At 43.5% G+C, this 144,179-nt stretch overlaps 2 protein-coding genes and 2 long non-coding RNA genes across 11 annotated transcripts in view; 2 read left to right on the forward strand and 2 right to left on the reverse strand.

Moving 5' to 3' along the window:
• The first annotated feature begins 13,274 nt into the window (after positions 1-13,274).
• MDM2 (MDM2 proto-oncogene) lies at positions 13,275-40,155 on the forward strand. Of its 5 annotated transcripts, none has more exons than XM_072843204.1 (11): positions 13,277-13,420; positions 14,108-14,192; positions 16,518-16,592; positions 18,824-18,957; positions 21,573-21,622; positions 25,290-25,357; positions 25,520-25,616; positions 30,290-30,450; positions 35,756-35,911; positions 36,644-36,721; positions 39,080-40,155. In XM_072843204.1, exons 2-11 carry the CDS (start codon positions 14,112-14,114, stop codon positions 39,641-39,643), a joined length of 1,464 nt encoding a protein of 487 aa, XP_072699305.1. In that variant the 5' UTR covers positions 13,277-13,420; positions 14,108-14,111; the 3' UTR covers positions 39,644-40,155. The 5 variants fall into 5 exon arrangements, with proteins under 5 accessions (XP_072699308.1, XP_072699305.1, XP_072699306.1 ...); XM_072843205.1 differs by lacking the exon at positions 13,277-13,420 and adding an exon at positions 13,613-13,932; XM_072843206.1 differs by lacking the exon at positions 13,277-13,420 and adding an exon at positions 13,631-13,932 and having other exon boundaries at positions 14,108-14,311.
• Positions 26,759-119,809, reverse strand: CPM (carboxypeptidase M). Of its 4 annotated transcripts, none has more exons than XM_072843212.1 (9): positions 119,732-119,809; positions 119,078-119,240; positions 74,607-74,704; positions 66,296-66,468; positions 64,626-64,810; positions 62,877-63,047; positions 61,114-61,266; positions 51,465-51,613; positions 26,759-26,922 (listed from the first exon to the last, which is right to left on the reverse strand). In XM_072843212.1, the coding sequence occupies exons 2-9, from the start codon at positions 119,235-119,237 to the stop codon at positions 26,902-26,904; spliced, it is 1,110 nt and encodes a 369-aa protein (XP_072699313.1). In that variant the 5' UTR covers positions 119,238-119,240; positions 119,732-119,809; the 3' UTR covers positions 26,759-26,901. The 4 variants fall into 4 exon arrangements, with proteins under 4 accessions (XP_072699313.1, XP_072699311.1, XP_072699312.1 ...); XM_072843210.1 differs by lacking the exon at positions 26,759-26,922 and adding an exon at positions 47,037-49,125; XM_072843211.1 differs by lacking the exons at positions 26,759-26,922; positions 119,732-119,809 and adding exons at positions 47,037-49,125; positions 119,709-119,729.
• On the forward strand, positions 50,844-61,116 carry LOC140642519 (uncharacterized). Its single transcript, XR_012038954.1, has 2 exons — positions 50,844-58,796; positions 59,901-61,116. It is a non-coding gene; the product is annotated as an uncharacterized lncRNA (long non-coding RNA).
• Positions 119,810-143,696: 23,887 nt separating the features above from the next.
• The window catches only part of LOC140642143 (uncharacterized), a 3,643-nt gene continuing 3,160 nt past the window's right edge, over positions 143,697-144,179 (reverse strand). The window contains exon 3 of the long non-coding RNA XR_012038689.1: positions 143,697-144,179. This exon is cut by the window's right edge and continues 921 nt beyond it. This is a non-coding gene — a long non-coding RNA (uncharacterized lncRNA).

Consider the following 144,179-nt stretch of genomic DNA (forward strand, 5'->3'; position numbering starts at 1 on the left):
ATCTATGCTGACTTCTCATGTTGGCCCCGGTCATTACTTCTCAGCCTATAATTATGCTTACTCCTTCATTTATTCCTCTAATGATAAAGGAACCTACAGTTGTTAAACATTTGAACCAAACACATCAGACAGGCAACCCCACAAGAGAGCGGGCAAGCCTGGGCACAGCCTGTGGGACAGACGTCTGGGCCTTCTTGCTCCTCCATTGTTGCTTTCTTGTTTTTTTTTCCTTTCTCCTGTTCTTTTTGTCTTCCTTTTCTATCCTGTTATGGTTTTTTTTCTTAACCCTCTCCCCCACCCTTTTTTTCCTCCTCTCACGCTTCTACCTTAAACCCACCTGTTGAAGCGTTGAGCACTGCTCCTTCAAGGCAGGAATATCAGTACAAAGAAGACCCCAGTGGTCACTGCAGTAACGTAAAGCGAGGTTTTTTTGTTTGTTTGTTTGTTTGTTTGTTTTTTAGTAACTGTAACAGACAAGTTGTTCTAGCTCATTAAAATAGTTACAAAATGAAAATGGAAATTTTTAATACATAAAATTGGCAAACAGTTGGTTTTAATTTTCACAGAGATAAGGGATATGGGGAAACAAACATTACCCTCCTCTATCAGTCGTAGGACTGTGAATTGGCACACATTTCTTTGGCCTGTAGAATCCATCTGATCCCGAGGAAGTAAAGATGCGCAGAAGGATTTTTGTCCAGGGAAGTTTATTGTTAACAGCAAAAAATTGGAAAGCACCTAAATGTCTAATGGTTCTTGGTCTGCTAATCTGTGTGATTCCCCAGTCTTCTGGAAAGACCTGGGGTTTTTACTTTGTACTTGACACCTGACCTATGGTTGGATGGAGGACCCTGGAGGTCCATGGACCTGTCCAGTTTTCTCTCATTTCTGAGTATAAACATTTGTGCTTAGTCTCATCACTTTTTTTTAACCTGCTGCTTAGAACTTCCAACTACTTGCAGTTATAACCCCCTCTACCTTCCAGTCTGGGTAAATATGATAACTGTGGTCTTTAAAAAAATTATTATTATTGTATTCCTCAGAGCTTAGCATCATGATGGGTTCTTAGCAGATTCTTATTGAATGAGTGAATGAATGAATGAGATATTTGTGCTGTGCCTTGAATGTGATTGGCTTTACAGGCCTGTATCCCTCTGCAGAAAGAAATCATTTACACAGTAATACAAAGGGGGAAAAGGGATGACTGTGATTCATAGCATTTAAAATGTTAACCTTAGAAAACAACAGTGATGGTTTGGCCATCCATTCATTCTCCAAATGTACCGAATACCTTCTATGCACCAGACATTATACAAGCACTAGAGATAAAACCACAGAGTTAGAAATTCAGAAAACTATATGGCCTGAGTTGTTTAAAGTCTCTTAAGGGACTGATACGTACACCAGAGTATCAACTTCTTAATTCAGAAGAGTAGATATAGGTGAAATACTCATTTCTTCTCTATGGGCATCCCCTCTTTTTATATCAAAGTACCTCTGAAACTAGATAGGCTACCAGAAAGTTTTTAAATTGGCATATCATCAGAAGTAAAGAAGTCGACTAATGTAGAAAGTGATTTCTTTTAAGCCATGGAAAGACCTAAAAAAATTTCTATTTTTCTCTAGTGAATTATTTCCATGCCAGACAATCATGATCAAATTCTTACTATTTAATTCCCTTTTTTACATACTTCCTCTATATAAATAGAATAGTCTTTTATATTATTTCAGACAGTCTCTAAGATAACTAAGTTACAGTTTTCATTTGAAGGACATGCCCTGATCACTTAGTTAAGTCTGGGGTGTTTGCCTAATTTCAACCACCTGTGTGTAAGCCTTTATTTAGTGTGGATTATTCCTATGGATGGCTAGTTTGTCCACGTTAGGGTGATATGTACAATAAAGATGGGATCCCTTCTCAGTGGGGGAACTCTTAAAATTCAGTAAGTGGCATTGGGACAACTGATCATTTGTTTTGATGAAAATGAAGTTATATCGTCTATCTAAAACCATTCACAAAACTACTCTGGAGGGATTACAGATCCAAACAAAAAAACAACACTCTACATAAATCAGAAGAAACCATAGGAGAGAATGTTTATGACTTTGGGAAATTAGAAGTCATTCTAAACCAGACCCTAAATGCAAAAGGGATAGATTGATAAATTTGACTCCATGAAGGCTGATAAACGCAAACAGCCTGTCAAAGTTGTCTGCTACAAAAGGCATCATAAATAACGTTACAAGATTGATGAGCGTGAACAACACGTACAACATGTTGAGGCACAGTCAAAAAACAAGTGTCAGATTAAGAGATAGTATTCGCCAAATGTATAGCAGACAAAAGGTTATTAGCATTTAGATCTGTAAAGCACTCCTACAAAAAGGGAAAACTCAGATGGGAATGTGGAAAAAAAATAGAAGTTATTTATAAAAAATATATATGTAGGGGCACCTGAGTGGCGTGGTTGAGCGTCTGCCTTTGGCTTAGGTTGTGGTCCTGGGGTCCTGGGATCAAGTCCCGCATTGGGCTCCCAGTAGGGAGCCTGCTTCTCCCTCTGCCTGTGTCTCTGCCTCTCTCTCTCTCTGTCTCTCATGAATAAATAAATAAAATCTTTAAAAAATATATAATCAGCCAATGAACATAGGAGTAGAAGCTGAACCTCACCAATTATCAAGAAAAAAGTAATTATATTTAGAACATCCGGATAACAATTTTCAATCGTTCTATTGGCAAAAATTAAACATTAATAAAATGTCTTGACGTGGGTGTGGGAAAGCATACACACACATTGCTAATGAGAATATAAAATGATACATCATGGAGAGGAGCAGTTTGGCAATACTGAGTGACATAAAAATGCATGTTTGCTATGAGCCAGCAATTCCAGCTATTGCTGTCTAGTTTGGAAAAACACTGACACTTGTGCATAAGAAAACATGTACAAACATGCCCATTGCAGAGTTCCTCCTAGGGAAAAGCTAGAAACACTGAACTTAGGAATGCAACAAGAGCTGACCAAGTGCACCCTCAAACTGGGTAAGCACCGGTATGAGGCCGTTGCAAGAGGGGTCCCACAGTCGGTGCCCACCTGCACGGCTCTCCACTGGGCCCAACTGGATAAAAAAGCAAGTAACAGATATATGGCAGATGCTGTTTTATATAAAAAGAAACTAGATAACAGCATGGAATTACAGATTGCCTAAGGAACACATGTAAATGTGTGTGAATATGTGAAAGAAAGACCGATAGCAAACTAACCTAATTGATAAGCCAGGTTGCCCCTGGGATGATGAGGGATGGGGATGGGGATGGGGATGGGGATGGGGATGGGGCTGGAAGGGGATTTGTCCTTGCCCCCTTCTTTTTTTTTTAAATTTTTAATTTAATTAATTAATTTATTATTTATTTATTTATTTATTTCCCCTTGTCCCCTTCTTAAAAGAACTTACGTATTATTTCATTTTATTTTTTTTTAAAGATTTGATTTTATTTATTTGAGAGAGAGAGAGCACGAGTGAGGAGGAGAGGGAGAGGGAGAAGCAGACTCTCTGCTGAGCAGGGAGCCTGATACAGGGCTCGATTCCAGGACCCCAGGATCGTGACCTGAGCTAAAGGCAGATGCTTAACTTGAACCACCCAGGGGCCCCTCAATTTTATTTTTAAAAATTAAGTAGGTTTCCTGGTGAGTAACTGCTGAAGGTGAAACACTATACTCCCTTTAAACATAGATGCGTAAAATACCAACATTTAGATATCTATACACTTATAAATAGAAATTTAAGCACACACGTGTATGCATATATAGCATAACTTGAAACTAAGAGAGATTTTTCTTTTTTGTACCAGCAATAAAAAGGGAGCTCCCAAATCTAAGTGTAAGTGCTGTAGCCAAGAGGCTCACAGAGCAAGAGAATGGGGTTAGATTTTATTAGTGGAGATTGGGATTAGCCTCTAGTAGCAGCATGAGAAGCTAACAAAACGTGGAGGAGCCTGATAGGGACAGGCTGGAAAGCAGTGCACGTGTGCAGAACTGACAAAGGACAAACAGGCCAGAGCACCTACCCTCCTCACACTAAAATACAAACTTAGAAAAGCAGAGACTGAGGGAAATTTAAGAGACTGAGCATTTCTGTCTCTTTTTCTTTCCATTTCTTTTTTTAAGATTTTCTTTTTAAGTAATCTCTACACCCAAGGTGGGTCTTGAATTTACAACCCCGAGATCAAGAGTCGCATGCTTCACCAGCAGAGCCAGCCAGGCACCCCAATCCATCTCTTTTTTTAAACCAGAATATCTATTGCATGACGACTCACTGAAATCCTTAAGAGAAACTGTTAAATGCCACAAGCACCTATAAATAATTCTACTTAAAAGAGACTGGAAACTGTCTAAATTGACTGCTTAAATGATCACATCCAACCAGATTTAAATAAAATTGGACATTTAGGTTTCCTATTAAAGTCCAGGTGTAGCCTTTACAATGACTGTAGGTGAAATTAAAGGGCAGCCCGGGTGGCTCAGTGGTTTAGTGAACCCTCCTGCCTGGGGTGTGATCCTGGAGACCTGAGATCGAGTCCCACATCAGGGTCCCTGCATGGATCCGCCTTCTTCCTCTGCCTCTCTCTGACTCTAATAAATAAATAAAAATCTTAAAAACATAACGTTGTTTTTTTATTTGCCTGCCTGAGTTGTAGTGAAGTAAACATGCAACCTCTCTACTTAGTAAAAAACTATTACAGTATGTATTGTTTATAGATCTACTCCCCCCCAGGTGTTCAGTGCCCGTGTGTCTAGCCAAAGAGAGTAAGTTTTTGGTGCTGCCAAGAGTCTGATCAATGAGGGCATCCTGAGCTAGTTTTGGCTGAGCATGCACTTACAAGGCCAATTATTTGTGCTGCTTTTTCTTAACTTTCTGTCCTTTATTTTGGGTTCTGGGGAACAGTTTGACCCAAAATGTCTGACATAATCTATGTAAGTTAATAGTGTTGGCTCACAGTGAAGAAGCAAAGACTATGGTGACTTTAAAACCAAAACCAAAACCAAGTGTTACAGTGACCTGAATTACAGAACTGACAAACAGAGAAGTCAGCCATCCCCTGCTAGATCTAGCCACATGAGAAAAAATGTGAAGCCCCATATGTCTATGAGGCAGCTCCTCATCATGGAGGAGGCAAGGTGTTTTTTAACCACTTTGAAGAAACATCTGAATCCAGCTGTAATTGTTCATTTCCAACAACTCGGAGACCAGCAACAGCATAAATCTGAATGGTCAGCAGAGACTGCTGACCCACTTTGACCCACTCCAAGCATCCACCCTGGATGGCAACCACCACCCAACTTACCTTGGGAGGAAAAACTTCAATGCCGCTCTACAGTCCTGTAAGACAATACTACTTTTTTGAGATTTTAATTCAAAACTCATGCCAACCTGCCATTCAGAGATGCTCATCTCTGCCAAAGGTGTCAGATTTGCCAGGTCTGGGTGGTACCACAATTATTTGCTCAGTACCGAATTACATCAGCCGTGAGCTTAAAATGCATAATTTTCTAGGAAAAATGTAAATGAACAAGACTAACTTCAGGAGAAATAAGAAATCGAAACAATAATCATTAGGGAAATTGAAATTTCTTTAATAGTCAAAAATTTCCAATACCAAAAGACATCTTCAAGCCTTAATCATTTCATAGACCAGTTTTACCAAGCCTCTAATGACAGGAAATTCCACTCTTATATAAGCTGTTTCAGAGAACAGAAAAAAACTACTCAACTTGTAAGACCATTAGTACCTCGATATCGAAACGAGTATATAAGAGCAATTTAGACCAATTTCAAAAACCTAGACCAAAAAAAAAATCCAAATTAAAATATTTAGAATAGTTTTTTTTTTTTTAAGATTTTATTTATTTGCTTGAGAGAGAGAGAGAGAGAGAGCATGTGAGCACAAGTGGGTGGAGGGGCAAAAGGAGAGGGAGAAACAGACTGCTGGCTGAAGGGGGAGCCTGACCTGGGGCTCGATCTGGGAAACTGCAATCGTGCCCTGAGCCGAAGGCAGAAGCTTATAAGCCCCTATAAAGAGTTTCTTATTGGAGTTTTACTTCAATCAAATGTGTTTTGTTGATTGCACTATGTAATCTGTTTTCACTGGGAGGCAGTTTCCCTCAATGACACCTCAAACCCAAATTCATCATTATTCAGTTCTTTTAGTTATTAAAACAGTCTCAATTTTTTTCTTTTCTTTTTTTGAAGCCTCTTTCCCTTCACATCAGCAGCACACTGGCAAGTCTATGTAGTTTTTTTTTTTAGATTCTATTTATTTATCAGAGAGTGCAGAAGAGCAATCACTAGCAGTGAGCAGCGGTAGAGGGAGAAGCAGACTCCCCACTGAGCAGGGAGCCCAACCTGGGGCTCGATCCCAGGACCTTGGGATCATGACCTGAGCCGAAGGCAGACGCTTAACCAACTGAGCCACCCAGGTGCCCAAAACAGTCTCATTTCAGTTATTAGGACTGACTCCTTCATTTTGAAACTTCAATTAATAGTCGAGTCAAAGCTTTCCTTCCTCATGCACTAGAACAGGGCTAAATCCTTGGCTCTAGTGACCTGGAACTGGAAATGAGGATGTGGGGCATGGATCAGTCACATCCCACATCCTCTTCCCTGTTCTTACAACTGGTATGCAGAATTCCAGAAATGACCTTCAACGATCCTTGCCCTGTAAGTGATGAATTTGATGCGATATTATGCCCATGATTCTGTTACATGACATGACAAAAAGGAGTTTATCTGAGTTGGCCAATTCTCATCACAAGAGCCTTTAAACTCCGAGGTCTCTTTGGCTGGTCACAGAGAAGTAAGTCAGAGATTTGAAGTGTAAGGGGGACTCAACAACCTGTTGCTGGCTTGAAGGAATGTAGGTGGCCTTGGCAGCTGAGAGAGGGCCCCCACCGACAGCAAGGAAAAGAAGGTCCCAGTTCCACAATTACCAAGAACTGAACTTGGACCACAATCTAAATGAGCTAGAAAGCAGGTTCTTCTCTAGAGTTTCCAGAGAAGAACCCACGTTGGCCAATCTTCATCTTGACCTTGTGAGAACTGGAGCAGAGAAGAAACCCAGTCAAGCTTATTGGACTTCTTACACATAGAACTATGAGCCAACATACTTGTATTGCTTTAAGCCACGATGGTTACGGTAATTCATTGCACAGCAATAGAAGGCTGCTACATTACTCCTCTGGCCCTGAGGGGGGAGGGGGAAATGATTTTCCTTACGTGATTGCCCTTGAAATTTGTTGTATTTTTATTAGTTGGACATATTCATGTTTTCTTTTCTTTTAAAGACTTTATTTATTCATAAGAGACGGAGAGAGGCAGAGACATGGGCAGAAGCAGGCTCCCTGCGGGGAGCCTGATGCTGGACTCGATCCCAGGACTGAGGATCACGACCTGAGCCAACGGCAGATGCTCAACCACTGAGCCACCCAGGTGCCCTTCATGTTTTCTTTATATGAAAAAAATCCCTGCTAGGTGATGGAGACATTTCTGTCCTCTTTCTGTTGGTTGTCTTGGTCTCTCTTGGTCTGTCTTGGTTTAATGCAAATTGGATATGAGTTCCCTCCATGTGGTGGGTATCCAAAAGTTAGTTCTCCAAAGGATCTATGGCACGGGTCCCGGCGGGAAGGCGGACAGGCTGGACCTGGATGAAGCTCAACTTTTTTGCCCCATCTCAGGACATTCCATCAACGGACATCTTATAGTGTCTGTTGCTGCCAGGGTTCTGTTACCAAGGCAGTGGGCATCTTGGGGGCTACCAGCAAAACTCCTTATACCACTGCCATCTTCTTCAAGGACCTGACCTGTGAGAAGCTCCTGAAACCCTTCCACACCAAAGCAGGGGGTGCTATGCAACCTCACTATGTCTCTTGCCAGTTGAGTGGCTCCACAACGTTCAGATAAGCCCCAAGTCTCAGATACGATTGGGGAGCAGAGAGTGGAGGTTATAAACTCTTCATTCCTCCAGAAGGTAACCTGTTTTGCTCCTGGTCCTTCCTTAAAACTGTCAATGCTAAAAGTCATCAAACCGGTTGAGCCTGTATTGCTCTGGGGGAACCAGAATCTCAGGTCAAGAACTAGACCTTATCTGAATTTAGCCTTGGAGAATTGAGTAACTGTTCTCAACAGGACAATATCTCGACTTAAATCCCTCTAAGGACAGGATAAGCTATCATTTATGCTCTATATATCCTGCTACACTATTTCTGTTGCAAATTCAGTGCATCAGTATTTAAAAAAAAAAAGATCCATTATAACTAAGTAGAGTCCTCTGAGTAAATACAAGGATGGTTCAATATTAGGAAATCTATCACTACAGCCTTACCATATTAAGAGATTAAGGAGAAAAGCCACATGATCATCTCCAGATACATAAAGAGGTATTAGATAAAATTGAACACTCATTCCAAAACATGAACAGAAGGAAACTTTTAGGGGGATCCCTGGGTGGCTTAGGAGTTTTAGCGCCTGCCTTTGGCCCAGGGTGATCCTGGTGTCCTGGGATTGAGTCCCACATCGGGTCCCTGCATGGAGCCTGCTTCTCCCTCTGCCTGTGTCTCTGCCTCTCTCTCTCCCTCTCTGTGTCTCTCATGAATAAATAAATAAAATTTAAAAAAAAAAGGAAACTTTTAGAATGTAATAAAGGGCACCTACTGAAAATTTACATCAAACTTTAAAAGCATTTTTATTAAAGTCAGGAATAAAACAAGGATGTCCACTATCTTTGCTTCTCTTTCATAACAAAATAAATGCTCTAATGGTTGTAAGACAAGAAAAGAAGATATAAGAAAGGAGGAGGCAAATTGGTGATTTTTACAGATGATATTACCGTTTTCATAAAAAATTCAAGAGCATCTACTGAAAAACTAGCAGTATTTAGAAAACAAAATACAGCAGTATTAATGGCTGTAGGATCAAAATACAAAAGTCAATCATTGTTCTAAAGAGAAAATGATAAAACATTGTTAAAGTATATGGTAAGAGAGACCTGGAAAAAAAAAGTCCTCTTCTTTAGGACAATGAAGAATCCAGACTCAAAAGATGTCAAACTAATCTATTGACCCAATGCAATTTGAATAAAAATTCCAATAGGATTCTTTTTTAAGATTTAGACAAACTGATTCTAGAAGTGACAACCAAGAACAGCCAAAACAATACTGAAAAAGATAAAAGACAGCTTTTCTTGTTAGATTTTGAAACTCAGCATAAGTCTTACTACCCTATGGCTCAGTCATTTCTTTTGTATGTATGCAGCCTACTGTTTACAGATTCATAAATTTATAGTTAGTGTTATAAAAACATGGACTCAATGGCTGTACAGCAAATTGACAGTTATAATTGCCTCACAAAGGAAGGGGAATGGGATTAAGAATGAAAATAGGGAGATTTCAACTTAAAAATATTCCATTTTTTAAGTGTATCTGTATCAGAAATGACAAATGTGAATTCTAGGCAGTGGTTATGTTAGGTATTAATTGTTCTGTGAATGTTCCTGCATATTTTAAACTGACAAATTTATTTTATTTTTAAAGATTTTATTTATTCATAAGAGACAGAGAGAGAGAGAGAGAGAGAGAGAGAGAGAGAGGCAGAGACCCAGGCAGAGGGAGAAGCAGGCTCCATGCAGGGAGCCTGATGTGGGACTGGATCCCGGGTCCCCAGAATCACACCCTGGGCCAAAGGTGGCGCTAAACCGCTGCACCACCAGGGCTGCCCCTAAACTGACAAATTTAAACAAAAAGTGGATTCTCAAAATAGAAACAAAAAGCTGGTGTTTATGTTCACCATTTGGTGGGATTTTGCTTTTATTTTATTTATTTTAAAGACTTTATTTATTCATGAGAGACACAGAGAGAGGCAGAGGCAGAAGCAGGCTCCACGCCGGGAGCCCAATGGGCAACTTGATCCCAGGACCCCAGTATCATGACCTGAGCCATAGGCAGATGCTCAACCGCTGAGCATCTTTTTTTTTTTTTTTTTTTTTTTTGGATTTTGCTTTTTAAATAACACTATTCATCTCCAGACATTTGGAAAGATAAGTGGAATTTGAACTACTTCTGTAACATAAGTCAAATATTGTGAAACTTTCAGCACTCTAAACCGTTTACACACTGTTCCTGAGATAAATCTTGTTTATTTTCCCCCATTCTTTAAAGACAAATCAGTTATCATTAGTAAATGCAAGTAAGAAGTGGCCCTGGGACCAGGACAAAAATCGATTACAAATGTGTTCACAGAGTTTAGGTTCCAAAGAATATAAGATACTCAAGGTGTCTCCATCTCTTGGAACAAAGGAGGGTATCGAGAGCAATGCTTCTAAAAATTAAGAAGTTTGTTCTCAGAAAAGCTTGGAGTCAGTAGAAGAGCAGAATGACATAGGATAATACTGGAATGCAAGAAAATGGCAGCAGCGTTTTTTTTTTTTTTTTAAGATTTATTTATTTATTTGAGAGAGGGCATGCGTGTGCACACACGAGTGGGGGCAGAGGAAGAGGGAGAGAGAATCCCAAACAGACTCCTCACTGAGTGGGGAGCCCAATGTGGGGCTTGATCCCATGACCTGAGATAATGATCCGAGCCGAAACTAAGAGACACTGAGCCACTCAGGTGCCCCCTCTTTTTTTTAAATTCATTATTTTTATTTATTTATACAATTTTATTTGTTTATTCATGAGAGACACAGAGAGAGGCAGAGACACAGGCAGAGAAAGAAGCAGGCGCCATGCAGGGAGCCTGATGTGGGACTGGATCCCGGGTCCCCAGAATCACACCCTGAGCCAAAGGTGGTGCTAAACCGCTGAGCTGCCCAGGCTGCCCTCTTTTTTTAAAATTTATTTTATTATTATTTTTTTAATGGTAAAGTTACAAACAATAGGACCCAGATTTTAGAGAGGATCCAGCGTGATTTCTCATTCCTCATTTTGACTCCTGCAGTATTCAGTATCATTACTTGACTCATCTAGTTTGGGGACACCATTATGTGGCCTGTGTTGGGTGGCTTTCTGGTCATTTCTTTCATTCTTTGCTGTTTCTACCCTTGCTGCCTTATCCCAGTCCAATGTCTTCTCTCTTTTGAGGAACTCATCCCTTCTTCCCTTCTGAGCCAACTATCACCTAAAGAGCTCGGTCTCTAGCCTGAGCTTCAGTTCCACGTTTTCTACCACTGAACTCTGCTCTGTGATGAATCATGCAAAACTCAACAACCAGCCAAATTTTCGTTTTCTCCAGACTTTTGTCAGTGGTATCATCCTTCGCCTTGGGTGGAAATTTATCAGCCTAGTAGGTTCTAGGACAGCAGGGAGTATGACTATCTTGTTCAATACCTGGGGCCTTGGGTAGTGCTTGTTACACGTGGTAAGTTTTAAGTACCAAAGCCTTGAAAGATCAAATCCTTACCTCATCCATCTCTCTCCCCAATACTTTGAATCTGATTACATCTTCCCTATTTCTGTTATTTTCTCCATCTCTCGACATTTTCTTTTATCCTGTGTCAAGCATAGTGTCACAACCACAAACCTCAGCATACTTGATATGATAAAGATGAGGTTTTTTTTTTTAAGCCAAACCAAATCGCTGAAAATAATATGAACAATTAAATCCATTGAGTGATCAAGGCCTGGGTGGCTCAGTGGTTGATCATCTGCTTTTGGCTCAGGGCTGATCCCAGGGTCCCTGGATCGAGCCCCGCATCGGGCTCCCCGCAGGGAGCCTGCTTCTCCCCCGGCCTGTGTCTGTGCGTCTCTCATGAATAAATAAAATCTTTAAAAAAAAAATTGAGTGATCAGTATGTTTATGAAAGATTCCTTTCTAGTAGGCTAGAGAGTGGAAGGTAAAGTTATATATATATAAAAAAAAGCCCCTATAAAAAAGGAACTAATTGCTTCCTGGCCAAACCACCTTGTTCTTAACAAGGACTACTTTTTGCGTGGAGCCGCCTCAAGTCTTAGGTCCTTATTTTTAAGTTGCCACGCCTACGTGCCGAAAGTGGCAAGGTCTTTCATTATTGAGTTCCTATAATATAAATATATACTTTTAATGAGAAGGAATGTCACATAAACAAACCCAAACGTTCTGGAAGCATAAAGTAACCTCGGTTTTTTACTGCCCCCGCCACCCCCATCAGGGCGGCCGCCCAGAGGCTTCTATTTCTCCGACTAGAACGTTTCTACGCATCGCGTACAAGACTATTTTGTAGTGTTTTTGATCGTCCTTTAAAAAAATAGAAGTCTTGAAATAACTCGTTTGTATACAATTCCAGTGGCCGGCAGTGTGGGCTTAATATATCGCACAGCTGTCAATTTTGGTTTCTCTATTGGTAGCGGCGCTTAGATACGCCCGGTGCCTGCAGTTTGGTGGTAAACACGTGAAATACAGAAATAGCGCAACGGTTAGAGTCCCAAGGGTCGCGCGCCAAGCGAGCTGCGGCGGCCTGGGCCGAGCCCCCCGCCCCGGGGAGGACTGGGGGGGACTGGGGGGGACTGGGGTCGGTGCACCGCCCCGGGGGGCCTCCTCCCCCCCACCCCGCACCCGCTCCAAGCCGACCGTCCTTCCCCCCTCCCCCGGGCCCCTACCCGCACCCCAAGCCGCCTCCTCCCTCCCCCCCACCCCCCACCTTACCCCCCCACCCCAGCCCCCCTACCCGCATCCCCCTGGGGGTCTCCTCCCGCGCCCCGCCTCTCGCCACCCAGGACCTCCTCCCCCCGCACCCCAAGCCGCCTCCTCCCTTCTCCCCTCCCCCAACCCCTCCCTCTCCCCCGCGCCCCCCTACCCGCAACCCCTGGGGGCCTCCCCACCCCACCCCACCTCCAGGCCGCCTCCCCCTCCCCCACACCCCCCGGGTGGCCTCCCCCCCCACCAGCCAGGCGGAGGCGGCCCCACGCGGGAGCTGCGCGCGCCGCCCCCCTCCCCAGCCTCCCGGAGCCCTCTCCTGCCCGGCGAAGCCGCCTCCCCTCCCCTCCCCTCCCCTCCCCCTCCCCTCCCCCTCCCCTCCCCTCCCCTCCCCCACCCCGGGCGGCCCCGCCCCCTCCCGGAGGCCCCGCCCCCGACGGCGGACGTGGGAGGGCGGGCGCGCGCGCAGAGCGCCCGGATGAGCGGCGACTTCCGGCGCGGGGCGGGCGGCAGGGGGCGCGTCGGCCGCACGTCGGCGGCTGGGCTCCTGGGGCCTGCGCGGCCCGGGCTGGGCGAGGGGACATGGGGCCGCCGCGCGCGCCGCTCTGAGCCGGGCCCGCGCCGCCGCCAGGAGCCTCCCTGCGGGACCGGGGCGTCCGAGCGCCGCCAGGGGCATGGCCGCCGGGGCCGGGGGCGGCGGGCTGCTGCGCGCCCCGTGAGGGGCCCAGGGGAGCCGTGGGGGCCGCTCGCCGAGCAGCAGGTACCGGCCGCGGGGCTCGTCGGGCGACCCGGGGCTCGCGGCCTTTGTGCGCCCGGGTGGGGGCGCGGGCACGTGGGCCGTGGGGCTGCTGGTCGGGAGGAGGGCGGGGCTTCGGGCCGCGAGCCGGGCGCCCCTCCCCCTCCCTTCTGCGCCCCCCCGGTCTCCGCGGGTGGTCGGGGTCAGGGTCACGTGGGCGCGCGGGCGAGGGGCGGGAGCTGTGCTGGAGCGGCCGGTCTCCCGGCTCGGGGCCCCGAAGGTGGCAGGTGCCTGTCGTGTGGCCTCCGCGGGCCGCGCGCCGTGTCTGGGCGAGTCTGGGCTGGTCCCGTGGGCAGGTTGACTCAGCTTTTCCCTTGGGGCGGGTCAAGTTCGGACACGTCCCGCGCACGCAGGAGCGGGAGCTAAGCCCCGACTTGCCTCCAGCTGCGGCTATTTAAGCCGCGCGTGTCCCCAGCTGCGCTCAGAGATAGGGACCTGTGCTCCCGACCCGCGGCCCCGACTCCGCCCGCATCCAGGTGAGGCCCCGCTTACTCTACTGCCTTTGCTCTAACAGGGACAGCACTCAAGGGCGTTATTTTTATCCCCTTTCCGTGTGACTTTGTTGTTGTTTTTCCCCGCAGATGTTTCATTATTTCGAGTTTTTATCTTGTGTTTTTTTTTTTTCTTTTCTTTTCTTCTCCCCACTTGTAGGCAAATGTGCAATACCAACATGTCTGTGTCTACTGATGGTGCTGTAAGCACCTCACAGATTCCAGCTTCGGAGCAGGAGACCCTGGTTGGTATTTATGGGGGTGACCAACTGACTTCTGTTAGACCCGCATTTATAGCCCGGTTCTCCAAGCGAAACTAAACTGTGCCAGTCAGGGGCAGGTGTGAAGCAGCCCGTAAGAATCGGTACTTGTTTTCTCTCTTGGGTCCTTTATCACTCTGGATATAAAATTGAGTTCCATTACATTCTTAAACGTGGATGCTGAGGTCATGTTCGTTACAAACCAATATTTGTTTTCTGTTTTGACTTGTCAATGTTTAACTCTTTGAAACGGTTTTTGAAAGTCACAAAAGTTAACTCACGCTTGTAAAGATTTTTGGGCATCAGGGAAATGTAAAAAAGCTTGGAAGCTGAAAATTCTAGTCTTCTCTTTTGGCGGTGTCTTTTAGGTCTTTCTCTCTGTGTGTATCCACATACATACATGCACATTTTATTTTATTTTTTTTAAAGATTTTATTTATTTATTCATGAGACAGACACAGAGAGGCAGACACACAGGCAGAGGGCGAAGCAGGCTCCATGCAGAGAGCCTGATGTGGGTGGGACTGGAACCCAGGACTCCAGGATCAGGCCCTGGGCTAAAAGCAGCGCTAAACCGCTGAGCCACCCAGGCTGCCCTATTGTGTTTTTCTTAATAATTTGTAGTAGTTCTTTGTGTTTCAAATGTATTAGACATCTGTCATTTACAAAGATTGCATAGAACTTTGTTGTCTTTTTCCTATTGAGAATGTTTAAGTGAAGTCCAGTTTATGGACTTGTTGGTTTTCGCATTTCATATCATGCTGTGGAAGAACTTGCCCATCCCAAGATTATACAGATAGAGTCCTGTATTTTCTTGTGGTACATCTAGATCTATCTTTGTATTTCTTTTTGTTATTAAATGTAAGATTAAGAATGGTATTTGTAGTTTTCTTATACGTATTTTAGGTCTTAATAAACTGATGGCTTTCCTTTACAGATTTTTATTTTGAGTTTTCTGTAGTTTGAAGTTAATATAGCATACATAAAATTTCAGGAGAAAAAATTTATCTTTCAAGAGAGAGTTCATTAAGTCTAAAAGTGAAGTGTATATGTAAGGACACACACAGAAGTGCGAGCAGAAAAGTTAAAGATTCAATACCACACTTACTGTGTATTTTAAGTGTTTTGGTTATTAGATAATATTCTGTTGATTAGCTAGAAATAGGCAGTTTTTCTTAAATCTAGTTTTGAGAGTTCTATTCCAAACTGGGATGCTGTTAGATTTCAAAGTTAGATAAAGGAAAAGAGTATATTGAGAAGAGGAACAGAGGCACCTGTCTGTGTGGAGGTGGCAAGCTGTAAAGACCCTTGAGTTTTACAGATTTTGATGCAGCATCAGTTAGGGAGAAAGAGAATATTATATCCCTACCTCCTTGCCAGTCATTTCCTCAATATCTAGAGATTGTAAAATCTCTAGATCAGGGTCACGTACACCCTAGCCTGTGGGCTGTATTTGACCTCCTGCCTATTTGTGTAGCCATGGCCATTGGGTTCAGTATCTGTATTTGAATCCAGACCTGGCAGGAAAGTCTTAAAATATTTGCCATCTGGCTCTTTATAGAAAAAATTGACTCCCAATCTATTTGGTGGGTTCCTTAAACACAGCTCATGTTTTATTTACCATTTGCCCTCCCAGTACCTACTGCTGTCTGGTGCGTGGTGGAAGCTCAGTAAATACTTGTCAGTAGGTATTTGAAATGTAGATCACCTAAGAGGCAGCATGATATAGTAGGAAGAAAATGCTGGTTTGTAGTTGAGGGTTGTGAATTGCAGCCTCAGATCTGCTTTTAATTATCCTTGTCAGTTTGAGTTATTTAAATCCTCTAGCCTTTAGGAGCCTAATGTGTGGGAAGAAAAGATTGGGAAACAGAATTACCTTAAAGACTTACTCTTTTCTCTTGGACTTTGCAATTTAGTTTGTGGTAATCTTATTGGAGTATTCCATTTATAGCTAAGTTTAAGGTAGTAAGCAAATAATAGAAAGAGCTGGAGGAAAAGAATAGTTTTCACTGCCTTGGCATGGATACTGTGTTTGATTGCAGCTGATGATACTTGAGGATTCTGTGATTATTTGCATAGTAATGAAATCAGCATTTTTTCCCAACTGCCTTGATAAGTCTATGATCTTCAGTTTCTATTGTCTGTTACATTTAGTGAAAACATTATGACTTAATTTTTGAGTTCTAATCTTGTGAGATTGTTAAATACAACATCTACCTTTATTGAAGTTCTTCATGGACATGCTTGCTGTGGGGATTATAGCTCTGGAATAATTTTGGAAGTATAATAGCAGCTTTTTGTTCTTTGTAGGTTAGACCAAAGCCATTGCTTTTGAAGTTGTTGAAGTCTGTAGGTGCACAAAAAGACACTTATACTATGAAAGAGGTAAGCTAAATAAAGAGTTAACAAGATAACTAATGTTTTGTTAGTTACATGTGGCCATGGGGAGAAATTGACCATATAGAGGGAATTTTTTTTTGTTTTGTTTTTTTTAGTAAGCAGCAATATTAAGTATTGTCATTTGGATTATAAATTGAAGCTGAAATTCTAATTATACTTGAATATCATTTGTCAGGTAGGAATTCTTGAGATGAAGGGAGGCTTTGTAGGGGTTCTTAGCATTTTTGTGCTGTGGACTTAGGTGGCAGACTGGAAAAGTCTTCTCAGAATCTAGTTTCTAAATGCATAAACCAAAATGTATAGGATTACAAAGGAAAACAAATTACGTAGAATACAGTTATCAAAATAGTAAACAAGTTTGTGATATGTGCTTTTTTGTGTTAGCACATTGAATAATAAGATTTAGCAGGAGATTTTATGTAATTTCAAAGTAGTGAGGAGGATAGTTACTATTTTGAGATGTTTACACCAAGCAAAGTATGATATGAAAACACTTGTGATTTTTACTGGTGACATAATCACAGGTATTACTAATACTTTGTGGTTTGTTGCCTATATTCATAATTGAAGGAAAAGCTAAATTTCAGTTAAAAAGTAATGAAAATATAGATAGAAATTTTTTTTCCATCCAAATTAATGGATCCCCTGAATTCTATCCAAGGACTTCTTGGGCATCCATGGATCCCAGGTTAAGAACTTCTGCACTAGAGATACATGAGTACAGTATACTGATCTTTCTGGGATAGAGGTGAGCTGCTTCATGAACATATGTTCTATTTAACGGATACATTTCAATGTATTGTTCTCTAGCCTTAAATTTGTGCACAGAACCATGATTTTCAGTGAGAGATTGGGCCATCTTAGGCACAATTTCATTGTGAATGAAGTTTGCCTTTTCCCCATCTCTCCCACTTAGTTTGTGGGGCCCAGAGTGCTCAAAACACTGAAGTACCTTATCTACATCAGGTTAGTGGGTCAGGAAGAGACTCTGCACCTTTTTCTTTTTCAGCCACACTTTTTATAAACTGTATGGGATGTTTGGTAGGAGTGTAGGAGTCTTCTTCCTTTCCCCCTATCAACTTGTCTTCTTCAATCCATAGTCACCAGGTAATATTCTTTTAAGTCTGAGGCCGGTTTAACCAGTTAAGTCTACAGACAGTAGGGTAGCTTGCAGGGAAGCATGGAGGTTAAGGATGTTTTTGAGGTTAAAGCTGTATTTATGGCTGTTAACTTGGTTTGTCCTCATCATTATGTAATTGGTTAAGGAAACAAAAGGTATACATTTAAAAGTAGATAGAAATAAGGGGGAAATTGATTAGGCCATTATAAAGGTGTAGAAAGCTTTATTGAGTTTCCAGTTGTGGGATCTTTGTTCTGGGGCATGTGGGAGAGTGATGACAGCTAGTATGGGGAAGTAGAAAGAACTCTGGACTTAGGAGTCAGAAGACCAGGTCCCATTTCCTTATCTCTAATACAGTGAAAACAATTCTATGAAGTAGCAGAAGAATGAGATAGTACTTGTTAAAGTACATTTAAACTGTAAAAAAAACCAAACACAAAAAAACCATAGATATTTAGGTGGTTAATAGGTTTGTATGTGGATGTCTTAAGGTGTATCATTTATTTCATTGTTTTAGTGGAGCATACAATATTTAACTGTATATGCATGATTCACGGTTACTATTTTGATTATTTATTGTTGCATAGATTATATTGATGTCTTCAAGAGTTTATTTTATTCACCAAATTCTTCCAAACTGTTGTGTAGATGTAATTGGTCACTTTCCTGTCATCCTCACCTGTGATGACCTCAGGCTGTTGAGCTGTATGGTGTTTGGGACTATTTAATAAATGACTTTAGGTCACTGCTATATTTCAGTTGATGATTTGATTTTGTAACTTTTTATTGCTCTCAGTGGTTTTGCATTTTGCTGCCCTTTCCCTTCTAGTATGTATATACGTAGTACCTAGGTATCTGGGCAGAGTTAAAGTCCGTTACACATACATAATTTAAGTAAATTGGAGAAGCAGTGTCTACTCCCATAAATTAAAAGGAAAAGATTTAGAAGCTTTTTTTAAGAGTACAGAATAGTTGTTATTCTAGACCATTTTGGGTATGGTTGCTGGTTTAACCATCTTTAGATAAATGAGAAGTTGAATGTATTTGAAACTAACATTTAATTTTCTTTAATCTCAGAATCCTATTTCTATTTCAGGTGATATTTTATCTTGGCCAGTATATTATGACTAAACGATTGTATGATGAGAAGCAACAGCATATTGTGTATTGTTCCAATGATCTTCTAGGAGATTTGTTTGGAGTGCCAAGCTTCTCTGTGAAAGAGCACAGGTAAATTCTTCAGTTTAGTCCGTTGTAAAAAGCCAGCTGGGCAAACATTTCAGTTTACCTCCTCCTTTTGTTAGAGAAAAATTGTTGCATGCAGAAATTGAATATAGCATATTGTTTGAGAACCTGAATTCTGGAATCTAATAAATCTGGGTTTGAGACCTAGCTCAGTCCTTTACTAGCTGTGTGACTGGGTAAATTGATTTACCCTCTCTGAGCCTCAGTTTATCCTACTTGTAGGGATAATATAAATACCTCATGTGTAAGTTACGAAGAAACAATGTGTAAGAAGCAGTGCTTGACACAGAGAAGGCATTTAAATGTTAGTCACAGGGGTGCCTAGGTGACTTCAGCTCAGGTTATGATCTCAGGGTCCTAGGATGGAGCCCTGGGTCAGGCTCCCTGCTCAGTGAGGAGTTTGCTCTTCCTTCTCCTTCTCCCCGTCCCCGGCTTGTGTATACTCTCATAAATAAATATTTACCCAAAAAATGTTAGTCACAATTACTGTGTATTTAAAAATATTATTGCAGTTACTTTGAAAGGTAGTCTTTAGGCCACACTGTGGTAAAGGTTTAAGTTTGAGCCTTACTTTGGAGAATATTTTGTCATACATCATCATAGCACTTAATCGGCTAAATTTAACCCAGCTAACATTTCTAGAATTACTCTATTAGGAACTGAAGACTGTTTTTTCAGTCATTCTTTCCTTACATTAGAATTCCTTTTCCCATTTGGTTTAGTACAGTCCATGTGGAGCCTTAGTATGATGTGTAGCTTAATAAATGGGAGGAATACTCTTTCACATGAAACAACTAGATTCTACTAGTATAATGTTCAATAATAGTGTAGCTAAAAAGATAGTATTTAAATGGAAAATTTATAACTCTGAAACTACTTCATTATATAAGCATAATATGTATTCATTATTGGACAGTAGGAAAAGGCATAAAATGAAGAATAGGAAAAAAAAAGTCTAGTTTGTCATCAAATAGTATTTTTTTATTTTATTTTTATTTTTTTATTTCTATTTTTTTTATCAAATGGTATTTTTAACTTGTCATTTCTATATTACGTGTAGATGTGTTTTGACTCAGTTGTGAACATACTATGTTTAATTTTGTCAAGCTTTTTAATTTAACACTGTATAAATATTTATCTGATTTATATTCCTATTTTGCATTTGGCCTTGGGATCTAGGCTTTATTGTATAAATTTAAAAATTAGGGCAGCCTGGGTGGCTCAGCGGTTTAGCACCGCCTTCAGCCCAGGGTGTGATCCTGGAGACCCAGGATCGGGTCCCACGTTGGGCTCCCTGCATGGAGCCTGCTTCTCCCTCTGCCTGTGTCTCTGCTCTGTCTTTCTCTGTGTGTCTCTCATGAGTAAATAAATAAAATCTTAAAAAAAAAAAAAAAAAAAAGAATTAACTGTATTGGTGACTTGGTACCATTTGAGTGTTGAATCTTCTGATAATGTTCTGGGGTATGATTTTATAGTTTCTCAGATTGAAGGCATAGTTTAAAAAATTATCTTTGACTTGAATTCTATGTTGAATAGTTGAACAGTGGGGAAATTATTGACTGGGAAAAAGAATATGAATAGGAATATTGATATTTATAAGTTTACGGAGCTGTATCATTAGTCCCAAGGGGAAAAGAAATATTTGGGAGTGGTATTTCCCCTTAATGATGAGAATTAGAAATTATATCATGTGACCAGTAACATTGTCTAAAATCATTAGCTTAAAAGAAAGTATGCCATAATATCAGTGAAAATTAAAATAGGTGAATTGTCTTTCTATTGGGATGTAAGCTCCATGAGGGCAGAGATTTGTTTCCATTTTATTTCTTTTTTTCCTGTTTCTAGAATAGTGACTGGTTCATCATAGGTTTTCAGTCTGTGTTTATAAATGAATGAAGGAAGCTTCATCTCTTAATAGATTTTAATATAAGAAAGAAAATCCATTAGGTGATTGGTCCATGGTTGATAGAAATCAAAATTACAATTGTGCATGATCCACTGTCTTTGTAGGCAGTCTACTGCCTTTTTTTTTTTTAATTTTAGTTAATTATTCATGAGAGAGGCAGAGACATGGGCAAAGGGAGAAGCAGGGTCCCTGTGGGGAACCCAACATGGGACTTGGACTTACTTGTTCTAGGTACTCCGAGATCACGCCCTGAGCTGAAGGCAGACACTTAGTTGCTGAGCCAGCCAGGTGTCCCTAGGCAGTCTACTTTTAAACTTTAAGCACAGAGATAGAAATTTTCTTTTTTGTTTGAAAATAGATATATCAACCCTGTTTCTGCATTCACACTCATTCTCTGGGGTCTTTTGGTAAAGTCCAAACAAGACACATTTCAGGAAATGGAGATAGGAAATCCTTCCAGTGAGAGAGACCTTTGTGATTAATAAGAGTAACTATGTAATCATTGGACAACTAATTATCATGATGCTTTTTTTTAGGACCTTGCTTGCCAGTGACTTAGTTTGAATGCAGTGATTTAAAATTTTTAGCTTATGTACAATTTAGTTAATGCTAACGTGTATATAAAAATCTGAAGTCCTATTTAATATATTTTTATTTTAAGATGTACATCTCCTTTTTTCCCTGTCCCTACTAGGAAAATATATACAATGATCTACAGAAACTTGGTAGTAGTCAATCAGCATGGTAAGTTAATTTTGAATACCATAAATAAGCACTGTAAAATATTTTAAAGACATTTTGTGTATGTGGAGTCATTTAACAGGAAGAAATGAATTGTATGAACTAAAGCAACATAATACTAAGGTTCTAATGCAGATTTGTGATATGTAAAGTTAAATACCTTTATTCCACCAATTTAAGCCTTGGAATATCAGTATTAGAATTTGTTTTGAAATATTTCTTTTCTGGGGGATCCCTGGGTGGCACAGCGGTCTGGCGCCTGCCTTTGGCCCAGGGCGCGATCCTGGAGACCCGGGATCGAATCCCATGTCGGGCTCCCGGTGCATGGAGCCTGCTTTTCCCGCTGCCTGTGTCTCTGCCTCATTCTCTCTCTCTCTCTGTGACTATCACAAATAAATAAAAATTAAAAAAAAAAAAAAAAGAAAGAAATATTTCTTTTCTGGATTTTTGGGGAGCAGTACACAAGTATTTGTTAAATATTTTTAAAATTTTTCTTTTTATTTTAATTCCAGTATAATTAACATAGTGTTATATTAGTTTCAACTGTACAATGGAGTAATTCAACAATTCCATACATTAACTGACAGTCATCATGACAAGTGGACTCCTTAATCCCCATCACTTGTTTAACCACATTCCCCCACCTACCTCCCCTTTGATAACCATCATTTGTTCTCTATAGTTAAGAATCTGTTTTCTTGGTTTTGTTGCTTAAATTCCACATAAGAGTGAAATCATATGGTATTTGTCTTTCTCTGACTAATCTCACTTAACGTTATATTCTCTAGATCCATCCATAGTGTTGCAAATGGCAGGATTTCATTCTTTTTATGGGTGAATGCTATTCCACTGTATAGATATGTACCACATCTTCTTTATCCGTTTATCCATTGGTGGACGCTTTGGATGCTTCCATATTTTGGTTTTTGTAAAGAATACTGTGTATATCTTTTCGAATTGTTATTTTTGTGTTCTTTGGTTAAATAGTGGAATTACTGGATCATATGGTGATTCTATTTTTCATTTTTGGGAAACCTCCATACTATTTTTCACAGTGGCTGCACCATTTTGCATTCCCACCAACAGTGCATGAAGATTCCTTTTTCTCTACATCTTTACCAACGTTTGTTGTTTCTGAAAGGTAGATAAATTCGAGGTCATGCTTATTAGAGGTATAACACACCTTGAAATGTGTACTGGAAAAGTTTTGGGAGGTTATATAGATATCTAATATGAATGAATGAATGAGTCCTCTTTTGTTTTTGTTTTTTTTGTTTTTTTTTTGTGTGTTTTTTATAATAGACAAAACTTTTATCAATTTATTAAAAATGGCATTTCCCTACCTGTAGACTTACAGTTCTTAACTGGTTATTTTTAGGTCACATACTCCGTGGATAATCTGATGAAAGCATTGGGTTCTTATTTTAGTAGAGATACACATAAACATATACAGTGATATACTGGTAAATCTTTAACAACCCACTTTTTTTGGGGAAATGCCCTGATTTATGGTGTTTTCTGATCCCATGGTGTAAATACATTGGCCATTTTCAGGCTTCATACATGGACTTGGTAAAAAGAGGCACACAGCTTTGAGTACGGGTAGGAGCGGTCTCTCAGCACACCATAGACTTTTTTTTTTTAACATAGACTTCTTATAGCCTCCCCTCAACTATAATTTTAAGAACTGTTCTCATAAGCTTGTTTACTTCGTACAATGAACTGACCACTCTTTTGTGCTTCCACTGTTGTGTATTTAGGTTTTGTTACACATTCTTTTGTTATACTTGTTTGTATTTCTGTTTCTTGTTTCCTAAGCAGGTTTGCATTATATATTAACAGTATGGTGTTTTATTAATATGTTTAATAAATGTGTTGAGTTGAATGCTCTTCCAAAGCTAGGACTTAAGACCCAGAAAAGGACATCACTGTCTTATCCTAGAGTAGAAGTGACTGTTAGTTTGGTGACATGTTTTGTTGTTTTACAAAAACTCTTTATGAATTCAAATGAAGGCAAATAAAGCAAGCAACTATAGTATTGTAGTAGCATTTTCAGTTTTCTTAAATATTACCCTGATGTATTGATTCATTCATGTAAAGAAACCTTGGGTAGATTACTAGAAAAATTGTATATTAATGAGTTGGTAACCTGTGGATTTTTTGGGTATTTCCGTTTTGAGTTTGTTTCAGGTTTCAGTTTAGTAGAATTCATTTCTGCACTTCTGTAACTGTTATCAACCTATCACTTCTCAAAATTTCCTTTTTATTTAATCTGCATTGTAACATAATACAGATATAACAACATATTAATATAATATATATTATTTATTATATTAAAATGAAATATAGCTTGTCTGTATCTACAACTTAAAATCCACATAACCTGTGATAAAAAGAAATAAACTGTTATGATAATGTGCATAATTTTAAAATGTTAGTGAGCGGGCCTGACATTCCCATTAAGGTGAGGATGTTTCCGAGGGAGTAACAGGGTATTTGATTATGATCTTTGGCAACTGTGTATATTCTGTGTGTATTTGAAATTTTGACTTCTGAACTCCACGTCTTGTACATCCAACTACAAGCTAAACCTACCTACCAGAATGAGTTTCATGCATTTAGTTCATTATCTTTCCATCCTAATTTGTTTATCTTCTGAAGTTTCTCTCTTGGTGAATGATCCTACCTGTTTACCCACCCAAGGCAGAATCTTGGCATCCTCCATAATGCCTTTCTCCTTTGCCTCGTGTATCTGATGCCTGGCCTTGTTGGTTTTTACCTTTTTAACTTATCTGGAATTGATCTCTTTTCCATGCCCCAGTTTAGGCTTTAATACTTTGGCATTTGTATTATTGCAGTTACTGTCTACTACTGGCTTCCCTGCTTCTCTCTCCCTCTCTCTCTCTCTCCCCCTCTCCCCCTCTCCCCCCCCCACCGCCCCCTCTATTTTGCCAAAGTGATATGTCACTTCTCTGCTTAAAGTGACCATGTAGGGGTTCCTTATTGTTCTCTGGATAAAAAACTTGCTGTGTACTGCAAATCAGTTTTATCTATTGGATTAAACATTTTTAACAGTGAGTGGTTGCAACAGTGCCATTGGGCAGATTCTAAAGTGTCAGCCAGGAAGGATGCAACGATGCAGGATTGACGGCACGAGGGCTACTTGTTGACATCCTTGTTCTGTTTCACAAGACACACAGAATCCTTTATGAGCTTTCTTACATGCCGGTAATAATTAACTGCCTATAGTTCCCTGCAACAAACATTGGTAATTCACTTCTGGATGCTTTTTTTCATGGAGTATTCTCTTCTGGAATAGCCTTTCTTAGTCCTACTTCTTCATATTCTACTGTAAAACCTTTCTTGATTCCTTATTCCTCAGACCTGCCCTATTCCTACCAGATTGCTCTCGTCTCCAGTGATTTATCTTACAATACTTCTTTTATCGTGTTTATTATGCTTTTATTACTTCTAATGTAATGCTACTCTGTATTAAAATTGAATTATTTACATCTCTGATATCTAGCATGAGGTTGGCTCCTGGGAGATACACATTTAATGTTTGTTGAAAGATTAAATTGTGTAAGTTTGTCCTGGCCTGACAAACTAGTTTCTTTCCTAGTTTGTAATTCTTTGTTGTTGTTACCTTCCCCCCCACCCCCCCCATCAGAACCATCAGATTCAGGCACATCTGTGAGTGAAAATAGCTGTCACCGTGAAGGTGGGAGTGATCAAAAGGTAATCTGGGAATGAACACATTTTATAATGTTTTTTGAAAGTTAGATTATTTTAAACAAGTAATTTTTAGCTTCCTGGTGTTACAAGTTCGTTTTTGTTTTTTTCTCTCCCCTCCACACTGCCCCCCCCTCCCGCCCCGCCTCCCCGCCTTGAATGCTTAAGGACCCTGTGCAAGAGTTGCAGGAAGAGAAACCTTCATCTTCAGATTTGATTTCTAGACCATCTACCTCATCTAGAAGGAGAACAATTAGTGAGACAGGTATTTATGATTATTTAATTGGCACTTTCAAATAGCTTTTGACTGTTTATTTTCTAATAAAATTAATGCATTTAGACTAAATGAAATTGTGTGGGGTTTTTTGCTTTTAGATGAATGCATTTCTGAGTTTCTTTCATACCTATTTTTATATGATTTATTTGGCTTAAAAATTTCTTAGCAACATTTTTCTGGTTGACTATAGCAGGCACAGTTTCCTGGGCCCCACTGGAGTTTATAGTTAGCCAGCTGTCTATTATTCAAGGTAATAGAGGACAAGTATATAAACTATTTTAGCCCTTATTCTTAATTATTGTAGCGATTAAAATATTTATTGTTTCTAATAAGTGATAAAACACAGCACTGAGTTTAAAACCAAAGTAAATAATATCGTAGAACTGACAATGAGATAAAATAGCGGAGAACATTTTTATAGAGAAAAGATTGTGGAGAAGGCTATTGCTTGATCAAAATTCATAATAACTAAAACTGTGATTGAGATGAAAGAAGAATTCAGCAGATCAGTGAGATAGAATAGATAAAAACCCAGACTCGTATGTCCATGAAGGCAGAGAGCGGAAAGGACAGAGGATATTTGTTAACTGCATGGGACTGGAACAAATGGTTAGTTATTTGGGGAAGAAAAAACAAGTTCTATCTGTACCATATATGAAAATGAATTCCAAATGAGTTTAAAAGATAAATGAAAAAGATATTTGATGGATATTCGCTTTAAATTTGACAGTGTTAATACCCTTATCACATAAAAAGTTCCCTCAAATTGAATAAAATATTAAAGATCCATATCGCTAAAAAAGCAAAAACCCAAATTTTTCATAGTAAATATAAAATGACTAAAATATGAAAGGGGGGTGGATTTTAGTGATTTTGCTTTATAGACAATAAAAAATGCAAATGTGTTTTTTCTAGGCTATCAAATTATTGCAACTCTTGCAAAGAAACTGGGTCCTGGGATCCAGCCCCATGTCAGACTCATCCTTATTAACTTGTGTGTTGGCAGTGATAGACTATTGGTGTATCAGTTGGTATAAGTTGGTGTTAAACCTTTACAGATTTAAAAAGGCTTGGAGTTCTTACCCTTATCCCAGTAACTCTACTTCTAGAAATCTATCCTAGAGATATAAACAAATTCAAAGATTATATATTTAGAGACACTAATTTTACAGCATCATTTATAATTGAAGACATACATGGTAGAAAATGTCATCACTCTAGTTCAGGCCATTGCCCTGTCTTCCTTGATCACAGCAGCAGTGTCCCGATTTTCTTACTCCTGCTCTTTGTGTTCCTTCACATAGTACCAAAAGAGATGGTAAAAGGTAAATTGAATTATATCATTTCTTGCTTAGCCACTTTGGTTACTTCAAATAAAACCCGTACTCTTTACCTTGGCCTACAAGGCCATGATCTACGTTTAACCTGATTTTTGGCCTTTTCCCTCCACCTTTATTGTTTCCATTGTATTGATTATTTGGTTTCTCAAGTCAGAATTCCTTCCTGCCTTAAGGCTGTTTACACACAGTTTTTTTCTGCCAGGAGTTCTTCTATCTTTGTGTATGAGGTGAGCTCCTCATTTTTTCTGTTTTTGCTTAAATGTGACCTTCAGAAAGAGGCTGTCTCTAACCAGCCAGAAAAGCAGATTCTTTCTTTTCCTTAGCTCCCTGCTTGTTTCCTCATAGTACTCACTATAGCTTGTAAATAATTATGTTTCAATTGCCTTGATGTTTGAAATTAAACAACTTCTGGTGGCAGGGATGACAGTTGACTTCACTTTTGTATATACTCACTGCCTAGCACTGTGCCAGACAGTAAGCAGGTGCTCAGATTTGTGGACTAAATGGTTGAATTGTAATGAACAGTATAGAGACGTCTGGGTGGCTCAGTCGGTTATGCCTTTGGCTCAGGTCATGATCTCTGGGTCCTGGGATCCAGCCCCACGTCAGGCTCTGCTCAGAGGGGGTCTGCTTCTCTCTCTGCCTCTCCCCCCTGATCATGTACTCACTCTCTCTCAAATGAATGAATAAAATCTTAAAAAAAAAAAAAGATAATATATGAACCTATGTCACAGACCCCATATTCTGCAGCCATTAAAAATAATATAAAGGAAGATTTAAGACAAAACTACCCCCAAATAGTACACGTAGTGTGATTCAGATATGTTTTTTTTAATTAATTAATTTATTTATGATAGTCACACAGAGAGAGAAAGAGAGGCAGAGACACAGGCAGAGGGAGAAGCAGGCTCCATGCAAGGGAGCCTGACGTGGGACCCGATCCCGGGTCTCCAGGACCGCGCCCTGGGCCAAAGGCAGGCACCAAACCACTGCGCCACCCAGGGGTCCCTCAAATATGTTTTTTAAAGGAAATAAGGGCAGCCCAGGTGGCTCAGCGGTTTAGCACTGTCTGCAGTCCAGGGTGTGATCCTGGAGACTCGGGATCGAGTCCCATGTCGGGCTCCCTGCATGGAGCCTGCTTCTTCCTCTGCCTGTGTCTCTGTCTCTCTCTCTCTCTTTTTGTCTCTCATGAATAAATAAAATCTTTAAAAAAAAAGGAAATAAAAAATGTAAACTGGAAAATTATTACAGTAAAATGTTAGTAGTTGTTATCTTTATGGTAGCACTAGAAATAATTTACTTTTTAAAAATTTTCTATTTTTTAAATATTTCTATGATGAGTATATATTTTAATAATCAGGAAAAGCCCCAATTACTATTTTTAATGGAAGTAAAAATTATGAATCAACATGGTTTAGGCTTCAACCATGATCACCTTTTATAAGGAATAAAACATGATTAAGAACTTAGATCAAGAACTTGTGATCTCGTTGTGGAGATCAACACAAAATTACTTAAAATATAGGATATAAAAGTGGAGAATTCAGAGGGAAAAATGTCTTTTGGCCAGGATGGTCAAGAGAAGGACATGGAGTGAGCAGAAGTATGCGAGTTGTACCTGTTTCGGGCATATGGATTATAGTTTAATTAATAACCCTATTTGGTACTTACTTCAGTAAAAGGCTGCAGTGAACACCCTTGCTACCTACGTTTTAAAGTAATATTGCAGGTATTTCTCTATCTCTAGAGATTGCCCACAAAATGTATTATTTTAGATTTCTACAGTGTATAAAAATGTATTCTCAAATCTCTTGAAACTGTCTTTCATTTTAATTTTTGTAATTCTTGTGGGTAAAAAATGGTATCTTGTTTTAATTTATGTGTCCCTGGTCAGTAGGAGGTAGGGGATTTTTTTTCATGTTTATTCTTTGTATTCTGTGAATTGCTTTTTCATTGAGTTTTTTTAATTTAATTTTTTTATTTTTAAGGACTTTATTTATTAGAGATCAGGAACGGGGGGGTGGTGCGAGAGGGAGAGGGAGAAGTAGACTCCCCGCTGAGTAGGGAGCCCAATATGGGGCTTGATCCCTGGACCCTGGGATCAAGACCTGAGCCGAAGGCAGGTGTTTAACTGACTGAGCTACCAGGTGCCTTTTGACTTTTTTTGTTTTTTAATCAAATTTTGTTTTGTTTTACTTGATTGGTGTATATAATGTATAGTAACCATTTTAAGTATGCTGCGGATATTTTCTTTTAGTCTGACATTTGCTTTGTTTTGTTTATTTTGCCACATAGGCCTTAATTGATATAGTTTAATCTTGATAAACTTTTCTTGAAGGTTTTGTAGTGCTATATCATACTTCTTTACCCTGGTATTTTTAAATTTTTTTTAAAGATTTATTTATTCATGAGAGACAGGCAGAGACACAGGCAGAGGGAAAAGCAGGCTCCATGTGAGGAGCGCGATGTGGAACTCGATCCCGGGACCCCAGGATCTCACACCCTAGGCCAAAGGTGGCGCTAAACCACTGAGCCACCCAGAGGTCCCTTTACCCCGGTATTATAAGAATGTTCTCTTACAAGTATCTGGATGATTTTGTTCTTTGTGTTTGGTTATTGAATTCACTTGGAATTTATTTTTATATTTGATATACTACACAGTAGGACTCTTATTTATGTTCCTGACAGGTTTGGTGACATTCTGACTTTAAGTCAGAGATCATTTATTCTTTAAAACAAAATATACTATATTTTCACTGGTTTTGATTCCTGTTGAAAATACAGAGTACTGAGGAAATTGAAATGTTAAGAATACCTTCTAAGTAGGGGGTGTCCAGGTGGCTCAGTTGGTTGGGCATCCAGCTCTTGGTTTCAGCTTGTGTTGTGGTCTTGGGGTCCTGGGATTGAGCCCCACATTGGGCTCTCTGCTCTGCAGGGGAGTTTGCTTCTCCCTTTGTGAGCATTCTCCCTCTAATGAATAAATTTTTTTCATAAAATCTTTTTAAGAAATAAAAATAAAATGCAGTGTTCTGGGGATGGCTCAGTCAGTAGAGCCTGTGACTCTTAAACTTGGGGTCATGAGTTCAAGCCCCACATTTGGCATAGTGCTTACTCTAAAATAAATACAGCATTCTGTTGTAGCTCTCAGTTGGACAGATCCACTAGAAGTGTTGACTTTTGAAACAGTAGTAATTGACTATTTTCTCTGTTTAATTCCATTGAACTTAAATTTTGGTACAACTGGGTACTCAAGGGAGCTCATTTGCTAAATTGAATCCTAGTATGGGGTTTTAATTGATTTGTCTTTGTTTATGCATACAGAAGAACATGCAGATGATTTACCTGGTGAACGGCAGAGAAAGCGCCACAAATCTGATAGTATTTCCCTTTCCTTTGATGAAAGCCTTGCTCTGTGTGTAATAAGGGAGATATGTTGTGAAAGAAGCAGTAGCAGTGAGTCAACAGGGACGCCATCAAATCCGGTAATATTTTCATTTTAAGTAACACAAGACTCTTATTTTCAAAATCTAGTTCTAACAGTCCACTTGGACAGAATACACATACGTGTATGCTATGCACTTGCTGTTCTACGCTGTGGTAAATTTTTCTGTCAAATAAAACAACCGTATAAATTTTCTCTACTCCCAAAACCCCAGGTTCGAGAGAAGGGTGGAAGATAAGCAATTGCGGGGTGTGTGAATAAAATTTGTACCTTTATTAATAGTTGTTAGTATCATCCTACATATTGGAGAATCTTTGTGGGCCCCTGTACCAATAGTAAACTCAATTCAAGTAAATTGGAGTGTAGAGTGGTCTGAGGATTTATAGTTTTACTTTTTAAAAAATAAGGGAAAAAGCAAATTTGGTTGAGTTAAATATCTTAGAACTCTAAGGCAGGTTTGTTTTGAATATTGAGAGTAACAGTATCTTTTTATTATAGCTACCAGCAAATCAGTCAGCAGAGTCTAAGCTACACATTTGTCGTACATAGGCTTAGATATCAGGAAAAGTCTGTTACTAAGGCTGTGGAATATAGGTATGTTATTGCATGGATGTACTTTAGTACTTTTTGATTATTAATACGATATCCCAAAGCGTTAGAAGTTCTTAAGAGATGTCATTGAAAATAGTTTGGTTAAAAAAAAAGTTTTTGCTAACAAGAATGCCTGACAAATGGAATATTCTCTTTCTGGTCATTAAGTATTTGTCTTTATTTATTTATTTATTTTAAAGATTTTATTTATTTATTCATGAGAGACACAGAGAGAGAAGCAAAGACACACAGGCAGAGGGAGAAGCAGGCTCCACACAGGGAGCCCGACGCGGGACTCTATCCCGGGTCTCCAGGATCAGGCCCTGGGCTGAAGGTGGTGCCAAACCACCAAGCCACCTGGGGTTCCCCATATTTGTCTTTAAAATACTAAAAATGGAACTTGTGATATGCCGGCACCTTGTGATCATTATTCTGGGTATTAGTGATCGTTTTATATCTCTTGGAAGGTGTAGGGAGTGAATGAAGTTGCGTGCTAGTAACCTTATTTTTAGTTTTTCTGTAATGTTACTTCTTAACATTGTTTACATTTTTATTTTGTCTTCCAACTCAGTGATTCTAAGGATACAGATGTGCCCTGTAGTTAGAATTTCATAGAGCTGTTACTTCTGTGGCCACTAGATGGCCTTGAGAGCAATTTCTTCAGTCAGTGGGTCTGTAAGTGTTTTTTCTGTGCCAGGTTCTGTCTAGCAGTGGGGTGGAGTGGTAGTCAGGGTAGATATTGGCCCTGCCCTCATGGGGAGACGTGGCATCAACAATTAAACAGGTAATTAAGGGGATCACTGGGTGGCGCAGTGGTTTGACGCCTGCCTTTGGCCCAGGGTGCAATCATGGAGACCCAGGATCGAATCCCACATCGGGCTCCCGGTGCATGGAGCCTGCTTCTGTCTCTACCTATGTCTCTGTCTCTCTCTCTCTGTGTGACTATCATAAATAAATAAAAATTTTAAAAAAATAAAAAAAATAAACAGGTAATTAAGATGTGGAGTAAATGCTGTGGGGGAAAACACAGGTTCTTGAGAGCACATGCATGTAATCTGAAAATTGAATCCAATTAAAGAAAGCTTGACATGGACACAAGCTTCATGTTTGGATAATTGTACTCCTTACTATCTATCTATCTATTTATTTATTTATTTTTAAAATTTTATTTGCATTTATTCTATGCAGAATTTACTCCTGGCCATAAGTTTTTGTTTCTTCAGTTTCTTCTGGGAGATCTTTTTCTTCTGTGCAACTTCCTCTTCTGGTTTAGGAACAATCTGCTCTTTTTCAGTAAGAATCATCTCAATGTGGCAGGGAGAGCTCATGTATGGGTTAATCCGGCCATGAGGTTCTCCGTCGCATCGTGAGGGCTTTATTCACCTGGATGTGCTCAATGACCAGAGAATCTACATCTAAACCCTTAACTTCAGTGTTACTCTCTGCATTTTTAAGCATGTACAGTAAAAGTTCAGCACTTTTCTTGGGCCACCGACCCTGTGCCCAGCCCCACTGTTTGGCCTGCGCACACCTACCAACTCCACCATTGTAGTGACGGAATGGCACACACTGCTTCTGCAAAGTGACACCTTTCAGATACTTGGTGGCTTTTTGGATATGCATACCCTTGATGGCCTGGGCAGTTTCATGCATGTTCTTAAAATGAACATGAAGATTTGAACCTCTCAACGTGCATGATTTTGTAGGGTTTTCTGGGTCCGGTGAGTAGCGAACCATCTCCGGAGGTCACCTCAGGCCGCTCAGGGGGAGAGAAAGCCTTACAGATGATTTAAATAGAATTCCTATGCTCTTTAAACTTAGTCTTTGTTAAAGTTGTCTCAGAATTCTAGTTAAATGACATTTAAAGTCCTTGTTTTTGCTTTCTACCTGGGACACTGCCTTGTTACCAAAGCAACAGAGGATAATTTTCTTTTTGTTAGTCCTAGCCTTTCCTGTCTTCTAAAACTTGTCTACTGGGGATCCCTGGGTGGCTCAGTGGTTTAGTGCCTGCCTTTGGCCCAGGGCACGATCCTGGGGTCCCAGGATCGAGTCCCGCATTGGGCTCCCGGCATGGAGCCTGCTTCTCCCTCCTCTTGTGTCTCTGCCTCTCTCTCTCTGTGTGTCTATCATGAATAAATAAATAAATAAATCTTAAAAAAAAAAATAAAACTTGTCTACTAAAAATCAATGGTTTTTCAGGCTGAGTTTCTAGTTGTGAAAGCTTTTGGTAAGGTAGGATTTTTTTTCCCTCATCTTAGCTTATCTGAGAATGTTGTAGTCTTCATTTGGTGATGGCGTTCACCAATTTGTGAAGGGGTTAAAGGAACATGCGTTTGCCTTCCATCTTTCTTTCTTTTGGGTTTAGTAAATTGAGGAAGCTACTAGGCTCTATTCTAGGCTCTGTACTAGGCAGTTTACATGATATTATCTCAGCAGCCTCAAATTCCATTTATAGATGGGAAAGATCAGCTTGCGGGTTTAAAATAACTTGTTTAAGATCCCATACCTAATAATTGTCATAGTTGGAATTCAGGCAAAACCACGGACTTCTGACTTCAAAATTAATCTTTCCAGATCTTGCCTGTCTGATGCTTTTTACATGTGCAGTATTTTTAAAGTTTTTGGGTGGGTCATTCTTTTTCGAACATTAGCCACAACTTTAAAAAAAATAGCTTTTAATCTGCCTTCTCCATAGCACCCTAGAACAGTGCCAGCAAACCTTTCCTGTAAAGGGCCAGATAGTAATTTATTTTGGGCTTTGTGGGCCCATTGTCTTTGTTGCAGCTACTCACATCTGCTGTGGGGCTAAAGCAGCTGTTAGAGAACAGGAAACGGCTGTGTTCAGTAAAACTTTATTTATAAAAACAGATGAGTAGTAGGCCATATTTTGCCATACTTACCATAGAAGATATTTGCTGAATGGGATACCTGGGTGGCTCAGCGGTTTAGTGCCTGCCTTTGGCCCAGGGTGTGATCTTGGAGTCCCGGGATCAAGTCTCACATTGGGCTCCCGGAATGGAGCCTGTTTCTCTCTCTGCCTGTGTCTCTACCTCTCTCTTTTCTCTATATGAATAAGTAAATGAAATCTTTGTAAAAAAAAAGATATTTGCTGAAACTTTAATGTCTTGTGATTTATCCTCATATTCTAAACCTAGTACACTAAATGCTAGTTAATGGAAGTATCCAGTTTGTTAGGTTACTTTATTATAGAGTCCCTGTTAAGAATTAGAACTGTAAATGGTCAATTTTGCTTTTACTACTATTTTCTTAATATCAGTTTTATTTATTTATTTAAGGTTTTATTTATTTATTCATGAGAGACACACAGAGAGAGAGAGAGAGAGGCAGAGACAGAAGCAGGCTCCATGCAGGGAGCCCAACGTGGGACTCCATCCCGGGTCTCCAGGATCAGGCCCCGGACCGAAGGCAGCGCCAAACCACTGAGCCACCGGGGCTGCCCTGAACATCAGTTTTTAAAAGTCTTTTGACCTCAATGTTTGTAAAATACTTTGTTTTTATAGATAATAGAAATATTAAAGATCATTTAATCCAGACTCCTCTCATAGATGAAGTAGCTGTGGTCTTTACAAGTTAAATATGTCCAAGGGTAAATAGCTACTTAGTGGCAAATTAAGAAGAAGAAAGTTTGTATTCTGATTCTTAGAGGAATGTACTTTTCCTAGTTCTAGCTTTTGGCTTTGATATGAGCCTATTCTTAGCCACTGACAGCAAATATTATGGGATTAATCATTTTATTATGGTTCTTACATTATAAATTGAGGAACCATATGAGCTGATACAGAATGTTTAAAATAAATTTTTAAAATTATGCCTGAAAGCTCTTTCAAATAAATTAGCAAAAGTTTATTAAAAAATACATTTCAAGACAGCCCGGGTGGCTCAGCAGTTTAGCGGCACGGCACCTTCAGCCCAGGGTGTGATCCTGGAGACCTGGGATCGGGCCCCACATTGGGCACCTGCTTCTCCCTCTGCCTGTGTCTCTGCCTGCCTCTCTGTGTCTCTCATGAATAAATAAAAATCTTTAAAAAAGAAATTTTTATAATGAGACACCTGGCTCCCCGCAAGGAGCCTGCTTCTTCTTCTGTGTCTCTGCCTCTCTCTGTGTTTCTCATGAATAAATAAAATCATTAAAAAAATTCATAATTACTGTGGGTTGTAGCTACTAGCATTCTACTAATCTGAAGATATAAAGAGATTAACACGTTTTTAACTCAGATATCTAAGATTCATGTATGCAAAAGTATGCATAATTGACATGCAAAATTTATAATTATAGATCTATACATAAAAATACGTTAAATATGTAAGTAGTGAAGATAATTAGAAGTGGAAATGACAGAGGCTTTAGCAGAAAAGGATGAGTAGGACTTAGTAATTCCAGTGAGAAGGAATGTGTGAAAGTTGAAGTGCCAAGTTTGGTTTAGATAAAAATGTACATCTGGCTGATTGTTCATATTTGGGGGGTGGAGAGGAGTGTCTAGTTGGAGATAAGATGAAAATGTTAATATGGTCCTACTGTGTGAACCTGGAATGTCCAGGGGATTTGGTCTTATTCCTTTATGAAATGAGATTTTGAACAGGGAAAATAAATAGTAATAACCCAGAATCTTAATCTCATGTCATTGTGTAGTATGGATCTAAGGAGGAAATAGGACTATGGGGATGAGCTAGGAAGCTGTTACAGAGGCCAACAGGTAATGTACTCTAACAACTTTTCTCCCTTCTGATTTTAGGATCTTGATGCTGGTGTAAGTGAACATTCAGGTGATTGGTTGGATCAGGATTCAGTTTCAGATCAATTCAGTGTAGAATTTGAAGTTGAGTCTCTTGATTCAGAAGATTATAGCCTTAGTGAAGAAGGACAAGAACTCTCAGATGAAGATGATGAGGTAGTTTTATTTCTCTAATTACAGTCTAAAGTTCTTCAATATTTTCTATATTCATTGATGATAGTTGAAATAATGTCTTCTGATTTCACTTAATCTTTGACTTTTGATTTGTTCAAATTAGAATATTGTTTTGTGGACTTAAGGCTTTGGTAGTTCCTTCTGGTTCAATTTATATACTTGTAACTGTAAGTGTCAAAAAGTCAATAGTCCTTAGTGAACATTCTTATAATAGTCTTACTTTTTAAAAAATTACCCTCTTTGGGGCACCTGGCTGTCTCAGTAGGTAGAGCATGCAACCCTTGATCTTGAGGTCATGACTTCGAGCTCCACATTGGGGGGTAGAATTTGCTTAAATAAATTTCCCTCTTTTAATATTAACTTTTTAAAAAAGTACAGTATACAGTCAAAATCATTGGAGGTGACCACCTTCAACATTGCTAGCTATTTCAGTTATTTAATATCTCCATACTTATAAAATAGAAATGCTTATCCTGAATTTTTTGCCTTACTCATTTTAAATATCCTGTGTCTGTTGCCTTTTAACCATAATGGGTCAGGATTTCATGGTCCTTCACGTTTCCCCCTTCATACTCACTTATTCCATTTGACCTCTGTCTCAGATTTTTCTCATACACAGTAGTACATGCTATTCGTTTAGGACTAATCACTAAGAAGCCTTTCTGGTTAAGGAAAAAAGGTGATGGATTGATGCTAATGGATTTGTTTTATTAGGTGTATCGAGTAACTGTGTATCAGGCAGGGGAGAGTGATACAGATTCATTTGAAGAAGATCCTGAAATTTCCTTAGCTGTAAGTATACATCTGCTTTTTTAAGGAATCAAGAAAATACAGAGGTTAAGGTTAGAAAAACATGCCTAGTCTGCTTCCTGACGTGAGGTAATTTCTAGAAAAGTTTTAAAGCATTTTTGTCTTTATTTTTTGTGTTGGAATCTGTTACTGCATTTTTTAGGTTTTTTTTTTTTTTTTTTTTTTTGGTGCCAGGATTGGAACTTTGAACATTTTTTAATTGAAAATTTCAAGTATGTACTTGAAATTTGACAGTTAGCTTTGACAGTTAGCAACATTTTGCCAGTCTTACTGATTTGTGTAGGATTTACTGTGGGTGGGGGGTGCCAGGATGATTCAGTTAGTTGAGTGTTTGACTCGATTGTGACTCAGATCATGATCTCAGGATTGTGAGATCGAGCCCCACATTGGGCTCAGTGCTCAGGGCGGAGTTTGCTTGTCTCTCTCCCTCTGCGCCCCCCCACCCCCATGCATGCATGCTCTCTCAAACAAAATGTTAAAAAAAAAAAAATTCAGGACTAACACCTGGGTGGCTCACTCAGTTAAGTTTTCCAACTCTTGATTTCAGCTTAGGTTATGATCTCAAGGTTGTTGTTGAGGTCTATCCCTGTATCAGGTTCCATGGTGGGTGTGGGGTCTGCTTAGAATTCTCTCTTCTCCTCTCTTAAAAAAAAAAAAAAAAAAGTAACAATGAAAGAAAGAATTCAGGACTTGAAACATTTATGTTTCATGCTTCAGGAGGTTCTTGAAGTATTGGAAGGATTTTTTTTTCTTTTTTAATTTTATTTTTTTATATTTATTTTTTATTGGTTTCAGTTTGCCAACATATAGAATGAGCACCCAGTGCTCATCCCATCAAGTGCCCCACTCAGTGCCCGTCACCCAATCACCCCCACCCCCCGCCCGCCTCCCTTTCTACCACCCTTTGTTTGTTTTTTTTCCTTTTTCTTTTTTAATTAATTAATTTATTTTATGGAAGGATTTTTAACTGAATATTAATGCTTTAATTTTTGTTAATACTGCCTTTCCTTTAATTATATTTGAATAGGAAATTTCATTTTCTTTCTTTTTTTTTTTTTTTGCTGAGTTGAAAACAATTATCCAAATGCAAAAAAGATGAAATTGTAAAAACTTTTGAAAAAATTTTTACTGTATTAGAAAATAATTCAAGTAACTAGTTGACACATTTGATGTCAGACATAGATCCTGCAGTTTATTGGGCTCTTTGAAGCACTTCCTCTCCCATATTACAAAAATTTTGCCTTTGATTTTATCAGTTGGGTAGCAGCCTGTTTTGGGAACTTGAAAGAACTCATGTGGGAGAATGAACAGTCTCCATCCTTACTGCTAATTTTTTAGGTCATTTGTGAGGCAATTTAAAAATGGTTGTTCATGGCAAGTTTTACATGGACATTGTCCTCAGGCAAAAATCATGCTTCATTTAAGATAAGGATATGTTCCTTATTTTTTTTTAAGATTTTATTTTTTTATTCATGAAAGACAGAGAGAGAGGCAGGGACACAGGCAGAGGGAGAAGCAGGCTCCATGCAGAGAGCCCGACGTGGGACTCGATCCTGGGACTCCAGGATCATGACCTGAGCAGAAGGGAGACACTTAACCATTGAGCTACCCAGGCATCTCAGGATGTGCTTGTGAAAAAGGCTGAGGATGGATGTTAAGGGAGGGAGTTTATTATCCAAACTCTGTGATGGCAGAAAGGTTTGGGAAGTAGGTTGAGGTATGAGAGAAGCAATACACACAGAGATGAGTATGGATAAGGGGCATATATTTTGGATAGTGACAAGGATGACAGATTTTAGCAGGCAAAGATTGCTGAGACGAATGTTTTAGTGTTTCCTTTGTGGATGAAGTTAGGGAACACTCAGTTGAACCCAGGTTTTAGAGCACTTCTAAGGCAGTCTCAATGACGCATTGGGCAGTAGTTTCATCTAGATTGATTGGGTGGGCATTGGGCATGGTATCTAGGGTTAAACCTTTAAGAGAGTGAAGTGGATACAGGCCTCACTTCAGAGTAAGACTGCATCATGCTTGCTTCAACTAAATGAGCCAACTGTATCTGTGTCCTTAAACGTAACTATTTGGTACATGGTTAAGATCATGGTGAATACTTTTTTTTTTTTTTTTTTTTTTTTGGATTCTTTAGCATGGTTTGGGGAAAAAATTCTGTACTTTATAATTATTCTTGAGGAAAGACTGTTACATGTCAAATGTTTTATATAAAACATGAAATGCTGGAAATTGAACTGTATGGTAGATTTTACCTCAGACATCTTGGAAATTGCTCATGTTGGCTATGACTAGTTGTTAAAGGGTTACAGAAACTCTCTTTTTTCATTGAAGGACTATTGGAAGTGTACCTCATGCAATGAAATGAATCCTCCTCTTCCACCTCATTGCAATAGATGTTGGGCCCTTCGTGAGAATTGGCTTCCTGAAGATAAAGGGAAAATCCCTGAGAAAGCCACACCAGAAAACTCAACACAAGTAGAAGAGGGCTTTGATGTCCCTGATTGTAAAAAAGCTGCAGCCAGTGATTCCAGAGAATCATGTGCTGAGGAAATTGATGATAAAATCACACAAGCCTCCCACTCCCAAGAAAGTGAGGACTATTCTCAGCCATCAACTTCTAACAGCATCATTTATAGCAGCCAAGAAGATGTCAAAGAATTTGAGAGAGAAGAAACACAAGACAAAGAAGAAATTGTGGAATCTAGTTTTCCCCTTAATGCCATTGAACCTTGTGTGATTTGCCAAGGTCGACCTAAAAACGGTTGCATTGTTCATGGCAAAACAGGACATCTTATGGCATGCTTCACGTGTGCAAAGAAGCTAAAGAAAAGGAATAAGCCCTGTCCAGTATGTAGACAACCAATTCAAATGATTGTGCTAACTTATTTCCCCTAATGGACATGTCTATAAAAGTAGAATTCTATATTTCTAACTATATAACCCTAAAAATTTAGACAACATAAAATTATTGTTTTTTTACACATATCAAAGGGGGATCTCGTATCTGTACATATAGATTTCTTCTCTGTAGTGTAATTTACCTATTTTGGAAGGAGAAATAGTAAATACTTTTTTTTAGAAAAATTTCACTTTTGTTTATATTTTATATTTGGGTTTTAATGTAATTCGAATTGGATATATAGCTCATCCCTAACCCTTACTCTTCATATTTTAAATGATTTCCACTTCTTAAAATTTAGAGAAGTATCTGTTTTAAAAAATATATAAATAGAATATTTAAATATATGTACATTCAGCATATGTTGTGCAGTGATTATGGTCCTTACAAAACATTCAAATCTGCAGATAGTTTCATTTACCATGCTTATGTGTTAAATTGTCTAAATTTTTAGGCTTAGTATATATTATTTATTGATTTACAAATAAAAATGTCAAATGATTAAGAATTGTTTCAACAATGTGATTATTGGGTCTTAAAAACTTTTTTTGTAATGAGTTTTGTTAAAATAGAAATTAAACTTGAATACTGAATATTATTTGGGTAATCAAAGGTACAACTCTGTGCTTCTATTTTTGGAATGGCCAAGACTGTCCACTGTGGCAGCTTGATGCAGTTGGGAGCCTCCAAGGCATTGAATAAGGTTCAACTTGAGAGAACGATGTTACAAAGTTTAGTAGGGCCATGAAATGCTGTTTTCTCTCTCCTGTTCCACTTGTGTTATCACATGGCAGGTTGGTTTCTCAAGAAGTGATGATGAATGTTCTGGAAGGGATGTAACTGGGCCAGGGAGGGGAGATAGAGCTAAGCACCCTGCTACTTGTCAGCATGAAAAGCCCTTTGTAATTTTCTGTAATTTCTCTGCATCATCTGTGAAGCTAAATTCCATGAGGCCAACAACCTCTTTTTGATTCTGACACTGACATATAGGTGATCAATAAGAATTTATTGAGTGAATCTCAAAGCATTGGGACCTATCTTGAAGCGGACTTAAAAGCAGGAGTCTGTGGGCTCTAAAGCCAGACCAGGGTTAGCTGTTGGCATCATTTCGTTCACTTTCATTTTTAATGAAGGTTTTAAAGGTACTGATTAGTGTGTCGTATGTAGACATCTGTTGGTTGAGGGTGGTAACTGCAAGCTGTCATGGCATGGAGGAAGGTTCATAGTTGCACTTGCTGTTTGGATTTTGAACTGGGGTTTGATTTCGTCTTTACAAAAAAGTATCTTCAGCTTAAAAATTACCAGCTGTTTAAAAGTTTGTGGCCATATTGTCTACCATACAGAGCCAGCTTTCACTTTTATATGGTAGGGAATTTTTGACATTTACAAATACTGCTTTATTTATTTATTTATTTAAAAAAGATTTTATTTATTCATTCATGAGACACACACAGAGAGGCAGCGAGAGACAGGCAGAGGGAGAAGCAGGCTCCATGCAGGGAGCCCAATGCAGGACTCCATCTCAGGACCCTGAGACCATGCCCTGAGCCAAAGGCAGATGTTCAACCACTGAGCCCCCCCAGATGCCCCTAGAAATACTGCTTTAAAAAGATAAATAGGGATGCCTGGGTGGCTTAGTCTTTTAAGCATCTGCCTTTGGCTCGGGTCATGGTCCCAGTGTTGTGGGATCAAGCTCTGTGTTCAGTGGGAGTCTGCTTCTGCCCCTGCTGTACTTTCTCTCTCTGTCAAATAAGTAAAATCTTTTAAAATTTTTTTGGAAAAATAGGGATCCCTGGGTGGCGCAGCGGTTTGGCGCTTGCCTTTGGCCCAGGGCGCGATCCTGGGGGCCCGGGATCGAATCCCACGTTGGGCTCCCGGTGCATGGGAGCCTGCTTCTCCCTCTGCCTGTGTCTCTGCTTCTCTCTCTCTCTCTCTCTGTGTGACTATCTTAATTAAATAAAAATTAAAAAAAATTTTTTTTTTTTGGAAAAACAAAGCAGTAGCTCATAAGGTGCTCAGAAGTGTTGAATATGGTGCAGTTATAAAATGGACTGTTAACAGGAACTTGATAAAAAGGCAAAAGAACATAGGAGTAGTCTCAAGTGTAAGCAGATGGGAGACTCTACATGTTCAGTAATTTATTATATGTAATACCTTTGAAATGATGTACTAACCTTCTAGAATAATATTTTGGATAAGAGACTCCTATTGATTATTTTTAGGAGATGATCCTAAAACATGAATTTTTATTCTTTTTTTACAGCTCTTTAAAGATTCTTCTTTAAAAAACTTTTTAAAGTTTTTAAAAATTGATAGATGTGTTCCTCTCATCCTGTTTCAGTTCCACAGATCTGCTTTCAAAATACAGTTATTTGGGGCATCTGGGTGGCTTGTCAGTTGTCTGCCTTTGGCTCAGGTCATGATGCTGGGGTTCTGGGATGGAGCCCCACATAGGGCTTATTGCTCAGCAGGGAGCCTGCTTCTCCCTCTCCTTCCTCCTTCTGCTCTCTCTTAAAATCTTAAAAAAATATATATTTATAATGAGATTAACAGTCAACTAATTACAGTAATATTCCGAATTGCAAAATTTCAGCCTTTTTCCTCATTTTTCTGTTCCTGTCATATTGAATGAATTCCATTTAAACATTTCTCAGAAAAAAAAAAAACCTTTCTCAGTTAAATTTTAGTATTTTTATGTGTTAATTTTGGTTTATACCTTTCCAGGTCACACCCTGTATTAGGCCTTCTTCCAAGATCACAGCACCCCCCCCCCCCAATTGACTTCACTGCCTTTGGTCTCCCCCATTTTCAGTTCATTTATAGATAATTTACAGGTAGCTTTATGTTACTTCCTTGATTTAAATACAGAAAAAACTTTAATGATTCTATTTCTTGTTGGATGTTATCTCAAATGTTCTGGGTGTTTTAGACTTTTAGACATGAATGTCTATGACACAGCTACTTTCACCATATCCTTAAACTCTTTTGCCACAACAAAGTTCATTTGCATCCTCTCTCATGAGTTATTTTTATCCTAATGGAGTGGGAATGGCTAAATTCAAAATGGTACTTTGTGACCTTAAAGACGAATCTATGGAGCCTATGATACGGTCTTGCAGGTAGTAAAGACTTAAAATGGCAGCTTTTAATAATACTTTTCTGTATCTGTTTATGACCATAACCACTCCAAAATCTAGCTGAAGTAGCCTTGAATTAACTCTTTTTCCCCTTCTATGTTGTCTCAACTGCATTACTGCTAAGTTGTTCACACTTAAATGTATTCATAGGTTGCTTTGTATCTTCTCTGCAAAAGCAGGTTGTAACATCCATTTGTATCTTCTTCCCCGCCAGGTTGCCTACTGTAGCTTATTGAATGCACAGAGGGCATTCAGTAAAGGATGTTGATTGTCAAGGAAAAACAGCTATGGAGTTTTCTCAAATTTACAAGAGGAAAAGACAGTTTTAAAAAACATCCAGAAAAAGTAATCTTAGTCTGCAGTATTGCAATAATTGCAATAAATTACTTCCATGGCAAGAGAAACAGTCTGACAAAACAGTGGTTTTCAAAGGTTTATACAGTATCAGAATTGGTAAACCTTTGCTTAAAACACCCCCTGTATAAAAGTTTTCCCCCTTTTCTCACATTTATTTTGTTCTTTTTAAAGAGGCAAGTGGGAAGACCAAATGTCTTTCTTTAGTTAAGCACTTTGCTAGCCAGCAGTGGAAGCCCTACTCCTACTCCGGGAGTTCTCTGCAGGCATCCTGTAATGGGGGGTGGGTAAGGCCCCTAACAGTGGGGACCCAGCACTCCGGGGAGAGGTTGCTGGTTTAGAGAGCAAAGATGCGATGGAACGCACTCAGTTGTTAAAACACAAACTTGCCATCTTGGTCTTGAAATCCTTCAGTATTCATCCTTCAGAACTTCATGTCTTTGGTCAATAAAGGAAAACGATTTTTAAGTTTAACAGTGTTAATTCAGCACGAACGCTGGAAATTAATAACTACATAGGAGGGGGTAGCAATTACCTATGTAAACTGGTGCCTCTAAAATTTGAGGTTCCATTCTTTATTTGCTTTTCTCTCATAAAAAATAGAAATTGGAAACTTCTAATAGATTCAAAAATGAAGTAGGAAAAACAAAAGCACAGAATTCTGCTATCCAAAGAATGGTCTAATCACTTGTTTTACTCATTTCCCCTACTCTAATATTTAAAAATTTTGTTCATTTTAAAATTGTACCTTGCTTTTGGGGAGAGTGGGGAATAATGGACCCTCTAAAGAGCTGTAAATATTGAAGTCTAGCTAAAATGTTCCAGGGAACTTCTGCCAAAGGGGTTCCTATATATAATGAATTCTTTGGAAAATCAAAAAACTTTTCCCATTTACTGAGTATTTTTTTAAGATTTATTTATGAATGAGACACACAGAGGCAGACAGAGAAGCAGGATCCTATGGGGAGCCCAATGAGGGACTTAATCCCAGAACTCCAGGATCATGCCCTGAACCAAAGGCAGAGGCTCAACTGCTGAGCCACCCAGGTGCCCCACTAAGTTGGGATATTCATTATTTTTTTAGAAATTGGTACCTCTAAGTCATTTTGTACTCAGCCATGTCTTATTTAAACTATTGTATAAAATGTCTCAGAAGGCTAACTGGAGTCCAGCCTCTTTCCTTGGCTAGAAATTTGACATCAGGGGTTTCAGTGATAAGGGTTAAGGGATGTTAATTTTCAAATGCCTACAGAAGGCAAATCTTTTATAACTCTGTGTTTCAAAAGCACTTTTTAAAAAAAAAGATTATTTATTCACGATAGAACTAGAGAGAGAAAGAGGCAGAGACACAGAAGGAGGGAGAAGCAGGCTCCATGCTGGGAGCCCGATGCGGGACTCGATCCCGGGACTCCAGGACCGTGCCCTGGGCCAAAGGCAGGCGCCAAACCGCTGAGCCACTCAGGGATCCCCTCAAAAGCACTTCGAAGTCAAAATTTAATACTTGGGACAAAAGACTTCTCCCTATACCAGCATTTCCCAAAATGTGTTTGGTAATCAAGGAATCTAAGTTCAGAGGGATGGTCCTAGGTTAAATTATTTAAGGTAATGGTTCTCTGGCTAAATATGTTAAGAATCCTGCATAATTTCTCAGCACTTTTACTTACATTTATACATTAAATACCTTGTGTATTCAACGGTTGCAAAGGTTTTCTTGTTGTTTTTAATCAGAAGGCACATTTTTCATCTGCCATTTCTCTCATGGTACAAAGTGATTTAGGGTGGGCTATATATCATAGCTGCTCTGGAGGGACTGGGTTTTGAAGAGTTGTTGTAATATTATTGCCTCACAAAAAGATCATTAAATTTGGTCTTGTCCAGGCTTTATTTGGTGGTAATCAGTTCTGTGTAGTATGTGGACTTTGTTATATTTGCTTGTTTTTAAGGTAACAGTAATGCAAATAAACAGTATTCATTGCTTATAAGAATATTCTTTATCAAGGATCAGGAGGGGTGCCTGAGTGGCTCAGTGGTTAAGCATCTGCCTTTAGCTCAGGTCATGAGCGGGGGTCCTGGGACTGAGCCCTGCATCAGGCTCCCTGCTTGGTGGGGAGTCTGCTTCTCCCTTTTCCTCTGCCCCCACCCCTCCTGTGCACTCTCTCTCTCAAATAAAAATCTGTTTAAAGGAAGAACCAGGAATATTCTAAATTTGCTAAGTTCAGAGGTAGTCATGACCCCTACCCAGTAGGGGTTGTCTTAGACACAACTGTCTTAGACAATTTGTGAACGTTCTTATAGTACAGAAGAAAGTCACTGAGAAAACTTACAAAATCAACTGTAAAACATCTATAAAACACTGTGGAATAGTTCATATGCTAAAGTAGGATAAAATGTTCTCTGAGTGGGAGAGGATCTTATTAGTGATATAATGTAAAGTCTCTAATGAACTCAAACTCTTTTCCTAAACTTTTATTTTACGTATTGTGATGTGGTGTTTGGGTTTTTGGGTTTTTTTTTTTTTTTTTTTTGGTTCTTCAATAATCATTCTCTCCCCCCTTCTAAAGCCACGAGGAAGATATAAGGGACCTGTCATAAAAAAGACAACCATAATGTCTCTAAACTTCTCGATAAGCAACTGTTGTAATGAGACAATATACTATGCTCATTTTTTCTGGATTCTCTAGGAAAAGATTATTTCCAATCCAGTATCAGATATTATTACTTTCTAAAGCTAGAAGTAACTTCTTACAACAGTTAAAAAAAATTACAAATGCAAATTTGCTTCTGGAACAAAACACAACATTGATTTCTTAGACTTTAAAAAATGCTGAGAAGCTTTTAATATCTCTGATACATGTAACAGCTCAAGTCTGAACATGATAATTAAGCACCAAAATCAAATTGACATTTACCTGTAGAGACTTCACATTTCTCTACAGTACTCCCCTCCATTTAGATTTATTCACGTTAACGTTTATCATAATTTAGATAGATTAAAAAAAAGTTGTGTTCAGGAGATTCCTTAAACAGTAAATGCCCATCCCAGCTAACCAGTGTTTCAGTTCTCCGGTCAATTCTGTTTGTTATCTGAGGCAAAAGACCTGGTCTTTAAGAAGATATATTATGCTGCCTTCAAAATATTTATGCCACTTAGTGTTAATTATCCTCTCTGCGCCTGGGCAAGCACCAAAAATGACATCAAAATAAGGCATCTTAAACCACAGCTTTTAGATAGTCACAGAAACAGTCAAGCAAGGGTCTTCATTTTACAAGTAAGGAAACTGAACGTGGGATGGGTTTGAACGTGGGGTTCTTGCAAATTTAACTCCCATGTTCTTTTATCTTGTAAAATTTTACCATGTTGTTTTCTCCATAGAAGGAATTTATACCTGAACTTAGAAGCTGAGGAGCATAACCACCATAAGGGAGTAAGAGATAGTAGGAAAGAGGTCATGCAGGGAGATTTGGGGCTCTGGTCTAAGGAGAGTTGGAATTCCGGTTTCTCCCCTTGGACACTGAACTTGGTTGGTGGAGAGTATACTTGAGATTCGGTTATCCTAAACCCTCACTACAAAGTTTACTTCTGAGTACTTTGCTGCAAAATAGGTACCCTGAGCGTGCTCTGTATTAAACTCAGGTTTGGTTTAGATTTAGTTTGGAGATTATTTTGTTTTACTTGTGTCTAAATGATTTTGATAAAATTTCTGATTTTAAAACATTATTTCCTTAAGGAAATTACATTAAGGCTTGTGAACCAGTTCAGATTTTGGTTCATGTCCCTTTGAAAATTGGTATTGTAGAAAAGTTGGGACTCAGACTGATTGAAAAACAAGGCTTGATGATAAATCGAGTTTTCTGTGCTTTATAGCATACCAAAATCATTTTCTGTAATATTAATACATTCATGTATAAATTAGTTTATTTAAATAAAAATGATCCAGATAATTCAAGTTATTACCAGACTTTTATAAGAAATAGGAAGATCACAAATTCTGTTTAGATTAACAAGCATGATTTGTGTGTATGGAATAAGGTTGGCACAGGAATAGCTCCCATTCGTTTGTGGTTCTCACGTACTCATCACGTGCCAAGCCCAGTATAGTTTCGTTTTCAGATCCTAGAGAACTCTCAGTTGAAAGACCCAAGGCAACTTACATTCCATGAGCAATATATAGCACTTAGACATCTGCTTATGAGTTGCTGTTTTTTTGTTTGATGTTTCCCCTCTCAATTCTTAGATAAAATGTTCTAAGATAGGTTAACTCTCATGATAGCAGGTGGAGAACAGTTGCTTCAAGTTGAGTACCAATGGTAGAACTTTTGTTTTCTGATGACAAAAGAAGGTAGCTTGTGTTGTTAACAGGTAACAATACGTTTACTATGAACCTTAGGATAAAGGCAAAGCATAGTAAAAACACTGTATTCAAATTTATTTGTTGAGACATAATTGAAAACTCTTCTGTCAGTGTGACTACTAAGCTGGAGATTGCCAACGCAGAGGCCCTCATCTGACAAAATGACTCAAAGCCCAACACAGCTTGTGGGAGGGACTGGGACTATAGGTTCCTAGAACTCTTTGTTTACTCATTCATTTGGTTTCTACTCTGTCCTGGGCTCTGAAGACATAAACATGAATTTTAAGCAAGTTGATTGTTTTTTGTTTTAAGTAGAACTTCCCAAGTTCTGTGTGGAAGATGGATTTGAAGAGGAGAAGCCTGGGAGCAGAGACCAGTAAAGCTGCTGCAGTGGTGCCGGTGAGCTGTGATGGCCTAAACTTGACAATGTTACTAGCCATGGAGAGAGGGTTTATAATTTATAATATAACACTTAAAATTAACATCAATCTCGAGTGACTGAATATATGGGATGAGGAAAGAGGACAAAGTATCAAGGACGACTCTCAGGTTTCTCGTTTGGTGGTTCAGAGAAAATCTAGGAGGAAAAGCAGCTCCAGGGAGGAAAATATGTTCAATTTCAACATGATGAGTTGAGGTACCTGTGGGTCACATCCAGGTGGATATGTATAGTGAGAAGCTGCACTTGAATTTGAAGCTCAAGCGAGATGCTAGAGCTACACTTTTGGGGGTCATCAGCATGACAGAACTATGGCATCTGCATCTGCAGAAAGGCAGGGACGCCTAATTGACCTGTTGTTTTGGGGCTCTGTAGATAGAACCTTGCCATCCCATTAGGCCCTTATTTTCTTGGGCCACTGAGACCTGGTTGCCTCTTTTCTCTCATATTTCCTTAGAACATTTATGAAATGAAATATTTCAGTCCTATCATCATTTTTCCCCTGTGCTGGGAATGAATTATAAATGGCACCTCCTCTATCTTCACATATAGCACTCATGGCAAGATTTCGGATATAGTAGGTAATCCATGAATGTTCATCTTCATTGCTTATATTCAGCTGGCTCTCTGTGTACAAAATTTGCTTCATATTTTTCTTGCAGAAACTTCTTTCTTGATTCTCAAGTTTTTCTTACAAATTTCTAAGACAACTTCAAGATTAAGTGGACTACTTGAAAGGTCAGTATCTTCCATTCATCAAGATCAAATCATTCCTTTTGTTATCACCACCACATGTTGCTTGTTGTGATTTGAAAACCACTGTTTCTCTTCTCTGGGAAGGGCCATGGAGTTTGTTCAGTCAAGATCCCACAGGGGGAGTTAAGAGTTGCAGTAACCTGGCATGAAATCCCTGATTCCAGGTGATGATGGGGGGTTGTATTTCACATTTTGCTTTATTTGACAAATATGTGAAAGGCAGTCACTAGAAATATGAACAGACCAGGCTTTGTTGCAGCTGAGTGGCTTGGCAAATTCCTATACAGAGGAATCTTAGGACATAAAGGAGTTGATACTGGGATAGAATCCAGTTGCCCTCTGAATGGGAGTAAAATATCCTTTTTAAGAGCACTGAATTTCTCAGATTTTTCTGGAATAACCACCTTTGTGAGGTATGGATCATGTCCAGGGACTGTAACCTGAGAGGAAAACAAAAAAACAATCTGAGTGATTTCAGATGTTTTGTGGTGCCAACACTAAAAACACCGACATCCACCACTAAAACACAGCCTTTATGAGTCACACATAACCATCTGCCCGGCCTCCCAGGCTAGTAACAGCTTTAGGCCTACTCATTGAATGAGTTGTCCAATGCCTGTTGCCCAGAGTTATGAAGTGCAGTAAAGACAGGTCCTTTATCAGGAGATGTAAGCTAAGAGAAGGAACCTGTAGGTTGATTCTCTCATCTTTTTTATGGAGAGCAAAGGTAAAGTTGACTGTTTCCCTTTGTCCCAAGTCTATACTTAATATCCTGATTGGGTATCGAGATTATACGTGGAATTCTGTTCTCAATTTATTCCATTTTCCTTGTAGCTGATCTGAGTGTACAAGTTTATTGCTTCCTCAAAAGGCTTTGATTTTACCTGGCTTTCTTCCTGAGCCTGAATCTTAAGCTGGATTGATTGATGGAAGAAATCAGGAGAAAGGACAAAAGCCAAACTACAGATGATGTCCACTGAGAAATATTTTCTTTTAAAAATATTTTATTTATTTGACAGGAGAGCGAGCATGGAGAGAGCGAGAGTGATAGCGAGAGTGAGAGAGCACGTGCGTCAGAGTGAGCACTTGTACCAGCGGAGGGCAGGGGAGAGGAAGAAGCAGGCTCCCCATTGATCAGGGAACCCGGTGGTGTGGGGCTCCATCCCAGGACCCTAGGATCATGACCTGAGCCAAAGGCAAATACTTAACCACCTGGGCACCCCTGAGAAACACTTTTATTATATATGGAGAAGGAAGAGAATGGGGACAATTATTTACATAAGCAGCAGATGGTATATATTTTAGTCATTCATTTCAACTTCCAGTCTTGCCCTCCACCCTTGTCCTAGAACTAGTAGCTAAGGCTAACAGGTACTTAGTCTAAATAGAAATGAACAATTAATAACTTTATAAAGGTGTGGCTTATTTTGGGGATTACATGATAATTTATTTATTTATTTATTTATTTATTTATTTATTTATTTATTTATATTTATTTATGATAGTCACATCAGAGAGAGAGAGAGAGAGAGAGGCAGAGACACAGGCAGAGGGAGAAGCAGGCAGGCTCCATGCACCGGGAGCCCGACGTGGGATTCGATCCCGGGTCTCCAGGATCGCGCCCTGGGCCAAAGGCAGGCACTAAACCGCTGCGCCACCCAGGGATCCCATACATGATAATTTAGACTCATTACAAGGACTCTCCCAAAGCCCCCCGTTTTTTTTGTTTTTTGTTTTTTTCATGGAATAGAAAGGTCACTATAACAGGAAAATAAAGGGCCTTTTTAGGCACAGAGTCACAGTGAATTGCGGCCTTTCCAGTTCTAGGGGCGATTCTTAAGAGGATTAGCCGTTGATGAGCCCCACTGCTGGGCACCAGGGGAATAACCTATAGGAATAGAAAAGCTCTGCATCCTAAACGTTTATGAATTGAAAAACGTGCTTTTCATCATTTTACCTTCAGGACATAACAAAATACAAAGCCAGTTTTTACTACCGAGCAGATGACCACCTTTTCCAAGGAGTCACTTTGTACAGAAAGACTGCTTTGTAGCTGGCATCAGACCCACTAAGCAAAGCAGAAGAATCTTGAGATTCTTAGAGAAAGTCGTATCAAAGAGGAAGAAGCACAGTCTGGCCAATTAAATCAGGTAATTAATTCACTTAGTTCATTCAGATAAATCTGTTTGGGCACAAAGTAACCCAAGCCTCCCTCTAGGAAATGACTCAAACACCTTCATAGAATTAAACCTGGAATTTTACTTGTATTGATTGGAACTCACCATCATTTGCTTATGAAAGGGCTTCAAAGTATGTCTACCACTTGCTTTATATAGTGGTAAAGTTTGTGGATCAAATGTTATTTATAATGAATTTGAAGGAACTTGTGTCCCAATCCATTCTTTAATAGCAGAAATTATGTTTCACGAAATGGGTGTTAAAATGGTATTCCACGAAGCTTGGAAGCACTTTGGCTACATTGTTTAATTATTCTTATTAATAATAAAGTTCATTCCACCTTTCATCATAAAATATATCACAAGAAATAGGATTTGGCTTCTGTTAACACTGCCAGGTGGGAAAAAAAGTGATTTGTTTGGATTGTTCCTATCATTCTCACCTCTTCTACTCCCTGCCAAATTTAAGTCTGGTGATGTCCTTTCCTTCTATCCTGATGTAATCACTTTTGGGACTTTGCAGACTTATTTCAGATTCCTTCTGGGTAAGTACTGCAAGTTCTGAAATGTTTTAATAACAATAATGAGGGCTATATACTCACATTTAATACATAGGACCCAGGCAAGAGGAGAAGATAATACTCTCCTAATTTGTTGGTTTTATAAGGGCAGATATGTTTTCTGTCTTGAACTTCTACAATTACATTGGGTAATGGATTTCCATTCTGGTCAAAAACTTGACCCTTGACACCTGCAAGACAAAAAGAGCATTAAATGTTAACAGCACATTTTATGACCTATGGAAAAAATTTTTTGTAAGTATTTAAGAAAAATACACCCAATTATTTATTAAGCTATTTTAAAATGATGATAATAAAGTATTTAAGGGAAGGTAAACCTTTCCAAAAAATTGAGATATAATTGGGATATAACAATAGTTCCAGATGTATAATGATTTGATATATGTATATTTGTGAAATGATCACAATTTACCTAGTTAACATAGTTCAGGATTTTTCTTGTTTAGAGTTTTATAAATGGATGTTAAATTTTGTTAAATGGTTTTTTCCTGTATCTATTGGGATGATCATATTGTTTTTATCTTTATTTTGTTGATATGGTATATTACACTGATAGACTTTGCAGAGGTTGAGCCATCGTTGCATCCCTGGAATAAGTCCCACTTGATCAAGGTCCTTTTAATGTATTGTTGAAGTTGGTTTGCTAATACTTTGTTGGAGGATTTTTGCATCTATATTCATCGGGGCTATTGGCTTGTAATTTTCTTGGAGTGTCATTCATTTTTGCTATCAGTGTAAAGCTGGGTTTGAGAGTGTTTTCTCCTTTTCTGTTTTTTGGAAAAGAGTTTGAGGATTGGTATTAATTATTTAAATGTTTGGTAGAATTCACCAATGAAGCCACTAGTCTTGGGCTTTTGTTTGAATTAGGAATCAAAAACATGTCAAAAGTCTCCCTACTAGTAAAAGGTCTGTTCAGACTTTCTGTTTTTTCATGATTCAGTCTTTGTAGGTGATGCTTCTGTGGATTAACTATCATCTAGGTTGCCCACTTTTTTGGTGTGTAGAGTAGTCTTTTATGATCCTTTGCATTGCTGTGCTATCAGTTGTAATATCTCTTTTGTTTCTGATTTTGAGTTCTTTTTGAACTAAGTGAGTCTAGCTAAAGGTTTATCTTTTTTAAAAAAACAGTTCTTAGTTTTATTGATTTTTTTCTCTTGTCTTTTTAGTTACTATTTCATTTATTTCCTCTTTGATCTTTATTCCTTCCTTCTCCTAATGTTAGGCTTTATTTTTTAATTTTTATTTATTTTTTTATTGGAGTTCAATTTGCCAACATATAGCATAATACCCAGTGCTCATCCTGCCAAGTGCCCCCCTCAGTGCCTGTCACCCCGTCACCCCAACCTCCCGCCCACCTCTCCTTCCACTACCCCTTGTTCATTTCCCAGAGTTAGGTGTCTCTCATGTTTTGTCACCCTCACTGATATTTTCACTCATTTTCTCTCCTTTCCCTTTATTCCTTTTCACTATTTTTTATATTCCCCAAATGAATGAGACCATATAATGTTTGTCCTTTTCCGATCGACTTATTTCACTCAGCATAATACCCTCCAGATCCATCCACTTCGAAGCAATTGGTGGGTATTTGTTGTTTCTAATGGCTGAGTCATATTCCATTGTATACATAGACCACAGCTTCTTTTTTTTTTTTAATTTTTATTTATTTATTTATGATAGTCACAGAGAGAGAGAGAGAGGCAGAGACATAGGCAGAGGGAGAAGCAGGCTCCATGCACTGGGAGCCCGACGTGGGATTCGATCCCGGGTCTCCAGGATCACGCCCTGGGCCAAAGGCAGGCGCCAAACCACTGCGCCACCCAGGGATCCCTAGACCACAGCTTCTTTATCCATCATCTGTCGATGGACACTGAGGCTCCTTCCACAGTTTGGCTCTTGTGGACATTGCTGCTATAAACATCAGGGTGCAGGTGTCCCCACGTTTCACTGCATTGGTATCTTTGGGGTAAATCCCCAGCAGTGCAAATCTATTTTTAACTCTTTGAGGAACTTCTACACAGTTTTCCAGAGTGGCTGTACCAGTTCACCTTCCCACCTATAGTGCAAGAGGGTTCCCTTTCTCCATATCCTCTCCAACATTTGTTTGTCTTCTTAATTTTCACCATTCTCACTAGTGTGAGGTGGTATCTCATTGTGGTTTTGTTTTGTATTTCCCTGATGGCCAGTGATGCGGAGCATTTTCTCATGTGCTTGTTGGCCATGTCTGTCTTCCTCTGTGAAATTTCTGTTCATGTCTTTTGCCCATTTCATGATTGGATTTAGGCTTATTTTATTCTTTTTTTAAGCTTGGTGAGGTATGAAGTTGGGTTGTTTTGAGATTTTTTTAAAATTTTAATTCCAGTATAGTTAACATACAGTATTATATTAGTTTCAGGTATACAATATAGTGATTCAACAATTCCGAGATCTCTGTTTCTTAGTGTAGGTATTTATCCCTGTGATCTTCCTTCTTAGAACTGCTTTTGCCGCATCCTATAAGTTTTGGTATGTTGTATTCTCATTTCATTCATTTCAAGATTTTTATTTTTTTGACCTATTGGTTATGTTATTACATGTTTCATTTCTGAATATTTGTGAATTTTCCAATTTTCTTCTAGTAACTGATTTCTAGTTTTATACCACCATGGTTAGAAAAGATAGCCGATATGATTTCAATATCTGTAAATTTATTGAGACTCATCCTGTGGCATGACACATGATTTATCCAGGAGAACGTTCCATGTGCACTTGAAGATGATGTGTATTCTGCTGCTGTTGGATGGAATACTATGTCATTTAAGGTATTTCTGTAGTAATTTTCCGTCTGGATGACCTGTCCATTGATGAAAGTGGGATAATAAAGCCTCTTATTATTATTATTATATTGCTGTCTATTCTCCCTTTAGGTCTGTTAATACTCACTTTATATAGTTAAGTACTCCTATGCTAGAACATTTTGTTGGACTGATTCCTTTATAATTCTGTAATAAGCTTGTCTCTTATTAGTCTTTGTCTTAAAGTCTGTTTTGTCCAGTATAGCTATCCCAGCTATCTTTTCGTTTCCTTTGCATGGAATATCCTTTTTTACCCCTTCACTTTCAGTCTCTGTGTGTCCTTATATCTGGAGTCTCCTGCAGGCAACATATAGATGGATCTTATGTTTGTTTGGTTTTTTTATCCACCCAGCCACTCTGTCTTTAGATTGGAGAATTTAGTCCATTTACATTTAAAGTAATTATTGATAGGTATGTATTTATTGCCATTTTGATGATTGTTTTCTGGCTGTTTTGTAATTCCTTTGTTCTTGGTTTTCTATAGTATGCTTAGATTCCTTCTTTTTTTGTGTATCTATAGGGTTTTTGCTTTGTGGTTCCCTTGACACTTAGATAACTATAACAGTCTATTTAAAGTTTATAATAACTTGATTTCATTTTAAACCTTTGCATGTTTATTCCCATCACCCACATTTTGCATCTTTTTTGTTTTTTAAGATTTTATTTATTTATTCATGAGAGACACACAGAGAAAGAGAGACAGAGACATAGGCAGAGGGAGAAGCAGGCTTCCTGTAGGAAGCCTGATGTGGAACTGGACCCCAGGACTCTAGGATCACACCCTGAGCCTAAGGCAGATGCCCAACCACTGAGCCACCCAGGTGCCCATTTTGCATCTTTTTATCTGTGTATCCATTAACAAATTATTGTAGTTATAGTAATTTTTGCCACTTTGTCTTTTAATCTTCATAATAGCTTTGTAAGTGATTAACCACTACCTTTACAACATTAGATTATTCTGAATTTTATTTAAGATTTACCTTTACCAGAACAGCCCAGGTGGGTGGCTCAGCAGTTTAGTGCCGCCTTCAGCCCAGGGGCCTGATCCTAGAGACCTGGGATTGAGTCCCATGTCAGGTTCCCTGCATGGAGCCTGCTTCTCCCTCTGCCTGTGTCTCTGCCCCGCACCCCCCCCCATGAATAAATAAAATCTTTAAAAAAAAAAAAAAAAAGATTTACCTTTACCAGTGAGTTTTCTGTTACTAATTAGTACCCTTTCATTTCACCTAAAGAAGTTACTTTAACCTTTCTTATAAGGCTGGTCCAATGGTGATGAATTCCTTATCTTTTGCTTGTCTGGAAAATTCTTTCTCTCTCCTTCAATTCTAAAGGACAGCTTTGCTAGATAGAGTATTCTTGGTTAGCAATTTCTTTTCTTCCAGCACTTTGAATATACTGTGCCACTATCTTTTGGCTTACAAAGTTTCTGCTGAAAAAAAAAAAAATCCACTGATAATATTATGGGGATTCCCTGGTATATAACAAGTTGTTTTTCTCTTACCACTTTTTAGATTCTCGGTCTTTAACCTCTGACACTTTGATTATAATGTATCTTAGTGTGGATTTGAGTTCATCTTATTTGGAATTCTCTGGCCCTCCCAGATCTGGAGGTCTGTTTCCCTCCCCAGGTTAGGGAACTAACTCTTCAGTCATCCTCTCTTTATAAAAGTTTTCCATTCCTTTATTGCTTCTTCTGGGACCCCTATAATATAAATATTGGTATGTTCGATGTTGTCCCATAAATCCCTTAAGCTGTCTCCACTTTTTCATTCTTTCCTTTTTGCTGCTCTGATTAGATGAGTTCCATTGCCTTGTGTTCAAGTTCATGGATTTTTCTGCTGCACCCAGTCTGCTGTTGAGCCCCTCTGTTGTATTTTTCAGTTCTATTACTGTATTTTTCAGCTGTGTGACTTTTATTTGGTGGTGTCTTATAGTCCCTCTTTGTTGAAATTCTCATTTGTTCATGCATTGTTCTCCTGAGCTCAGTGAGCATGTTTATGATCGTTATTTGAACTCTGTATCAGGTAAATCACTATCTCCATTTCAGTAAGGTCTTTGAGGCTTTATCTTATTTTGTTTGGAATATACTGCTCTGTTTCTTCATTTTCTTTGATTCTATGTTGGTTTCTATACATTAGATAAAACACCTCTTCCAGTCCTGGAGGAGTGGTCTTTTGTTAATGAAACTTATCCTTCAACTCTGACCTAGCTCTTGGTTGTTTCTCAAATCTTTGTGATTGTCTAAACAGCCCACTTTATTCTTAGGAGTTCCCAGTAGTTGAGGTTGTGCCAAGACCTATTGGTACCCAGATTCAGGCTGATTGGATGCCAGACCCTCAGGCAGAGGCTTTTAAAGTATGCAAATAAACCTCTTTCAGGGCAATACTGGAGAATGGATGTGTCTCCCTGTCCCCTTTACACTGACCCCCTGGGGTGATAGCCAGTTAAGACCGGTTTCTTTGTTAGTCTCTTGTTGGGAGCCCTGAACACAGACCCCACTGGCTACCAGAGCTAAGAGGTATTCACTTGGTTGTAGCCCCAAAACTGGGGCACCATATGCGTGCACAGGCTCCCTTTTGGGAGAGACTGTTGATCTGGAGGGAGAGGGAGTGCAAATATGATGTCTGCCAACTTCTATCTCTGGAGACTATTTTGGGATACCCCTAGATTTGTATTAAGCTAGATACTTGCCCCTCAAGCCAAAGCTTTAAGACCAGCAAGTAGGCCTCTTCTGCAGAAAAACTGGGCATCTCTCAGTTGGCTGGCTTGGCACTGGGCCCTCGCAGGCAACCAGGTGCACCTGTGCAGACCTATAAGAACTATTTCCCAGTTTGCTATAGCCTTGAGGGTCTTGTAGATGCAAGCCCCAGTGGCTTTCAAAGCTAGATATTTTCAGGAATTGTTTCTTGGGTGTAGCTTTTAACAGTTGGGGTGCCAGATGTGGGTGGGGTTCATACCTTTTGCTGCTCAGAGAGAAGCTTGGAGTTGTGAGTACCTTCCTGTTGTGGGTTGCTGTACCAGGGATGGGGCGTATGGCAGGATCACATCTCAACCTCTCCTACTTTTTGCAACATAGGTTTATTTTCATTCATCCAATGCATGGGAATGGCTCAGGCAGTTTTTGGTTTCTTTCAGAGGAAAGTGTCCCATATGTAGCTATAGATTTGGTGTATTTGGTCCCACAGAATGTGGGAGGAGATGAATTCAGGATACTCCTACATTGCCATCTTGAACCAGAACTTGGTAAACTAATTTTTGATGTAACTTAAAAGTTTATTTCAGATATTCCATCTATAGCACCTATTAGCAAAATGGGAGAACCTTGATGACAACCTAAATCCATTCCTGTCCTTTCCAAGTTGTCCAAACTACTGTAGCATTGCTCTTGGTGGAGTTCATTAAATCCTAAACTAAAAAATGCCAGTGTATATACAAAAGTGGGAGGAGGTGGTTGCACCTGGCTGAGTCAGTTGGGGGAGCATGTGACTTTTGATCTAGGTGTCATGAGTTTGAGCCCCATGTTGAATGTAGAGATTACTTTTTAAAAAATGCCAGTGTATTAATTTACAATAAGATACTTAGCTATGCAAGGGACTCAATAGTTTTGTCTCGTGGGAAACTACAAACTACATGGGAAAGTTACAATCACAAGATTTCTTGTAATTAATGGTGTCTATTGCTAACAACAGGAGTGAACATTTACTGACCAGTTAGTATATTTCAGGCTCTGTGGCAAGTGCTTGCCATGCATGTTCTCCTCACATCAACTCTGATGTAGGCAATATTATCACACTTTTGCAGATGAGGAAACTAAGGCTTTGGATTATTAAATAACCTTAAGCTCCTAGAGCTGAGTGGTACAGCTGGGCTGTAAGTCCACACTGAACCGGACACCATACCCCTCATCTCAGAATTTCAGGAATACAGTTAAGAAAAGGCCATTTTAAATGTTACACGTCACATTCCAGTTTGTTCACTCAGTGACAAATCATCTTAACCAATGAGAAGAAGCTACAATGAAAAAAAATGACCATGCACTATTCCCAGGTCATTATACTTAGTAATTATTTACTGGAGCAGAAAACTACGAGACATAGATTGTTTTCCTTCAGAAAAGTTGAAAATGAAATGTAAAAGTTTTGACATTTGGCAACAAAATCTTTGTCTCAAAGGTTAAGCATTGCCTTTTGCTTTAGTTCCTGACTCTGTTGCCTGTGCCCACCCGCCCCCCCCTGCACAGAAATTACTAAATGCCGTATTTCCTTCTCACATATTCAACATGTAGCAGCTGTGTAACCTCTGTTTTCAGGTAATTTGTCCTCCTGCCTTTTCTAAAAGTTTCATCTATATTTATTCCTACTACTTGGTACGTATCCTTTGGATTTTTAGGTAGGACCCAACCATAAACATCAGTCATGATTTAACAACCCAATTACACATTTATTCATGGGATACCAGTGGCATTATTCTTTGAAGAAATGTTTTCACTGTGCCCTTCTCAGGAGGTCTTTTGACACATTAGGTAAGTACAGATATGTACCAGTCAGGTCACAGTGTAAATCCCAGGTCACAACACATTCCCAAGACTCACTTTCATCACCTATAAAATGGAAGTGATATGTACCACCTTCCAGGCCCTTCTACTGGCTTAGGAGGCTTTTCCTTTCCAGGCAAGGTAAGCCAGAGACTTCCAGATGGGTCAAAGTCTCAGATGTCTCATAGCAAGTGGGGAAGCTAAGCCAGTGACTGTAACACCGCTTGTCAAATATCAGTACTTTTCCTTAAACCACAGTAATACCAGTAAGAAGGTGTTTGCGCCCATCATCTCTAAGCTTCCTACCAGACACTGCAATGGAGAGAACCTATCAAGTAACTGGACATCGGGTTTCATTATTAAATTGGAAAAAAAAAAAAAGCCTCTGTTTTAAACCACAAGGGGGCAGGGGTGGTGTGCTTATATATATTTTAGGTAGCTTGTGCATACCTGATTGTAGGGACAGGGAGATACATATTCTTTCTAAAACCTAGTGTAAATGGACTTGTAAGCTCTCCAGATTAATAATAGTCATGCTATAATTTGCATGTTACTTCACAGTTACAAAGCTCCTTCACTGGCATTATTAGGTCAGTGTGATACTTCGAGCCCACCTTAATTCAGTGCTTGGAAGATAACCTTTAGTGTTAGATTGCAATTCCAAAAATAGTAGTGCAGTTATGTGGAGCATATTTCATTTTCAGTTGCACTCCCACGTTGATACAGGTGAAGGAGAAATTTATATTAGGCAGGGTAACACTAAATACAGAAATATGATAGGCTAAATTAGTATGTGACTCATGAGGAAAATCTAGGAGCAAAATACCAGAATATTAATCGAGAGAGGACTCAATAATCTTAATAAATGCTAAGATGCTGATGAAAAGTGACTTCTTTAACATCCCTTATCACAGGGAATCGGCCTACTTCATGAATGTCTCAGCCCTGTGAATTCACCAGTAATCTTTGCACACCTATGCTCTGGGGGGTGGGTGCTGGAGGGGCACCCAGGTTGGTGATATGGGCTCATATTGGGGAGGGAAGCTCAGCTCTGGAGCCCCTATGCTTCTTACTCTTCCCTCATCTCTTTAGCAGGTGGAAAGCTTTGGTGTGAAGTATGCAGAAAATTCCAGGAGCTGTGCAGTTATGTAGCAGGCCTATGAGGTAAAACCTCCTCGACCCAAACCCATACCTACTTTAGCTTGACTTAGTAGCATAACTACTGTGCCAGTTACTTGATAGCAAATTCTGAGGTTTCTTTCCCCAAGCCATCCTGAATGGAGAAAAATAACTTATACCCTGGCAATGCAGGAGAGCCTTCCACACCCTGTCCAGAGACACAGCCTTGTTCAATAAACTTGAACTGCATGACTCCACCACCATCACAAGCACTGTGTTTCTCCGGTACAGCGGTTTTCAAAGCATGGTTCCTGGGACCAGCAGCATCTCCTTGGGAAAGGTGAACCATTCAAGATGTACTAAGTCATGGGGATGGGGCTGACAATCTGTGCTTTAACAAACCCTCCAGTGAGTCTGCTGTACAGGTTTGAGAACTACCACCCTTATCCCATTTAGTCCATCCATCTGTGTTAAGGGCTAGATAGCTGTCTAAAAGACCAGACTGGGAAGACTGTCAGGACCAGGTCACTTGGCAGAGTTGCCAGGTGTGGGGTTTAGGTCACCACCCCAGTACTAGGAATACAGTACTAGGAAAAATGCAAAATGGCATGTCCAGTGTCCTCTGAATCTATGATGTTGTGTGACAAGCAAACTGTTGAATCATCACCCATCTAGAAAATGCCGGGAAGACTGGGAAGACTGTCAGGACCAGGTCACTTGGCAGAGTTGCCAGGTGTGGGGTTTAGGTCACCACCCCAGTACTAGGAATACAGTACTAGGAAAAATGCAAAGTGGCATGTCCAGTGTCCTCTGAATCTATGATGTTGTGTGACAAGCAAACTGTTGAATCATCACCCATCTAGAAAATGCCGGAGTAATAACTTGTTTTTCTAGATCTTTTGCCAGACTTCTCAGTCAGTCAACATGAAGATTTTGAAGTACTCTGGATTTTCCACCCTCATATTAAAGTAACATACATCATGCTTTCTCTTATATGAACTGATGAGCACTGAATTTCTCACATGCTGCAGATATTCATGCAGAGAAAAGTCTTAATCATTAGTTCTGGTACTCAGAATGAGGCTGTACCCGGAAAAACCAATAGAGGCTTGCATTTTTTCAACCCAAAGTTTGTGCCAGATATAATGTTTCATGTTAGAAGAAATTAAAAAAAAATCTTACAAACCTAGGTGCACCTGTTTTATATATTCAATTAGTGAAGCTTTGTTTTTATTCCAGAAGAACGGAAGCTTCTCCTCATGAGGATATTTACAGCATGACAGCTCCAACGTAATCTCAAAGCACTGCTCCCAGATGTAGTTGTAATCTTGCATTCCACCTAAACACAAGCATATTTAATTTTTTAAGTCTGAAATTGAAATAGTGTTAAGTATCCCAAGCCTTGGGGACAAGTGAATCAGACAGTTACAAGGAAAGTACATGTAAACAGGAGAAGATGAACTTGACGTATTAGCATTATAGAATCAGGACCTGACATCTTATTAGCCAGGCGTGAACAGGCAATCTAACACTCTCACGTGGGTACCTGGGTCGGAGCAGACTAAAGTTCAGCTGTGCGCCACCTGAGGGGAGGGGAAGGGTCAGTCCTATGTTTTTTTTTTTCCAATCATAACTTACAAAAAGGATTTATCAGTGTACATTTCTTCTGTAAGTTACATCCTAGACAGATATGGAATGATACTTCTAAAAAAAATACTGCTTAGAAACCATAACTACATTTATTATGTGAAGCTACATACACTCATTCGGAGGAATGCCAAAGGCTAAGGGTCAGCGAGCGTGTGCCTTCAGTGGGTACTAGCTGAGGAGTCTGTTAGGCAGCTACTCCCCAGGTTTTACAGACAGACCATCACAGATGTCAAGGAACGTGCCAGTGAGCGCAGAGCCCAGCGCGCAGGCCCTCCTGTCCAGGCCCCGTGCTCTTACCCACTAGGCTGAGCTGCATCTGGGGGTGAGAGAGAGGGTGCCGGGCGGCTCTCGGGAGCGGAGGGACCCAGGCCCCCTGAGGCCGCTGTGGTACCCAAGCTCACCGTCCAGTTCTCACCTATGGAGACTATTTCGAAAGGGTCATAATCCTGTTTCATATTTTCTAAGATGCAAAAATTTTCATATTTAAAAATCTCTGAGTTGGGAGGTGTGTTAAACTCGATGGCTGAAAAACCCAGTTGTCATTAGTTTGGCCAGAAACGTTTTTCTTTCATCCTTGGAGGTACGGTGTTTTATCCTCAGTGGCATCTTGGATTTGGTGAAATCACTGCAGGCCAGCAGGGTACTTGGGAAGTACTGACTTAGCAAAAAGCCTCATGCTAAGAAAATAGTCAAACAATTATCAACGTGTTATTTACGTTAAGTAGCAGCTATGGAGGTCTAGATTCTAGCGGGAAGGATTTCTCCCTTCTTGGTACTTACTTCCCTTCTAAGGCTTGTACTTGTGTTTCTCTCTGACCTCGTTTTCACCAAGAAATAGAGGAAGAGACAGAAAGCCAAGTCCTGGGGAGGGGGGGCTCTCGGAGCCGGTGGGAGCTGCGCACGCAGGGTTCCTAGCTCGTCCCCAGGGTTAGAGACCCCGCCTGCGGGGGTGGGGGGGGGGTGGGGGGGAGGACGGAGGGCCACCCCGATGGGGCCAGGCCGCACAGGTCCCGCTTGGGGCTCTCGGGTGCAGCCTCCCAGGCCACCATGGGGAGTGCGCACGGTTGCGGGGGGCAGCTCTGGGGGGGGCTCCCCTTGGGGCGCGGGGCTCCGGCCCTGCCGCTGCTCCCGGCCTGCATTTCTCCTCCTACCCCCGGGCTGCCACCTACCTTCGTCCTTCTATGGGAACATTCCCACCCCCACCCCCGCCCCTGGGATCCCTGCGCGGGGGTCCCCGTGCCCTCCCGCACCTGCCCCCCTATTCCCAGGGCCGAGGAGCCCGGCGGGGGGGGGACCCACCTCTGAGCGGATACCAGGCGTAGCCGTTGGTGATTCCGTTGGGGAAGTCCATCTTGTCCTTACACTGATCTCCCTTCTTCATGGTGGGGTTTCTCGAGGCGTAGACGTGGGCGAGGTGTTGGAAGACGTCGTCGTCGGGGGTCAGGCTGCGGGAGTGGGACGTCCCGGTGGCTGCGGGGGACCCACACGTCTCGGCGGGCGCCCAGCGCGAAGCACCTGGCGCCGCCGCCTCCCGTGCCAAGGCCCCTCCTCCCGGACGAGGCCGGGGCTCCTGGGGGGCTCCCCGCACCCCTCCTCCCCACGAGGCCGGGGCTCCTCCGGGGCTCCCTGCACCCCTCCTCCCCACGAGGCTGGGCCTCCCTCGGGGGCTCCCTGCACCCCTCCTCCCCACGAGGCCGGGGCTCCCTCGGGGGCTCCCCGCACCCCTCCTCCCCACGAGGCCGGGGCTCCTCGGGGGCTCCCCGCACCCCTCCTCCCCACGAGGCCGGGGCTCCTCGGGGGCTCCCCGCACCCCTCCTCCCCACGAGGCTGGGCCTCCCTCGGGGGCTCCCCGCGCCCCTCCTCCCCACGAGGCCGGGGCTCCTCCGGGGCTCCCTGCACCCCTCCTCCCCACGAGGCTGGGCCTCCCTCGGGGGCTCCCCGCGCCCCTCCTCCCCACGAGGCCGGGGCTCCTCGGGGGCTCCCCGCACCCCTCCTCCCCACGAGGCCGGGGCTCCTCGGGGGCTCCCCGCACCCCTCCTCCCCACGAGGCCGGGGCTCCCTCGGGGGCTCCCCGCACCCCTCCTCCCCACGAGGCTGGGCCTCCCTCGGGGTCATCCCCGCGCCCCTCCTCCCCACGAGGCCGGGGCTCCTCCGGGGCTCCCTGCACCCCTCCTCCCCACGAGGCTGGGCCTCCCTCGGGGGCTCCCCGCGCCCCTCCTCCCCACGAGGCCGGGGCTCCTCGGGGGCTCCCCGCACCCCTCCTCCCCACGAGGCCGGGGCTCCTCGGGGGCTCCCCGCACCCCTCCTCCCCACGAGGCCGGGGCTCCTCGGGGGCTCCCCGCACCCCTCCTCCCCACGAGGCCGGGGCTCCTCGGGGGCTCCCCGCACCCCTCCTCCCCACGAGGCCGGGGCTCCTCGGGGGCTCCCCACACCCCTCCTCCCCACGAGGCCGGGGCTCCTCGGGGGCTCCCCACACCCCTCCTCCCCACGAGGCTGGGCCTCCCTCGGGGGCTCCCCACACCCCTCCTCCCCGAGGCCGGGGCTCCTCGGGGGCTCCCCACACCCCTCCTCCCCACGAGGCCGGGGCTCCTCGGGGGCTCCCCACACCCCTCCTCCCCACGAGGCTGGGCCTCCCTCGGGGGCTCCCCACACCCCTCCTCCCCGAGGCCGGGGCTCCTCGGGGGCTCCCCACACCCCTCCTCCCCACGAGGCCGGGGCTCCTCGGGGGCTCCCCGCGCCCCTCCTCCCCACGAGGCCGGGGCTCCTCGGGGGCTCCCCACACCCCTCCTCCCCACGAGGCCGGGGCTCCTCGGGGGCTCCCCGCACCCCTCCTCCCCACGAGGCCGGGGCTCCTCGGGGGCTCCCCACACCCCTCCTCCCCACGAGGCTGGGCCTCCCTCGGGGGCTCCCCACACCCCTCCTCCCCGAGGCCGGGGCTCCTCGGGGGCTCCCCGCGCCCCTCCTCCCCACGAGGCCGGGGCTCCTCGGGGCCCCCCGCCCCCCCTCAGGCCTCAGATGCTCGCATCCCGGGGCGCACGGCCCCCTTACCCGGCACCCCGTTGTCGAAGGGGTAGCTGGCCACCAGGGCGCCGCCGTGCAGGTTGGCGGAGAGCACGAAGGTCTCGGCCTCCAGCCAGGCCATGACGGCCGCCGCCTCGGGCTGCCGCGACACGTCGTTGGGCTCGAAGGCGTCGGGGAAGTTGCGGTTCAGGTCGTAGTGGTTACTGTTCTCCCTTCGGGAGGAGGACGGAGGAGTCGGGGTGCGCCGGGGCAGGCGGGGAAGGGGCCCGGCCGCGCGGGTCTGGGCGGTGGGCGTCCTGCAGCCCCGGGGACACGCGGTGGGCAGGGTACGTGGGGGCTCATGCCCTTAGATGCCCCCCTGGAGGCCCGAGTCACCCCCACCGGCCACCTGGGGACTCACGGTGGGCGGGGCGCTGGGGGTACGGGGGGCTCCCGCCCTGGACACCCCCCCAGGAGGCCCAAGTCGCCCCCAGTGGCCGCCCAGGGACTCACCGTGGGCTGGGGCACCCGGGGGCTCCTGCCCTGGATGCCCCCCCCCCAGGCCCGAGGGCCCCATTGGCCGCCCGACTGGGGGCTGCCACTGAGTCTCCCCGGACTCCCGCCTTCCAGGGCCCAGAGTGAACAGGGAGGGTCCAGGTCGCTGAGGCCGGTACTGGTTCCCCAGCGACGGGTGGAGAGGCCACAGGAACCTCCTCAGTGCCCACCCCTCCTGGGGGCCGTCGCTGTCCCTATGCCGCAGGATGGCCCGACATAGCAGGTCATCGACTGGTGAAGTTATAATTTATTTTTGGTAAAAGCAAACAAACGTTTGCCCCCATATCAGTGTTCAGCAGACCCCTGAGAAATCCTCAACTCCCGGGGGCCATTGTGAGAAAATAAACTGTTTATTTTTTTTTTATTTTTATTTTTTTTAATAAACTGTTTAAATCAGAAATAGTACAAGGCTCTCTCTTTCTCTCTTTTTTTTTTTTCTTTAAGATTATTTGGGAGGGGGCAGCCCCGGTGGCTCAGCGGTTTAGTGCCACCTGCAGCCCAGGGTGTGATCCTGGAGACCCGGGATCGAGTCCCACATCGGGCTCCCTGCATGGAGCCTGCTTCTCCCTCTGCCTGTGTATCTGTGTGTGTGTGTGTGTGTGTGTGTGTCTCATGAATAAATAAATATTTTTTAAAAAAGATTATTTGGGAGGGAGAGAGCGCGCGAGCGGGCACATGCCCTTCAACAGTGGGGTGGGGGGGACAGAGAGAGAAGCAGCGACAGCGCAGGGCTCTGTCCACGACCCTGACATTGCCCCTGGGCCGAGGACAGGAGGCAGACACTTAACTGAGGAGCCACCCAGGCACCCCCTGACCCCCTCTTCTTCTTTTGATCAGTTCCTGTCCTGGCTTTTAAAAAACCAACTGGTAATTCCCAGGGTCCCTGCTGCAGACTTAGGCCCCGAGATTTAACAGTGCACAACGCGGGCCGCAGGACTCCTGCCCCCTCCCGGGGCGCTCACAGACGGGTGCTGGGCCCAGTCAGGAGGGATCCCCGAGGAGGCCTGGGCGGTGGGCGGCCCGGGGGGGCAGGGGAGCCCGGCGGGTGGCCCAGGAGGAAGGCCGCCTTCTCCGGCCCTCACTCGTCCGCCTCCGGCAGTCGCCTGAAACCTTGAGCGGCCCAGGCCAGGGCTGGTTCCCGGGGCACCCGGGGCCCCCCTCACCTTCCGTTACTGTAGAAGCAGTCGGGCTTCCGGACGGCCTCGAACCCATCGGGGTTCATGGAAGGCATGAAGTGCATCCGGGTGCTGTTGATTAGGTTCGTGATTTCCAGGTCTTTTCCATCCCTGGTCACGAGGTGCTCGATCAGATGGAGCAGGAGCTCCCGCCCCACGGTCTGCGCAGGTTGAGAGAGAAAACGGGGTGTTACTAGGGCGGAGGACGGTGAGGAGCGTCGTCCGGAGGCACGGTTTCCCCAACAAGGGCTCCCACTGCCACCCACGCCTGCTCTGACACCACGGTGACCTCCCCATGCGGCACTCGTGCAGGGGGCCACCGCTCAGCGGCCTGTGGGGCAGCAGCGGCGAATGGTATTAAAATAAAAAAAAAAAAGTTAATGTTTTAAAAAGCATTTTAAAAAGTATTTTTTAAAAATTTTTATTTATTTATTCATGAGAGACAGAGAGGCAGAGACACAGGCAGAGGGAGAAGCAGGTTCCATGCAGGGAGCCCGATGCGGGACTCGATTCCGGGTCTCCAGGATCACACCCTGGGCTGAAGGCAGGTGCTAAATTGCTGAGCCACCCAGGCTGCCCCAAGAATTTCTTTTTTTTTTTTTTTTTAAATAATGAATTAGGTGGAATAAAGGTTATTCTTATTATCGTCTCCGTTTTCTCTGCCTTCTGAAATACTGGAGGGGGAGAGCAGGGGCAGGGCAGTAGCCGGCCCCCAAGAACACATGGATGGCGACCCACAGGCCGTGTTTCAGACACACGTGGGTTCCAAGAGGGAAGAGTCCTGTTTGGTAATAAGTATCCACACAGTGAGCAAGGTCAGCCCCGTCTGTGCAGCCCCGGTTGCCGCCTTCTTGGGTTTCTGCAACCTCAGCCATTTGCACATCATGCTTTTTTTTTTGGGGGGGGGGGGCCCATATCTGCATATTATCTATACTCTTGCTTAGTTTCTATTTTCTTTAAATCAGCTCACTTTTACTTACAAGAAAAAGAAAACCTTTGTGTCCTTAACCATTTTGCCAGATAGGTTTCTGATGGGCCTTGTTTGAAAAGCAGGACCATGAAAATAAACATGATCATATCCAGCTACCATTATCTGATGTATCACCAGCGAGTGGGGACCTCAAGACCCATGAGAGATCTTGCTTCATAATCCTCAATAGTGAGAATTACTTTTTTTATTAAAAAAAAAGGTAATTTGCAGTTCACAACCTGATTATAGAACTAGCCTGACGAGGCTATGTCAACTTGTCTCTAGAATCCTGGGTTCAAAGGAAATCTCCTTGTAGGAACGTTGGCCTCTTACCTAAGATCAGATGCTGCTGTGGGGTCAGTCCCTGGGAAATCTGGGGCACCGGGTGATTTAGGGCCGCGGTGTAGAGGCGCCAGTGTAGGCATGAGCAGGACAGGAGTTTCCAAAGAAAACCCCACCGTATGAATTGACTGTTGTGACAACGGATGAGCAAGCCTTGAATGGCAATCTCTCACTGTAGTCCCCTCGTTGGCAAGCAAAGAAACTACATTTTATGAATTTGAAATCCCCATGAACATGGAACCATTGGAACTGGGACTAAGAAAATTTGGAATATGTGAATTATGTTTACAGGTAGCCATCAGGTCCAGAGCGGGAATATATTCAATTTTGACTTCAATTTTTTTCCTACTTATTTCTATCTTCTACTACTACTACTACCTTGATTTTTGTGTTTACAGTCAAAATTATCAGCTTGTGGGGCACCTGGCTGGCTCAGTGAGTTAAGCGTCTGCCTTGGGCTCAGGTCATAATCCCGGAGACCTGGGATCGAGCCCCAAACCAGGCTCCCTGCCCAGTGGGGAAGGGGGCATGAGAGCCCATCAAAAGCTAAAAATGATAAATATGTGTGTGTGTGTGTGTGCGCGCGCCTCTCCCAGGCAGAGGGAGAAGCAGGCTCCCTGCAGGGAGCCCGACGTGGGACTCGATCCCAGGACTCCGGGATCACGCCCTGGGCTGAAGGCAGATGCTCAACCGTTGAGCCACCCAGGCATCCCCAAAAATGCTATATAAATATAAATGATATATCATTTAAAAATGATTACAATTTCAAAAAGTTTTTCCCCAATTTTCTTTCTTGACTTTGGAAGAACCCGGTAATTCCTTAGGTTGAGAACATATTTATCAAGTCTACCAATTACTTGAGTTTCACCTCAGTTTTATTCTGTTCACATAACATGAAATCTCATGCTTATTTAAAGGGTACCGTAGTCTGACACCCCATTTTATTTTATATCCTTTGAATCCTCCTCATTCTCTTACTGCAGAAATCCAAAGATGTCTAGAACGATATCTGGCAACTATTCATGATGGTTGTTTCTGAGTGCTAGTATTCTGAATGATTTTTACTCCTTTTATTTTTCTGGCATCATTTTTTTTTTTTTAAAGAAAACCTTTATTATTTTTACGAGACCAAGAAAATCTGGATTCTTTCAAGTAAACCAATGTAAAACCAAAGTACTTTCTGTCTCCATATCCCAAAAACATATCACAAGTCCTTAACTGCAGAGGACAAATTCTAAAAATCTTGGAAAAATGGTAAAACACCAAGTAAGAGAATAATTTTTAAAAGGCTGAGTTTAAACAGCTAAAATTTCAGGGAGTTAAAGTCCTCTCTTTCTGTTGGGGCTGTATTTCGCTGCCTTCCTAACAGCAGATTTATGTCAAATATTATTCAAATTAATTCTTCCCAACCTTAATATAAATGTTTCAAGCACTCATTCATGTTTTATGCATAAACTTCCCTTCTTTAAAAATTAAGTCTTTGAATATGAAACCTTAGAGGGTCCAAATTTTAAAAAGGATCACGGTCAAAGCAATCCCAACAGCTTCACCAGCTTTCCGTTTAGCACGCCCACTTCCTGTGAGGGTGTAGACTGAATATGAGAATCCCTCCCGAAGACACTGAGAGGCTGGGCGCACATGCCAGGTTTGGGGGCCTTTCCCTGATCACTCATCTGCCAGTTAAAATGGTAATAATCCAAATGCAGCAAATAAATTCTCCATCAGTTCTAGTTTCCAGTCAAGGTGGAATCTGCCAGAGACAAAATATGCATTCTAGCTCTTTGAAGAATGTTTTATAACAGTGGAAATGAATTTTTGAAGAGTCACCAATCTAGGCAACACGTGAGAGCGAGAGCAAAACCCAGCTATCCCGACGACGGAATCTGTCTTAAAAATGCTACGTTATAGTGCAGCTTCTGGGTGGAAAAATAAGCCTGTGAGCTCTGGGGCTCCCCAAACAGTGTGTTATCGATTTAATTCTTTTGTCTGATTGCCTAGATATTAGCCTAAATATTACATTATCTAGCACACTTTTCCCAGGGTTCCAGAGCTCTGCAGGCTTGTGCTCCCCTAATAGCACCCATACATCTACAATGGCCCCACCGACCTTGACCAATCACCCTGCCCCCCACTCCCTCCTCTAAGCCTTGAGGGCAGGGACCCTAAGAGGCTCTTTCTGTAGCCCCATAACTTGCCCAGCTCTGAGGATAGCATGTTCTCCGTAAACGATTGTTGAAGACTGTTGACAAACCCGCTACAAGGTCAAGACTATTCTAAGGAGGAAATTTCTGAAAACGTGAAGACTTAAGCTGCTAAACGAGGGCAGAAGATGTACCAACCATCAAGTTATTTCCTTTGAACGATTTTCAATATTGAACAACTTTCACAGGGGTGGGGACTTACATACAATTCAGGTAATGCCAGGGACTCAAGGTACCTGGTCCCCTAGCATAACCTCACCAAAAGCGGAGATGGAGAGAAAAAGCACGATTACAGGAGAAATTTAATACATGCTTAAAAGGAATCAGACCCTTCACTTGGAATAAAGATTAATTCTAACTCCAAAAGGAAAAAATTAACAATCTAAAGCCACACTGCCTAACTGAGGGTATTTTGCTACCATCTGGGATAATGGTGGAAAAAAGAACTTGGTAAATGACATCTGGAAGGACAAGCTTTACTTTTTTTTTTAGTACATTTGGAACCTGTACTGCATGTTGACTACACATCCCAGATTTTCCAGCCCAGGCAAAATTAAGGTATTATGGCCTGGTGTTCATATAAATCATTAAATACCCTCTAAATACAAACATCTAAGCACACAAACTGCATCTCATAAATCGTCTCTTATATGCCTAGAAGGTGTGTGTGAGAATCCTTTATCCATTTATCCTGTATTTTTAGGTTAAAAAACATGGTCACTATTATCCAGGGATTGTTTTTGCTTTTAGCTTATATACCTAAAACATAAGAACTACGAATGAATGCCACCCAAATGTGAAGTTCTAAGTGTGATGTGGATATTTCGAAAGGCTACCCAAATAACCCACCCTAGTAAAAGTAATTCATTGATGTTTAAGAAATAGGAGCTTGGGACTGGGGGGGTGGGGGGACACAAAAGAAACTGAATTGGCAGTTCAGTTAAGCCTAATGAGCACACAGTGACTATCTGCTCCCATCCTGCTGAAGACCATGGCCCTGAGGTCAAGGGAACCCAGTGACCCCAGCTTGTGACTTGTACTTTGCCTATTACTGGATTAGCTGAAACCTATCAGCACTCAACTTTCTCAACACATAGTCAGGCCTCACTTCAGTATTTCTATTAGGAAGTAGAGAGGTCTTAACAATCTAGAGATTAACCAAGACTTTTTTTCTTCCTACAGAGTTTAAAAACCATGGGATGAGGCGGCTTTGGGGAAGGCACCTCCCCCGCCCACCCTGAGGCTGAGGCTACCAGATGTTCCCAGCCTTGGGGCCTGGTCCCAGTCTCCAGTGGAACTCTGTCGATGACTCTGTCGATGGCTCTAGCTCACTGCAAAGCGGACCAGTCACAGAAGGAGGGGGACGGAGACAAAGACCCCATTCTCCAGCTCCGCCAGTGTTTGTGGAGTAAAGAACTACAGGGAGCCCACTCAGTGTGCCGGCCGCGTCCCTTCCACTGAACGACAATCACTAGGCTTGAGATGCGTCTACACCGCCCATTAGGAGCCTGCAGAAACTAGAACTAGAATTGGGGCTTCTACAATGCGACGGGTCGGCGTGTGTGTCAACAGATGGCCCAGGTGACTGAGAAAAACACGGGCGAAAGGTAGAAACTCAGAAATACTTCTCCCTCGCTGTTCTGAAAAGAGCCTGAAGCCCAGGTGGCAAAGGCCCAGGGGTGCAGTTGGCTACCCTGCGTGACTTCCTGGCGATCAAGGAGGGCAAGCAGGGCGCAGAAAAAAGGACGGGAGAGGGGACTTGGACTTACAGCCAGGGTCACCCTAAGGGCTTGGCCTCTTTTACACGACGAGGGAGACCCAGTCTTCTCATCCAATGGCATTGAACACTCCGAAGGCAGCAGAAAGGGTAAAGGAGGTGGACCTACGCTGGGTGGGGCTCGGCGCTGGGTTTAGACACCCGTGACCGAGCCCACGGCTGCTTCCCTCCGGGGAACCGGGCCTAACCAACCTGCCTGCTGCAGAAGGGCTCAGCCTACGCCCAGGGCCACGGGGCACAGTCTTGGTTCGGCCCAGCTCCTGACTTCAGGGCCGTGAGATCGAGCCCCACGCTGGGCTCCACGATGAGCGCACACTCTGCTTCGCATCCTCTCCCTCTCTCGCGTGCGCTCTCTCTCATCCTCCCAAATGAATAAATACTTAAAAAAAAAAAAAAAGGAAGCTCTGCCCACCCAGCACTTAATGTGGCCCATGCTCCGTAACGTGGGCTATTCTCATTATTCTCTTGTAAAGCGCCGCGGAGACGTAACTCGCCAGTCCCATCACCGTGGCTCAGTGAGCTGGTGTCATTGGAAGCACGGGAGCCAACAGCAAGGTGACCCAAGACAAGCAAGATACTACACGAGCGTAGGCTGAGCATCACATCTTTCCTAACAATCCTTGCCTGCAAAGGGGCCATCCTACGTTGATTTTGCTGCCACGGTTTGCTTTCTGCAAACCCTCAGCATCAGCCAAATCCATCCTCACGATTCCTAAGGGTACGTTAGCCAAGATGTTTCACACCCATACAGCAAACCTTTGCATTTAGCTTCCAGTTGGAAGGAAACAGGAACTAGAAGCCCAAGTTCAATGATACCATAAGGAAGGAAGAAATCCAGAATGTGGGACATTCTGCAGGATAGATAACTGATCAGGTCTCTTTATTAGATCTAGAGTCGTGAAAAGATCCTTTAAAGGCCAGAACAAAAGGGATTTAAGGGTCATATCGATCACATGCGGTGCCTGGGCCTGGACTGGATCCTGATTTAGACAATTTGGGGGACATTTTAAGAAACTAGAAAGGGGGATAGGAGATAAAGATAGGATACACTCTTATTAACTTGAAAGGGTAGCTAGTGTGAAATGTCACAAACAGCAAATCAGCATAGCTCATTTAACCAAAGTGCGCACACGCACACACAAGCATCTGGAAGGATAAACAGTACTAGGAGAATTAACTACTGATTTTTGGAAGGTCAATACACAAGGTTTTTGTTGGTGGTGGTTGATGTTTTGTCGGAGATGCACAAGACTGATTTTATAATGACAACAACAAATTGATTTTAATTTCAAAAAGACCTGATTCAGGACGCCCGGGTGGCTCAGGGGTTGAGCGTCTGCCTTCGGCTCAGGTCGTGGTCCCCGGGGTCCTGGGATCGGGTCCCACATTGGCCTCCCCACGGGGAGCCTGCTTCTCCCTCTGCCTGTGTCTCCCATGAATGAATAAATAAAATCTTTAAAGAGCTGATTCTAAGACAAGGTATAAAGACGTAAGGTGAAAGTTCATGGAGGCAAATAGCGGGTCTGATCAGCAGAACCGGGTCTTGCTGCCTCCACTGCCACCATCCAGCCGGGTACTGACACAGGCGGTACACAGTCCTCGGTGGGGCGGGGTCCAGGTAAGAGAGGCAATATTTTCAAAATAGTGATCGGGGCGCCTGGGGGGCTCAGTGGTTGGGCGTCTGCCCGGCTCAGGTGCCGGGGTGGATCGAGCCTCCCCCTCCGCAGCGCCTTGGGCTCCCTGCTGTTTCTCCACCATCCCCCACCCAGCTCACACTCTCAAATAAATGAAATGAAAAAAAAAAATAAGTGTGATCAGTGCTGTCCCCCATGAGCTGCTTGTGTGGGGCCCACAGAGTCCTGGAGGAGCCAGGGCCAGTGCTCGCGCGGGGGGCCGCCCCCCCCCCCCCCCCGCAGGGCTCCAGCTAGGGAGGTGGGGGCCGCACCCACAGGGTGGCCGTGCAGCTTTTTTCTCCGCTCATGGAGAAGAGGCCTTTGGTCCCCAGCTCCTGGCTGTCATCCGCAGTGGGGCTTGGGGGCTTGGGGCTCGAGACTCTCTCTCAATTCCGAGGGGTGGGAGAGAGGATGCGGGCCCCGGGGTGGTTGGAGCCCCCGCTCAGGCCCCGGCTCCCGCGGAGCCGTCCCTGTCCCCAGCTCCCCGGGGCACCGGGAGCAGAGGGTCGAGGTGGCCGGTCCTCGGGGCCGCGGCTGGGACGCTCGGGGACAGCAGGCCTGGGTCCCGCCCGAAGCCCAGCAGCAGGGCCAGGAGGGTGTGTCGCAAACCAAACGGGGGCAGCTAAAGCGGAACAAAACCAGTTTGTCTTTGAGAAGTTGGGGGAGAGGCGGGCACTGGGATAGGGTTTGCGGGGAGGCTCCCTGGGTCGGTTGCGGGGCCCGAGGCTTTCAGAAGCCCAGGTGTTCCTGGGATCCCCTGCGTGAGGAACAGTCCAGCCCCCCGGGCTGGGGCACCCTGGTGCCCCTAGAGGTGGGAAGGCCCGCCGGGGAGGGGAGGGGTCAGGGGTCCAGGGAGGGGTCCAGGGAGGAGTCGGGGGCCTGGGGAGGGGTCCAAGGGGTCCAGGGAGGGGTCGGGGTAGCCGGGGAAGGGTCCGGGGAGGAGGTCTGGGGAGGGGTTGGGGGGCCCAGAGAGGGGTCCAAGGGGTCTGGGTAGGGGTCTGGGGGCCTGGGGGGGGTTCCAAGGGGCCTGAGGAGGGGTCCGAGGGGTTGGGGGCCAGGGAGAGGTCGGGGGGGGGCTGGGGAAGGGTGGAGAGGCCCAGGTAGGGGTCAGGGGTCCGGGGGCCCAGGGAGGGGTCCGGGGAGGAGTTGGGGGACCCAGGGAGGGGTTGGGGGAGGGGGGGCCATGCGGGCTCAGGCACCCTGCTCCCCCAGCCCCACGCAGGACCAGCTGCCGGGCCGTCGGGCCCGTTCCCTGCACCCTCTCGAAGGCCTCTCGGGGATGTGGGCGCTGCCCTCCGCATCCCCAGGGCGCTCGGAGTCCGGGCCGCACACGTACCTCGTCTCCGTGCATGTTTGCCACGTACTTGAACTCCGGGATCCCGACCCTGTGCTCCTTCGGGAAGCGCCCCACCACCAGGACCCACAGGTTCCTGCCTGTACAGCAAGGATAGAAAAGGATAGAAAAATAAGTTGTGTCCCGGGGGGCGGGGGGAGAAAGACCGACAGTCTGTGGGTCAGGCTCACAGTCCTGGGGGCCCCTCAGCCCAAGCCCTCCCCCTCCGGGCTCCCCGCTGATCCCAGGATGCGATTCCCAAGAATCCAACAAGCCTCAGGCTGCAGCCTCCGCATTTCCCCCAAATGCTGGTGCTTTGGAGAAACCACCCTGTGCCTTCGCTGGGTCCCCCGATGGCTGCGGTGGGTGGGGGGGCGCAGAGCCCTGGGCCTCGCATCGGGGTGGCTTCTTGGAGCACAGATGCCGCAGCCCCAATGAAAAAAAAAATCTTTAAAAAAATAAATCAAAAGATTTTATTTATCTGAGAAAGTGTGTGCACGAGCAGGGGGAGGAGCAGAGGAGAGGGAGAGACAGGCAGCCCAGGGCAGGCCTCCATCCCAGGGCCCTGAGATCATGAGCTGAGCCGACGGCAGACACTTGGCTGAGCCACCCAGGCGCCCCTTCCCCATTCATTCTTCATTTACTGTTAATATTTTAGGGAAGTTTTTCATGACAGGGTGACGCTTTAAATTTAGTAACTGCAGGATTTCTCAGAAAATACCCACAAAAAGCCGTTTATCGGAGTGATTAGAACAGAACCCGCATTAGCTCATACATTCCTTCACTTGGGACTACCGTATCCGGGCATTTTGGCAGGTGACCAGACTCCAGTGAGTTTCTGATCTAGTGGAGAATAGCAGCGTGCAAACACATAATTACATTAGCCGGTGACCTATACGGCCAAAGAAGTGGGTAGAAGTTACTGTTGTGTATGTAGAATCAAAGAAATGGTTCATTCTTTCCAAGGAGGGGGATCATGAAAAGGTTTACAGATCTACGAGTTTATAGATGCCTTCTGAGCAGGGTTTTGAAGAAGGTTCCCACGTTTGCCACGTGGACAAGTATAATCCGTCCAGTGATTTTCCATCAGAACCATTTCTTTTTTTTTTTTTTAAAGACTTTATTTATTCATAGAGATGAGGGGGGAGGGGGGCAGAGAGAGAAGCAGGCTCCATGCAGAGAGCCCGACGTGGGACTCGATCCAGGGTCTCCAGGATCACACCCTGGGCTGCAGGCGGCTCTAAACCGCTGCGCCACCGGGGCTGCCCCAGAACCACTTCATTAACCAGAACCTTCTATTGCCTGATATGAACTCTCAGGTCATCTAGAATTTCAATTCTACAAAGTTAATATTTTCATGTAAGCCCCTAGAGGTGGGAAGGGGATTTTTTTTTTAAGGCTGGGTGTGGAACCTACTTAAAAAAAAAACACACACAATAAAAAACACAGGCCTTGAACTCGCGACCCTGAGACCATGACCTGAGCTGAGATCAAAAATCAGATGCTTAACCGACTGAGCCACCCAGGCGCCCCAAGGAAGAGCTTTTTCTGAGTGAGCTAATAAACCTGGTTTTCTAGGTTTCCTTCTGAGGAATTCTTTTTTGGTAGCTCTTAATGCTTTTTAAGCTAGAATAATCATGGATTTGTACAGAAGAAGATTTAGTTGCTTCACAGGCAAGGGGGAAAATTCATTATCATCTCAACATAATATTTATAATGACATAACAACCAATTTGCAACAGCTGGTTTGTCACATAAGACTAGGGTAAGACAACAAAAGCTGGGCAGCCCCGGTGGCTCAGTGGTTTAGCGCCGCCTTCGGCCCTGGGCGTGATCCTGGAGATCCAGGATCGAGTCCCACATCGGGCTCCCTGCATGGAGCCTGCTTCTCCCTCTGCCTGTTTGTCTCTCTGTCTGTGTGTCTCAAATAAATAAAATCTTTAAAAAAAAAAAAAAAAGACAACGAAACCTGACTTGACACAGCTATCTGGTATCAATTGGCTTAAGGCAGGAGGGAGATCGATAAAACCTAAGTGAAAAAATACTTGGTGGGTAACTCAATCCCAATTTTAGCACAGATGGCCCCTAAATGAACTGCAAGATGAGAAATTTACCTTGAATAACCTCAGTGGCACAAAGTTTGAGAATGAAAACCAACCAATAACCCTGGAAGACCACAGCTTTGTTGTACAACCTGAAATCTGGCATCGTGATGCCCCCAGCTATGGTTTTCTTTTTTAAAATTCCCCTGGCTATTCGGGGTCTTTTCTGAATGTGAACTGGTGCAGCCACTCTGGAAAACTGTGTGGAGGTTCCTCAAAGAGTTAAAAATAGACCTGCCCTATGACCCAGCAATTGCACTGCTGGGGATTTACCCCAAAGATTCAGATGCAATGAAACGCAGGGACACCTGCACCCCGATGTTTCTAGCAGCAATGTTCACAATAGCCAAACTGTGGAAGGAGCCTCGGTGTCCATGGAAAGATGATGGATAAAGAAGATGTGGTCTCTGTATATAATGGAATATTCCTCAGCCATTAGAAATGACAAATACCCACCATTTGCTTCGATGTAGACGGAACTGGAGGGTATTATGCTGAGTGAAGTAAGTCAATCGGAGAAGGACAAACAGTGTATGTTCTCATTCATTTGGGGAATATAAATAATAGTGAAAGGGAATAGAAGGGAAGAGAGAAGAAATGAGTGGGAAATATCAGAAAGGGAGACAGAACATAAAGACTCCTAACTCTGGGAAACAAACTAGGGGTGGTGGAAGGGGAGGAGGAAGGGGGGAGGGGGTGACTGGGTGACGGGCACTGAGGGGGGCACTTGATGGGATGAGCACTGGGTGTTATTCTGTATGTTGTCAAATTGAGCACCAATAAAAAATAAATTTATTATTAAAAAAATAACCCTGGAACATATTCACACAAATGCTTTTGGAATGACAAGCGTCCTGAAGGCTTTTAACTCCCCTTTCCAACGAACACCGGCCACCCCTGGCTTAGACCAGAGCAAATGCACAAAGGACAAACTTGACGTTTCACAGCACGATTGCCAGCATAAGGTTAATTTAAACACCATCTTTTTCTTCCCCTATCAAGGTCGGAAAGGCTACCCTTATTTCCCCTTTCTAATACCTGGTGTGCTGAAGAGTTCTGAAATGCTTGGCCTTTCCCTTTACTACAAAGTAAATGAAACTTGAATTCCAAATATTTTATTATTTATTTATTTTATTTTAAGGATTTTATTTATTCATTTATGAGAGACAGAGAGAGAGAGAGGCAGAGACACAGGCAGAGGGAGAAGCAGGCTCCCGGTGGGGACCCCGATGTGGGACTCGATCCCGGGACCCCAGGATCATGCCCTGAGCCAAAGGCAGGTGCTCAGCCACTGAGCCCCCCAGGCGTCCCGGATTCCAAATATTTTTGTATCTATATTATATTCGGGAACTTGGGAGCTTGACACAAATCCCAGGGGTGTGACACAGGTGCCCAACACAGGGTGTGACACGGTTTGTTTGGAAGATCAGGAAACGCTTTATAACATCTAAGGATTCACAAAACCCCAAAGACAAGAACAGCAGGTGATAAGTGCCACAAAGTACTTTTTTAGGAGTTCAGGAGAAAGCAGATGGAGAAGTTTGGAGAATTAAGTACAGCTTCAAGAGTAGAAATGGGAGAAGTGTCATGCCCAGATCAGAGCCACCTGGATCCCTGTAAAAATGCCAACCCCCGAGCCCCATGCGCTAAATCAAATTCTAGGGGTAAAGCTCAAAACCTGCATTTAACAGGCTCCCTTGGTGATTCTGAGGCCCGTTAAAAATTGAAAGCTTGCTGAGACTGAGGCAGTGAATCTCCAGACAGATCGAGAGGCGCTTGATTTTTAGGCAAAACCATCTCATTTTGCATATAGTCACATGCTTCTATGTTAACAAAATAAACTTCTAATTTTTTTAACTGGCTGCTTAATATTTTAACACCTGACTATATTAGCACTTGCGTTCAGCCAATGCCCTTTTGTTAGGTGTTCAAAAATATGCAGTTTTATGCGAATCACAGCATCGCTGCCAAACTGACATACAGAATTTCTGACGACACTATTTCATCATGCAGAAGAAGTCAGAATACCCAATTGTATTACGTAGGGCCACGTACAACAGACTGCTCGTTAACAGACGAGCCTGCAAAGTGCACGGCGGCTCACCATGAGCGATGAGGGTTGGAGGACCGGGGCGGCGGGGGGGAAGCCAAGGAAAATTTTTCCCACTTCCCTATCCTTCCAGTTTTTTAAAAAACAAAACGCCAAATTCTATCAGAGCCTAAACAGCGGCCCCGGTGCTGAGCCCTGTTCCTGAGCCGCACAACAGCTCATGCAACACCCACAGTTTAGTGTTGAGGAAACCGACTTGGGTGGTGGCACCAGGCCCCAAACCTAGGTGTGTGATTTTTTTTTTTTTTTTTTTTGTGGTGTGCGTGATTCTGAAACCCGTAATCCTCCGATGATGCCAGGCTGCTCTCACGGGCCTGAAAGTGCCGGGCGGGCCAGAGGCAGCCTCAGCGCGGGGCAAACGTTCCCAGCAGCTGTTTCAATGTCGTGTTGCTACGGTCACACCGGGGGCATCAGCCGGCTGCCACCTGGCTGCGACCCACTGAGCCAGGACGAGACCCCGGCCTGAGGGCTGGCACCCGGGTCAGGCTCTCTGCTCCCACGGTTTCCCACGGGGCGGCCTGGTCCCCGGGGGCTGCCGGGCTGATGAGGCTTGTCCGTGTGTCTGCGAGGCCACGACGCTCCGGTGTCCGGGGATGCGGCACCGCTGACCCCCCAGGTGCCCACCCGGGGCTAAGGCGGGCTCCGTGGGCTCTGCTAAGGCTGCTTCGCCTTCCCCAGGGGGAGCCAAACGCCTGACGCCACGGCCTCGATTTCACTGGTGCACGTTCCCGTTCACACGCTCACACTCACACACAGCTTAGCACACAGCTCCGAGGCCGCACGTTAGCTAGTGGCGGGGTGAACACAGCCCGCTGCCCACCCGAGCCACGTTAAACGCCTGGCCTCCAAACGTCATGTGTCTCCCGGCTCTGGAGTGGGGGGCAAAGAGGTTCCTGCCAAGGGGCTCATTCCAGAAACCACACACACACACACACACACACACACACACACACACACACACACGGGCAAACAGGGACCAAAAGCCAAGGTCTCCAGGTTGCCTCTGCTTGCTCGGCCACATCCTCATTCCCAGCTCACAGCCCGGGGGTGCTCACGCCCTGGTTTGTAAACCCGCCCCAACAGGGACCGCGCCCCTAAGCACAGTGCCGCGCTGCTCTAGCTCCCCACGATGTGCTCTAGCTCCCCACGATGTGCAAAATGTCAACGACGACCAGAAATATCAAGGGCGGGCGCCCCAGGCCTCAGGCATGGGTTGCGCTGTCGGGAACCCCCTCCCTCCCCCGCGGGGACCCGGACCCCGAGGAGGATGGTGAGGGCCCAGGAGGCGGCGTGGACACGGCCAGGCTATCACGCGCTCCCGTGGCTTTGCAGACAGCTCCCTGATTCCCGGACCGGGGCCTCGGCTCCCCGAGGGGGGATCTGGAGTGGGTGCGCCTCGGGGCACCCGGCGCTGGGGGCTTTCCCGGCATCGCTCGCCCTCTGCCCGTGGGAGCGACAGAAAACACCGGGCAACCCCCCACCCCGCACAGTCTGTCTGGGACCCCAGGTCACGCCCGTGCCCTCCCTCGGTGGCCAACCCCCGCGGCGCTCAGGTGGGGGTCAGGAGCACCCTGTCAAGAGCTGGTCCTCGCACAGCCGCAGTGACAGCCGCTGGATCCTCATGCGGCTGCTCTTGTCGGGGCCAGAGGGGCTCGGCGGCAGGGCCTGCGCTGCAGACGGGGACCAGGGCGCCCCGGGACCCCAGTGCTGCAGGGCCGGGGGAGCTGCCTGGAGGCGGCCGGGCGATGCCCACAGCCATGCAGGACCATGGGTCTGAGTGCAGGTTGCCATGCGGGGAACTCCCGGGCAGGAGTTCCTGCCGCCCTGGGGCGGTCCTGGTGCGGGGGCCCAGGGGCGCTGCGGGGGCCCAGGGGCGCTGCAGGCCCCACAGCCCGGGCCCCGGATCCGAAGCCTCAGCCCTGGCACTTTCCCAATAAGCCGCGGGCGGCAGATGCCAGGGGGCCGCCGCCTCTCGTCCTGGCACCCCGCATGCCGTCTGCCCGTGGCCAGGCCCGGACGAGGAGGTGGCGGTCCGCTGAGTATGCCAGCCCTGCCGTCCGGTCCTCCCCGGCCCATCCCCCTGGCCGGACATGACCCCCCACGGCCACCCCGGTCCTTCCCCAAGCCTGTGTATTTTCTTCTTCATGCATTTTTCATTAAGATCGTAAATTTAGGGGATCCCTGGGTGGCGCAGCGGTTTGGCGCCTGCCTTTGGCCCAGGGCGCGATCCTGGAGACCCGGGATCGAATCCCATGTCGGGCTCCCGGTGCATGGGCCTGCTTCTCCCTCTGCCTGTGTCTCTGCCTCTCTCTCTCTCTCTGTGACTATCATAAATAAAAAAAAAAAAAAAAAAAAAAGATCGTAAATTTAGGGACATGGGGGCGGGGGGGGGGAGGGGGGCTCAGCGGTTTGGCGCCTGCCTTTGGCCCAGGACGTGACCCCCGGGACCTGGGATCGAGTTCCACGTCAGGCTCCCCGCAGGGAGCCTGCTTCTGCCTCTGCCTGTGTCTCTCATGAATAAATAAATAAAATCTTAAAAAAAAAGATTGTAAATTTAATTATTCCCTTGCATAATGTCTGTCTTGACTAGAACGCAACATCCAGAGCACCCCCCGCGTGCTCACTATTTGTCGGGTTTGCGCGTTCAGCGCGCAGCTATGCTCTTAGCTAACAGTGCCTGGTGCGCAGCAGGTGGCCAATAAATGTCTACGCAGCCTTCCACGGTTACTGAAGCGGCTCCAGGACTACTTCTTTGTAAAGGCTGGCACATCAGATCCAAATTCCTCCCTCGTCCTACCTCCGCCCAGACTGTTCACCACCTGCGGACAGGTGCTCTCACCGGCAGCAGGCCCCTCGCTGTGCCCCCTGGCTCAGCCTCGTCCTTGCTGCTGACCATCTTGCCCTAGAACACGTCACTGGACTTTCAGCCTTTTCAAATCCTGTGCATTCCCCAAAACCTAATTCCAGAAGTTTCCCCGGATTGCTCAGATCCACGCTGATTTCTCCTCTAAGGTATTTCTATAAAATGACACTGCACACTTTGGTGTTAGAAGAACATCCGGGGCAGTGATGGCTCCATAAAACCCAACTCTCCCTTTCGGTTGGTTTTCTAAGGGTTTCACATGAACAGTCTTGTTTTCTCAACAGTGTTGTCGGCACGGCTTGCGCGGTCAGAGCCCCCTCTCTTGGCTGCCGTACACCATGGCCAGCCACCAGGGTTCAGGTGGGGCCAGCAGGGGCCTGGGTCACTACGGTTGACGCCACACCCGGGGCCTTGTTGAGCTCAGGTGTGGTCACCTACTCTGGCCCATGAGATGTGGGTGGAAATGACACACGTGGCATTTCTGGGAAGAAGCTACAGGAGCCGTGTAGGGTGGCCACCTCCTTTGGCTCCATCGCAAGACAGGCAGCATTTGGCAGAAGCTGCTCGGTCAGCCTAGGTCCTGGGGGAAGACGGCAGGGAACAGGGTCACAACTGACCTGTGATACACGTGTAATGTGAGAAAGATATAAGCCTTCATGTTGTTGTCATCACCCATTGAGATTTGGGGTTTTAAAAGTTTCTGGGGTAGAGTTTAGCTTCTCCTATCTGTTACGCCCTCCGTAACAAACCCACCCCAAGGGATCCTTCCCGCCACCGAATGCTCATCATTCTTAAGACAAAACACTGGTTATCTGCAATTTTTTCCCCCCAGACAGGTTTTGTGGGGATGACACAGAGGTGAGGAAAGTTTAAAAACATTGCTTTAAAACTGCTCACGTGGGGAGGGGGCGCCTGGGTGGTTGAGCCAGTTAAGCCATCAACTCTTGGTTTGGGCTCAGGTTGTGATCTCAGGGTGGTGGGATCGAGCCCCACGTCAGACTCCATGCAGGGCGTGGAGTCTGCTCTCTCTCCCTCTCCCTTTGCAACCCCTGCACCCCACCCCATGCCTGTGCTCACTCTAAATAATAATAATAAATAATAATAATATCATGGTAAGACATCATTGGCAAAGCCTATCTCTTAGGATTTTTTTCCCCCCGGATCATCTCATCATATCTGCCTGTATCATCAAATAGTATTTGTACATAGACACGACTCCAGAGCTGAAATAATACTTTGAGTTCCAGAAGTGCAAAGTTGGACATGAATCGACAAAAATGGGCAAGAAAGGACCTAAATACATGTCACATGGAAGCAACGTGGGATGGCCTGAAGCCAGGTAAACCAATGCACTAAAGCACAGGCATAGGCAAAGCGGTAGCCCCGGTGGCTCCTGGAACCCAGGCCTGCCTGACCTCAGGAGCCAGAAACAGGCCAGCAAAGGCTTTGCTAACCCACGGCTAGGAGACCGAGCTGAGAGCAGCAGCCAGCACCGTAGCCAGCAGCTGCAGCCCTGCTGGACTAAGTGCTTCCCTGCTTACAGATGCTTCTGGAAGGCCTGGTCCGGGCCTGACAAAAAGCAGATACATCTTCACCGTGAAAGCTACTGTCCCGTACAAAGGCTTAGTCTTCCATTTCCCCATTTATTCATTCAATAAATAGGTATGGGGTCCCGAGCCTGAGTCTGGCATTTAGTCAGCTGGAACAATTGTAAGTCACTGATGATACTGGCCTGAAAAACACTGATTTTCTATTTTTTTCAAGTACTTTGGGATGTCATTTTTTTTTTTTTTAAGTAATCTCTACACCCAACATGGGGCTGGAACTCACAACCCTGTGATCAAGAGTTTCACCCTCTGTTGACTGAGCCAGCCGGGCTGTCCCCTGATTTTCTGATTTCTGAGGTCACTCTCATCATTTGGGGGGAAAAAAGTCCACATGAAGCACAATGTCTTATAAACTTTCCATTATTTGGAAGGAGGGGTCAATCAAATGTGAATCAAATCCCATGGCTCGGGATCCCTGGGTGGCGCAGCGGTTTGGCGCCTGCCTTTGGCCCAGGGCACGATCCTGGAGACCCGGGATCGAGTCCCACATCGGGCTCCCCGTGCATGGAGCCTGCTTCTCCCTCTGCCTATGTCTCTGCCTCTCTCTCTCTCTGTGACTATCATAAATAAATAAAAATTTAAAAAAAATTTAGAAAAAAAAAAAACAAATCCCATGGCTCTGCTGCTTATCCTGCAATAGTTCCCCAGGGCATTAAGATAGAACCCAAGCCTTCAGCATGGCACGTCTGTCCTCAGTCTGTCCACTTGCTGCCTCAGCATCCTCCCCACAACCACAATCCCATACACCAGGCTCTAGGCATTCTTAATTATGTGTCGTCCTCAAAGGAGCCAACCACCTGCTCCTTTAGAAAGGACCTAAATACATGTCACATGGAATGCATGCTATTTCTTCATAATGGATAAATAATCCTCTGTCCACCCACCAAAGCAGCTACCTTCCACTGGCCTTTTCAAGGCTCAACCAAAAAGCCAACACTTTTCCCCTTCTCCTCCTCCCTTGGTCCTATCCCTTGCCAGCCTGAGTTACTCTCCCTTCTGAACCTTCATGGGACTTTTGCAGCCTCTCTCCTAACGCTTATTGAAACCACAGGTTTTCCTGCAACAAGGGATGGTGTATCTTTGGGCTTGCAGAACCTCATACAGTGCCTGGCACATACGTAGTAGACGATCGATACATGATCGTTGAGTGGATTGGTGACTGGATAAATTAACAACAACTCAGAAGTCCAGTTGGAGCTACGGTCACCCCTGGTCCAGAGACTAGATGGAAAAGTCTGCAGCTAGTCTACAAAGTACCATTTGGGTGGGATCTGAAAAGAATCCAATTTCCTAGACTGCAATCCCAAAGCACATGAACCCTCTTGGAGCATTACCATGGGAGTGTGCGGATGTCCAAACCAAATATCTGGCTTTGAGTGAGACTCTTCCCACATTATGGGAGTTGGGATCTCATCTGCTTACACATTTGTCCCGAAGCGTGGCACTAATGTTCTGAAATGATATCTAGGTTCCATATTATTTCTTCCTGAACAGGTGAATGGGATGGGAGAGGGTGTTGGAGATTTCAGTTTCCAAGTCAAGGATTCTTCTGATTGCTGAGAGACATTTCCTTGTTTCATTGAAAAACAGGAAAAACTTGAAGATGCATTGAGTTCGGGTAAACTTTCTTTTCTTCTTAAATTTCAAAACTAGTCACGACTCCCAGAGAAGCAGAGCATCTTGTCTTATTAATCATCAACCAGCAACCCAAACAAGAGGATCCTAGGAAATTCCTCTGCTTTTCTGCTCTGGCAAATCTACCCTCATGAGTCCTCCCGCTCTATTCCCAGGTCAGAGGCTGAATCTGTTCCCCTTCCTCTAAACATTTTAGTTTTTGAGCTGTAAATTATAAGAAGTTTTTAAAAATTGAGTTTTAAGAACTGGCCATCATTCTCATACCCCAACCACCGTAATCTCCCTATATTCCTCTCTAGTTTTCGTCGTCGTCTTTTTTTTTTTTTTTTTTCATATAGAGACAGGAAACTTGTTTTTGAATCCCCAAAGTGAAAACCTCTAGAGGCTTCATACTATAAAAAGCTGAGAACTTCCCTTTTTGGTCCCCGGGGAGAGAAGTCAAACGTAATCAGATCATCACAGTTGAGCAATCATAGTAGCCACGTTGACTATTAACTTAAAACGCAAACAGGACTTAAGGAGATTTTTAAAATCTTATTTTAAAGGATGCAATAATTACAGCTAGTGCTACTCATTAATTGTCCATTTGAGAGTTCTCCTTGATGGTGCGTCAGGAGCGTGCTCAGTCGGTATTGATGTTCCAGTTCTTTCTTCCCAGTTGTTTGGATTTCTTAGGAGTTCCTGTAGGTGTCACAGAGCTGTGATTTGTGAGGAGGTCAATGCAGATCCATCTGACCCAGAAAAAGATCATTTGCTGGAGGCTGGCTTCTCCTTCCTGCCTATTTATTATGACCCTAAAAAAACTCATCTTTTAGTGGCAAGGAATAATGGCAATTTATTATAGGTTTCCTTATGAGCTACTTGGGAGGACAGAACTTTTCCTTTCCATCATCCCACTCCCTGCACCTGTGCCCTAAAACACTTTCATTTGAGAGTGAAGTGGGCCGGAGTCGGGACAGAAGGATGTGGAGCCCCTGACAGCAGGAGGAGCCCTGCAGTCGCCAACCCGAGATGAGGTTCCTTCAAGGACTCCACTCAGCCAAAAGCCAGGGCACCTGATGGATTGGTGGGATTAACGAAGGTGGACTTCTCACTAGTACCGCTGTTCTGAGATTTAAATCTCGTAAAGGAATCAATAGTTTAGTAAAGACATCAAAACCAGTATTTCAGTGACACACCATCTGCCTCGAAACAGCATCTGGATTTATTTTATTTAAATTCAATTAACATATAATGTATTATTGGTTTCAGAGGTAGAGCTCAGTGAGTCCTCAGTCTTATTTAACACCCAGCGCTCATTACATCAGGTGCCCTCCTTAATCCCCATCACCCAGTTATCCCATCCCCCCACCCCTCCCCTCCAGCAACTCTGTTTCCTATGATTAAGAGTCTCTAATGGTTTGTCTCCCTGATTTCATCTTATTTTTTCTTCTCTTCCCCTATGATCCAGTTTTGTTTCTTAAATTCTGCATATGAGGGAGATCATATGGTAACTGTATTTTTCTGATTGACTTATTTTCCTCAGCATAATACCCTCCAGTTCCATCCACGGTGCTGTAAATGACAAGATTTCATTTTTTTTTTTGATGGCTGAGTAATCTTCCATCGTGTGTACACACACACACACACACACACACACACACACACCCCACATCTTCTTTATCCATTCATCTGTCAATAGACAGCATTTGGGATTTCTTAAAAGATACTCAGTATCCCTATGGCGGCACTCTATATACTGACGCAGGTTCTAGAATCAAATTGCCAGGGTTTAACCCCTGGCCACTTATTAGCCATGTGGTATTGGGCAAGTTGCTTAATCTGCCTGACTGGATCAGTTTTATTGTCTTTGTTATGGGATTAAGAATACTCACACCTCATGGGGCTGCTCTCTTTTAATCCCCACAAGCTTTACGGACAGTGCCAGAAACGTGGTAAGCGCACGTCTGCTGGAGGGCCTCAAGTGCACAGAACTGGCTGAGGACAAACTTTAGGCTCTAGCAGGTGACGCAACAGTGGAGCAATTAAAGAAAAATTTCAAATGTAAAGTGTCCATACATATGGATAGAGACCTTTTGCCAAGAGTCAACAGCAATGTATGTTCCAGAAGATCTGCAGCTCAGATATGCTCAGAAAGACCAATACCCACTTAAGGGTTTTTTTTTGTTTGTTTGTTTGTTTTTTAAATAGAAGGATGGACCCACAAAGTAGAAGGGGTTATCTTGAGAAAACAGGTCCTTCAAAATCTGTTAGCAAACAGTCACAAACATTCTCATCACCAGACATCCAGTGAGTTTACTTTTTCAATCCCAGCCCTGAGTCCCATGGAGAATTCCCAGGATGAGATGCCTGAGGTTGGTGTCAAGCCTGGAATCTGCACGCACACAGGGCCAGAGGGCAGGTTAGGAAACCGGTCACCTCAGCTAATTGCGCTGAACCATTAACCATAAACACGTCTTTCACGTCTTCTTACGTGTCTTATTGCCAAAGGGATTGAAGCCATCACACAGATTTTTTTTTTTAAACTATCTCCAGGCTAATGAGGCTGAAAACCACGTTAGGATTTCCAGTCTGGAGAGGCTCCAACTCATCCCTGAAAGAGCACAACCCAAGAGCTTGTAGATAAAGAATTGGCTCATTAAGGAACCAATGACATAAAACTGGTTCAATAGGAGTGGGTCGAAGTCAACAAAAGGGAGGGGACTGTCCCAGATTATGAGACTCCAAGAGACATTAACACAATATGCAACGTGTGGACTTTGACTGGATCCTTAAGGAAAAAAAAAAAACCCACAAAAAACCCATAAGTTATACAAAGGCATTCTTGGGATCATTGGAGAACTTTTAAATGGAATATGTTATTCATTAATATTTTTGTTAGTTTAATAACGGTGTGTTGTGGTAAGGTAGGATGAAGTCATTTTTTGGTGACGCATGCTGAAGTCTTTAGAGACAATGTGGCATGCCACTTACCATTTCTAATAGGTTAGCAAAACCGATAGAACTCAGACAAGGCAAATGTGGTTCTACATGAAGACTGTGTGAATATTTATTTTGCTACGTTTGCAATTTTTCTATAGGTTTGAAAAACTGCAAAATAAAGAGCTGGGGAGAAGGGAGGTTTCAAAACAGTAAAGGTGAGGGATCATGGCCTGACCCACTGGCTCCTGCAGTGTATGAAGGTGAGACGCAGGATGGAGGAAAGTCAGAGTTGTTCACCTGAAAGGTGAGGCCATCAGGAAGGGAGTGGGGGCCTGGAGGAAAAAAAAAGTCACAGGATGCCTTTTCCCAAAGAAAACACAGAATTATTCTCCAAAAGGAGTTAAGAAATTACTAGGTCCACTACCTCAAACCAAAGCACCGAGTTAGCTTCTTACAGCTCCACAAATAAGAAAAATCATCCCAGTGTAAACATGAATGTGAACTAAAGGACTTTTTTTTTTTTAATTTTTACCACAACCGGAAAACAAACCACAAAAATATTTTTACACACATGATTTATGTAACCATTGAGCCTTCGGATCCCCAAGCCATGAAGCCCACAAAGGCCAAGTGACTAACATAGGATACAAATAAGGAATCGGGAAAGCCTGGGTGTTGGGCAGCTGAATCATGACTCCCATCTCTTCCTCAAGATTGGACTTCGGATCAGGGGGAAAAAGGAATGTAAATGGTTGGAATTCTTCTATCTGCCTCAATTTGATCACCATTTCCCTGCAGGCCTTTGTTGGAACAGAGCAGCAAAACTATTACGGGGGAGGGAAGGTGAGGGGGGGCAGGGACAGTGGCTGCTGAGCTGCCCAGTCTGAGTGACAAGGGCCTACCACTGTCACTCGGCCCCACAGACACTCAGGAGAGGCCCTACTTGACCCCACGGACGTCAGTGCAGGGCCACAGGTTTGTGGCTTTCACAGGTCCTTTCAATTTATCCTTTAACAACAACAACAAAACCACAGCATGTATTTGCTTCTTAGGTCAATGAACCTGAGAAGCTATATGATTATCACTCGAGCACTTTCAAAGTAGTGGTGGATATGAGATTTACTTACATTTCTGTTTCTGTTCATTTTTAATGCAGCCAAGAATATGAACATACTTCAACACTATAGCTCTGGGTGGTACCCAGCACCATCAGCTGGTGCTAATTTTTTAAATAAGATTTTATTTATTTATTCCTGAAAGACCCAGAGAGAGAGAGGCCGAGACACAGGCAGAGGGACAAGCAGGCTCCCTGCGGGGAGCCCAATGGGGGACTTGATCCCAGGACCCGGGGATCACTCCGAGCCCAAAGCAGATGCTTCAACCACCGAACCACCCAGGCATCCCTGGTGCTAATTTTTTTTTTTTTTAAAGATTTTATCTTTGGGGTGCTTAGGTGGCTTGGTCAAATAAGCATCTGACTCTGGCACAGGCCATAATCATCTCAAGGGGGGTCATGGGATCAAGCCCTGTGTCAGGCTCTCTGCTCCATGGGGAATCTGCTTGTCCCTCTCCTTCCACTCCTGCCTTGGGCTCAAACTCTTTTTCTAATTCTCTCTCAAGTAAATAAATCTTAAAAATATAAAAATGAAAATAAAGATGTTATTTTTAAGTAATCTCTTAACCCAATGTGGGGCTTGAACTCATGACCCCGAGACCAAGAGTGGCGGCTCCACCCCAGGAGGCGCCCCAGCTGGTGCTGATTAATTCCTCTAACAAAGTAGCAGTTTGCTTGTCCCTATTGTCACAAAGTGGACACAAATACAAACACTGGCTTAAACAGAGCCAGCGCCCAGGCACTGAGGGCCTTGCCACAGCCCTACCTGGGAAACCGTGGACACGCTTCTCAGGCTTACGAAGCGATGGGCCGAGGAGGGTCCTGCACGATGTCACAGGGGTCACAGCTCACTGCCCTCGGAGGAGTTTCCGCTCATCTTGGGCATTTCCAGGGTTTCACTGAGAGTTTGATCATTAGGATTGCCAAGGAAGGGGCCTATTTAAGTGATGTCTTATTGTGAAGTCGGAGGAACAACTCGAAAACTTTAGGGAATCCTATCTGCTTAAAATATTGGTATTTTACATACTTTCCAGGGCATTTTTCATGCACTTCATCAGAGTAGTTAGTCCTTACAGGAGCCCCCGGGATGCGTAAGGCAGGCATCACTGTCCTCGTTCTACAGGCAGGGGAACGGGCTGGGCCTTGGAGCCTAAGTGGTTTTTGTTTTTGTTTTTTTTAAAGATTTATTTATTTATTTACGTTAGACAGAGAGAGAGGCAGAGACACAGGAGGAGGGAGAAGCAGGCTCCATGCAGGGAGCCCGACATAGGACTCGATCCTGGGACTCCAGGATCGTGCCCTGGGCCAAAGGCAGGTGCTAAACCGCTGAGCCACCCAGGGATCCCCGCCTAAGTGGTTTTTATTTGCTTCACACTAAGACCGATGTTTGGCCTACGGGGCTCCTCCGAGTGGAGAAATCGTTGCCAGCTCAGCTGAGATAGTTACTGTCCTTAACCCGAGAACTTGAGGCGTCTCGCTTCCTAACCCATGGGGTATCTAACTCCCAAGATGAACAAGAGCTTCATCTTCCTCACTCCTTTCCCCACCCCACAAGAGCAACTTGTGTGTCTGTGTTGTATGTGGTGTGTGTACGTATGGCCTGTGTTGGGGAGTGTGGGCTGTGTGTGTGTGTGTGTGTGTGTGTGAGACCCATGTGAGGCCTGTGTTTTTATGTTGTATTTGTTGTGTGTGTGTGATGTATATGTGTGACCTGTGTGTGTTGTTTGGGGGGTATGTGTGGTGTATGTGGCGTATACAGGAGTGTTTTGCAGTTGTGGGTGTTGTGTGATGCGGGTGTGGTAATTGTAGTGTATGTCTTGTGTATGGTGTATATGAATGGGTGGTATATATGTGGTGTTGTGTGGTGTATATGAGTGCTATTGTGGTGGTGTGAGTGGTATTATTGTGGTGTGTGTTTGGTGTATGTGGTGTGTGCACTGATATGCCACACACACCTCACATACACAACAAATACCACACAGAGCACAAAAAACATACCGCAAACACACAACATGCATGTACTCTATACACATGACACTTGTACATGCATGAAGACACAACACAACAACCACACACCTTACGCTCGATGTGCTTCTATACCACATACACCACACTCACAATGACCACACATACATCACACAGAGCACACATGACGCGGAGAGGGCCACCAATACACACACCCCACACAAACCACAAATACACCCCACAACCCCACAGGTACATCATACGCTCACCACATATGACACACGCACACATCACACAATGCACGGATGCCACACACACCACTCAGACACCACACACGCAGTACACAGACACAGAAGCAACTCTTAAGTCACTTCTCCAATGGCGACACGCACCTCCTTGGATTCATCAAGGAGAGACGTCTTCTGGAAAGTCATGTGCTGATTTTGGGTCTGTCGGAGCTTCGAGAAACTAACTGCTTACCGTTCGAAAATCCACTTTATCTGGGGCATTTACCAAAAGGAAATACACGAATTCAAAAAGACCTATGCACGTCTAGGGTTACTGCAGGGCCACTAGCGATGGGAGGGTACGGAAGCAGCCCAAGCGTCCGGCGGCCGACAAATGGCTAAAGACGCGGTGTGTGTACGGACAACTAGACTCAGCCCTAGGAAAGGAGGAGATCTTGTCATTTGTGACAACACACGCGGGCCCACAGGGTATGAAGCGAAGTGAGATAAGTCAGAGAAAGAGAAATATCCTAGGATTTCACGGATATGTGGGATCTAAAAAACAAAACAGATGAATAAACAAAAGGCAGACACAGACCTATAAATACAGAGAACTTAGGGTTGCCAAGGTCAGGGGTGGGGATGGGCAAAATGGGTGGAGGGGAGGGGGGTACAGGCCTCCGGTTACAGAATGAATATGTCGGGATGCCTGGGTGGCTCAAGGTGTGACCCCGGGGTCCCGGGATCGAGTCCCACATCGGGCTCCCTGCATGGATGCATGGAGCCTGCTTCTCCCTCTGCCTGGGTCTCTGCCTCTCTCTGTGGGTCTCTCATGAATAAATAAATAAAATCTTAAAAAAAAAAAAGAATGAGGATGTCATTTGGATGAAAGCACAGCACAGGGAATACAGTCAATGCTAATGTGACGGCTTTATGTGGGGAAAGAGGGTGGTTGGCTTGTGGTGAGTGTAACATACGGACTTGTTGAATCAGTATGTCGTACACCTGAAACTAGTGCAACGTTGTGTGCCAACTACACCTGATATTTATTTATACATATATACACCTGAATTTAAAAGGAAACGTTTTAGGCCGCTTTCCTACCCCCTCAAAAAACAAAGTCAATGTTATTTGCGAAGCAGGCCTGCACACACACACACAGGAACCAGCATTTTTTTTTTTTTTTTTTTTTTTAGGAACCAGCATTTATTTTCGAAATTGCTAAATTTCCCAACTATTTCTCTGGCTGCATATCTAGCGCTGGCTCCCCTTACGTCTTTTCTAAGCTGAAGACCGTGGCTTTACCGATGCCACCTTGTACTTGTATCTACAGCTTTTGCTCAATATGCCTAAAGCAGCAGCAATGAGCCGTCAGGCTCTGGACCGCCTGCCAGAGTAGATCCAAGGTTGCGTGGGCTATTTTAAGGTCAGAAAATCTCTCAGGACCACCTCTTTGGCTTTATCAAACTATCGAACTGTATAATTAAGCTTACGTCTCAGGTAACCTCCCCTTTAAAATGTGGGCTGAGAAGCATGAGGAAATGCAGCTGCTAATAAGCCACCTGAGTTTACTCACCCATTTTTTAAGCACATCTTATCTTGATCTTTGGTAGTTTATAAGATATTTAGCAATTCATGCCCTGCCAATTTCACAAGGATATGAGGCAGCTGGGTCACAGAGCACATTGCCCACTGGCAATTCTTTCTCAAGAAAGAATGGGCCAAACAGACGCATGAAAAAATGTTCCGCGTCACTCGGCATCGGGGAAATATAAATCAAAACCACAAAGAGACACCACCTCACACCTGTCAGAATGGCTCAGATGAGCAACTCAGGAAACAGGTGTTGGCGAGGATGCAGAGAAAGGGGAGCCCTCTTGCACTGTTGGTGGGAAGGCAGGCTGGTGCAGCCGCTCTGGAGAACCATGTGGAGGGTCCTCAGGAAGCTGAAAATAGAGCTGCCCTACGACCCAGCAACTGCACTGCTGGGGATTTACCCCTAAGATACAAATGTAATGATCCGAAGGGGCACCTGCACCCCAGTGTTTAGAGCAGCGATGTCCACAAGAGCCAGACTATGGAAAGGGCCCAGATGTCCATGGGCAGATGAATGGATAAAGAAGATGTGGTCTGCAGACACACAATGGACTATCACTCAGCCATCAGAAAGAATGAAATCTTCCCACTTGCAGTGACGTGGATGGGACTGGAGGGCATTATGCTGAGTGATAGAAATCAATCAGAGAGAGCCAATTATCCTATGATCGCCCTCATCTGTGGAATTTAAGAAACAAAACAGAGGATCATAGGGGGAGGGAGGGCAAAATAAAACAAGATAAAATCAGAGGGAGACAAACCGTAAGAGACTCTTAATCACAGGAAATAAACGGAGGGCCTCTGGAGGCGGGGGAGGGCATGGGGTAACTGGGTGATGGGCACTAAGGAGGGCACGTGCTGTAATGAGCACTGAGTGTTGTAGCAACTGATGAATCACTAAATTCTACCTCTGAAACTAATAATACAGTATATGTTAAATTTCAATAAAAAAATTTTAAGGGAAGCCTGGATGGCTCAGTGGAGTGTCTGCCTTCGGCTCAGGGCGTGACCCCGGGGTTCTGGGTTCGAGTCCCACATCGGGCTCCCTGCGTGGAGCCTGCTTCTCCTTGTCTCTGCCTCTCTCTGGGTCTCTGGTGAACAAATTTAAAAACCCTTAAAAATTTTTTTTATATAAAGGAGAGCACGTGTCATGATGAGCCCTGGGTGATGTATGGAAGTGACAGACACTACATTGTACCCCTGAACCTAATATTACACCGGATGGTAACTATACTGGGATTTTAAAAAAAACAACTTCTCTATGTAGCAGCATTTAAAAAAAAAAAAGTCCCAGAGCTTCTCAAGGGCACTGACTGCTTAAAAAAAAAAAGAGCGGCCCAGACGCGGGTCCGAAGGCCCAGGACAGACTGCAGGCGCGGGAATGCACGAGGCCCCCACCTTTCCACGGGCGCTGACCCAGGAAGCTGGGGGCGAAGGCTCGCAATCCAAGGGGGCCATCCGGGGCGCTTGGTGACTCTGCTCTGCGCTTTGTCACTAGGAGACGCGCAGCCCGGCTGCTCCCCCACCTGCCTCGGCTGCACCCCTCTGGCAGCGCCTGCCTGAATCTTACCCTGTGCCTCCCCATCCCCTGAGCCCAAAGGGTCTGGCCTAGCGCGCCCTGGGGCTGCGGCCTCGCTCCATCCAGGGCTAGGCTGGACGGCTGGAGGGCAAGAGAGGGAGGAGGCCGCCCGGCTTCCCCACCACTCAGCTCAGCTGCTTGGAGGTGCCCGGTTTGAGCCCGGGGAGGGGGAGAGAGGGGGGAGAAGGTGTGAGCGCCTCTGCCCAGGCAGGTGGGGGGCTGCCACAGGGTCGGGCCAGAGGCTCCCACACCTGCCGATTATCCTCCTGCCCTTCTAATGCAGGAGGAGCTGGAGTGTCCCCTCCTGGGGGGATGATGGAGATTCAGAGAAATCTTGGAGCAATTTTAGACAGGGTTGCTACACTTTTGTGATTTATTATTTTTTATTTTTAAAGATTTTATTTAGTTCATGAGACAGAGAGAGAGAGAGGGAGAGACACAGGCAGATGGGAGCAGCAGTCTCCATGCAGGGAGCCCGACATGGGACTCGATCCTGGGTCTCCAGGATCACGCCCTGGGCCGAAGGCGGCGATAAACTGCTGAGCACCCCCGGGCTGCCCAATTTCTTTTTTTTTTTTTTAATTCATGTAAGATCTATGGGATCCAGTGGGAGTTCAGTGGGAGTTCAGTCGTTCCCAAGTAATCCTTGGCTGTGCTCATGCAGCCTGTTGGGGGCCAGAGTTCAGCACAGCAGGCAGGGCCTGGAGCAGGCGCTGGCGGTGCTGCATGTCACAAGCACCCTCTGGGGGCGCCTGGCTGGCTCGGCAGGGGGAGCGCAAGCCTCGCGGGGTGCTGGGTTTGAGCCTCACGCTGGGGGTAACAATTACTTAATAAATCAATCTTCTAAAAAAAACCAACCCCCCAGGCAGACCTCTAGACTACCTGCAGCAGAATTATCTGGGGTTTTAGTTAAAAGAGGCAGCCCTTGGGCCCCCCCAGAATGCCACCCTTTCCACGAACGTTCAGGAGTTTGCATCTTTCACTGTAGCTCAGCTGAGCGCAGCACGCACCATAAACACCAAAACCAAAAGCAAACCCCTTAGTGACTTAGGACATACACGTGGCAATGAGATTGTATCCGCCAAACCTGCAGGCATGTACCCAGCCCCCCAGAAGCGCCCCCAGTGTGGCTCCACGTGCACCCTTGTGCACACATACGAACCATCCACGCTCTGGGCCGCAGCGCCGTGCATGGTGCAAGGCAGACACTCGGGGAGGCCCCGTAGACCCCATCGGAGGTCCCTGGAGGGCCGTGGCTCGGCCAGGATGGGCCGCGGGGGGCCTGGGAACCCTCGCAGAGGTCTCGCCGCCCTGCCCCTTGCACACGGCAAGTGGCACCAGCAGGGTGGCGGTGCCCACCCCGAGCCCGACCATCTGGGGCAGCGCTGGGATTTTGGCCTGGGCACCCAACCGAACTCCCTGGAGTCTGAAGGTCCTTCTGTGTCAAAGACGACCTATTACTCCTGTACCTTGAGGGGGGGCGTGCATGGGAAGGAGCAAGACAAGCGGCCTTGGAAGGGCGCCTAGAACAGGGCCCGGCGCATAGCAAGCAGTCGCGTGTGTTGTGTGTGCTTGATGCACTGGCATTTCTGGGCTCACCGGTGTAACACAGCACAGGGCTGTGTGGTTCTAAGTCCAAAGGAAGAAAGGGATGGAGGGGACTTTGAGTGGATTGGCCCAGACCAGTTCCCACGCCGGCCCGCTTTAAAGAATTATCCATCCACTGAAGGCTTATTCATCTGTCACCAGTGTTTGGGCCACACAACATCCTCTTTCAAGTTCAGAGGCTGGAGACCTGCTTCAGTAAGAAGCGGGGGGGGGGTTGGGGGGGGACACAGCATTCACCACCGCAGGGCCAGTCAGGCACCTCCCTATTTCTGTTTTGCACTTGAGGAATCCTACAGCAGCCACATGGGGCCCCCTAATTTTATAAAAATATGGGGAGAGCCTTATGAAGACTCTTAAGGGTTAAAAGAGATTTTATCAGTTTATTTTGGTTGTAGTTTCTTATTTTTAAAAAAGTTAGGTAATCTCTTCCACCTTCCCCAAATCCCAGTTCTTGCAGAGTCATTAATGTTCAACCAATGCTTTCTGGTGTCTCAATTCTTTGTATATGCATTCTTTTCAGATGCATTAAACAAATGAATCTGTAAAATATAAACTCCCTGAAGAGGCTCTCTTAAATCTAAAAAGGGTTAATTAACATACCTGTGAGTTAGCAGTCCATCCAGAAGTAATGGAAATAAAAATCAGTCATTAATCCAAAGTGGGGTTACTTTTTTTTCCAAGGTTGGGTTACTTTTAAATAGGATATTATCGGGATTCCTGGGTGGCTCAGCAGTTTATCACCTGCCTTCGACCTGGGGCATGATCCTGGAGACCCAGGATTGAGTCCCACATCAGGCTCCCTGCATGGGGCCTGCTTCTCCCTCTGCCTGGGTCTCTCTCCCTCTCTCTCTCTCTCTCTCTCCCTATCTCTCATGAATAAATAAAATCTTAAAAAAAAAATAAAGAAAAAAATTAGAATATTATCCCAAAGTCTTTTTTTTTTTTTTGTCCCATATGATGGATGAACAACCCTATTACATTACAACTAGAAATACCAAAGGATCCAATCTCTGAATCATACTGGCTTATTTTCCGGTTTTTGTATCTGAAGCTGTGATATTTCATGTATTTGAGAAGTTTCATGTATGTCCTGAGCAACCAGGACACAAGGTCAGTGTTTTGCCTCTGTCCCTCCCTGGACCCATTAGGACTCAATTTATTTGACAGACCACAGCCTTCTTTCCCATCATGTTACCCTTTTTCTTCTGGACATCTACTCCCTGAGTGTCTTTTTCTTTTTTCCTTTTTTTTTTAAAGATATTATTTTTAAGTTATATCTACACCCAACATGGGGCATGAACTCACAACCCTGAGACCCCAAGATCAAGGGTCACACACTCTATCAACCCAGTCAGCCAGATACCTGTGTCTTTTCAAAATCTCCATGTTTCTTTCTGCTTATAGAAATCATACACAGTTTAAAAATTTGAACATTCCAAAATACATACACTGTATGTAGGATGTGGAATCTATCCAAACACACTCCGTTCACAAGAATAGATTCCAGATGGAGTCAGGTGCCAAATGTAAAACTAAAGCTATCAAAATATTGAAAAAAAAAAGTATAGACTATATTTATGACCTTAGGGCAAAGGCAGGCTTTTTAAATGAGACATAAAACATAAAAGCATGAAGAAAAAGAAATAGATTAATGACCAGGACTTCATAAAAATTAAAAACTTATGTAAGGCCAAAAAATATTGAAAACATCATTTATATTGTATACATATTAAACAATTAAAGACAAGCCACAGAATGGGTGAAAATATTTGCCACATGTATCACAAAGAATGTCCAGAATATCTAAGGCCTACAAATAAGCAGAAAAAGAGGCAAAAGGCACAAGGAGGTACAAATGGCCAATAACCTTTGAAAGTAAACTCAGCGGGGCAGGGGTTTATGTTTGTTCACTGCTGTCTCCAGCATCGACCACAGAGGCTCAGTGTTTATTTAATATTAAGTAAACGTGAAAACATACTCCTTAGGATTTTCAATCACGAAAATGCAATTTAAAATGGAGATATGGGGCAGCCGTGGTGGTGCAGTGGTTTAGTGCTGCCCTCAGTCCAGGGCCTGATCCTGGGGACCCGGGATCGAGTCCCATGTCGGGCTCCCTGCAGGGAGCCTGCTTCTCCCTCTGCCTGTGTCTCTGCGCCCCGCCCCCCCCCCCCCCCCCGCCATGAATAAATAAAATCTTTAAAAAAATAAAATAATAAAATAAAATGGAGATTTTCCCCCCTACTGATTGGATCGGAAAAATTTTAAGTGTTGGCTAGGATGTGGGGAAATGGACATATTCATGTGGTGCTGGAATGTAAATAATCTCTCTTATCAAAGGGCAATTTGCCAGTACCCACCAAATATGAAAACGCATGTACCTTTTGACTCAGCAATGCCTTCCATGAGAAATTATTGAGGCCAAGTGCTTGTTCAAGGGTATCGATCGTAACATTGTGATATCTGCCAGGTGTAAATACCCTACATACTCATCAATATGGAAATGATTAAATAAACTCTGAGAAAAATCAAACCATGCATGGTAGGAAGCAGCTAAAGACAATGAGGCACAACTGCTCCGGCTCTTTGAAAGGCTGCATTACCCAACTTCATTTTTATGAAAAAAGGCAAACAGAGACAATAGCATCCGGTGTTGGTTTTGCAGCTCACCCGACCAGCAGCGACCTGGGCCCTGCCATGCTCCTACCCCCGGACCACATGCAGCATCTCAGCATCAAGCCACCACCTAAGTGGGTCTCTGAGCCTTTGTGCATCTCCTGTTTTGTGCATCTGCTAGTAAGAGGTGTCCTAAGGTATCAGAAAAGCCTAAGAGAAGTTACTTTTTGGGTGTGTGAACACTCGAACACTCAAATAATTTTCCATATAAATTAATGGTAAGTGCTTCCTCACTTTACTTCCAGTTCTTGCAGAGTCATTAATGTCCAACCAATGCTTTCTGGTGTCTCAATTTACTCACTTTACTCCATTTGGGCTGAGGGAAGTGGTCATAGGGACGCTCTACCTTCAGACAGCAGGGGACACCTGGAGTACTATGTGCACCAACCCCCAACACACCTAAGTGAAAAAGGCAAGTTGCATAACCATACTTATTAGGTAGTGATACTCATAAAAAACAAAACTATAGACATGTGCATATATATACATGGGCAGAAAAAAGTTTGGATGTGAATTTTTTTCCTTCACAATATAGTCTTCACTATCAGACACATAAATCTATCTCTTTTTATAAAGTTTACATAAGACTTCATAGACTGAGCATAGCTTAATCTAATCCATTTCCTATTGATAAATGCATGGTTTTACTTTTGAACACCTTTTCTCTTTTTTTTTTTTTTTTAAGATTTTTTTATTTCCTCAGTAAAGACAGAGAGAGAGAGAGAGAGAGAGAGAGAGGCAGAGGCCCAGGCAGAGGGAGAAGCAGGGTCCATGCAGGGAGCCCGACGTGGGACTCGATCCTGGGACCCCAGGGTCACTGAGCCGAGGGCAGAAGCTCAACCACTGAGCCACCCAGGCATCCCTTGAACAGTTTTATTGAGATAATTCATATATTATCTATTCACCTACGTGGATGGAGTGTACAATTTGATGGTTTGGGCATTTACATTGTTTTTTTTAAATTGTGGTAAAACATAAAATGTGTCTTACTTTACATATACAATCTAATAACGTTAGATGACGATCATTTTCATTTTTTACTGTTATAAGTCAGGTTACAAATCTACATCCTTAAACATACTTCGTTCCAATGTACTTCTCTATTGAATAGAAAGCTGTCATCTGCTGAGGGTCAATGATAAAAATATGGGTTGGTCTTTTCCTAAGATTACATTATTGTTAAACATGATTTTAAACTTCTTAAAGACGCAAATTTTCAAAACGAATACAAAAGTGAAAAAATGAAAAACAAAGTCCCTTATTATTCTACGTTCACTGACATTGTCCAATATACAAACCCAAGCCAACTGGAGCAAAAGATGATTTGTCATCCAGTATCTGAGCGTGTATATGCTGAATCCCAGGGGAATCAGTGTTTTGGTATTTGACAACTTATCCTGAGTCTTTTCTTGACCAAACAGATCTTAAGCAATTGGGCCCTACCCAGAGAGACACAGCCTTATTTTTAGATCTGGTTTCCCAATGTGGACTTCACAGTTTAACTAGAGAGGGACCTTTGACAAATCACTTAATCCAACAGCCTGATGTTCCTCTTTTGTCCAATGGAGGGTCTGGCTCGGACGCTACAACTCGTATGGCCCAGGTCACAGGTGTGCTGGCAGGAATCAGCCTAAACCTACAGGTGTGGGGGTAGCCAAGCTCTGAAGACCTAGAGCTCTGCTCTGAATCTGCCAACTAATTGCTTTGTGGCCCTGGGCAGGTTACTGAGCCACTGGCAAGTCAGTCTCCAAGGCTGTCAATTGGTATTTACCTCATAGAGAGCTATAAAAGCTCAGTGAGATAAAGCACAAACACTGCCTCTCTCTGTGCCAGATGGCAGAGATGCCCTCATCTTCGGGCATCTTCCCAAAGATGAATGGCAGCTTTCACTGCTTTCAACACCAAAACACGTGTCAGTGCTTCCGAGTTGCTCTATATCCCAGTTTATGTCACAGCAATAGCAGCAGGCACTCCTGTAGCATCTCTTATGTGCTGATCACATTCCGAGTATTTCATAACTATGTATTTAACCCTCCCAAACCCATAAGGTTAATACTGTTATTTCCATTTTTCAAAAGAGTAAATAGGCCCCCAAAGGCTAAGAAACTTGCTCAAAATCATGATTACTGAAGAGCATAACAGTCTTAACTACTATCAAACAGGCTTATGATTGTTTTCAAATATCTGTATTTACAGTATGGATACTTTCAAGTATCTGTATTTACAGATATGGATATAAATGATATTTCCCTCTATTCTGATAGCTCCTCAATTTTAATACCTGATACCAAGATCTCTTTCTTGCCAAGATTTTAAAAATTAAGATTACTTTGATAAACACTCAATTTTCACTCTACCACTTACTTTAAAAACCTAGAGTGAGTGCCAGATGGAAACTTGTTTTAAAGGAGCCTGTATTAAAAAAAAAAAAAATTAAAAAAAAAAAAGGAGCCTCTATAAAAAGAGTGAACAGTCAAGGGAACAGAATAGAGAACCCAGAAGTGGACCCTCAATGCTATGGTCAACTCATCTTTGACAAAGCAGGAAAGAATATCTAATGGAAATAAGACAGTCTCTTCAACAAATGGTTCTGGGAAAATTGGGCAGCTACATGCAGAAGAATGAAACTGGACCATTTCCTCATACAATACACAGAAACAGACTCAAACTGGATGGAAGACCTAAATGTGAGACAGGAATCCACTAAAATCCTAGAGGACAACATAGGCAACACCCTCTGTGACCTCAGCTGCAGCAACTTCTTGCTAGACATGTCTCCAAAGACAAGGGAAACAAAGGCAGAAATGACCTACTGGGACTTCATCAAGATAAAAAGCTTTTGCACAGCAAAGGAAAGAAAAGACAACCAACAGAATGGGAGAAAGTATTTGCAAATGACATACCAGATAAGGGGCTAGTATCCAAGATCTATAAAGAAATTATCAAACTCAAAACCCAAAAAACCAATAATCCAATCAAGAAATGAGCAGAAGACATGAATAGCCCTTTCTCCAAAGATGACCTACGCATGGCCAACAAGCACATGAAAAAAATGCTCCACATCACTCGGCATCGGGGAAATACAAATCAAAACTGCAAGGAGATCCCACCTCACACCATGGCTCAACTGAACAAGTCAGGAAACAGCAGGTGTTGGCGAGGATGCAGAGAAAGGGGAGCCCTCTTGCACTGTTGGTGGGAAGGCAGGCTGGTGCAGCCGCTCTGGAGAACCATGTGGAGGGTCCTCAAGAAGCTGAAAATAGAGCTGCCCTACGACCCAGCAACTGCACTGCTGGGGATTTACCCCTAAGATACAAATGCAATGATCCGAAGGGGCACCTGCACCCCAGTGTTTAGAGCAGCGATGTCCACAAGAGCCAGACTATGGAAAGGGCCCAGATGTCCATGGGCAGATGAATGGATAAAGAAGATGTGGTCTGTAGACACACAATGGACTATCACTCAGCCATCAGAAAGAATGAAATCTTCCCACTTGCAGTGACGTGGATGGGACTGGAGGGCATTATGCTGAGTGATAGAAATCAATCAGAGAGAGCCAATTATCCTACGATCGCCCTCATCTGTGGAATTTAAGAAACAAAACAGAGGATCATAGGGGAAGGGAGGGCAAAATAAAACAAGATAAAATCAGAGGGAGACAAACCGTAAGAGACTCTTAATCACAGGAAATAAACTGAGGGCCTCTAGAGGGAAGGGGGTGACGGGGTAACTGGGTGATGGGCATTAAGGAGGGCACGTGCTGTAATGAGCGCAGGGTGTTTTTTAAGACTGATGAATCACTGAGCTCTACCTCTGAAACCAATAATACATTATATGTTAATTAATTGAATTTAAATAAAATAAAAACAGAAAACAAAACAAGAGTGAATGGTGGGCAGCCTGGGTGGCTCAGTGGTTTAGCGCTGTCTTCAGCCCGGGGCCTGATCCTGGAGACCTGGGATCGAGTCCCATGTCGAGTCCCATGTTGGGTCCCATGTCCCTGCATGGAGCCTGCTTTTCCCTCTGTCTCTCATGAATAAATAAAATCTTTTAAAAAAAGTTCTGTAATGGATGCAATCTTGTCTCGATCGGTTTCAGAGGCCTCTGAACCTTTGTACAACACGTATGTCCCAAAGGCCAGGGACGGGTGATACTCCTTGGCACCCACCAGAGAGCCTGGCACATTGTCTTGCCTGTGGCAAGTCTTGCAAAGGTACCATGGTCAATGCAGTAATTTTCAGGATATTCATTGCTGGTCATGCGACCTTTTTTTTTTTTTTTTTTTCAATAAAAATTTCAGTGTAAAATCCAATGTAAAAAGTTAAAGCTGAGCTGCTGTGGGTTAGGGAAGGAAAACCCAAGCTGTCTGTTTCCTTCCCTGTTGGAGTCCCAAGTCCCCCTAACAGGAGCCTCCAGGTTCTAGAGACCGTTTGAAAACTGAACTGGGGGTCTGATTTCTCACAGACCTGGGTATGAATTCCCAGCCCTGCCACTTCCTGGCTAAAGGTCTTGGGCATCTCATCTTTCTCCAAGTCTCAGTGTCCCATCTGTAAAACAGAGAGACCACCACTGAGTTCCCAGACTGATACCAGGATTTAAAAGAATGCATACAAGTAAGTATCCAGCCCATAGTAAGCATTCAATAAAGTGTAGAACTTTATTACTAATCCTCAAATACCCTTTTTTCTTCCTTTTAAAACTTTTTTTCCCCCAAGGACAGAGAACAGAATGTCCTATGGAAACATGATTCCCTCAGGGCTACAAATATTTAGTGCAGAGTTACGGGAGTCAAAATATTTTCCCTATTTATCACTGTTCTTTGAACAATCTATTAAAAAAAAAAAAAAAGCCCCATAATGACCAGAATCCTTCTAAAACTTGGTATTTTCAAGTGAGCACAAACTAAGATATCATAGATGTTAAGATACAGTAGAAACAGTCACCAGCAAGTGGTCTTCATCCTTGACCATACCTACAAGGGCATCCTGGGCACGCAGCTCCCATGCTCCAGCTCCTTCGGGCAGCAAACCTCACCAGGCCCCACAGGCTGTGGTCTATTTTTTCATTCACTATACCTAGAATTCCCATCCTTTCACCTGTCTGCTTGACAACATTCAAAGCATCAGCTCCCCTGATAAGCCTTTCTCCATTTTATCAAGCATCCTGGAAGTTAGGCCTCTGAATGACCATTGCCCCATTACGGTGCTTTTCCCATTAAAGGGATTGGGTGTAGGGCCTCCAGCTCTAGTTCCTACAGAGAAAGGTCCAGGCCTCGTCGCTCTTCGTATCCTGTCACACGGATTCCAGTAGACAACAGGAGCTCCCTGAATATTTGAATCAATATATAAGTAAATCACTAAGAGACAAATTTGGGTTAATGACCCAAATCTACTAGTTACCAAGATGAAAGTTTGGGTCATTAAGTGCTTCATCTTTGAAATCTGTTTGTTCTCAGCTCTGAAATGGAAATGTAAAGAATTTGGAGTCTTTAACATAGCTTAAATGAGGAAAACTTGTGAAGGGCCTAGCACAGTGCCTGAGATGTAACAAGTGCTCTGTAAATAGCCCTTGCATTTCTTTCATTTCCCATCCTCGCTGTTCCTCCCAAATAGCCTCCCTTGAAAATGATTAAGTTCCTTCTCAGTGCTGCCACTACCACCTGGAAATGCAAATGGTTGTATTTCATAAGAACAATATTCCAACATTATTTTTAAGTAGCAAGTATCTGTGCACCGTTGGTGGGAATGTCAAATGGTGCAGCCATTATGGAAAACAGTATGGTGGCTCCTCAAAAAAAAAAAAAAAAAAGTTAAAACTAGAACTACTATATGATCCAGCAATCCCACTTCTGGATATATATCCAAGAGAAATGAACTCATTATCTCCAAGAGGTATCTGTACCCCTATATTTAGTGCAGCATTATTCACACCAGCCAAGGCATGGAAACAGCCTAAGTGCCCACGTGCCCACAGATGGATGAATGGATAAACAAAACACATATATAGTAAAACACATACTATGTATACAGTCTATTATAAATATTTTAAATTGCCTGTTACATTTAAATTTTCTATGATATATAATGGGATACAAGTTATTCAACCACAAAAAGGAGACCCTGTCATTTAAGACCACATGGATGAAATCTGAAGGCATTATGCCAAAGGAGGTCAGACATAGATAAATATTCTATAATCTCATTTATATGTGGAATCTAAAAAAAAGCAAAACTCGCAGAGTGGATTGGTGATTGCCAAGGACCAGGGAGCATGGGAAATGGGGAGATGCTTATCAAGTGGTAAACTTCTAGGACAAGTTCTGAGGATCTAATGTATGGCATGGGGACCATAGTTAATGATACTGTATTATATACTTATATCTCAGTACAGCTGGGAAAAAAGTATCTGTTTCTACATCCTCCAGCATTACTTTCTGAATTCTAGGTTTATATTATAAATCTAGAATTATATATTATAAATTATTATAATATTAATATAATTATAAATTATTAATATAATTATAAATATTAATATAATTAATAATTATTATATTAATATTTATCAGTTTCTGTAGAAACTTTAATCACCAAAATTGCTGATTAAAAAAAATCCTTTCACGTGATCTGTGAGGGCAAAAAGAAAAGATAGTATGTGTTATACAGTATTGAAATTTTTTTTTTAAGATTTATTTATTCATGAGAGACACAGAGAGAGAGAGGCAGAGACACAGGCAGAGGGAGAAGCAGGCTCCCTGCGGGGAGCCGGACATGGGACTCGATCCCAGGACCCTGGGGTCACGACCTGAGCCGGAGGCAGATGCTCACCTGCTGAGCCACCCAGGAGTCCCTATTGAAACGTCTCTAATAAACGGTATTGGTAAAATAATCTTTACATTCTAAATGAACAATTCAATCCAATTATGGGATTTAAATCAGAAGTTTTCACATTGATAGTTCTTGGGAACTGCTATTTTTACAGACTTGATACTTCATCTTGTTGGTGTTCTCATTGTCTCAGTCCGGTGTGTATACTCTCACCACACTCCCCCCCGCCCCCCGCCCCGGAATGGCTGCACCACCTCATTTCTTAGAGGGTATCTTAACTTTACATTTCATTTTGTATTACAGTAATCAGAAAATTTCCAATCCAGAAAACAAATTTGTCATTTTCCCGTCAGGTATGAATCCCTAGGAGGATTCTGGCTCCTCCTGGATGAAGCAAAAAAAATCTTCAACAAAGCGTACAAGGTCCTCTCCTTGACCCTCCCACTTTGCCTCCTTTCCCCTCCACCCTCTCCTCTTCAGCCACACTGAACTTTGCGTTCCTCAAGGTCCAGATGCTCCTTCACCACCAGGCCTTTGAATGTGCTGTTTACGGCCTCACCTTCCCCCTCTCACCTGGCCGCCTGCAGGTCTCAGCCACGCGCATCTCTTTGCCGTGGCTCCCATACCTTATCTCCTGGGGGGGGGGGTCCTCTTCCCTCCTAATCACTTCTCAGGCCCTCAAGCCCATGAGGGCAGGGACCATGTTTAACTTCTTTATCTCTATATTCCTCTGCTAGCTAGTGTGTGCCACAAACCATATTAGGCCTTCCATAAATGTCCTCAGGATCAATGGAATAAATAGATCTACAGAACAATTCAACTCCCGTCACTCTAGGGCCCTCGATTTCCAGTGTTAGCAGTATTCCACATGGTGGGTTAGCCACGACCTCAGCAAGGAAAGAGTTAACACAGCCTGTTTCCTCCCTTCTTATCTCTGGGAACACCTGCAGTGGCAGTAAGGACCCCCAGCCAAACTCCGAGCACTGTACTCCTGAAATGTTCACTAATGAACGATGGGATTTTGTACCCCCACGTGCAGGGAAGGCCAGGACGCACCAGGCCAAAGTGTCGTTTAAAGTAAACACGAAGATTCATGAGGTGCACCTGGTATCTTGCAGAAGCCTGCACTCTGGATGGTTGCACAGTCACATGACCAGCTCCTCTGAAGGGCCCTGGACTGCCAAGACTTGAGTGGCCTTCCTTGGGTGGAGGGACAGTTCACAGCTGGAGAAAAACACCTATCCAGGGGGGCCTCACAGATTTTTAGGGAGAGTAAAGAAGCCAATGCCGACCTTTTGGGTCTTTGCCTATGTAGATCATTATGCTGCTGCTCCTAGTGGGTGGTCAAGGGGACCCCAAAACCGCTTCTTGAGATGCTGCCCTTCCTGGATGCCTGTGACCCCACTCTTACTTTTCCTCCTACTATATTGCTGCTTTTCATCTCCTTAACTGGCTTCTACCTTTACCAGATTCTAATGGCCTAGTGCCCTATAGCTCTATCCTGGTCTGTTATCTTTACTCACTTTTAGTATTGAAACTCCTGGAACTGAAAATTATCTATATATCGATGACCCTCAAGTGTATTTGTTTATTTCTCTAGCCAACCTCTCCCCCAAACTCTAAACCCATACCCAACTACTGGTCATCCCCAATGATTGTCTACTAAGGGCTTCAACTTACAAAAATTGTCTCAATCAAACCTCTTGATTTCAACCCAAACTTGTCTTTTTCTAGTTGTCCCCATCTTGGTCAATCATACTCCCCACATTCAGTTAGCTAAGCACAAAAGCTAAAGGTCATTCCTGTTTTTTTTTTTTTTTTTTTCCCTCCTGATCTCCCCCTTTCCCCCTTCCCCTTCCAATCCATTAGCCAGTATTGTTGGCTTTATTTCTGGAATAAATCTCTAATCCTTCCACTTCCTTCCAGTTCTAATACACCATCTTAATCAAAATCACCGCCATCACCATTTGCTTGGATTATAATAACTGGATTATTCTCTCTGCTTCTATACTTGCCCCTTTCTAATTCTCTATTCAGCAGCCAAAGTTACTTTTTGAAAAATCTGCCTCAGTTTATATGGCTGTCCTTAAAACCCTCCAATGGTTCCCTATTATCCTCAGAACAGAATGAACTTTCTACGCTTGAATTGGCTTGCAAAGTACTCCACGATCTGTCCCTGCACGCACCTCCAATGTCACCCAATATAACTCTCTCTTTGCTCAGTATGCTCCAGCTTGCCTGGTTTTGCTTCTGTTCCTAGAACACAGCAATAACCCTGTCCACCTCAGGGCCTTGGCGATTGTTGCCCACTTCTGCATTTGGAACTAGTGTATGCTGTAGATCCCATAAACACATTTTGTGCACTTAAAAGTACATGTTCTTAAAACAAAAGATGACCAAGCCCAATTAAACTGTTTTTATTAAACCCAGAATGTGGTATATCCCAGTTTATCTTTGTTTCTTTAAAAACAGAGAGGAACTTACCAGTAGCAAATGATAAACCAGCTCGGCTTACCTCTAGGATGGTTAAGATTATTCAACCGAGTTCCTAAGAGTAATAGGAAAAAAAAATTTCTCCAATTGAGTAGCCTTTATCTGAAATTTAACTGCATGTACACCTGGTATTATTATTAAAGGGCATATAAATCTTTCTGATTAAAAAGTAATGGGGAAGCTGTTGAATTGCTGCATGTTAAAACGATCTGTGTGCTCTACACATCTGGAGGCATCTATACTCACAAAAATGACTACTACCCCCTGCTTTTAAGAAGATATTAATGGGTGGAACTTACTGAGTTACCAATGGTGGGCAAGGGAATGAATATTTAGTAGGACCTAAAAACTAAGGTTCTTCCACAGTCTGTCTACCTGGGAATTTCCAGTACCTGTGCCTTTCTGATCCACTCCAAGCAAGGATAATTAAACATGCTGGAGGTCTTCATCTTAAATCTGTACAACATTCCTGAGCGTGGATGGGAAAAAAAAGACACTTTGAATCGAGAGGTTTACATTCTCTGCTGAACTGTCAGGGGGTAGGGGGCAGATTTCATCACAGGATTCTTTTCCTCTCTTTTTAAATTCTCTAAATAGACACTTAAATTGTCTTTGCACTGTTCAAATAAAACAAGGGATATTTACTCAAAGTCTTCTTACAGGAGGAGCATGCATATCTCCTATATTTACTCTCTTTTAATACATGTTTAGTTAGCATTTGGGGGACCCGATGACTCTAGGCTTGTCAGAATAATTCAATTATCCCCTTCACTGCCTGAAGACACTCATGTCCTCCTACCACCTCCAACACCCCGGTGACTTAACCTGGAGCTGCGGCATCAACCTCTCCAACTTAGGTTATTTGTCATAAAAAGAGCAATTCAACAGTTTCCTCATTACTGTTTAATTAGATTTATTTACACCATAATACTACTTTCAGATACAGGCTACTCAACTGGGGAATGCATTTTTTTTTCTATTTTTAATTTTTTTCTATTTTCTATTTATTTTTTTCTTAGACACTCAAATACCATAAAAATACCATAAAATACTTGACAGACTAAAGTACTTACTACATACAATTTATGTACCGATACAAAGTTGTATACCTAAAGCTGGAGATGGGAAATGTAACTGCATAAAAGCATATAGTGTAATAAGGTGACTGTGTTCTATACTGTATGAAAGTAGATTTATATTCATGTTTCACTTACTATGGGTGGAAAAACTCTTTAGGGTTGACACCAGTGCTCGTCCTTTCAGATGCACACATCCAGGCCTAGGATATGAAGATGAACACAGCCTGAACCCTTCCCCCAAGTGCAAACGGAGCTAAAGCCCCCGAAGGTGCTAGGAAGAGGAGTACAGGGAGATGCTAACTCTGCCCGAGGGATGGAGAAAGGCTTCCAGGGAGAGTTAACATTTAGAACTAAGCCGTAATGAACTGAATGAGTGATCAAAAGGCCTGGGACACCCATTCCCACTCTAAAAATGGGACATTGTACTAAATTTCGTCTGTGTTCATAACATAGTTGTGTTCTTTGTCAGAAAGTTATCTTAGGCATGTATTTGGATAATTGTTTATGTTTTGCTCAAGTATGGTTCTAGGTTCCTCAGAGATTTCTATCAGAGAAATTAAAAATCTGGGAAAGCAAGTGGTGGGAAGCTCTTTACTTAGAAGGGGGATTTCCTTGGTTTCTTCCACTGAACTCTGCGAAAGGGTAACCCTTCCCAATACACGAGCACGCCTGCTCATGCCTTTATTACCCCCCCCCCACGAAGGCTGTTGTTATCTGCAGCTCTGGGTAAGTTCACGATAAGTCCTTTAAAGGACTTTAAAGACAGTTTAAAGGCAATTTGTTTGAAGTTGGCAGCCTTTTTCTGATGGAGACCAAGCCCTCCAGCTGAGCTTGCTGCAGCTATTATGCCATGGGTCACAGACCAGAAAGTTTGTACTTTAAAACATCTGACATGCAGCAATCCTTACAGAGATGAGAAACACTCTTAATGTGCAACTCCTATCTGTTTCCTTTTATTATTTTTTTGATTTAAATTCAATTTGCCAACATATAACACCCAGTGCTCATCTCATCAGGTACCCTCCTCAGTGCCCATCACCCAGTTACCCTTCTGCAACCCTTTGTTTCCTAGACTTAGGGGTCTAATTTTTCCCCACTCAGTTCCCCCCCTTCCCTTGTGGTCCCTTTCACTACTTCTTATATTCCACATATGAGTGAAACCAATGATAATTCTCTTTGAATGACTCATTACACTCAGCATAATACCCTCCAGTTCCATCCACATCGAAGTAATTGGTAGGTATTTGTCTCTTCTGATGGCTGAGAAATATATATACATATTAATATATATTATACATATCTGTCAAACCTAATCATCTGTCAAACCTAATCATGGCTCCTTCCACAATTTGGCTATTGTGGGCATTGCTGCTTTGAACATTGGGGTGCAGGGGTCCCGTTATTTCTCTACATTTCTATCTTTGAGATAAATACCCAGTAGTGCAATTGCTGGGTTGTAGGGTAGCTCTATAACTAACTTTTAACCAAACCCAAATTAGGATGTAGTAACTTCTCAGCAGACCACTATACTCTATTACATTCAATCACCAAGGAGCTAGGAGGAACACCAATTGCTTTAAATCACTAGATAGGACCATCTGATTTAATCGCTTTCTCAAAAAAAAAAAAAAAAAATCGCTTTCTCCTAACCCAGAGGCAAGTTGGAATTTGAAATAAACTTTTTTTCTTCCTTTAGAATTCTTTTTATCTTAGGTACTCTTAAAGAAAGGGGCATTCTAGATATATAAACTAAAAGAAGGAGACAGGACTAATGGCAGTTTTTATTGCTTGACTCCAGACACCGCTGTCACCGCCAGTGTTACCTCCAGACACACATATTCATTGATTAAGAACAGAGACCAAACACCTTTTGGATGCTGACTACATAAGCTTGAATCTAGGTCTGTGATTTTATTTTATTTATTTATTTTTTTTAGGTCTGTGATTTTACTTCCACAGTTCCTAACCCTATCAGTTTATGCCTCTTTTCTTCAGGTCCAATCTATCTTCCTTTACTATGCTGGCATAACACATTTACATACATGATTTCAAGAAGATCAATAGAACATTCAAATTATATAAAGATAAATAAAAGGAAAACAACTTAGAATAGAGTATGGGATCACTAGGTAAGAATTGGGGCATGATTCACTAGAAGACAGGAGAAAGTGAGATGATTATGTCCATGCCTGAAAGTCACCACTTGCATCTGCTACAAAGGCTGACTGATTCAGCTGCGTGGTCACTGGTGTCAGGGTTTTATGAATGTGAAGTCCCGCTCAGTCAAGTTCAGAGCTGCGGAAAATAGAATTTCCCCTCAACTGACATACAGTTACATTCCTGAAAAGTTCAGTTTATATTAAGACTATGGGAAAGTATTTTTATTTGTACATAAAACAGAATGTAGTTTTAGGTTCAGATAACTGTAAACTGGTCTTAGAGGGCATTAGGAAATGTGAGTGACAGCTTCTTTCCTCTGCATAACTATTCGTGCATTGCTGACAAGATCAGAAGACGGGTTCCGTCCCCCGCCCCCCCCCCCCCAAAGATTTTTAAGTTATGGCCTAAACCTCCAGCTCACATTTCCAAAATTCCCCCAGGGGGCGGTACTGCTCTTAAGGAGAATAGCCAGTCTCCGAAGAGATGGCATTTTGGTGGGTGGATGCCCCTTAAGTGTGCAAACCAGAATCTCAGAAGTCTCCTTTCACCTCATACTCAGAGTTTTGCATATAGAAAAAAAATTATCTTTACAACAAAAGATGGAATCTGAACTGGTTTAGATGAAACCGAATACTTAAAGGGGGTCAAGGAATTCCACAGAGGATCACTTAACACATTAAAAAAAATTAATATAAGACTTTTCTTGGATGATTGAGGATGCTTGTCAACTTTTTCAGATCAAGGGTCAGAGGCAAGATGGGGTGGGCAGGACATACAGAGCGGAGGAGGTAAGGAACAGGGCAGAGGAAAAAGTAGCTGGAGAAACTTTATAGTAAAGAAGGTTCAGTATTTGGCACAAGGCAGACATTGGTTTCAATCACTTACTGAAAATTTGGTTCCTCTGTCATTTACTATGTACAACTCATTTAATCTCAATTCTTCATGTGTAAATTGGATAATAATGGTATTTCAAACCACTGTTAGAATCACCAGGTGAAACACGTAACGTACCAGCCAAATAGTAAAACTTACTTGATGTTGGCTGTCATTATTTTTTAAAAGTCTCAAATGCCACTTGTCCCTAAAGTGTTGCTGTTTAGATATGTTTGAGACTTGGAATAAAAATAGTTACTAGATCTAAGAAGCAGAGTAAAATTCTATGTCACTTTGTGGATATTCGGTCTCACATTCCTCTTATAAAACATAGAACAAACGTAGGGGAAGTCTAAATCATTTATTTTTATTTTTATTTATTTATGATAGTCACACACACACAGAGAGAGATACAGAGACATAGGCAGAGGGAGAAGCAGGCTCCATGCACCGGGACCCCGACGTGGGATTCGATCCTGGGTCTCCAGGATTGCGCCCTGGGCCAAAGGCAGGCGCCAAACCACTGTGCCACCCAGGGATCCCTAAATCATTTCTGCATTTAAAAGAAAGGCAGATCTTTAAGAAACCTTGAATGGTCACAAACAAAGCTAATATTTGTAATAGGTTTCAGAAAAGGATTTTGCCTTTTAAACTGTTCAAGGAGCAGAAAGGTTTGCCAAACCAATATAGCTTTAAATCACATACATTACAGAAGTTCTTAGATTTTAATGGTTTTCTTGATATTTGGTCAATATGTCAGTATTTACATCATAATAAGCATTTTAGGGACACCGGGGTGGCTCAGTCAGGAAAGCATCTTAGTTTAAGTCAGTTAAACTCTTGATTTTGGCTCAGGTCGTGGTCTCAGAGTCATGAGATGGAGAATGTCAAGCAGGCTCACTCTCCCTCTGCCCCCACCCTTGTTTGTGTGCATATGTGCCCCCTCTTGCTCAAGAAAAAAAAAAAAAAGAACATTTAATACAGGGTCCCAAGCAAAGTGGCTTTATGATCACACTTGAGAGATGGAGAGTGTGATAGAAAGGCAAATGTTGTGGCAACGTTTTATACACAATGTTCTCTTCTGAGGGAAAATCATCAGCTAAAATCTACCCCCATCCAGGATGGTGGACAAAGATCTGTGTAGGAGAACACAGTACATGCCTCTTTGGGGCAGGAGTCTAAACCAATTCTCGGGTTGGGGGAGGGGGTTACTGAGCATCTGAAATGGTTATTACTCCCGGCACAGTAGTTCAATTAATATCTATCGAATGAATACGTGAAGGTAAGTGTTGTTGGGAGAAAATCATGAGAAATACTCCCCTATTCATTAAACAATGAAAATTTGAGCCTTCAATAATCCTTATTATTATGCCTTTTATAAGAAGGCAACATAAGATCTACCCTCTTAGGACATTTTTAGGCCTACAGTACAGTGTCGTTAACCATGGGTGCTAGGCAGGAAAGTAGGCCTCCCTCTACAACAGGTTCATCTTGTACAACCCAAACTCCATACTGACAAATACCACAGTCACCTTTCAAACCACTAACGTCCATACTGATTTATGAAGAAAAGAAGATTTAGAGAAGTTGTTTTCTCTTAGCATACGTTTCTTATAAGATCATAAAAGTCAAGACAATCTCTTTGGGAAAGCAATTTGGTTACATGTATCAAATACATTAAACTGCCTACAATCTGGTAGTTTCCTTTGGGGCAACTTCTCCCTCTGTAGCAGCTACTGTATCCCCAGCAGCAGCTTTGATGTAGCACTTACTATGTGCCCCAATTATCCAGCAACTGCAGGTCACACTGCTACAGAGTAGAGGGTCTAGAATTTGCACTCGGTCCTGAGGTTCCAAAGTCCACATCCCAACAACTTTTGCTGTCTTAGCTATGAAGATGTCTACACGATGGCATTGTTTCTAACAGGAAAACTTTACAAACTACATGCCCATCAGTGTACAAGTTAAATAGACACTAAGATATCCATTGGTAGGACACAAGGCAGGCATTAAAAGTCAAATTTTGGAAATAACACGGTTTGCATGGACAAACACGATCATCAGCTTAGCGCAAGGCAGGGAAAGGCGCAGAACAGCACACCCAGTGGTTTTAGCCTACCAAAGGTTTGCTTTGTGCAGTGAGATTTGAATTTCCTTCTTGGTGCTTTGCTGTATCTTCCAAATTCTCTAAATGAACTCGGATTCTTTTTGCACGCAAAAAAAAAAAAAAAAAAAAAAAGTTACTAACGATGTCCGTCTAGGGCAGCACAGCCCAATCAACATATGCTGCAAGCCGTATCATGTAAAATGTTCTAGTAACTGTGACTGCATTAACAAAAGTAAAGAAGCAGGTGAAATTTTAAATATACTTTTAACCTATAGTTCTAAATTATTTCAACAAGTGATCAACACAAACATTAAGATTTTTGTTTTTTGGGTTTTTTTGTTTTGTTTTGTTTTTTTTGCATTAAGGCTGCAAAATCACTTTCAGCACGTCTCAATTTTCCCTAGTCACATTCCAACTGCTGGATAGCCGGGTGACTCCTACTGTGATGGACAACCCAGCTGTAGATCTTCGGCAGAAGCTATACTTTCAAATCAAACGTGCCCAAACCAGGACTCTGAAACCCTCCACTAACAACTTCAGTCTCCATGTAGCTATCTACATCTGTTCAAACTGCTTCTTTAAAGGGCAAAGAGAGGTGCTTGGGAGGTACACGGATCTGTATTCGCATCCTCTAACACTTACTGGCTGTGTGAGCTTCAGCAAGTTAATTAAAAAAAAAAAAAGGCACAGGAAGTTAAAGATTTTGTTTATTTATTCATGAGAGACAGGGAGAGAGAGGCAGAGACACAGGCAGAGGGAGAAGCAGGCTCCATGCAGGGAGCCCAATGTGGGACTCGATCCCAGGTCTCCAGGATCACGTCCTGGGCCGGAGGCAGGTGCTTAACTGCTGAGCCACACAGGGATCCCCCCCTGTGCCTTATTTGACCTGTTTTGTAAACTCAAGGGTAACAATACCTACTCAGGAGTTGTTGAGATTGAAGTGATGTATTAAAACCTGTAAGGTGGAAAGCACTTGCTAATAGATTTTTATTATCTACTCCTTGCCCTTTGCAACCTTCTTTATTCAGATAAAGGTTAGACTTAGCAGGATAGAAAATTCTTAAAACTGAGATGGCAGAAAAATCTCATTTTAAATGGTCCTAAAACTAGAAAAAGAAATACTCATTCACTGTTGGGAATGTAGACTGGTGCAGTCACTCTGGGAAAACAGAATGGAGGTTCCTCAAAAAGTTACAAATAGAACTACCCTACCCTCCAGTACTTATACTACTGGGTATTTACCCCAAAAATACCAAGACACGAATTCAAAGGGGTATGTGTACCCCTATGTTTGTAGCAGCAGGATTCACAATAGCCAAGATAGGGGAGCAGCCAAGTGTCCACTGATTGAGGATTGGATAAAGAAAATATGGGGTGTGTGTGTGTGTGTGTATATATATATACACACACACACACACCGGAATATTATTTAGCCATAAAAAAATGAAATCGTGCCATTTACAACAATATGGATAGAGCTTGAGTGTGATGGTAAGCAAGATGTCAGTTGGAGAAAGACAAGTACCTTATGGTTTCACTCATATGTGGAGTTTAAGAAACAAAGGAAAAAGAGAAACAAGATCAAGAAATGGACTCATAGAAATCTGAGAGTTACCAGAGGGGAGGGAAGGGCAGGATAGGTGAGAAGGGGTGATGGGGATTAAGAGGGGCACTTGTGAAGAGCGCTGGGTGTTGTTTAGAACTGCTGAAAACTAGTATTACACTGTATGTTAACTAACTGGAATTAAAAAGCTAAAAAAAAAAAAGTGGTGGCAAAAAGAAAAATATAAATTTTTGGGGATGTGAAGAGGCTTGTTGGGGATTTGTTGTTTTTGTCCTTTAAAGGGGGCTACCTAGGGACGCCTGGATGGCTCAGGGGTTGAGTGTCTGTCTTCGGCCCAGGGCGCGATCCTGGAGACCCGGATCGAGTCCTGCATCGGGGTCCGTGCAGGGAGCCTGCTTCTCCCTCTGCCTGTGTCTTGGCCTGTCTCTCATGAATAAATAAATAAAATTTTTAAAAATAAAATAAAGGGGGCAACCTACTGGCAGGCAATGAATGGCACACAATTTTGCTTGCTTCCCACGGCTTTCACTCAGCAAATATTCATTTAACAAACATATAAATTACTGAATATGGGCCAACATCGCGCTAGACAGAGGGGGTTAGGAGTGGGGGGAAAAAGGGGTGGTGGTGGTGGTGGTATATTCACTTAACTAAATGGAGGAATGAGTAAACCACTGAATATTGTCCCTTTTCTAGTTTTTCTCAATTCGGTAGTCAGTTTTTTGAGTTGCTTCTCTTGTTTCACCTAGGATTTTGCTAGGTTATTAGATAACAGGGTTTCCTCCAAAAGGTTCAAATGAAATATGATCAGTATACTATGGATGAATCCGGGTGAAGGGTATATGTGGACTCAACTTTTGTGTAGGTTTCAAGCATTTCGAAATAAAAAATTGAAAAAAAAAACCCACCAATTATAATGGAAGATAATCATCACAACCTGTATCAAAACTTTTAAAGCAAAAAAAAAAAAAAAAAAAAAACTTTTAAAGCATCATGATTTGTAACAGATCAGAGCTACCTAGATGCCCCAAAAAGGTGAATGACTAAGACCATTCACATAGCCAAGAGGATAAAACACTATATAGCAGGCAACCAATTTACATCTGCAGACTTTGTCAGTTTGCAGAAATATGGAATGAAATCGTGTGAATTGAGGAGAAAGGCAGACTAGGATCCATGATTACAGCAACAAAAATACAGGTGATGTGCATTTACAAAACCTAAGAATATATTTGGCTTAAGAATATATTTGGAAATATTACTCTCTTCTAGGTATATTGCCCATGTTCATAATAAAAATAAATAATATGTATGGTAAAAGCTGTTTGCCAAGCAAATGTATCCCACACCAGAGGGTGGGACGGCCAGGGAAAACTGCCTATCTAGTGAAAAGGGTGTCAACAATTGAGCACTGATTTTCAATGGTCATGATATCACACATGCAGTGACACAGTGTACAGTTTAACACCCACCTCTTGGAACCTTTTTCCTAATCAGAGGAATTATTCAGAACAATATTCAACACAGCCATTTGACTACTGGTATCAGATTTTATTTTTACATGATAGTTTCTCAGTCCTTTAACCACAGGAGTACAGACATACAAAGGGGGGGAGGCTAAGGGCTCTCACTGTTACTGTGGTCTGATATCATGCAAGATGGATCGGTTCACATTAGGAAAGAGATTCCCCAATTGCCAAAACTTGCCAGATCACTCAGTACTTAAAATTAGCAACACCCTCATCATCTTGTGGTTTAAATGATGACTGAACAATAACTCAAGATAGTTGTGTTCCATATTTGCTTTATTAAGATAATTAGTATTCTTAGATCTCTTAAAATTGCTCTTCTTTAGCCCTAGGGGGAAAGGATTTCAAAAGGCTGAGTACATATGCTGATTCAAGACACGATTTCTCACATACCCAACCTCTATAATTTGGATTATTAGAGCAATATAGAGTAATTCTGACACCAACTCTCTGGCAACGTTGTTTGAAAAAGATATCATTACACACATGACCCAGCGTTTTTTATTTTGTACTGCATGTAAGTTTGTGTAATAGGTCTTCTTTAATATAAAAACCAGGACTTTAATTTTTTTTAAATGACTGAGAATATGGTAATTAAGAGACACTCCTTGCATCAAAGGCTCAGAGCTAAAATCTGGATGTAGAGTTTGAACGCACCTTATTAAGAGATGCATAAACTTGACCAAACTTTTGATTTAAGCATCAGGTAATCCCTTTAAAGGTCCCAACATAAAAACATTAAGAATGTTTTGATAAACTATTTGCCGCATCCTAGAGTATCTTTGCCTTTAAGTAGAGTGATCTGAATGCCAGTCCTGATGATAAAATCTACCATCTGGTGATCTTGAGTAAAACATTTAGTATCTCTCTGATTCAAATTCTTGTCTATAAAAACGAAACAACGTATAGTCATTTATACTTAATACATAGTTTCTAAATTAAAACAACGAAGCAATTAAATGATAAATGTGAAAATGCTCTTCCCAGTCATTGCTGGCATCCATTTATTATCAGGCAATCGTCCTATTCAAATGGGTGATTCTAAAACAGCTAGTAATCATGATCAGAGCCACTCTTTTGCATAACTTTAAGAGGTCTAATTACACAGGACACAAATCTTACCAATGATACTATTTAACGTTAAAGGAAACTTATAGAAATGATGGGTTTTTCTTAAAGATTTTATTTATGCATGAGAAAGAGAGAGAGAGGCAGAGGGAGGCAGAGAGAGACAGAGAGAGAGAGGCAGAGACACAGGCTCTATGCAGGGAGCCCGATGCGGGACTCGATCCCAGGACCCCGGGGTCACGCCCCGGGCCAAAGGCAGGCGCTCAACCGCAGAGCCACCCAGGGATCCCCAGAAATGATGGTTTTTGCATCACTCTAAGTCCTGGGGCTAATTGCACACGACGGAAACCTCACCGCCAGAACGGAATCCCTGCAGCTTACAGGAGACTTGAAAACCAAGTTAGCGAAGCCACACAGCTTACCTGCAAGTAAGGTAAGCCACAGCCTTACCTGCAAGCCACAGGTAAGGAAGCCAACAAGAAGGCAGCGCCAGGCGGTAGCAGCCGGACGCTCTCCGGACACAAAGTTCATCCACCAAGAAAAGCGAAAGGGCGCCCCTCGGGCAAGCGGCGCCAGCCCGACGGAAGGGCGTCCCTGACACGGGGGCTCGGTGACCGCGAAGGGCAGCGGAGGCGCTTGGTATCCATCAGGTCCTCCTCCTGCTCCCCACAGGGACGGCAGGACGCGCGGCGGCACCGGGGCCACCACGCCGGCACCGGGCGCCCCGGGGGCCGCAGGGCGGGGACGCGGCGCCGCGCGGCCGGGACGCGCCCTACCTTGCACCGACTTCCCGATGCTGTGTAAGCGGGTGATGGAGCTGTAGTTCCGGGCCACGGTCTTCAGGAACGCTTCCATCTGCTCCTGGTGGTGGTAGGCGAACTCCAGCGCGGCCGCCGCGGGCAGCAGCAGCCCCAGGCACAGGCGCGCGACCTGCATGCTCTGCGGGGACACGAGCGCGGCTGAGCGCACCGCCAGGCCCCCGTCCCCGTCCCCGTCCCCTACCTCGGGCCCTACCTCGGCCCCCCCCCGTCCCTCCCTCGGCCGCCCCCCCGCCGTCCCCAGCTCGGTCCCCAGCCGTCCGTACGTCGGGCCCCCGCGCCGTCCCCGTTCCCAGCTCGGCATCTCCCCCCCGCCCCTACCTCGGGGCCCCCCCGTCCCCATCTCCGGCCCCCCCCGTCCCCACCTCGGGCCCCACCGTCCCTATCTCGAGCCGCCCCACCATCCCTACCTCGGGCCCCCCCCCCGTCCCTGCCTCGGCCCCCGCGCCCCCTGCGCCCCGCTCCCGCGGAGGGAGCCTCGGAAGCCGCCGCGGGACCCGGTGCGAGCGGCGCCCGGGCAGCGCCCCCACCCCCCGCCCCGCCCTCCCCTCCCCTCCCCTCCGGGACCCCCGGCGGCTGCAGCGCGCACCCCGCTCGGCGCGCCCAGCTCACCCCTGCCCGGTGCGCACCGCCGCCCGCCGCCCGCCGCCCCGGGGACCCGACATATAGCCGCGCGGGGGACGGCCGCTCCCGGGCGCCGCCCCGCCCCCGCCCCTGACGGACGTCCCGCCCTCCCAGTCGGGCGCCCGCGGGTCCCCGGGGCGGGGCTGCCCTGCGCCCTGCGCCCTTCGCACCTGGGCGATCCCGGCCCGCGGCGGCGGGGACCCGGGGGGCGGCGGGGAGCGGGGGTGGGTGGGGGTCCCGGAGGCGCGGACCCGGGGGTGGGTGGCGGTCCCGGGGGTGGCGGCGAGGAGCGGCGGAAGACTGTCACGTCCCCAGGTTTTGCCGGCGCCCGAGGGCTGGAAGAGTGTCCTCCCCGCGAGCGGGGCTCCTGGCGGGGGGCGGGGGCTTTGGGTGTCGCCAGCTGCTGGGAGTTTGCAGCCGTAGAGCGGAGCCCCGGCTCACCTGGCGCCCCGGACGCGGGGAGAGCCCCACCTGGCCTCACGGGCCCTGAGCCCTGACTCACCTGGTGCCCCGGACGCGGGGAGAGCCCCTACCTGCCCTCACAGGCTCCTGAGTCCTTGGCTTCCTGGAGCCCCGGACGCGGGGAGAGCCCCACCTGGCCTCACGGGCCCCTGAGCCCTGGCTCACCTGGCACCCAGGATGCGGGGAGAGCCCCGGCTCACCTGGTGCCCAGACACGGGGAGAGCCCCTACCTGCCCTTACGGGCTCCTGAGCCCTTGGCTTACCTGGAGCCCCAGACACGGGGAGAGCTCCCCCTGCCCTCACGGGCCCCTGAGCCCAGGCTCACCTGGCACCCAGGATGCGGCGAGAGCCCCCCCTGCCCTCACGGGCCCCTGCGGCCGAGCTTAGGGCCCGCGCTCCCAACGGCGCCAGGCTGCCCAGCCCTGCGCTGGGATTCAGGTGTTGAAGTTTTAAATTGCCAATTGTGGAGTACAGAAAAATTTCTGACAAATTTATTTGGCGGATGAGATTGATTAAATCAGTTAAATTTAAAACTAGAAATCACATGGAAGAAAGCAAAGCTGCGATTTTTAAGTCCAACATTCCCTCCGCCAATCCTCCCTAGGCCAATTTCTTCCTTTCGTAAATGCTGCTTTCTGGGAGGACGGCCTGGTCTACATTTGCACTAGGGGTAACAAAGGTTGCACCCCAACCCGAGAGGCGGTCTGTGGTGAGGGCAAAGACCTCACGCACCTGTCACACATTACCTGTCAGTAATTGGAGGTTCATGCCAAGGGTCCAGCGAGTCTAAAAAGCTTGAAAAGCACTGATTTGGGATAACGTTCCTCTTCAACAGGTTAAAAATAGTAGTGTCCCACTGAAAACTAATTGAACAGAATTTCTCTCGATGAGGTCCTGGAAAGGACATTTTTTAAAAAGTGCCCTGAGTGAATCAAACATGCCATCAGGAGCTGAAACCTGCGACTGATTTGCCTGCCTCTTCTTTGTTGCGGATACAGACACTATTGTAGAACTGAGCTCCTGGGAACAATGAGGCCTCCTGTGATTCCCAGGCAGCAGAGCCTGGATGGATAAATCCCAAAACTAGCGGCACCCGATTTGGGTGCTAATCCATGCTCTGACTCTCAGTGGTTGTGTCAACTAGCTGTGCCATCGTTTCCTGGTCCTTAAAATGGAAATGATTCCACCTGCCTAACTAAAGTTGTAAGGACTATGCGAGGTGGTGTTTAAATTCTCTAGTTTCATTCACAGGCCTTTCGGCAGACTTCTAAGAGTCGGGGTTAACAGGACGTTGGGGTTTTGAGCAGCTTTTTAGAAAGTATGCAGCAGTGACTGTGCTAAATGTGGCTTGTACTAGATGGCTCGAAGAGGGTCTTTCACTGTTGTTCATCGACTCAGAGGCCTCCAAGCAGACAGAATGGGGTTGAGGAGGTCACATTTAGGCAAAGTTACTATAATAATGGGAAAAGATGCTGACAAGGAACAAAGGGAAAGCTTGCAGATCTGACCTCAGAAATGATTCATTTGTTATAGAAGAAAGTAGCAGCTCTAGGGTTTCCTTCAGTGGTGCTGGAGACTGGAGAAATGGTGGCTTTGTCGGTCCTGGGTGGACACCACAAGGGTTGTCCCAGAAAAACAAAGGGGTGAAGTATAATTGAAATTACGTTGAGGTTCATAGTAGGTAGGGAGGGAAGCAAATCTAGAGGAGAGCCAACCAGAGAATGGAGGTAGAGTACAGAGGATTGAGGGCTGAAGGTCTAAAACCTAGGGACTCCAAGTGTGGTCCAGGAACAGCATTGGCATCGCTGGTCAGCCCCTTGGAAAGGCAGGATCCCTTGGCCCACTACAAATCTACTGAATCAGAACGTGAATTTTAGTACAATTCCAATTAATTCATATGCATATTTGAATTTGATTTGCAAAAAAAAAAAAAAAAAAAAAAAAAAAAAAAAAAAAAAAATGAATTTGATTTGCACTGGTCTAGAGGTTGCAAAGGCTTAAGGTGTGATGAGGAAGAAGGAAAAATAGGTTGGTCTGATAGAGTAAAACACTAAAACATAAGATGTCAGAGGTGATCTTTCTAAATACAACACCACTAACAGTAAAACCCCAATAAAGAGGCTGATAAAAAAAAAAAAGAGCCGATAATTCGACAACAGAAAAAAGTTTACCTTCTGTAAAGGAAAACTCAGCATCAATGTTGACCAGAGAAATTACAAACTGGAAGAAAGAATGATTAGCTCTTACAAAATCAAGAATGGACAAAAGACATTAATTGGCAGCTCACAGAAGTTGTAGTACAAATGAGCAATAAACATAGCAAAAGCTACCAACTGGTTAGCAATCAAAGAATTCATAAGTTTATTTATTTATTTATTTTTGAATTCTTAAGTTTAAAGGGCAAAGTAGTATTATGTTTTGCTTTCCATTAAGAAAGATGTAAAAGATGGAGAGCACTTGGACAAGATCTGAGGAAATGGCATTTCTGCTGTTTAAATGATACTATGACTTGAGACAACACTTCTGGAGGCTATCTGGGAATAGGTCTCAACATTTAAAATATATTCTTTTCTAGGAATTTAAGCTATGCAGGTAATTCAAAGAAGTGCTGAGTTTATGTGTTAGGATCTTTATTAATACCACTGGTTTTGTTTTTTTTAAGATTTTATTTATTTGAGAGAGAGTGAGCGAGAGAGCAGAGCGCAAGTGGGGGGAGGGGCAGAGGGAGAGGGAAGAGCAGACTCCCCAACTCCCTATGGGGCCCAACATGGGGCTCGAGTCCAGGACCCTGGGATCATGACCTGAACCGAAGGCAGATGCTTAACTGACTGAGCCACCCAGGCGCCCTTAACAGCATTGTTTTTAATTGTAAAAAAAAATAGATAAATGTAAATGTCGAATAATAGCAGATTGATTGTATCAGTGGTTCTCAACTGGAGCAAGATTGCCCACAGAAGACATTTGGAATAGCTGGAAATGTTTTTTAAAAAGATTTTATTTATTTATTTATTTATTTATTTATTTATTTATTTATTTATTTATTTATTTATTTATGGAGTGGGTATGCACAGGCTTGCAGGCATGGGGGGTGGGGAGGGGCAGAGGGGGAGCGATGGGGGGTGGGGAGGAAGAAGGACAGACTATTGCACTGAGCACAGCATGATATAGAGCTGGATCTCAGGATTCTGAGATCATGACCTGAGCCGAAATCAAGAGTCTGAGATGCTTAACTGACTGAGTCACCCAGGGGCACCCTAGCTGGAAACATTTTTGGTTGTCAGGACTAAGGGGATGGTGCTACTGGCATGTAACCTGTAAATGGCAGGGATGCTGCAAAACATCCTACCATGTACAGTACAGGCTCCATAATAAATTGTCCAGCCTCAAATATTAGTGCTGAGGTTGACACATCCTGGGTTAAATAAAGAATATTACATCCATAAAATAAATTATTTTTCAGCTATAATAATGATGATGCAGATCTGTATTTATGGGCTTGGAAACGTAAATCATCGAGTGGCAGAAACGATGATAAAAGTAAAAAGAATAAAAGTAAAATTTCCATTTTGGAAAGTAAACAAAAAACTCTTCCCGACAACAAGTTTAAAAGGTTGCAAAAATGCTGGGTGGTATGCCCCGGATTGCAGTGTTTTGATTCTCTCCTTTGAAACCTTCTGTATTTTCTGAAGAAATTTTCCAGCAAATGTATTTCTTCTTGTAATCGGAAAAACAAGGCATTTTCACCTAAAAGCAGAACAAAGCAAAAAGCACAGAAACATCGGAGATGGACAGTTGTGAATGAACACTGGGTCTAAAATTCTTTGTGCTGAATTGCAGAAGTGAAGAAGAATGAAGTGAATTATAGAACTGAAGAAGGCCACTGGAAATGGGACATGAAAGGACTGAAAAGTGAGAGTGGGAGATCAATCCTACTCAAAGACGCCGAAGGTCCCTGAGTAAGTGGCAGGAACTGGAACAGAGGGAAAGACTATAGCTATGGGCTACATACCTCAACAGAGGTCAACAAGAATGAGAAGTGTAACTAGACTTTGTGATCTTTAAACTTTCTTTTTTCTTCTTCCAAAAGTGTCACAAAATATGAACAACATAAAAGAAATTTCAGCAACCTACAAATTCCACTTACCCAGAAAAAAACCATTCTTTTTTTTTTTAATTTTTTATTTATTTATTATAGTCACACAGAGAGAGAGAGAGAGAGAGAGAGGCAGAGACACAGGCAGAGGGAGAAGCAGGCTCCATGCACCGGGAGCCCGACGCGGGATTCGATCCCGGGTCTCCAGGATCGCACCCTGGGCCAAAGGCGGGCGCCAAACCGCTGCACCACCCAGGGATCCCCGAAAAAAACCATTCTTAAACCAAATTTAGGTATCAATCAGTCCTCTAATGTCACATAGTTGTTTCTATCTCGCTTTTATATACAGCACACCCATGATCATTCTTAGAGCTAAATCTTTGGGCACATCCTATCTTCTTAGGATCAATACTTAGATAAGCAATTGCTAGGTAAAAGAGCATGTGTGTTTTTAAGATTTTTAAATATTTGACCAAGTTGTACTCCTATAAAATGTCAAAAGTGTAATTTCAAAATGTTAAAAAAGAATTCTCATACAAATACAGTTAAACACAGGTCGGGTTTTTATTTTAACTCACTATCAAGAAAATTAGCAGTAAACAAATCTCATTTAAAGAAAGATAAGAGAAAGAGTGTGTATACATCAGTATGAGAAAAAAATACTGATGTCATTCTAAATTATTGTGACATTAGACGTATATCTGATTAATGTTCTACAGAACAATAAACTATAACCTTTGGTGCTATCTTCTTTACAAAGCAGAAATTGTTAGCATCTTACCAACTTTCTACAAGTTAATAACTAAATTTCTTTTTTTGGAGACAAGTTTTAGCTATATCTATTAAAGAAACTGAATCAATAATTAATAACCTTCGCAAATGGAGTCAGGCCCAGGTGGGTTTACTTGTAAATTCTACCAAACACTTAAAGAAGAAATCATACCAATCCTCTACAAACTCTTTCAGAGGATAGAAGCAGAGGGAACACTTCCTAACTCATTCTATGAGGTCAGCATTACCCTAGTACTGAAACCAGATAAAGATAATAAGAAAAGAAAACTATAGGCCAATATCTGTCATCAATATTGATGCAAAAATCCTTAACAAAATATTAGTAAATCAACTCTAAAGAAGTATATAAAGATTTATACATCATGACCAAGTAGGCTTTATCCCAGATATGTAAACCTAATTGAACATTCAAAAATCAATTAATATAATCCATCACATTCATGGACTAAAAAAAGAAAAACTACGTGATCATATTAATAGATGCAGGAAAAGCATTTGACAAAATCCAACACCGAATCACGATTAAAAAACTCTCTGTAAACTAGGAATAAAGGGAGAACTTTCTCAACTTGAAAAAGACCATTTACAAAAAAAAACTATAACTCACATCATACTTAGTGCTGAGAAACTCAAAGGTGTTCCGCCAAGATCAGGAACGAGGCAAGAATGTCCCCCCTCCCACTACTCATTTTCAATATTATACTGGAAGTCCTTGCTAATACAATAAGAAAAAAAAAAAAAGCAAAGACATACAACTGGGAAGGAGATATAAAACTGTCTTTGTTCACAGGTAATATGATTGTGCAGAAAATCCAAAAGAATTGACTCAGTCGGAGAAGGACAAACATTATATGTTCTCATTCATTTGGGGAATATAAATAATAGTGAAAGGGAAAATAAGGGAAGGGAGAAGAAATGGGTGGGAAATATCAGAAAGGGAGACAGAACGTAAAGACTGCTAACTCTGGGAAACGAACTAGGGGTGGTAGAAGGGGAAGAGGGCGGGGGGTGGGAGTGAATGGGTGACGGGCACTGGGGGTTATTCTGTATGTTAGTAAATTGAACACCAATAAAAAAAAAATCCAAAAAAATAAAAAAAAATAAAAATAAAAAAATAAAAAACCGCTGCTGAAACTGATAAGTGACTATAGCAGGACCACAGGATACAAAGTTGATATATAAAAGGCAATTGCTTCCCTATATACTAACAATGAATAAGTGGAATTTGAAATTAATTTACATTAGCACCCCCCAAAATGAAATGCTTAGGTATAAAACCAACAAAATATGTACCAGGTCTATATAAGAAATACCATAAAACTCTGATAAACGGTCTCAAAGAAATAAACAGAGAGATATTCCATGTTTGGGGACAGGAAGACTCAATATTGTCAAGATGTCAGTTCTTCCCAACTTGCTCAATAGATTCAATGCAATCCCAATCAAAATCCCAGTAAGTTATTTTGTTGGTATTAATGGATGGCCTGATTTTAAAGTTTATATGGAAAGGCCAAAGACCCAGAATCACTAACACAGTGTTGAAAGAGAAGAACAAAGTTGGAGGATGGACACAATCCAACTTCAAGACTTATGCTAAAGCAACAGTAATCAAAGTAGTGGTACTCTACTGGTCAAAGAAGAGATAAATAGGTCAGTGGAACAGAATAGAGAGTCCAAAAATAGACCTCCATATAGTCAACTGATCTTTGATAAAGGAACAAAAGCAATGCTATAGAGCAAAATAGTCTGTTTATTTTTTTAATTTTTATTTATTTATGATAGTCACAGAGAGAGAGAGAGAGAGAGAGAGAGAGAGAGGCAGAGACACAGGCAGAGGGAGAAGCAGGTTCCATGCACCGGGAGCCCGACGTGGGATTCGATCCCGGGTCTCCAGGATCTTGCCCTGGGCCAAAGGCAGGTGCTTTTGTGTATCCAAAATACACAAAGAACTCCTAAAACTCAACAATAAGAAAACAAACTTGACTGGAAAATGGGGCAAGGACCTTGACAGGCCCTTCTCCAAAGAAGATATACCGATGGCAAATAAATGTATGAAAAGATGCTCCCCATCGTACGTCATCAGGGAAATGAAAATTGAAATAACAATAAGGTGCCACTAAAAACCTATCAGAATAGCCAAAATCTGAAATTCTGAAACACCAAATGCTGTTGAGGACACGGGACAACAGAACTCTAATACATTGCTGGTGGGAATGCAATGTGGCCACTTTGGAAGACAGTTGGGTGGTTTCTTACAACACTAAACAAATTCTCACCATACAACATAGCAATCCTGCTCCTTGATATTTATTCCAATGATATAAAAACATGTCCACACAAAAATCTGCACAAAGATGTTTATAGAAGTTTTATTCTAATTGCCAAAATGTGAAAGCAACCAAGATGTTCTTCAGTGAGGAATGGGTAAATAGACTGTGGTACAATCCAGTGATGGCACACGATTCACTGCTAGGAAAAAAATGAGCTGTCAAGCCATGACAAGATATGGATGAACCTTAGGTGCGTAGTACTGAGAGAAAGAAGCCAATCTGAAAAGACTACATACTATATGAGTCCAACTATATGACATTCTGGAAAAGGCAAAACTGTGGAGACATAAAGAGATCAGTAGTCCCAAGGTGGGTGGTATGTAAATGGGCAGAGCACAAAGGGTGTTTAGGGTAGTGATGATGATGGTTATATGTCATTATACATCTGTCCAAACTCATAGAACGTACTAGAGCGAGCCAGCCCTAAGGTAACTAGGGACTCTGGATGATTCTGAGGGGTCTAGACAGGTTCATCCTCCATGAAAAATGTGCCATTCTAGCGAGTGATGCTCATAATGTGAGAGGCTACCCATGCGTAGTGGCAGGGGTACAGGCTTCCCCCCGCTATCCGAAGTAGAGCATTCCAACGAGAACTTTCATAAGGCTAACTGGCATAAAACAAAAAAATTATTGTCATTAACTCACGTGGAAGTTTTTTGGGGGCATTCCCAGACCCCCCACAATATCCTGATATCTTAGGACACACCTCGTTACTGGATGCACACAATAATCAAGATAAAGCGGAGATGCTCACAGACAAGCTTCAAGCCATGGAGGCTCGATGCTGAGAGGCTGAGCGCGGTGAGTTTGGTGGGGCCACTCCCGCTGCTTGGGGTGCATGCTGCCTCTGTGGTGGCTTGCTGCAAAGCGGTCACTGAAGGCTAATTTTCCTTTTCACCTTTTCCTGTAAAAATCAAAAACAGATCCTCACTCATGGAGGTCTTTTGTAAAAGCAAAGTGGTGTATCACGAACTTTTGAAAAGCAGGGGATTACCTGTACATGGGAAACCTCTGCACCTCTTTCTCAGTTTCATTGTAAACAGAAAACGGCTCTTAAAAATCGCCTTAAAAAAGATGTATTCTTGAAATTTCCCATGTAAAATGAATGATATCTTGTCCTCATGTCACTCAGTGATTCTTTCCACTGCCTGCTGCTTCCTATATATCTAAGAGGGGTTGGTGTTTATGTCAAGTGTGACTCTTCTGGAACTTCTCTCGCAGCACTATACCTACCTCTAGCACACCAGCTCCCCCACATCAGATCTATCCCTTCACCAAAACTGGGTTTGCCATTATTTGATAAACACAAAAGAAGAAAGTGACTTCATAATGTTGCAGAATAGAAAGATTATGATATTTAGCAGAGCATATGGAAGTTGTTAGTGAAAAGCTAGATGGTGTCCATGAAGGTCCAAGATTTGATCCTTCTCCTTGACTACCAAGGAATGGTATCTGAACAGTGGGACCCAGAAATTTAAAGAACACAGCCTAACTCAAGCTTTCTGTATAAACCAAGAACTGTCTCATGTACTGCACCTATTTTTGTTTTGTTCCCCCCCCCCTTTAAGAATTGTACATCTTTTTAACAAGCATTTCTCTAGGGATGGTGATTATGTTTTCTATTTGCTATGGAAGCTATCAAAATCCAAGCAAAGTTGTTCTTTTTATCTTGGATGTAGAACTGTAAATATGTTAGCATTCCCTTAGGAGATTCATAAAGAATAGGAATTCAGGAAGATAAAGTTCTGAATCCTAGAATTCTCTTTTTTAAAGATTTTATTTATTTATTTATTTTATTTATTTATTTATTTTTAAACAATTTTTTCCCATTTTTTTTTAAATTTTATTATTTATGATAGTCAGAGAGAGAGAGAGAGAGAGAGACAGGCAGAGGGAGAAGCAGGCTCCATGCACCAGGAGCCCGATGTGGGACTTGATCCCGGGTCTCCAGGATCAAGCCCTGGGCCAAAGGCAGGCGCTAAACCGCTGCGCCACCCAGGGATCCCCTATTTATTTATTTATTTATTTATTTATTTATTTATTTATTTATTTAATTTATGTGAGAGAGAGTGAGAGGGAGAGCATGAGCGGAGAGAGAGAGGGAGAGGGGAAAGAACCTTAAACAAACACCCCACTGAGCATAGAGCCCAACTTAAGGCTTGATCTCATGACCCTGAGATCTTGACGTGAGCCAAAACCAAGAGTGGGACACATAACAACCGAGCTACCTAGGCACCCCTGGATTCTAGAATTGTTGATGGCACACAGAAAAAAATTAAAGGATTGAAAAGTGCTATTTAAGTCATCAAAAAGCACAGCGTATTTCCTAGAAGAGTATGACAAAATGTAGCATGACTGTAAAGGCGTCCACCGTCATCCCTCTTTCCATGGTTCCCCTTCAGCGCTATGCCACCGTGGGCGTAGACCTACGTACGGTCCTGATCCACTCTCTCACTTCCATCTACTCACTCACTCATTCCTTTATCAAATACCTACTGCTGACTCTGTGCCAGGCACTGCAATAGGGATTACAGCTGTGAACAAGACGGGCCAATCCCTGCCCTCATGTCGCTTACATTCTCTACTAGAGAACACCCTATGTCCTCAGAAACCCGTGACCTTTCTTGGGAGCTGGCCTGACCTTACTTTCTGCCTCTTACATCTTATCCTTAGCGGTTTGGACCACATCCTACACTGCATAGCATGACCTTCTTCCCTCAGCAGTTTCTCTACCTACTGACGGTGAAGCCGAATTGCACTTTCATCAGATCAAAGTTGGATCCCACACTCCAGTGTGTCCCTGACACACCACTTGAGAACCACTGTCGGGAAAAAATCTAAGCAAGGGTGAAATTTAAGTTAGTCCAGAAAAATACCTCCAGGTCTGATATTCATTTATTTCTTTTACTTCTACATGCTAGCATCTTCTAACCTACTGCCAACCGTGGGATAGATTTTTATCTTTTTTTTTTTTAAGATTTTATTTATTTATTCATGAGAGACACAAAGAAAGAGAGAGGCAGAGACGCAGGCAGAGGGAGAAGCAGGCTCCATGCAGGGAGCCCGACGTGGAACTCCATCCCGGGTCCCCAGATCACGCCCTGGGCTGAAGGCAGGTGCTCAACCGCTGAGCCACCAACGCGTCCCGATAGATTTTTATCAATTCCAATAATTTAGTGTCAGGGAGCAATTGCTAGGATGATGATTTTTTCTCTTAAAAGCGTGGTCTCTGAGCACAAAATACTTTTCCTGCTATGCTTTATATATATATATATATATATATATATATATATATATATATATATATATATATGATAGATTTGAAAGAAAGCTTACTGGGCCTGAGAAGGCAAGTTTCCAAAGCCAAGGTCATAACATTTAGCAGCATTTAATCCGGTCATTAGATGATGTGGCTATCAAACCATCTGATGACGATAAATGTCTTCGTGTCTCTCAGGAAATGGTGTAATTGCTGAATTCTATTGCCTTCTCTACTTTGTGTCAAATGTTGAGAAATAGCGATCTTTTGGCTCATTAAACAACAACAACAACAACAATGAACCTGTATAATTGAGAAACAAACCCCCTGACTTGTTAATATCCCACACTTGCCTTGAAAAGAAAAGGAGTGGGAGTGGGGAGAAAGGAAGAAAAAGAGGTACATAAAGTAGAATGACAAAGAGACTAATTGAATGTAGTTGAAACTTCTGTTTCATCTATGCAGAGGCTGCTTTTAAATGGCCTTCTGCTCAGGGTGTGATCCGGGATCCTGGGATCGAGTCCCACCTCCGGCTTCCCCCAGGGATCCTGCTTTTCCGTTTGCCTCTCTCTCCCTCTCTCTCTCTGAATCTCTCATGAATAAATAAATAAAATCTTAAAAAAAAAACCTGATAAGAACGGATACTACACTTGATCAATAGTAGTAGTAGTCAAGAGGCCCAGAAGTGCTATAGAGGCTGCTGTTAGACAACAGGCTTGAGCAATGGAAACTTGATCAAGATGCAAGGGCCCGAAGTGACCCCAAGCCCTGGACTGAATACAGGGGATCCACCTCAAAACACTCCTAGGCCCTCACTAACCAGCCAGTCACCAGAAAAGGGAGAGCTTCATGTTGCTGTCCCCCGTCCTCCCCTTCCCCCTTTAACAACCGCACCCCCCCCCTCCTCCAGGCAGACAGGCTCTCCCTCCCTCCCTGTAGGGCCCTCCCATCCCTTGCGGTGGATTCAATAAACATCCATCTCCTTTGGTCTGCCTCAGGTGAATCCTTACCCCCCTCCCAGCCACAGGTTCCACCCCATATTTGGGGGCCCTCATCCAATTGACACCACACTTAGACACCACAATCTAATCATTTATTTTCTCGTGGTTCTTATGAAAACAGCCTAAATCTTATCCCTCAACTATGGATTCCACAAAATCAAATTATAAACACATTTAGACCATACCCAAAACAAATTCTCTTGTCTTCTCATGGTTAACTGATTCATCCAGTCAGGGTGCCAGTGCTTCGGGGCTTTATCTCTCCTTCGTTGGTACCTATGGTTCTTGGTCACGCCACTTGGTAGACCAGATGAGTGGTGGGCAGTGAGCAAGGTTTACTGAGCCATTGCCGGGTGATGGCATGGAGCTCCCGAGGAGAGGGGACCCCAGGGGGCTCTCACCCGGGTTCCTAAGTCTAGGGGTTTGTATGGGCTCCTTGGTGGGCTGTCTGTTTACCCCTCCCTGTCCCTGTCACCCAGTCAGGTCACCTATGCATCACGTGGGAAAGGGTGCAGGGCTCCTTCCAAGGGGGTGCAAAATCCTTTTAAGGGTGGTTTCCGCTTGGGGCAGGGAGCCCCTTGTCCCTGCCTGACCTGTCTTCCAACTGTCCTTCATCACCAGTAATTACTTACTGAACTTTTCATAATACGCTCAGCACTGGGGATGCCGTGGTAGACGGGGAAACAGTCTTCACTTTAATAGAGTCCATATTCTATTGGAGAAGGCTCGGACAACCAGCCACTCAATGACCATGTTCATTGTAGGATGTTGTGACACAGACTAACAGAAGTTGCTAGTCGGGTAGGAGTGGGCATGAGTGGAGGTCAGAGGAGGCTTCTGGAAGGTGTGTCTCAGTTGAAACCTGAAGGAGAAGTGGAGGGCCCAGACAGAGACAATTGTATACTCTATTTTACATGCTCATGTAATTTTTATTACATTTCTTCACACACATCAGAGTCAATATTGAGATCATAGGCTGTTTTGTTTTGGAAGGCAGATGATGCTCGGAGATGGAGTTTGTCTTTGCCAGCAATTAATGCAGGTTTGCTGTGGGAATCTCACAAGCCCAGAGCGTTACAGGGTAAGGTCTCTTAATGAACTAATAAAGAAATAACATACCCCAAAACAGTGATGGATTAATCACATAATTCCAGGCAAGCAGAGAAGAAAGGAATAAAATCTCAATGCGGTTGAAGTGTATCTTTATAGGAGTTGGTGCTCAGGCCACCGCAGGCCCTTACCAGGGAGGCCTAACTGCCCCCAGGTCTTCGGAGAGCTGTTTAGATCAGCTACGTGTCGCCTTGCTCGAACCAAACGTTCTTGGACAGTCTTGGTATTTATAGTCAAAATGTCCCCTGGTTGTTGTTGATTCTTTGTGCGCTTTTATGGATAAGCTCCCCACCCCCCCACCCCTGGGGCCCAGAGTTCCTAAAACCTTTGGAAATTCCTAAGTGATGAGAGTTTAAAGGTGTCTCTTGTTATGTTAATACGGTGATTTTTTGGGCCACGCCTAAGGAGGGGGCTAGTTGCCAGGAGAACCAGACATCTGGTTAGAAGGTTGGAACTTTCTCCGATGGAAAAAAAAGAGTCTCCTCAACAAATGGTTCTGGGAAAATTGGACAGCCACGTGCAGAAGAATGAAACTGGACTGTTCTCTTACATCAGACACAAAGATAAACTCAAAATGGATGAAAGACCTAAATGTGAGACAGGAATCCATCAAAGACCTAGAGGAGAACACAGGCAGCAACCCCTTTGACCTCGGCTGCAGCAACTTCTTGCTAGACCCATTTCCAAAGACAAGGGAAACAAAGGCAAAAATGAACTACTGGGACTTCATCAAGATAAAAAGCTTTTGCACAGCAAAGGAAACAGCCAACAACAAAACTAAAACACAGTGTACAGAATGGGAGATGTTTGCAAATGTCTCAACAGACAAGGGCTAGTATCCAAAATCTATAAAGACCTTATCAAACTCAACCTCCAAAGAACCATAATCCAATCAAGAAATGGGCAGAAGCCATGAACAGCCTTTTCTCCAAAGAAAACCCACACATGGCCAACAGACACATGAAAAAATGCTCCACATCACTCGGCATTGGGGAAATATGAATCAAAACTGCAATGAGATCCCACCTCACACCTGTCAGAATGGCTCAAATGAACAAGTTAGGAAACAGCAGGTGTTGGCGAGGATGTGGAGAAAGGGGAGCCCTCCTGCACTGTTGGTGGGAAGGCAGGCTGGTGCAGCCGCTCTGGAGAACCATGTGGAGGGTCCTCAAGAAGCTGAAAATAGAGCTGGCCTACCACCCAGCAATTGCACTACTGGGGATTTACCCCAAAGATACAGAGCAATGATCCAAAGGGGTACCTGCACCCCAGTGTTTAGAGCAGCGATGTCCACAAGAGCCAGATTATGGAAAGGGCCCAGATGTCCACGGGCAGATGAATGGATAAAGAAGATGTGGTCTGTAGACACACAATGGACTATCACTCAGCCATCAGAAAGAATGAAATCTTCCCACTTGCAGTGACGTGGATGGAACTAGAAGGTATTATGCTGAGTGATAGAAATCAATCAGAGAGAGCCAATTATCCTATGATCGCCCTCATCTGTGGAATTTAAGAAACAAAACAGAGGATCATAGGGGAAGGGAGGGCAAAATAAAACAAGGTGAACTCAGAGAGGGAGACAAACTGTAAGAGACTCTCAATCACAGGAAACAAATTCAGGGCCACTGGAGGGGAGGGGGTGACGGGGTAACTGGGTGATGGGCATTAAGGAGGGCACGTGCTGTAATGAGCACTGGGTGTTATATAAGACTGGTGAATCACTGAGCTCTATCGTTGAAACTACTAATACTTATATGTTAACTGAATTTTAAATTTATTATAAAACATAGAAAGTTGGTAATTTCAGTCCCACCTCCGTGGTTAGAGGGAGATGGAGCTTGGAGGTTGGATCATGACCAATGATCAATGATTCAATCAATCATGTCTATGAAATGAATGTAAAGCCCCAAAAGGACAGGGTTTGGGGAGGTTCTGGGTTGGTGAGCACACGGAGCTCCAGGGAGAGTGGCAAGCTTGGAAAACTGCTTTGGGTTTTGTACTCCAAGTACAGTTTTTGGGAAATCCCTGAAAAACTAGTCATGAGATGGGATGGCTGACCCAGGCAAGGACCTACCCCTCCTCCACTTATGAATCATGGGATACAGTTGGCCTCCAAATAATGATTGAGGACAGAGGACATCAGTGTACTACGTACTTTTATGTGATTTATCATGTTGCAAACATTGAATTTCGGGAGTGGAAATCTTTTTTTTTTTTTTTTTTTTTTTTTGGGAGTGGAAATCTTATTCTGTGGTTTGTAACAGTGAAGCCAGCAGGAGGGGGAGTGAATGCAGATTAAGGCAGGGCAGGGCACCAGAGAGGCAGCAGCAGCTCCGACACACTGTGGCATCCCTGCTGATTCACTCGGTGGCATGGCCCTCAGCTCCGGAGACCCCGCCAGTTCTCCTCTGTCAGCCTCTGTGACCCCAGGCCTGGGGGGGGTGTACCCCAGACAGAGGTGCCTGCCACTCCTGGAAGTTATCTGCGCCCGGATCCTGCAGGCTCGGAGGCAGGGAGATACCTACGGGAGTCCCGCGGGTGTCCGCAGGCTCCAGAGTGGCCTTGCTTTCTCCCTCTCTCCTTCCCCACTATCTGCCCTGCAGGCCCAGCACCAGAGGCAGGAGCCAGAGCCTCTCACCGACCACTTATGGGCGCCAACAATGACCCCGTCTAGGTCTAATTCCTAAAACAAACCCCTCACTATCACTCCTGGTGGTTCTCCTTCTCTAACTGAGCTCCGACTGACAGAGTTAAACATAGAAACCTTAAGGTCTCACAACCCGAAGGAACCACCTCCTACTGTGTGACCTCAGGCAACTTACGCAACCTCTCCAAGCCTTGCTCTTCCCATCTGCTAAACGGGCACACCTAATCCTTTCCTTCTAGAATTGTTGTGAGATGATAAATGAAGATCGCTTAGTAGTGCTGAGCCTTCAACAGCGTTCCACAATTTTCTTGTTGCCATGTTTGGGGAGTATAATGGAGAAGAAGGCTAGCAGGTCCCCTTTCCTGCTCATGCTGGGGCCCTAGTGAGAGATACAGGCAAGTTGGCGGGAATGTAGGGAGCACAATGTGGTAAGGATGCCTCGAAGGGGAAGAAAGAACAGTGAGGGAGGACTGGCTCAGTGTGGGGTGTATCAAGGCAGGATTCCCAGGGGAAGGGGTCTTTAGACTGAGCCCCAAGGATGAGTAGGGGTCCTTAAGCATTCTGAGAAGAAGGCACTGTGTGTGCAGACCGGGGAGGGCACAGGGAGCCCTGACTGTCATCATGGTTGGAGTTGGTTACACACCAACCCTCACCGGGGGGGTCTTAGGTCCAGAGCAGGGAAGGGGGGTGGACTTTGGGATGTGGGGAGGACCCAGAACAGCAGAGCCTTACCAGGAGCCAGGAGGCCTAATCAGATGCCAACCAGCTTGGCCAAGAGGCACCTCTAGACTGAGAGGGGAAACAGCACTTTTAGGGTTGGGTTCTAGTGAGCACATGTGACTTTCTTTATAAGAAGAGGAAAAGGAAGAAGAGCAGAGAAAAAGGAGCCAGAAAGCGTGAGTTACATAATGTGCCAGGGAAGGCCACGGGGAGGGCTGAGTGAGGAGAGAGAGGAAGTTGGAGTCCTGCAAGGGGTGTTTGCTGAGCCGGAGGCTGCAGAGCCTCTCCTTGAGCCCTGTGCCCCCATTGCTACAGCTTGGGAGGTTACTTGGGGGGCAGGGGGCAGAAAGCCCTTATGCACAAGGGATAAAGGAGGGGATGTCTTCTTCAAGTGTCAGTCTTACGTCAAGATTATTTGGGGGGAAAGGCCTAGGTTATTTTCAAAATGTACTCAACAGATATATTATGGGACAGAATGCAAATATCTTTTTTTTCCTTTCTTTTTTTAGGATAAAATATAAGCCTTGCAAGAAATGTCACAGTTGAGAACTGTTCCCTGCTCTTCCCTCAGATCCTGGTTAGAGAGCCCCGGGTCCCTCTGTTCTGACATCGGGTGTGCTTGGGAGGAGAAAGAACTTGCCCAGAAGTGGGTCAACAGCACCAGAGGAAGGCCCAGGTGAGAGTCAGGCCTGAGCTTGCTCTTCCCCGCGGGCTAATTCTGACCAGCACCCGCCTCTGGGACTGGCCACACAATTTGTGGGGTCTGGTGCAAAATGAAGTTGTGAGGTCCCTTGTTCAAAGATTGGTAAGAACTTCAAGACGGCGAAAGCAAGAGCCCTGAGCAACTGTGCAGGTCCCACACTCACGAAGCTGGCTCCACTTCTCTCCCTTCTACTAAACCATACCTGGGACATTTCTGAGACACCAGCTGAAGACAGGGGGGACAGGGAGGAGAGAGCGAGCGAGAGGCACTTTCCCCCAGTTTGTCCTGCTTATAACCTGTTAGACCTGCCAGGGTCTAGACCTGCCAGGGTCTTTGCCATCTGCCCCTGAATGGCTGGGAAGGGGGTGAACAGGGCAAGATTCCACGGAGGCTCCAGGTTGTCAGTCAGCCCTCCATGCCCTTGATGCTGGCCTGTGCTCCCCCCTGGAAGCGGGTAGGAAGGCCAACCATTTGTGGCTGCCCGTGTATACCTCTCTGAGCCTCCAGATGGGTCGGAAGGGCATGGGACTTGAGCTTTACTTGTCTGGTAGACTCTCTAGTCTATTTGCATGATAGGTGGAGTTGGATGGCTGAGCATCTGCATCCAAAATTTATAGGTGACTGAACCCAAACCACTATTTCTCAGGAAGATAAGGTCAGTGGGGGTGAGGTAGGGGTGGGGTGGGGGGTGTAGGTACTAGTTCATAGAAAATGGCTTCCTCTGAAAGTTGCCCCTCTAGGACCCCACCCAGGACATTGATGCCCATTGTCCCTACAGGATATTTGGCTCCTTGTTAGATAAGGAACTCAAGCAGTAGGCTTCATGTGGCCAGCAGTGAAGGGCCTCCTTCAGCATGTACATCCTTTCTCTTTCCTCTTTAAAGGATCTCCTTATGTGCTCAAAAGTCTTATATTTCTTCCCTGCCCCTCCTCCCATTTAAAGTTTTGTTTAGTTAAGTGATTTCTACACCCAACATGGGGCTCAAACTCATGACCCCAAGATTAAGAGTCACAAGCTCAAAAAAAAAAAAAAAAAAAAGTCACAAGCTCTTCTGACTGAGACAACCAGGTGCCCCCTTCAAGGCATATTTTAAGAATCACAGTCTTCAAAAAAATTTTTTTCTGGTAGTCCTAGTCCTATATCCCCTTGTTTATGTTTTTCCTGTTTATCCTGTAATGTATTTTGAGCTGTTTGCTCAATAGCTACACTGCACCAGATACACTTGTCTTTCTGTACTTTAAATTCACTCATTTATTCATTTGTTGTCTGGGGGTGCTGCTATGACCCTCAAAATTCTATGTTGGAAACCTAAGTCTAAGGTGAGGATATTAAGAGGTGGGGTCTTTGGGAGGTACTTAGGTCATGAGGGTGGAGCCCTCATGAATAGGTTTAAGCTCTTATAAAAGAGACCCTATGGGCACCTGGGTGGCTCAGTTGGTTAAGCGTCTGCCATTGGCTCAGGTCAGGGTCCTGGGATGGAGCCCCACTTCGGGCTCCCTGATCATTGGAGAGCCTGCTTCTCCCTCTGCTGCTCCCCCTGCTTGTGCTCTCTCGCTCTGTCAAGTAGATACATAAAATCTTAAAAAAGAGAGAGAGAGAGAGAGAGAGAGAGAGAGAGCCCACAATGGTCCATAGCCCCTTCCACCATATGCAGATACAGCAAAAAGACAGCTGTCTATGAAACAGAAGCTCTCGCCAAACACCAAATCTGCCAACACCATGATCCTTAACTTTTCGTTCTCTGGAACTGTGAGAAATTTCTATTCCTAAGTGACCCGGTATTTGGCATTTTGTTATCACAGCCTGAACAGACCAAGACGAGCACCTTCCATGTCTAGGTGTTGGGTTGCAATGGTAATCCAGAGAGACTCGGCCCCTGCCCCTGCTGTGGTGGCAGCCCGATGATAGGAGAGTTCTTGCTAGCTTTTTGAAGGCAGGAACAGCTTATGACTCATCCTTGTGTCTCCTTCAGCAGTAATCACAGCCCCTTCCCCTCACCATCTGCATCATCAACAAAAATAGTTGTTGAATTCAGCGCAGTAGATGCTCTTTCAGTAGCACATTGCGACGAGTGAAATAAGCCTGTCACAGCTCTAGATAAATATTTTGCTAGTTGTGGGATTGGTTATAATGCGAATGCCTTAACTACGGAAGTCAATACCATGTGTTTGTGGTAGCTTTGGTAGTATTACAACATAGAGATTCGTCAGGCATAAGTTATTCCCAGTCAGCTTTTCTATGTTTGTTAGCCTTTTTTACAATTGCTTTTATTAGTTATTCCTCCATGCTGGCTTGGAGAGCTACCCAATAAAATTATTAATGCTGGTTATTTGGTGGTTCTTTCAGGGCATCACAAGATTTATGAGCGATGTAGGTGGCAGTGAAAAATTTGCAGTATTTTTTTGTTGCATATTTTCTGCGTGCCACATAGTGTAGAAAAAATAATTTTAAAAAATGGGAAAAATGGTATGCTCCTAGACCAGCACAGCTTTGGAAGGTATTGCCCAAGCTTGGGGAGTATGTGTCTATATTTCTTTAATCCCCTCACTCTGTTCCTATCACCCTGAAACTACCTGGTCAAGATTGCCAAAGACCTCCGATGGCCACTTCTCAATGGTTCCTTTGTTGACTTCTCTGCTTATCCTCTAAGTGGTAGTGTTCTTGACTCCTCAGCTTCTCCATTTACCCGGTCTTTAGATAATCTCATCCAACCCCATGGCTTAAACTTCCATCTATATGCCAAAGAGTCCCCAATTTAAATTTTTATCCCTGACTTCTCTGTGCTCCGGACTTAGATATCTAAACGCTCATGTGACAGTTCTACCTGGATGTCTAACAGGAATCTCAAACTCTGTATTTTTTTTGAAGATGTGACTCTTGATTTCCCCCTTACAACTTGTTCTACCAAACCCCTCCCCAGCTTTTCCATTTCAGAAAATGACACTATTATTATACATTCAGTTACTCAAACTCAAACCCAGGAATACAGTCTTGATGCCTCTTTCCTTTCCTCGCTGCCATATGCAATATAGCAGCAATTCCTGTTGACTCAGTCTCCAAATATATCCTGACTTTGCTGCTGACACCTCAACTTGTGCCTTCCTGATCCAAAGCCACCATCATCTCTGTCCTCATTGCCCTCTCTGCTCCCTCTCTGGCATTTACAGTCAAGTCACAACCCGAATGCCACAAAGTTGTTTGAAAACGTAAGCAGAATTTGTCATTTCCCTGTTTGAAACACTCCAGTGGCTTCTAGTCACACTAAGAATCAAACCCAAAGACTCCTTCTGGCCTCTGAGACTCCACATAAACTGGCCCTTGCCTACCTCTCCCTTGGTGACCTACATTCTAGCCGCAAGACCCTGGAACCTTAGGACCTTTGCATTAGATCTTCCCACATGTCAGACATGTTCTTTTTCTAGACCATCCCATGTCATCCTTCTTATCATTCAGGTCTTAACTTCAATGTCGTCTCCTCAGAGAGGACATCTTTGACTACTCAGCTGTAGCCCTCAGTCCATGCCCTAGTGGTCACTTTTCTTCACATTACCAGGTCTTACTTTCATCATAGCAGTGATCATTACCAAATATTTCCTTATAATTTTTTTTTACAGATTTATGTGGGGAACATGCCTAGAGCGTAAGTTCCAAGGGAACAGGGACCTGATCATCTTGTTCAATGTGTTATGCCCTGGCACAGGCTAAGTCCTTAGGACATGTTTGATGATTAAATAAATGATTAAGCATCTTTTACAAAGAGTCAATCCTGCCCATAGGCTGTTGTCTAAATTATGAGACTCAGAGGTATTTCAGACTCCCAGTTGCCTAGCCATAATTTCAACTTTCACAGTCACTCATTGGCTACTGTCTTGAAACACCATTATTGTAAAAAGACATCCCCCAAAACAAACAGGAGAATAGAATGCTAATTGTTAATACATTAATTCATCGAAACATGAGCCTTACATAGAAATTATCTTATCCTAATATTAGATTATTTTCATTTTGGAAATCAGAAGAAGTGGGACCAAGAATGAGTAAATTGTAATGGAAGTGTCCAAAAGAGACTACAAAAAGTTGGCTACCTGTGGGTGTGCCCAGTCAGGACAGTTAAGGGTGAAAAATTAGCTGGAGGGAGGAGCTTGATCCCTGAGAGGCCATAATCAGAGAGAGGGTGAAGAGAGGGTTTGCTGAGTACTTTTCACGTGCCAGCATTATTAGGTGCCTTAAGGAGGAAGTGAAACACAGACGTTGAATGTCAGTGCCTTTTGAGAAAGCTGACTTATGGTGATTTCTGATGAGGAAGGATAATCATGCTTTTTAAAAAGATTTTTAAAGTTTTTTTTTTTTTTTTTTTAGATTTTATTTATTTATTTGACAGAAAGAGGGAACCTGATGCGGGGGTTCCATCCCAGGACCTCGGGCCCATGACCTGAGCTGGAGGCAGACGCTTATCCAACTGAGCCACCCGGGCGCCCCAAGGAAAATCATGCCTAATAAATAGGCACAAACATTTCGTTTTGTCATATCCCCAGTCTCCTCTCCTAATATCAGTTTATATCTCTATAAGAAAAAATCAGTTACCTTTGGGGTTCATAAAATTCACTAAAGCACAAATGTAAAAGTAAATGTTACTTTGCTGATTTGGAATGGATTCTGGCAAGAATTCCCAGATAAACATACAAATACATTCTTTGTTTCCATGAACAGCCTTTTTATGGCTTTTGAGCCCTCGTCTAAATCAGTTACCGTAAGAATTAGTGTTTCTGATAGGTGTCAGCCTTGTAAAACTGGAAAAAAGGAATCATAATTTCTACAACATATGAATGCACAAGTGATTCATTCTTTGGCTCAGGATGGAAACTTTCTTTTTTGGCATTCTTGATTCATCTTACTACATTAGCTTCACAGATTTTTCTCAATAAGATGTAGACACTGGATAGACTTCATTCACAAAGAAACACCAAGATAAATGGAGTGACTGATGGCCAGCAATTTGAAACTTGTAAATATTTATGAGAAAATTACATCCGTCTTTGTGAGGCTTTCTGTTTGAAACTGTATGTAACTATTATGTGCTCTAGATTCTCTTTAAATTGTGGGTTCTAGTGTTAGTATTGCCATGCTACATGGCAAAATCACTATGAAAATTTTGTATAAAATAGCTACATTGAATCTTGAATAAAAGGGACAATCCTGCTTCTTTGCTCACATAACCCTTCCCCCAACTGAGCCCAGAGCATCATATTTCGGAATCAGTACCCCAAGATCGAGACCAGCTAGATAATTTCTGGGGCCGAGTGCAATATGAAAATGTGAGGCCCCTTGTTAAAAAGCTATTAAGAATTAAAAAAAGAATTTCAAGATAGCAATCCAGCAATAACACTACTGGGTATTTACTCAAAGAATACAAAAACACTAATTCAAAGGGATACATGCATCGCATGTTTATAGTAGAATTATTTATAATAGCTCAAGTATCCACTTGTTGATGATTGGATAAAGAAGATGTGATATATATATCATATATATATAAATATATACATTGTATATATATCATGGAATATATCCATATATAATGGATAATATATAATTTTATATATGCATATTATAATCTGATATACATATTGAAGTATTACTCAGCCATAAAAAGAATGAAATCATGCCATTTGCAATGACATGCCTGGCACTAGAGAGTACAACACCAAGTGAATCAGTCTGAAAAGAGACAAATACCTATGATTTCACTCATATGTGGAATTTAGGAAACAAAACAAATGAACAGAGGAAAAGAGAGAGAGAGAGAAACCAAGAAATAGTCTTAACTATAGAGAACAAACTGATGACATCAGACAGGAGGGGGCTGGCGGGATGGGTTAAATAGGTGATGGGGATTAAGGAGACACCTGTTGTGATGAGCACCAGGTGTCATATGGAATTGTTGAATCACTATATTGTACATCTGAAACTAATATAGTACAGTACACTGTATGTTAACTAACTGGAATTAAAATTAAAACCTAAGAAACAAAAAGAATTTCAAGATGGCAACTGGAGGGCATCAGGCCCAGTATGGGGCTCTTCTAAGTATGGACCCTTTAATGATTACATAGGTCTCAAGACCAGGAAGCTCTGAGCCTACGTTTCCCAGGAGCACAGGTAAGAATACAAACACGCTTTCAGCTAGGCCTATGCTATACCCTATAACAATTGAGGGAGGGAAATCAAGTTGTTTATATGATTGCGATGTTCGTGTAAGAGAAAACAGAATTTCAAAACAATTTGCTAGTGTAAGGGTTTCTCCTGACAAGAGTCTTCTAATTTAAACTTGGAACTTTAGTAAGAGCTTCAAAGTCACTTTAGAGTGTTACTCCCAACTATTTTCTTGTCCATGAAAATATTTTAATGCTTCCCCTCTAGTCTGGTGATCCTGGCTAATCATCATAAATACTTTGGGACCATTTGAAAAACACAGATTCCTGGGCCCACTGTGGACCTAGGTTGCTGGTGAGAAAATATATAGAAAATCAATCAATCATCAATCAACCAATCAATCCTTTTTTGACCTACTATGTTGACTTATGTAGAGGCTCTGCAACTCTGTATTGGGAACTATCACCCTCAGCAAAAATCAGGAGTTTGTTAATTTTACCTTACTAGGTTGATCCAGCCATTCCCAAATAGAATGCTGTGGGACAGTGGTCAATGCCCCAATCCAGGGGGACTGGGGTACAAAAGTGTCAGGAGGACAGGAAGAGTTATGAGAAAAAGAATGTAAAGATAGTCTCTTAAAAATCTGTATTATATATTTTTTATTTTAGAAACAACTGTATAAGCTTGAAAGCCACCAAAAGGTTTATTTATACTTAATTTATATTTGTACTTAATTTACTGATTTATACTTAAATCAGTAAACCTTTAAAATGTTAGATTACTTTCAGTATTGTATTTCTTGGTCTTTTTTTTTTTTTTTTTACAGGTTTTCAAGATTTGTTAGTTGTGGTAAAATACACATAAAATTTGCCATTTTTAAGTCTACAGTTAAGTAGACTACAGTTAAGTAGTGTTAAGTATCTTTACAACGTTGTGCAACCCATCTCCAGAACTGTTTCATCTTGCAAAACCGAAACTTTACCCATTAAAAGTTAAAAATATCTTATTTCCCCCACTCCAGCCCTTGGCAAACTTCATTCTACTTTCCTTTCTCTCTTTTTTTTTTTTTTTTGAGATTTTATTTATTTCAGAGAGGGGCAGAGAGCATGCAAGCATAAGCAGGGGGAGGGGCAGAGGGAGAAGCAGACTCCCTGCTGACCAG

Source organism: Canis lupus, chromosome 11 (genome assembly GCF_048164855.1).
Source record: "Canis lupus baileyi chromosome 11, mCanLup2.hap1, whole genome shotgun sequence".
Lineage (NCBI taxonomy): Eukaryota > Metazoa > Chordata > Mammalia > Carnivora > Canidae > Canis > Canis lupus.

What these genes read in the sequence shown, in the direction of transcription:
- CPM (XM_072843210.1), bottom strand. Translation starts at nt 119,237, where the DNA reads ATGCAGGTCGCGCGCCTGTGCCTGGGGCTGCTGCTGCCCGCGGCGGCC. An exon ending in CGCCTGGTATCCGCTCAGAG is followed by an intron (nt 61,267 to 62,876) that starts GTGGGTCCCCCC and finishes GCTTGTGTTTAG; the next exon opens with GTGGAATGCAAGATTACAAC. An exon ending in TATAAAACAGGTGCACCTAG is followed by an intron (nt 51,614 to 61,113) that starts GTTTGTAAGATT and finishes TTTGTCTTGCAG; the next exon opens with GTGTCAAGGGTCAAGTTTTT.
- MDM2 (XM_072843204.1), top strand. Translation starts at nt 14,112, where the DNA reads ATGTGCAATACCAACATGTCTGTGTCTACTGATGGTGCTGTAAGCACC. An exon ending in ACACTTATACTATGAAAGAG is followed by an intron (nt 16,593 to 18,823) that starts GTAAGCTAAATA and finishes TTTCTATTTCAG; the next exon opens with GTGATATTTTATCTTGGCCA. An exon ending in GGTAGTAGTCAATCAGCATG is followed by an intron (nt 21,623 to 25,289) that starts GTAAGTTAATTT and finishes CCCCCCCATCAG; the next exon opens with AACCATCAGATTCAGGCACA.